Source organism: Pituophis catenifer, unplaced genomic scaffold (genome assembly GCF_029215685.1).
Source record: "Pituophis catenifer annectens isolate HBS135680 unplaced genomic scaffold, rPitCat1.0.hap2 SCAF_3, whole genome shotgun sequence".
In the NCBI taxonomy this organism is placed as follows: domain Eukaryota; kingdom Metazoa; phylum Chordata; class Lepidosauria; order Squamata; family Colubridae; genus Pituophis; species Pituophis catenifer.
Genome location: NW_027256883.1, coordinates 35,500,623 through 35,635,927, shown reverse-complemented (window position 1 = coordinate 35,635,927; position 135,305 = coordinate 35,500,623). Strand labels below are relative to the sequence as shown.

General features: G+C 37.6%; 2 protein-coding genes across 6 annotated transcripts; one reads left to right on the top strand and one right to left on the bottom strand.

Moving 5' to 3' along the window:
- Positions 1-22,252: 22,252 nt before the first annotated feature.
- Positions 22,253-103,738, bottom strand: JPH1 (junctophilin 1). 5 transcript variants are annotated; one of them, XM_070940484.1, is made up of 6 exons: positions 103,292-103,738; positions 98,250-99,003; positions 60,044-60,162; positions 51,931-52,565; positions 43,296-43,391; positions 22,253-22,845 (listed from the first exon to the last, which is right to left on the bottom strand). In XM_070940484.1, exons 1-5 carry the CDS (start codon positions 103,668-103,670, stop codon positions 43,311-43,313), a joined length of 1,968 nt encoding a protein of 655 aa, XP_070796585.1. In that variant the 5' UTR covers positions 103,671-103,738; the 3' UTR covers positions 22,253-22,845; positions 43,296-43,310. The 5 variants fall into 5 exon arrangements, with proteins under 5 accessions (XP_070796585.1, XP_070796587.1, XP_070796584.1 ...); XM_070940486.1 differs by lacking the exon at positions 22,253-22,845 and adding an exon at positions 35,738-35,886; XM_070940483.1 differs by lacking the exon at positions 22,253-22,845 and adding an exon at positions 41,199-43,143.
- Positions 103,739-116,988: 13,250 nt separating this feature from the next.
- GDAP1 (ganglioside induced differentiation associated protein 1) lies at positions 116,989-121,358 on the top strand. The gene is made up of 5 exons (XM_070942199.1): positions 116,989-117,109; positions 119,740-119,913; positions 120,259-120,353; positions 120,605-120,719; positions 120,976-121,358. The coding sequence occupies exons 1-5, from the start codon at positions 117,004-117,006 to the stop codon at positions 121,356-121,358; spliced, it is 873 nt and encodes a 290-aa protein (XP_070798300.1). The 5' UTR covers positions 116,989-117,003.
- The last annotated feature ends 13,947 nt before the right edge of the window (positions 121,359-135,305 follow it).

The following is a 135,305-nucleotide window of genomic DNA, read 5'->3' as shown; positions in this document are numbered from 1 at the left end:
AGAAGAACAACAAAGATGATTAGGGGCCTAGAGGTTAAAACATATGAAGAACAGTTGCAAGAACTGGGCATGGCTAGTCTAGTGAAAAGAAGGACAAAGGGTGACATGATAGTAGTATTCCAATATTTGAGGGGCTGTCACAGAGAGGAGGGGGGCAACCTATTTTCCAAGGCACCCAAAGGCCAGACAAGGAACAATGGATGAAAACTGATTAAGGAGAGATTCAACCTAGAAATAAGGAGAAATTTTCTGACAATGGGACCAATCAACCAATGGAACAGCTTGCCCTCAGAAGTTGTGGGTGCTTCATCGTTGGAGGCTTTCAAGAAGAGACTGGACACTCATCAGAAATGATATAGGGTCTCCTGCTTGAGCAGGGGGTTGGACTAGATGTCCTGCAAGATTCCTTACAATTCTGTTTTTATTCTGTTATTCAGGTGGAGTAGGGATCAAAAAAGTCATCATGGCAGATATGGCTGCAAGATGAAGACCGTTTTAACATTTTGGCCAGACCCATTATCCAACAATTGCTCCTGAATATTTGCAAAAGATAATAGCAAAACTGGAGAGGAGTGAGGGAAGGAGATACAGTGGGGAGAACTTTCACTGAGAGAAACCTTAAATTATTTCAGGAAACGTGAAGTGGCCTGCAGTCAAATATAAAGTCAGGCTTAAAGTCATTTGAGGCTAACATAACATTATCTGATGAAATACTTTTAAATGTGGGACAGATGGTGGGCCAGGCAGTGGATTTCAGATGATCTAAAAGCAGCAATAACTTGATATTTGCAAGAACAGACTGAGCTTCTCAAAACTAAAATGAACATCCACAGAATGAACTCACTGGTAGGAGGATGAGCTGTCTGTTATTGGAGAAAATCCACTGAATCAGAGAATCGGGTATTGTGAGGATTTATATCATTTGTGTGATGGTGTCACAACAAAGGTTGTAAATGAATGCAAATACTGTAATTTATCTGCAGAATAACATCATTATGCAAATGAGATAAATCACAGCAGAAATTGAGTCCACACTATGTTAAGCACATTGCTTCATTACTGCCTTAAAAAAAATTAAAACCCTATTTGCAGTTTGGATTTTAAAACATTTTGAGATTCACTTTTCTGTTGCGTTTGTGAGCTACTACATTTAGATTAAATACTGTATACCACATCTGACACTAGTTACTCTCTTAATGTTCTCACAAGATTGCAACAAAGCTAAAATGACTTACTAGTTAGGGGCATAAGCAGCTCCAGGGGTGGGCTTCAAAAATTTTAGCAAGAGGTTCTCTGCCTGGTTGCTGGGTGGGCGTGGCCTAGTCAGGCTCCTGCACCACGGCATGGGGGAGCCTTTTTGCCTTCCCTGGGCTCCAGAGCTTTCCTCGAGCCTCCAGGAGGGCAAAAATGGCCTCTCCAGGCTCTGGAGGCCCTCTGGAAGCTGGAAATGGGCCCATTTCCAGCCTTCCCGAACTTCCAGTAGGCCTGTTTTTTGCCCTCCCTGAGCCTCTGCGTGCACCCTGCACTTACCTGCATCCAAAACAGGCCATGTGGGGATTCCTGGGAGGGGCGGATGGGCAGGTCCAGGAGTGGGATTTGGGGGTTCTCCGAACTGCACAGAATCTTAGCTTGAGGTTCTCCTGAACCCCTGCAACCCCCAGTAGCCCACCCATGAGCAGCTCCCTCAAAAGATTTTTTCCCCCTGGGGCTGCCTGGGGGATGGAATGGTGGACTGAAGATGTCTCCACAAAAGTGGAGCTGATAGCTTCAGCAAAGAATAAAGAACCTGTGAATAGACTGACTGTTCAGAACCTGTTCAGTCAAGGAAAGAATGGGAGATTATCTATATATACTCCAGATAGCTCTTCCTCATGAGGAAACCACCAGACAGTGAACTTGATATGATAGAAATAACCATCTTGCTTGCAAACACATTTGGTGCCTTTTAAAGGACACTAAATTCCCTAATCTAACTTTATAATCATTTTCAGGAATTATTAAATGGTATTTTTAAGCTGTTCAGAATAAGAAGTTTGAAAATGCCAGGTAAGTTTGCTTTCAATCTTAAATGAAAGAAAAATTTAATTGTAAGCTTAAGAATTTAAAGAATTTGAAATAAAATAAATAAATAAATAAGGTTTTGATCTTACAAAGCTATAAATGGACTAACGCAGGGGTCCCCAACCCCCAGACGAGTATGTGCGCAGCTCCACTTGTGTGAGTGGTGAGTGCTTGCATGAAAAGCTTGATTTGAGCTTGTAACAGGTGCTTACACACAAAGCTCCATTTGCACTTGTGACAGCCCCATGCGCCTGCTGCTTGTGCAAATGAAGTTGCGTACACAACAGTGGTGGGTTGCTCCCGGTTCGTAAGAACCGGTAGTAAAAATTTGTAGTAGTTCGGAGAACCGATAATAACATTGGCTGGCCACGCCCCCGAACCGGTCCCTGGCCCGGTCGCCGGTCACCCCGCCCACCTCATCAGAGGCTTTTTTAAAAAACTTTTAAAAGCATTTTTTCTACAACCTCTTCGGCCAAAAAAATGCTTTTAAAAGTAAAAAAAAAAGCCTCTGATGATTGTGCGGCTCAGCTGGGATCGTCAGAGGCTTCTGAAAGCATTTTTTTCTGCAACCTCTTCAGCCAAAGAGATTGTATTTAAAAAATGTCTTTAAAAGCCTCTGGCAATCCCAGTTGAGTTGCCTGATTGTCAGAGGCTTCTAAAAGCATTTTTTCCTGCAACCTCTTAAGGTTGTAGAAAAAATGCTTTTAAAAATAATAATAAAAAAAAAGTTGGCCATGCCCACCCAGTCACATTACCCCCAAGCCACGCCCACAAAATAAGCCGTGCCCACAGAACAGGTAGTAAAAAAATTTAGAACCCACCCCTGGTGCACAAGGATGCACGTCTGCCACTTGCATGGAACAATTCCCTCTCCCTCTCCCCGCCAGTCTGCCAAGTCGGAAAGGTTGGGGACTGCTAGATTAAGGTACTAGATAAATTTAGAATATAGAAACTTTTTACTAAAAAAAAATGAAATTAATTATAAAGAACAAATTATTTTTATAGAAAACAAATACAGTATGTTTTGTTTTTTGCAAAACATAGCAAAGCTAAATAATGTTATGATTTTAAAAATTAGACACTAGAGGGGGTTCAAGATTCTAGGCAGAGGAAAAAAACACTAGCCTACATTTTGAATTAATTAATGGGATCTACAAAATAATGCAAAACATTATAACACTGAAAATAGTACCGGAGACATTTGAAGAACTGAATCAAAAATAAATAGCCACAATATCAACAGTGGCAGTCATGATGTCTGCTTCTATGAATAGTTATGTTCAAAAGATGTTACTGAAGAAATAAAGATATGAAACAAATTTTGTCTGATAAGATAGAGATGGTATTGAAATCTGAATTTCAAGTGACAGGGCAAAATAATGACATGGAAAAGGATGTCTCTAAATATACAAAAGAAACTGATGTTTTAAAAATCAAAAGAGAAACACAAATGATTAAGAAAGTGAGCTAGTTAATTTTTTAAATGGAATTACGGAAGAGGCTTGTAAAAGACTTGAAGAACTCTGCAATGGGATAAAGAAGAAATGAATAAAAATCAAATCCTAGGGCAATATTTGAATGAACTAAAGATTAAGAAGGAATATAAAGTTGATTATCTGATCAAGATTAAAACAAGATATGTTGTTACTTCAGGCAACCCTTTATGGACTTTCTGCTGTAAAGATTGTATTTTATGGATTTACCTGTAGATAAGAGATGGGATATGGGATGAGGAAATCATTGTTTTAACCTTAGAAGGGATAAGGAGTCATTAAATTTGTTGATATTTGTTGTGATGAATGTTGGATATGCTTTAAATATTTGTTCTTTATTATATTCTTATTTTTCTCTGTTTTTATCCTTTTTCTTGCACTTTCTACTCTTTCTCTATGTTTAATTTGTATGAGATTATACTATTATAATCAAGGATATTAATAGAAATTATGTGTCTAAAATTGTTTTACCTGATTCCTCCACCTCACAGCTGCAAGCAACATTTCTAATTGTGTCTTGCACACACCTTTTATCTGGCTATTGGATGGATAAATCCCTGTCTTGCACAGGGCTTAAGGAATTTTTTTTTTTTTAAAAAGACATAATTTTCAAGATGCTCTGGTTATGTTTCATCCCATAGATAAGCAGGCAGGTTTTGCTCATCGCTGGGGGCACTTTGCATATCCAACAGTTTGGTGGGTTGCAGAATTCATAAATCAAGCATACTAAACATTGGATATAAAACCCCAACTGACTATTTCCAAAAATATTCTTTTGAGCTTTACTTATTTTTCTGCAAAATGCTAGGAATGTTCATCACCACCATGAACACAGTGACGCTGAAAGAGTAGAGAATGCAGATATTATCAGGAGTTCAATTTTCCAGCCATGTATGGAAAATTTCAAGAGGAATTATTGGCATTCCTCTTCATGGCTCTCTCTCCCCATGAACAGAAGAAGCAATCTGTGCTTAAGAAAAAATATTATTTATTTATTTATTTATTTATTTATTTATTGGTTCGATTTATATGCCCCCCTTCTCCGGAGACTCAGGGCAGCTTACAATGCGTTAAGCAATAGCCTTCATACTTTTGTATATACCTGCTTAATAGGGCTTTGCCCCCACCCCCCAAGCAGTGTTCTTTTTATACAAAGTCAACTTATTGCCCCCACAATCCAGGTCCTTATTTTACCTACCTCAGAAGGATGGAAGGCTGAGTCAACCTTGAGCCTAGTGAGATTTGAACTTGCAGTAATTGCAGGCAGTTGGCAGCTAAGTGCTACTTAACAGCACTTTAGTCCGCTGCGCCACCAAGGCTCTTAGGTGTGAAAATGAATAGTTCTTTTTATTTGGAAAGTAAACAAAGGAAATGAGGGTGAAGGCAGAAAATGAAGGCTTAGTCAATGAAGACAAGACAGTCCTTCTCTACTTTACTAAGTAAACTTAAGTGGCCATTTGGTTCATAAACAGATGAAATGGCATGGAACATGGAGGGTGAATGGTTGAAAACCTCAGTCCTTTTTTCTAGAAGTCCTCTGGGTTCTTGTTTTCCATACAGAGCTCAATTTCTTACTTTGGTGTGCAGCTAAGGGGTTGTCACTGCCACTACTTTTTTTTCCATACAGTGACTCATCTAGTGATCTCTCCACCAATGACTTCCTGTGAGATTTACTCAAATCAAAATTACAATTTAAGAAAAAGTCCCAATTTAAGAAAAAGGAGAATATAAGGCTTTGAGTAGACTGTAATATTATGTTTGTCTTTTCCTAATTTAGAGATACCTCCGCTACAAAGAGGTTCCAGTTACATAAAAACACACTAGTACTGAGCTTGTATAGATAAAATAAATACAACAGCAGAGGTGTTTTTCTCTGATTTTAGCCTCACTTCCCTTGATTCTCTTACCATACACTTTCCAAACAATACCATGATTGTGTGCCACTCCACAACATTCATGCAAGTTCCCTAAGTTTAGGGGCTGATCGTGGTACCCCAAAGTGGGTGAGAAATCCTAATTTGTAGCAGAGGATAACACATTTATCTGATGACAAGCTGTAGCAAAGCATGTTTCTGCAGGCATGCAAATGGAAAATCACAACATTCCATCCTGTTCCACTTGGAAAAAAAAAAGCAGAAGTTGGCAATTAATTTCATTTATTCAGTGCTTCATGTGTCAAAGTACAAAAGGATGAGAACAAAAGGGCATTGTCTCAAAGTACAAGAAAGCACTGATGCTCTGTGTATCTTCCAGCAGTACAGGGGTTGCTGTACCAGAGTGAAAGGTGGGGCTCATTTTTGCATATTCTTATTTTACAGCCAAGTGGTTTCCATTAAATAATCTTTTAAGAAATATTATCAGGGTTTTTTTTTTTTCATGACACAAAAAAGAGTCCTATGATATTTGAGAGATTTATGGCCATAAGCTTTTAGGACGCCCAGTCTGTTGGATGAATATCATGTTATGTTCAGCTGACAGATATGGCATAACAACAATGAGCAGAAGACAAAGGAGCATGAAAACAAGCAGTACAAATCTATCACATTCTATACAATGTTCAAATGTATATGTGGTACAGCATGGGATTAAAAAACCTAGAATATAGCTTGCTCCCAGATTTAACTGTGTGTAAGAATGGTTTGGGAGATTATCTCACCTTACCCTTGTGAAGCCAAGCTCCCATTCACACAGAAGAGGATATTTGGACTAGCTCCAATTCAGATTTTTGATGCACAATGATTCCCCTTCCCACATCAGCCCTTGCTGATTTTATATTCAATAAATAAACTATAGTATACTCTATTAATTAATACCAGCTTATCCAATTGACACAAATGTTATCTCACAGCATTTTAAAACTGTGATTTTAAGTTTATTTTTATATTATCCAAGTATGAAATAGAAAGGCAGGATAAACTATTTTAAATAACTTTAAATAAAGCAGTTAACAAGCAATTCATGAAAATGGTTAAAATAGGAAGTATGCAAACCCAGTGTCCTTTTTTTGTCTTCTAAATGGCTGCCTCACCTAGTCAATTAAAGTAGCCAGAAGAGGGTTATTGATGAAGCGTATGGGTGGCAGAAAATTCTAGACACTTCCTTAGGTTCTTCACATTCAAAAGTATCTTCATCACAGCATAAGATGGGCCCAATTTACACAATTTACCACATCGATCTCTGTCCAACTAATATCCAAACCAAAGCAGAAATAAATGATGTTATGCACAAGAAAAAATAAAAAAACATCCAGCAAGCAAGTGTTATGGCCTACCTATCATTCCCCTTGGTGTCACTATTGCTTCAGGACCTGAAGCTAGCAAATTTTCAAGAGAACCCCAGTGCTGCCCAGCCAGATCTCAATAATACATGCCAGATCTGCAGTTTCGTGTGTCGCCATATAATACACAGGCATTCTCTTATTCCAAACATACCTAATGGCAATCAGCATCAACCAGAATCTAAGATTTTGAATAATTAGGCCCAAGACCAAGCAACTGTCAGTAGCTTTAGGTAGACTAGAGCAGGAAATCAAGTTCACACAAATTGGTTGTAATGATAGTTGTAAATTGGTTGTAATGAAATTGGCTATAATGATAGAATCTTACAAGTCTGACTGTACTGAACTCACAGCTCATGCCACCCCCCCCCATATCCCAGTGAATCAGCATCTGCCTGAGCTGCTTCCAAATATCATTGTATTTCTCAGAGCTTAAAAAATGTTTGTCCCCCTTTCCCCAGGTAATGATGTATGTATATATACCTTTACACATTTATACATAAAACAATGTTAATGCTTTAAATATTTTTACCATTTTTAATTTTTCTCTATTCTTATTTTATTGTGTTGTGAGCCACCCAGAATCACTTTGAGAGTGAGACAGGAAAGATATAAATTTAATAAATAAATAACCTGTATATTTCTGTCAGGGTCATCTTCTGTACTGCCTGTAACAGGGGTGTGCCCTTTTATGACTTGTGGAATTCAACTCCCAGAATTTCTGAGCCAGCCATGCTGGTTCAGGAATTCTGGGAGTTGAAGTGCACAAGTTGTAAAGGGGCCATAGTTCCTCACCTCTGGTCTATAGTGAAAGTCCTAGAAAAGAGGACCTGCACATGCATCTATATGTAGTCCCCTCTTCATCTGCAACAAGCTATTCAGCACTCTGACCCCTCTCTATTTCCCATCAAGATTCGGATTTGCATCACCATTGCCACCTTCTCAGAGATCAGCCCCAACTTTTATTCCCTTCCATCTTCATATGCCCTTCATCTTCACTCATCCCAACAGCATCAGTTGCCATTCTGAGGATTTTACTCTCTATGCCACTCTCCTATCTTACCTAATACATTTCTAATGGATTCATGTGCTTCCCAGAAATTTTCTCCAGTAATATATGCATTCTAATATGCACCAGTTAGTGGACTTTTCATACATTATACAATGCCTAATGGATAAAATGTGATAATAAAACAGAAGAAAGATGCTGTAGAAAAAGAGACAAAACAATTTTAAAAAGCTAGAGATATTTTTTAAAAGTATTTTCATGTTGTGATTAGTGAAATAATACAAAAATGATTACTTATGCATCATGATATCATTCAAATGACATGATTAAATAATGACATCATGACCTTTAATGCAAATATGTTAAGTTATATCATTTGTGTGATGGCCAAATAATGGAAATATTTGTCCTCTCCACTACCATGGATGTCAGGTTTTCACAGCACTGGAAAGATAAGAACGTACGAGTCCTTCTGAGAACCAATTTATATAAATAAAATATGTGATTGGAAATAGTTTATGGTAAAGATCTTACAGTGAAAACAACATCAGCACTTCTAAGTTTTAAAAAGCTAGAAGTTTTATACTTTAGCATGTGTTGTGCACTCAGACAATTGTAGCCTATTTACACATTGTAGTTGAACATACCTTGGTTTTACATGATGTATTTTGTAGGCTATTGGAAGGGATCTCTGTTGGTGGCATAGTTAGAATCTATCAGGGTTTCCAGGAGTAGAAATCTGATGATCTGAATGTCTTTGTTATATGTGTTGGTTAGATCAGGTGGGTTATTGGTGACTAACCAAATGAAAATGCTACTACTGTACTTCTTTGGATTCTGATCACATTATGTTCCTAGTGTTAAAGCTGCACTTTAACTTGTAGCCACCAGGCTACGATGTGCTTCACTGTTTGAAAAAGGTTATTCAATCACCATTATTCTGTAGACACTGAAGAATACAAGTTAGGAAATTACCGGTAATTTGAAAATTTATCCATGATATATAGTATATATGATATAGTTGCGGTACGTGACCTTAATGTCAAATCTGTTGCTTGAATATGCTGTTCAAGAATGAACAGTAAAAAAAAATTAAGAAGGGCTTCACAGTATAATGGTAAACAGGCTACTTACTTTCTTACTTACTTACTTACTTACTTTATTTATTTATTTATTTATTTATTTATTAAATTTATATAGCTGCCCATCTGACTACTTGTATTGGTTATATGGTAATGTTTGCCCATCTTAAGAATTAGTTATTTCTTCTTTTACACACAGTGACTGCCTCTGTGATGTGGGGAAACTGGGAACCAGAGTTTTATGTGTAATGTAGTCTGGCCTTATCTCCAAAATGAAAATTATTCCCAATTTTTGTGGGTTGATTTGTTATCAGGACTGAAATGATTCATAACATGTTCCATAGATTTCATTAAATGCTGGTGGGAAGCACCATCCTGCATTTTCTCTCTTGAGTCATTGAGTATTGGAAACATCTGCTGGTTTCATACATCTGAATAATTTCAGTCAAAAGCAAAGGAAATCAGCCGCCCCAGATTTCATAATGTGCAAGTTGTTCCTTACAACCTTATGTCACACCAGTGTTCTAATGGGGCTGTGTGGCAGTTGGCTATATATTCACTGCCTCTCGCTCTTTGATAAAAATACTCCTCCCATAATTGTGGGTCATTCAAGGTGACTGGATTTGAACATCTGAGAAGTTCCATATATAAGAACAAGAGCTAGCAGGAGAGGGGAAACTGGGTTGCCTCTGAACATGGGGAACTAATCAAAATGTTCCTGTAGAATCTATGGGCAAGAGATGCCTGTGATATTTGTGGAAACTAGATCTTCATACCAAACATAGGGTGGATAGATGTAAAAGATGACAGGGCTTCTGCACCTTTAATAGGCATGTAGAAGAGGGGAATTCAAGCAATCTAAACCAAACTGAAATCTCCTCTTGTCCTGGGCTGTTAGTAAGAGCAGGGAAATTCTTTTGCACATGCCAAATGCTTTGGAATTAAGCAAGCGCATGAAGAAGATGCAACACAGCCAGGCTAAGCAAAGCTGAAAACGTCACAGAATCCTCTATACAGTGACTAATGCAACCAAAAGGAAACTTCCCTCCCCTGCCCCATCCCAAGCATATCAAGAAAGGCAGGCTAAGCAATAAAAGCAATAAATCTATTTCTCTCTTCTCAGATTAACATGGATCCTGTATGTCAAATGTCTTGCAGATAAAACTGCTGTGCAGCTGACTCAGAACATCAACAGACTATTACAACCACATGGCATTACAGTAGCACACTAACTAAAGCTCTCCAAAACATCCTAAGTAAACCGAAAGACCCAGCAGACCCAGAAGAAAAAGCAGGTGGTCATCTACAATATACAGTGTAAGGATTGTAACAACCATTATGTAGGACAAACAGGCAGAAGACTAGCAGAATGCATTTATGAATATCAACTTGCAATCAGAAGACATGATGAAAACTTCTTAATTTCACAACAAATGGATAGACTCAACTATCGTTTCGACTGGGAAACTGTGAGCATTCTAGATCAAGCCAAATCAGAATTCCTGAAGGCCTGGCATGTAGACAAATTGGCCATCAATGGGCACATAGAGACAAACAAGATCTACATACCACTCAAAAGAGACAATCAAAAAGCCCGAAAGAAAACAAAAAGACCAAAACACCTCCTCCCAAGCAATGATCACCCAAACAAACAGAATAATATCAATATTAGACCAACAATCAAGAAGTAAACAATATATCAATCAAGGAACTACCAACTCAGACTAACAAGCTAACAGTATACAGCCTAATCAAGGAACCACCAAGAACACTCCCATTCCCACTGAAAGGGCAAGTCACTAGTATATAAAAATAAGAGCAAACCCCACTCCCCACTGATGATGTTATCTAGTTTGGTAATGAAACATCTGTAAGAAAACCATCAAACTCAGAAAGCATCAAGGGAGCATCAAGGACCCCACAGTTCAACCCGGAGCTACAAATATTTTCCTCTATTGGAGCTGACATAGTGTAAACCTGCAAAACAAAGTGTGGCAGCCTCACCTTCTTTATGTATAGCAGGAAAATTATCTGCTCTCATTTTATGTGGCTGGCATTACTTGTCATGCACAGATTGAAAAAAGGGGAAGCTCAATTGATTCTTCTGCAAAAGATCTGTTTTCCTACTTTCACATACTTTCTCACAAAGCGTTTGACCTCTCTACATCTTGGATTTATCCAGGTCAGATTGATCCCTGCTTATTCCAGGAGAAATTGAGAAATCAAGAAATCTGTGACTTAGATAGTAACCACAAAACACCATTATTTGGAAAGCTATTACTGGCAAAATCAAAATGCATGTTAAATAATTAATTGCAGCTTTAACAAACTAGATGAATGTGTATTTTGCAAGCCTGCATGTTGCACTACGTTAACCATATCTTTCAGATATAAATCATTCCTCTCATTTCCAAATCACAGAAAGATCAGAAAAAAAACCCTCACTTCACTTCATATTTTATGAATCCTTTCAGTTTTAAAAAGACTTTGAAGTGTTCAATTCACTGAAATGGGAAGGCAGAGGTATTGTTGAGTTCGTTGATGTCTCTTATTTTTCTCTAAAATTGAAACTCAAAAACTATAGAAATTTTTAGGAACTCAGAAATTCAGAAATAATTTGTTATGAATTAATTCGTGCTAACTTCGAAACTGAACAATATTGTACAGAGAAATTCAGAGATCACACACACAGGTTCAGACATGATGCCAGTCAAAGACAAAGTAGCCAGTAGACAAAATTGTTTGTGTGATGTGTAAAATGCATTAAAATGTTATAGAAACCCAGAAAGTATCATTCAGAGCCTAAGCACCGTAATGTAATGTCTATATACAAAGATATATGCAGGATAATTTTTTCATACAACGTATTTGTTAAGTTCAGTAGTAAGTTCATCTGATTTTGATAGCCATACTACTAGTAATAAAAAGATACTGTTATCTAATATCATGCAATTTACATGTGTGTATGTTTTGTGCACTGTTCATAGGACCCCAATCCAGCCTGCAAGACTTAGCATAACTGTCTCTGATCAAGAATATTTTCTGATCATGGATGGCTAGACTACAAAGCATCCAACATACCAGAGATACTTTACATATTGTATTATGAGACAGCTGCATAGTCACCATTTCTGTCTGCTAACCAAGCAGTGCAAATAGATGTACATGCACTGGGGAATCAATAAAATACTGAATGGCTCTTCTATTCCCTTGTATTTTATAGGAAGAACACTCAATAGAGGGTGTGTCTAATGTGCCTGCAACTTTAAAAGCAATACTACAGTTCTGTTGATAAACTGGAGATTTAAATGGACATAGAGATGGTGCCCTGTTCTGTTTTGTGAGGTGAGACAAGACTGCTGATACATATTGCTACGTTTTTCATACTTTATACCGAACATCTAAGGATTTCCTAAGTTTTTGGATCCAGAATAAAGGGAATGCTCTATTTGTTTAGTTTTGTTCATGTAATACTTGATATCCTTCAGAATAAATGTTTTCCCAAGGTGATGTAAAACTTTTTAAAATCAGAACTGACAGCTACAACTATATAACATAGAATTGGTACTAATTTCTTAGCTACGGAATACAAAACAGAAGAAATTAATCAAAAGGATCCTCTGCAATGCACTATTAATCTGTTTAATATTTTATGATATTAAGTTCCTCACACATATTAAAATGTGAGTTCTGGGGCCCGACTGAAGCCTTTTTGGGGTAGCCAACAATCATATGTCAGAATTCTATTGGTAGTTTATTTATTTAGTGTATGGCACAACATACATGGATTTGCAAGGTATATTGACATTTCACCTAAATAAAAAACAGTAAAATATGAACATTAATCTATATTCAAATACCCATGTCTAGACCATCTAGCCATTGAACTACAGCATCATTTATCTAAAAGAAAAGAGAAACTGGACTGGTATATCAGTAGTGGGTTTCAATATCGGTCACTACCGATTCACTCGTGGGTGCACATGCACAGAGATGTCTGGGCAGGTGGGCGGAGCCTCCTGCTGCCGCCGGTGCTACCGATTCGCCCAATCTGGGGCGAACCGGTAGCAACCCATCAATGTGGTATATGCCTTCAGCTTACAGCCAGTCAGGATGTGATCTACAGTTTGAGTTGAGACCTCTGCAGTCACACTGAGGGGAGGATGCTAAACCCCACTTATATAGTGAATCTTGGCAGATACCGTGTGAGGGGTGAATCCTATTCAGGATTGTCTGTTGTTGATGAAGTAATTCAGAGCCTGGCACTTTTTGTATAGGTTTATCTATATGTCTTCCTGTGTCTGAGCGTTCAGCAACCCATTTGGCTTTTCATTGGGAATCAACATTAAAGTTGTTAAGCAGATATTGTGCAAGTGCCAGTGGGGGCTTCCTAGATTTGAACCTTCCAATTGATAAATGGAAGTTGTAGTTGAATTAGGTTGGCAGAGAAGCCATGGATCATCCAATTTTTTTTTGCATTTGTATGTGTTTTGTGTGATGTTCGTATGACCATAAATTAATTTCCGGATGCTGTTTCTGATGTGGCTATATCCCAAAGTATTGAGAGGGAGAATGGCTTTACATGATGTGAAGATTTAGTATGAACTATTGATCCAGAGTTTGGACACATTTCCAGTGTTTGTAGCCCTTTCCTTGTCTTCTCAAAGTTGCTCTTCTCTCTATACCCTGTACCATTTTTCTACCTACCAGCACTAAAAGACAAGTTAGATTTCCATCAGCATATTTGATCAGCACATTTCTGTTGTAATAAATGATGCTATGTAAACTCAATAAATCTTTAATATATATCTTTATATATTCTATTCTAGTTTTTATGATACCCGAATTAAAGTAAAAAATTATGAAATGATCAACATTTGTATGGCTTACCATCCTTTTCAAGAAAAAAAAAATCTACTATACAAAGTATAGTATGCTGGGTTATTGTTATCAATTGATTGCAATGAGTTAAGTTATTAAGGAATTCTTCCAAACACACCAGCGCAAATTCTTCCTGAAATTTCAGTAAAACAGGCAACAGAATAATTTACTTCTAGTTCAAGTGTACTTTATATGAACTCTTATTAATTTGTATATCCCACCCTTCAATCTTCAATCTCATAGTGGTGTTCGGGTAAATGACTGCAAAATTAATTTCATGTAAGCTATAGCTTACATGAAATTAATTTTGCAGTCACTTACCCAGACCATTATGTCACTTAGCCATTACTGGAATCCTTTTGATCTTAGGAGGAAGTAAGATAATGTACTGTACAGAAATTATATCTCCTTATAGTCAAACTGGATTGCTGACCTCTTTGTAGTTTTCCTGGAAGCAACATAGAAGTGATTTGTCACTGTCTTGCAACTAGGATTATTCTTTGTTTAAATTCTGTCTGAATTACCATCATGTTATTTCCTTGTGGTGGTGTCAACCAAAGTACTAATCAAGTCTGACTCTGCTTAGCTTTTTGAAATCAGTTTGGCCAGCTGCTACTTTCTCAGTTATGGTATCTGACTTCTGAAATGCTCTCCCCTTTCCTTGCACCTATCTTGCTCTCTACTCAGTGCCAAACTAAGACAATCTTTCCTTCTCAAGTATTTAGTATTCTGAATGTTTAAGTATCCACATTATCATGGAATAATGTTTTTTATATATTTTATTCCAGTTTTATTGTGCTATTTGTGGAGCATTAAATTGTGGATAAACCACAGTGTATGCAAAATACAGTCCCTCTGTATAAATTCTGTTACTCAGCAGATTAAACTATAACAAATAATGTTTAAAAATGTTAAAGATATGTAATGTTAAAAAAAAATTAAAAACATTGTGAACTTTAAAAAACTGTCTTAAATTATTAAGTGACAAAGAAACACACAACTTAGACATTTAAATTATGTGACATTATGTAATAGTGTCATCATTATGTTTTATGTAGAGTGTTGCATTTTAATTACAATTAATTTGTCAGGATTTTTGTGAGAATTGCCCAAAATGAAACATTATATAGATACACACTCATAAACCCACTCTACAAAAAACAAAACTGTTTTATTAAACACGTTTCATTTTTTTTTAGTACAAAACCCAAGACTCATCTTCCACCCTCTGACACAAGCTGCTATCCTGTCATTGTGTCGTGTAGGATTTGAGTTGCCAGAGGAACGGCTTGGAAGGAGATAGGGAAACTTTAATTAGACAAGGAGTATTAAATCTGTCTTTCTTGCCATTTCTAAATATGGAAAGTGAATTAAACATTTGGAAATCCTGAGGTTTTGGAAACCAAACAGCCTATTTTAATTGGCAAGTGGATTTGTTTCAGCCTTTTATAATATTTGACTTCCCTCACTCACTCCCACGTGACGGAGAGGTGGTAACAGAAAAGCAGACACCAGCATCCTTAACAATATTGTAAGCTCAAAACCCCAGCAAAATCAATTCTGGAGTGTTCTGAAAATGAGAGGAAAGGACTGAAGACTTCTTTCTCTGGGGAAAGAATAATTAAGTGAATGTGAAGAATATATTTCACTCCCTTATAGTGTGCCATTTGAACTTACTGCTCTTATTTAATTTAATTTAATTTAATTTAATTTAATTTAATTTAATTTAATTTAATTTAATTTAATTTAATTAATTTAATTTAATTTAATTTAATTTAATTTAATTTAATTTAATTTAATTTAATTATTTAATTTAATTTAATTTAATTTCCAATTTATATACCGCCCTTCTCCCTGAGGACTCAGGGCGGTGTACAGCCAAGATAAAAAACATAGAATACAAATATTAAAATATTTAAAAATATATATAAATTTTGGCCCCAAAATTAAGAATCACAGACTAATTAAAAGAATTTAAAAATTTTAAAATTTCTTCTTAAGCCAACCCGGCTTGCTGAAAAAGATAGGTTTTCAGGGAACGACGGAAGGCATTGAGGTCCTGGATTCTTCTTATCTCCGGGGGCAACTGATTCCAGAGGGTGGGAGCCCCCACAGAGAAAGCCCTCCCCCTGGGGGCCACCAGCCTACATTGTTTGGCTGATGGCACCCTGAGGAGGCCCTCTCTGTGGGAGCGCACGGGTCGATGGGAGGCCATCGGTAGCAGCAGGCGGTCTCGGAGATAGCTAGGCCCTATGCCATGGAGCGCTTTAAAGGTGATAACCAACACCTTGAAGCGCACCCGGAAGACCACCGGGAGCCAGTGCAGCTCGCGCAGGAGCGGTGTTACATGGGAGCGCCATGTTGCTCCCATCACTACCCGCGCTGCTGCATTCTGGACCAGCTGGAGCCTCCGGGTGCTCTTCAAGGGGAGCCCCATGTAGAGAGCGTTACAGTAGTCAAGGCGAGAGGTGACGAGGGCGTGAGTGACTGTGCAACTTACTGCTCTTACATAGCATCCCCCAACAATCTCTTACAATGAGCTACATATAATGTTATATACGCATATTGTACTTCTATATATGAAATGGGATTTCCCTTTGCCCCTTTCCCTCTTCTTCAACTCAACTGAAAATCTGATTGATGAAATAAAGAGGAAAAAAAAAACAATTCAACATTCAGATATCATGTATCCAACATAATATCACTGATATAAGTGCCTGGCTACACATGATTATTTATTCATTACATAACTCTTGGTAGTTGTTGCTTTAAATAACCCAACTCTAATATAATTATAGTCATTCAGAACATGGCTGTCTACATTCACATTTAATTCAGGGGTGGGTTCTACTGGTTTACTACTGGTTCGCAGCGTGAGCGTGCAGAACACCCATGATGACATTGTGGCAGGTGGGCGGAGCCTCCCGCCGGTTTTACTACCAGTTCTATAGAACCAGACAGAACCAGGAGCAACCCACCACTGATTTAATTGTTGTATATGTCTTGCTTGTAATACAGTCCTATGTATTAACGAGTCCAAACACTGCTCTCCCCCATCATAGCTATGGATGTTGTTGTTTAGCAGATGTCCATTCTTGCTATGTGTCCCTTGTCAGAAGTGGTGGTACATTTCTATGTATTAGGGACCTGTTGTGCAGCATCCAAGTGTAACCTATCAAACAAGTGCACTACTAATTTCAGTTTTGTTGGCATGGATGGCATCTTTGCTAGTACAGAGCTACTTGTTTTGGGTAATATAGTGTTTTCTGATATTGAGAATGACCATATGGCAGGCTGTTAGCATTTAGGGGAATCTGAATTTCCAAAGATATTAATTATACAGGAAGTGCTGTGGAAAACTAGTCTATGCGAGTTTTATCTTAGCGAGTCAAGTAGTCAACTGACTGAAGTAAATTCTACATGATCATGTACTAGTAGCATGATAGGGCAGAAGATGGAAGTGTGAAATAAGGGGAAAGGAATGTCAAAAGTGAAAAATGTGTTGCAGAATCTGGTGATGAACCAAACAAGAGTTTGACTAAAACCATATTCAGAATCATGGAGAAAAAGTAAATAAAGTAACTGCATTCCATTATGAGGATCAGAATTAATATGCTTTCCTTGAACAAAGCCCATTGAAAACTTAGTCGTCGTCATCATTATCATCATCATCATCATTATCATCATGTATATTCTCCCCAACTCCCAGGGATATTTATAATATTTTTCCAACCCCTAGATCACAGCTTGCCTTGGATTCTTGACTTTCTACTTGCTGCTCCTGGTACTTTCTCTAAAATTTGATGGCAAATTATTGAATCACAGTAGCATATTTTAAATACATAAATAAGTGGATGGATCTTCATTTTCATTTTGAGATCTTCCAACATTTCATTCAAAATAAAAAAAGGATGAACATTACTTGTACCTCTTGGACCATCAACATGGCTCTCGAATGATGAAAAAAACTGTAAAATGGGAATGGACCCAATATCTAAATTTTGCACTGTATGTGTCAGTCTTCCCAGGTAGGAAACATGACCAGATGAGCTAATTCTACTAATTCTACTTTATTGTAAGGTTACATTAGTAGAATCTTGCAAGCCTGAAAATACAAATTTTTCATTGTCTCTTTTTACAGTCTGATAAATTAGGAAGGGTCCTTTCTGAGTTTCTTTCTCTGCTGGTTATGCAGCTGCAGGCTCGCCCCCCCCAAAAATCTCATTGTTTCCTAGGCAGCATATTTTCCTTCTCTCCCAAGGTCATTCCTACATACCATTACATCATGGTTTCTGATTTTGTGTGCATATTCACAAAATGTATTGCTAATTTTTTCTTAACAATTTCTCCAACAAAGAATGGAAATGGAACAAACTCCGGGGACGAGCTATTAAAAATGAAAGGGGCACTGGCAGACCCTATTTACTGCTTGGCAAATAGCATCTTAGTTTTTTGTGCTGTTGCACTTATGTAAAGAATGATGCTCAAACGTTTTCTCATTTTTAATGGTACTCAGTGGCACAAAAGAGCATGGAAATGCACATGACAACTATGTTCTCGTGAAAAATCTGAAATTGTGTTGGTACAGCCTCCACATTTCCCAATTCCCCGATTGTGATGGTGTAGCCCCACATTTCCCCATTGCTCTATTTAAACATTTTAATGTCTAAGTAAAGTCCATTCCTGCATTTTTACTTTATATCTAAATGAAGAGCATTATGTTTTCTATAAACTGAAGGTGTTGTGGTCTGCTTGAAAACAGTCAAGGAATTATATGAGCCAAAGACTGCACTTTATTATAGCCCAGTGACCTTATTATGCATTTGTGGCGAGCTGTCAGGGGCCAGTGTTATGCTGTAATTACCTCTAAAGAGCTCTGACAGGATCAATAGTTTGCACATTGATCTTTTTCTTTCATTACTTTATGTCTCAGTGCTAGCTGGTACTCAGAATTAACTATCAAATGAGCTGAATTGCATCCAGTGAGATCTCTGTCACATTTTGAAAAAGAGAAAGAGACAAAGGAGAAACGCAAATGAGGGAACATGTTGTTTTTCATGGCCTGGAGTTTAGATAAGTTATTCTTGTCACCCGCTTGTCTGCGGTTGCCAATAATCAATTAGATTCTGGCTTCTCCACTTTTAATCTGAAGTTTGGCTTCTCTCTTTTCAGGTCCCCAGAAATCTGAATAATACTTGAATTTGTGATGTAGTGTTCTCTGTTTACAGGCTTTTGGCAGGAATGTAACTTTCAGAAGAATCTGGTGACAGGAGAGATGAATGAGTGATGTGTGTAATCAAGAACGAGCCCATGGCAGAGACAGTTGTCAACGGGCAGGAGTTCAAATGAAGTAAAAACCAAAGCAGACATCAAATCAGATGAAAGACTAGGAAGCAGATATTCATTTCCTAAACAAAAATCTAAACCACAGAAGACACAGATTTGGGGAGTATAAATTCACTGCTATCTACCCTGGGTTCTCTATTCCCAGACTAAGTGTGAGCCTTACATTCTATGCAACTTTAAAGCGGTGGCACCTTTTTTCTTAGCTTGTGCAAAAGCCTGAAAAATATCAAGCTACTTTAATGAGCAGAGCAAAGTCCTGCACTTGCAATGGGGTCTAAAGTGCTTATTCTGAGACTCTTTAGAAGAGTCCAAAGTCATTAGAAAAAAAGCTAACAGAAGACAAGGTGGCTAGATACTGTGGTTGATGGCATGGACATGAGTTTATAATCATTACACTTATATGGACAATCAGGTAAAATTATGTCACTCAGATAACCAGAATGTTGGAAGCAACTGAATGACTGAACAACAACAAAATACTGTATCCATTGATTTCATCAGATCTGCCCCAAACCATGATTTAACTTGGATCAAATCTGTTTAATATTGCTGTATATCATATATCACTAAGCCACAACTCATTTAATCAATGTTCATTGAATAAAGTACAATTGGCTGGGTTCATACAATATGTTAACAAATCTCAATGTGGGTTAGCATATGTGAATCCAATCATTTTTTCAAGAATTTCTTCCTTTACCTGAAATCCCTTTCCTTGTGATTAGAATCTAACATTTTTCAGAATCTCTTTTAACACACTTCTGGGTAACATCTTGCTTTAATTTGGAAATTGCATCCGTAGCCACCATGGCAGTGGAATAGAATGTGTGTGTCAAAATTAGGAAGAGGGTTGTGATTCAGCCCTTTTCCTTTGATACATGTGCTGATGTTGTACATATGTTTAAAAGAAGCAGAATTTGCATAGCAGTGTTCTGCCTACCATCTTGCTAATTTTAACCTCTCCCACAGATGCTGTTGTCCCATGGTCTGTGTTAAATCATCTGAAATAATTGTTTTAAAAAACAGTGGTGCTAGAAGTACAAAAATGTATTATGAGAACAAATAATTCTAAGAGCAACTACTTTACACATTTATACCCTGGCAGCAGTTTTATGAGTTGGCAAGATCTTCCATATTCACCATTTTGTAAAAAGAACACCATTGATTGATCTACGTATTTGCTTACTCAATATAGTGTCAACTCAACATATTGTCAACTACTCAATATACTATATATATATATATTGTCAACTATTTAGATCTCTCAATGGTTTATAGTGAAATATAAAAACCAAAGTTAAATTAGAGCAATGAAAAATCAACAATTAAATACTTTTTAAAATTGGCATTTTTAGGTTTTTTTAAAAAAACAACTGTCAAAGGCTTTTTGACTTCTGAACATAAGCGCTCCAAAAAACTGGGTTGGCTGTAGAAAAGACTTAAGTCTGCTATAAATATAATTCTGCAATTGCAACCAAAGCTAAATGATCATAATGAAGTGAGAATAGAGTTTATAGAATAAATGGTTACCTTGATAATCTGTTCCAGCTTCATAGTTTACATGAAGTTCCAGCTGTACATTTTGTTTTGTTACATTTCATTTATTTAATTTCCTAAAAGGTAGTAATGGATTTGGAGTTTTAAAAAAATGCAAACTAGATCATAACTAAGCCCACTAACTCTTTTAGGCTAATAAAACAAATAGGAAATTACATGGTATTTCAGACTGGCCTCCTCCAGATATCCTGTCTCTGAAAATAACTCCTACTTTAGCTTGACTGACTGAGGAAGTTGAATTTATTCAGCTTCTGCCACATTTTGTACTGTAGTGATCAGAAGCACAAATAGAAAATAGTAAATGCTGAACTTTTGATTTATTTTACATGATAAAGAATTAAAAACTATGTCGGAAACTTGTACCTTCTCAACAGAGGGGGAAGGATACAACATCATCTATCTCCAGTCTATAACAGTTCCAAGAAAACTCCACACCCATTTTGCACTACTCTGGTGACCCTGATGACACAGCTCCCGAACAAAGAGAACTGGTTTGCTGGTGTCATATTGTCACTGCTACCGGCTCGGCGGAACCAGGCCAAACCGGGAGGAACCCACCACTGCCTGGGGGGCTATGGTGTCGTCACAGGGGATCTGCAAGGTCTTGAAGAAATGTAATAATTTAAATCTTGAGTTAAAAGTCTTGGGGATCCATGGCCATGATCCATGGCCACAAAAGGTATTTAAAGGGGGTCCATGGTGAAGAAAAAGTTGAGAACCACTGCCTTAAGCATGTCAATGGCCAGTCAAACTTAACATAATTCCCAAACAAACAAAAAAAATGGTATTGGCAGAAGTAGCCCTGTATTTTCCTATAACAGCTTTATCCACTCCAACGTAAAAAAAACCCTGATGAATATCATTCAGAAGAAATTCTTTCTCTCCCCCCACCCCCAAAATGCCAAAAGCCATGCAGGTAAAAAAAAAAATCCACATTTGGATGGAAATGAGATTTGAGAAAGATATCTAATCTATAAAGTTATTGCTATAAATATTGGTCATCTATATTTATACTTCTGCCTTGTTAAAAAAAAAAACTCAGTAGCTGGAAACACAGTTTTGGTAAAATAAAAATTGCTATTATAAACATGATCTTCGTAAGAGGGGTTTATACATTTATACCAAGTCTTAACAAAATATAGCTGCTGTGATTTCCTTTTTTCAGTTTACTTTGCACTGTGTATAAAGCAGATCCAAAATCCAGGCTATGCTTTGTGGTGTAAATGCATGTGCAAATGGCATACATTACCAAACAACTCAGCACTTTGTAGGTTTAAATATGAGAGGCAATAACAGGTGGCTGGTGTGCCAATTAACCTTGGAAAGATGATCCCCCAAGGAACTATTAATTTACATCTGATGGTTGCAAGATAAAGTAAGAGTTAATTAAAGAAAATCCAGAGGGACACCAGAACGTTCAGGTAAAAAGAATATAAAAGACTGATACAAAAGCAAAATTGTACCGAGATGACATCATGATTTAATGCTTGGCATACATACAGAATATCCCACCGTTGGGAGAAATTTTACATTAGTAATGCTCTGTGGTCTTACAGGTCATGCATAGAAGAAATCTATAACTATGGGGCAAAATACTGTACCATCCGCAATCAAACCGAGATGTGGTCCATACAGGAAAAGAGAGATGCCCAGCAATTGTTGGATGTATTGGAATTCTGTCAGAAGACCTCAGATGAGGAAATCCAACCTTCAGTTTCCATTCTGATCTTTGGATGTACTGTATTTCTGCAGTCCTTCCCTTCCTAAAGTCGGAAAGGAATTGGAGAGTATGTATGCAGGATAAATCTGCAGGATCCAAATTTGTCTCACCTGCTTATTGAGCCCAACTCTTAATCTCTTTTCTTACTCACAACAGGAGGGAGAACTGCAAGGAGAATAGGAAATGTCAGTCATTTTTCTTTTGCTTCTTATGGCTCCAAATTAACAATGGGACCACCTTTTTTATTAATATAATTACAGTTCCAAATAGGTATGTAGAATTTGTCTTATAGTTTAGCAACTACTAAAGAACCAGTCGGGTGTAGTGTTTATGGCACTAGGCAGGAGACTGTGAGTTCTAGTCCTGCCTTTAGCATGGAGCCAGCTGGATGATCTTGGGCCAGTCACTCTGCCTCCACCCTAAAAAGAAGAAATTACCAGAGTCAACACTGAAAGAAAGGTACTCTTTCCAAAATAACACTGAACTGTTGGCTATTTTTTGTCATTTAGGCTGTGTTAAATTTAAGCCATATCACTGGAACTTATTTCTTAAACGATAACTGTGAGGTTAGTGATGCTGCCACACTAAGTCACACAACATAATAAAATGAAATCATTTACCCATGCAAGTTGTCAGCTGAATTACTTTGTCACCAAGTTCACATCTTCACACAGTATAGAAATCAAATTTAAGGCTGCTTCTGGATTGTGTTAGGGCTATGTATCACTTCAGATCTGGTCACCCACGGATGCTTTCGTTTAGACCATTTAGGAACACCTTAAGCACTTTAAGCAGCTGAATCTTTTCATAGAATTGCTGTTGCTATGGGGCAGATGTGATATTTGTGCACAGGTACTCTTTGAAATGTTTTTGGGTATCAAATTCAAAGTACGACACATTTTGTGGCGATAGCTACTTTCTGGTTTCAAACAGAAATGCTTGCAATTCCATATGTTTTATTGTTTCAGCAATATTTGGAGAGAGAGGGAGGGAGGAGAGAGAGAAAGAGAGGGAGGGAGAGAAAGAGAGTGTTGAATTTCATTAATTCAGTGCATGTTGAACTAATGGTTTTTGCTAAGGGGCATATTTTTTATTTTATTTTGCACTCAGAAGATACTAAAATTGAAATATTAAAGAAACTCTTGGTAGTGGTAGCTGCCAGAAAGAGTGCTTATTTCAGATACCTAGAAGTTATAAATGATTTTTGTCTGCCAGCAGGTGCTACTCTGTTCTGTTCAAGGAGTTCATTTTTATATTCCAATGTTAAGCATACAGTAAAAAACAGGGATTGACACTGTTTGAACACTTTAAAACCACCTGGCCTTCACCTGTTTATTAACTTCAAAACATTCTTATTTTTCCTTATATTTTATTGCTAAGTGAAAGAGGGGCATAACTAGAGAACTAATATACTGTTGTATATTTACAAACATTTGGCTTGTGGGCTCCATCGAGACTAAGGGTCCCTAGAAGAGACAATAATTTTATTTATTTATTTATTTATTTTATTTTTATCCTGCCTTTATTAGTTTGCAAATAACTCAAATTGACAAACACATTTAACACATCTTTCTCCTATTTTTCCCACAACAACATCCCTGTGAGGTGTATTGGGCTGAGAGAGAATAACTGGCACAAAGTCACAATGATGCTTGAGCCAAGAATTTTCAATGTCTTAGTAGGGTTCAGACAAAATAAAGATACTCTGTATAGCATTGGAAGAGTTGTACAAGATCCCCAACAATTCTATAATTAATCTATAAAAGCTATCATTAAGGCTTTCAAGAGGTAGACTGGGCTATTTGAAGTCTACATATCTCATCCTCTTTATTGAGGATGTTGGGATTTATGCATTATAATGGCTGATATATGCATTAAGAATGACATTTTTATGGAAAAATGGGATTTCAAGGAAAAGTTAAATGTGTGTTGAAGGATGGCAGTATGATATCACATATACTACTATTGATCTGTGTTTCTATTCTAAAAGGATTAGCATTTAACTAGATAACCCATAACTCATGGGGTCATTTTTCTATCCACATATAATACAGACTTTCCACGTATAATATCAGCAGTCTACCTCCATTTGGAATTTCAAATATTGGCCTTGGTTCCAAAGCAGCCATTTGGCCTTCTGCCAGCTGATTGAATGCAGGGGCCAGAGGGAGACAGGAAAGAGAGCGGGAATGCACCCTTTCCATCTTTCCATGTACCATACAACCTGCAGGTTTCTGGGATGTGTAGTTGAAAGATGTGGTGGCACTAAATTCCATGGGAGTCATGGATGCTGAATTTTGGATGGATTACACCTACTAAAACAATTTAGAAATCAGATTACGCATTTATTTATCAAATTTTGAAATCACCTATCCCCCTTACAGTGTACAAATAAAATATTAAAGCATAAAAACACTATATAAAATTTGAAAGGCAATGATGAATTAAAAATCAGTATTAAGTTAGTTAAAAGGCAGGGGAAGAGCTTTCAGGGTGCTTATCAGCCCCTTGTCCCTCTGTGAGGCCTTGCCTCAGAGCCAAGTTTTCACACTTTCCAAAAGGTCAGGAGAGCGGGCACCCACCTCATCTCTGGGGGGGGGGAGAGAAGTTTCACAAGTGGGACCAATGGCAGAGAAGGTTCTTTTCCTGGACCAATTCCTTAGCTTGATATCTTACCTATCTGACCAGGTGGGATGGGCTGATGTAATGGGATAAAGACTGTTCCACAGATAACCTGCTACACTACAGCATGTAATGATTAGTTAGTGACAGATGAATTGCAGAGAAAATGCTACTGTGAAATAATTAAGTAGTCTTTAGATGAAGATTTGGAGTAACTTGCTGGGTCAATGAAGTTCTGTTCTGATTACTTTACTGCTCCAATAGTGGTTTTATAATAAGTCAATGTTAATTTTGTATGCATAAAATATATATGCATATCTTGATTATTAAAACGATAGTTTGGTTCTCGTGCAAAAAATTGTGACTAGTAATCATTGTTGATGGCTTTTTGTATACCATTTCTTAAATTATTAAAGGAACAATCCCAGGCCGAGTTCCAAATTACGATGCATAAAATTGAATTATAGGACTAAGGTGTTTTTGGTGTCATGTGGATGTTGCATTGAAAGAGTACATCACAGGAAAAAAAGATTCATAGTCCTGTTAAATTGAATGGAATCTGCTTCTCAGTGAACTTGAGTAGGATTGTATGGTGAACAATTACTTGCCTGTCTTTCAAAGTATTATTATAATTTGAAGGCACTTCTGACATGAATAATGAAACATCAGAAGTACAGGCACTATAGAAAAATATTTCCAACTTGCAGAATTCTAGGATATTCTAGATAAAGCCACATTCTACAAAACATCAAAAATAATTATGGTGTACAAAAATCCTTTTCTAGTTCTAAAAGGTGGACAGGAATCATCTCCAATACTTATAGAATTTGCAGAAATACCTCTTCTATTTTGTGTGTAGCATTTGGCTTTTATGTACACCTTGTTGGATCCAATCTGCTCAGGCATAATTGTTGCTCAGCGACCAGAACTGTATGATTATTTCTGATAAATAATCAACAGCATGATATGAAAATACAGAAGCAGAAGAAGTCATCATGTCTGTTTATTCAAGATCCATAAATGTAGTTTGGGAAGTTGGATAACGATAAGATTTTCAAGACATTCTTATAGTAAGGTCTATTCATTCCTTATCCATGTCAAGCCATTTACACCAAATTTCTTAAGCAGAAAGTAGAGATGGAAACAAAGCACTTTGGTCAGTAAAGTAATTCTTGCCCCAGGTCCTGTAAGCTATATACTGTAGTCATAGGGACATTTATTCTTATGACTAATGCAGATTGATAGTTCATGCAATTATAAGTTGCAAGCCTAGAGGCTACTCAAAGCCTATTTTAAATAAGTGAGGAAAGTGACTTGATGAAAGGATATCCACTTTCATTTCCATTCCATTCTGGATCAGAGAAATGCCTATTGGCATTAATGAATACAGAATAATTCCCTGCCATACAAAAGAGTGACCATTCATTTCTACAAGTATTATGCTTATTGAGAAAATCTATTGATATTTCTCCTGGTTTATCTTCACCTTGAAATGTATTGTGAATCAAGGAAGTTTTCCAAAAACAAAAAGGAAATACATACCAACCTTATTACCGCTATTTTTTTCACATCTATGCCTTCATAAATCTTTGTCAGTCATCAACTTCCATTCAAGTTAGAATGGCTGCAAAAAGGATCCTAGCATCAGTAGAGTTGAGCCATAACATTTTTTTTAACTTTTTATCCAGGGATGCTATTCAGCAGGTTCTGACAAGTTCTGGAGAACCGGTAGTGGAAATTTTGAGTAGTTTGGAGAACCGGCAAATACGACTTCTGACTGGCCCCAGAGTGGGTTGGCAATGGAGATTTTGCAATATCCTTCCCCCAGGAGTGGAGCGGGAATGGGGATTTTGCAGTATCCTTCCTCTGCCACACCCACCAAGCCACGCCACATCCATCAAGCCATGCCCACAGAACCAGTAATTTAAAAAATTGAATTCCACCACTGCTTTTATCCTCTAGACGTACTCTAGGACTAGTAATCTAATGTCAGATTACAATGCAGAAAACCCCAAGTCTTTGTTGCCATCTGGTGAGTGCCTTGATTTTGTAGCCTAGATGCATTAGATCTAGGTAATTTTTATCCTTTCCTGGTTAGTCTGACCAAACAATATTGCCAGCCAGAAACAGTCTGAAGGAGGAAACACACTTGAATATTTGCAGGTGTCAACATAAGACATAGGTCTAAGAACAATTATTATAATTTGACTCCTTGGCTTGGTACTCCTTTCTGAGTTTGGGACAAATAGTTGATAATATCAAGGCCATTTAATTATTCTGCAAGTGGAGTCAGGTTTTATATAGAGGGCAGCATTTTGTAAAATAGAATATTTTACCTAAGCCTCAACTTTGGTTGAACTCATTTTACTGATAAACACACAGGATGGCAAAGTCATGGTTGAAATTTATATATATTCACAATTTATGGATGAAAAGACAAACGTTGGTTATGCTCTCAATCTTATGCTTTTCAGTGGCCTTTTGAAAGAATATGACCATTCAAGTAAGTAAAAGTTGAAGCAAGTCAACAAAATACAAATGCTAAGAGTTGTGGAGAGCTAAAGGTTCCCCATATTGGCTCTAAATCCTGGATGTTGTCTTTCTCCTTAGGCAAGTAATCTTAGCTTTGCAGATGGTATATGCTTCCTCCCTCTTGGAACATGTTTATTCATTATTTTGCACTGAACAATTTAACAGGGTATAGTGAGATTCTCTTTGAAAGCAGTGAACTAAAGAATAATAATGACTTTTTCCATGCTGCTGGAGCTTTAAGTAACATTATCAGGTTGAATCAACCTGCATAATACAGTGGTAACTACCTACTGTAATCAGAAAGTAAGCCAAGTATGCAACTGCTGAATGGACAAGCCTGAAAAGTCAGGAAGAACCTCACAGAACAATTAGCTATGTGTCATGATTCTTGCACCAATGACAAAAGTATATATTATTGTTTTAAAAAACACAAGGCATGTCTTTCAGTTGCCATGGCACGTAGCAATTAGGAGATGGGGGCTTTGCAACATTTGCTGCTCTCCTCAAAGCCTAGACTCTAATTCCAATTGACACTGCCTAAATTAATTGTACTGGATCACAATGGAGCTTTAGAAGTCTTTTAAATGTTGCCTTTTATATCTTCTAAAGTGTACAGAACACCATTAAAAAAACCATTCTCAGCAGTGAGCCACAATTGTTCTGCTCTTCTTTTTTCATGTGCTTCTCCAGTGCTGGGGAATCAAGGAGGTTAACTTGATAGGTAGGGGTGTAGTAAATAAAACTTAATAAAAGGCATGCAATGTATGCATTCATGTGCCACCATCCCCTAGCAATTTGAGCTCCTTCCAATGCATTGAATTTAGGCTTCAGAAACACTCTGAAGCAGGATACATTTGAAGCGTGTTTTCAGATTGTTAGTAGTGTGATTCCATATATATCACTTCATGGTTAATTGTGCCTATCTACATACTTCATGCATATGTAGCAAAAAGAAGATCAGTGTATTTTCTCACAGGCTGGCTGATATCAATAAAATGGTTCATTTTTCTTGGAAATGTATGTTTGGAAGAATTACTAGATCAGAAGGTCTCATAATGTTTAGGTCTCACTAAAGACTCTCAAAATGCTAACAACTAGCATCAATTTAGAAACATACATGGCCACTTAATCTTAGATGGTTTGCAATAATAATAAAACAGAATAAATAAAACTGATCAAACCTCCCAACATCAGTACAAACCCCAACCACAATGCTGTGATATCTCATAAACTTGACATGCTGGGAAAAGTACCAGGTCTGAAAGACTAACAGGGTGAATTGTTTCTTGCTGAAAGAAACAAGCTTTTATTATGGAACTATTTATTTTAACAGCTTTTTTTGTTTCTTTCCAAACTCTGTCACACTTCCAGGCCATTTATATCCAAATCCTTTCTCCTCTTCTGACTGGAGGAATATAGACAAGAAAGTTCAAAAATACATCTAGGGTAATGAAATGAGGTTCAGTGGTGGGTCTTAAATCCATAATTATAGTTTACAAGAGAACAGTTGCTCTCTATGGTCTATGATCTATAGCAGTGATGGCTAGCCTTTTTGCCATCACGTGCCAAAAGCGGGGGAAGCATGAGAGGGTCACACGCACGCGTGACCACATCCATAATTCTATGTGCCCTGACCCCCCATGCTCTCCCCGCTTTTGGCACGCGATGGCATGGTGGGCCTGGTAGGCCCATTTTTCGCTCTCCCCAGGTTCCAGAGCTTTTCTAGAGCCTAGGAAGGGCGAAAATGGCCTCCCCCACCCCGAGGCCCTCTGGAGGCCAGAAACAGAATGTTTCCTGACTTCTGGAGGGCCCAGAAGGCCCGAAAATCAGCTGGGCGGTGCACACATGCGTGCCGGAGCTGAGCTCGCGTGCCCACCAATATGGCTCCACGTGCCACCTGTGGCACCCGTGCTATAGGTTCGCCATCACGGATCTATAGCATGCAGCAGCTTGTTCATAGTGGATTTGATAAAATCTTCTATTACTTAGCAATCCTATGAAATGATCTTATACTGTTTAGGTCTTTCGACCACAACTATGATTTCAAGCCTTAATAAGTATGGTTTAGAGTTACATATTGAGATCCATATCTGCCTTAAATCTTGAGATTCTTGCTATGTTTAATGCAAAAGTGCTAATTTGGTCAAGGATTTCTTTATCTTCTTTAGCTCAAAAAAAGTTATGCACTTACTGTGTGAAAAATAACCCAGAAACTTCTAAAAATATCTTAGATTGTATGTTCTTTTTACAGATTTATTGTGATGAATGCCCATTATATCTTTAGGAAAAAATAATCAGACCTTAATTATTGGTTGGGCTGGAGAAAAATCTTTAGTATGCCGGAACAGTAATCCTTTTCTATCTTAAAAAAAAAATCTTTATGGGTAGGCACAATTTTTAGGTAGTTTGTATTAAGCAAGATGAAAAGCTTGGAAAACAGAGCCATAAATCTTTAAAGATCTTAGGCTTGCACAGATATTATGCCCTGCTACGCTGGCAGGCTGTGAAATATTATCTGATGATGTACCACAGAAGGGTATGTGAGCTTGATATTTCACTAAGCCTAGGAGTGGGAAAAACTGAATACTAGGTTAGAAATGGGAACAAAAATTGAAGGCTTGTGAATTGACAGAGTGACTTCTTGGGATAGACATCCATCTGACTGACTGAAAGCCTGCTTCCTTTGACTGAATCTGTTACATTGTCTGATACTGAAAATCTGCTTACAAATTTAGGATATAGCACACTATGAAATATTAAATATTAACAACAATGAAATATTTGAAATGTTAAAATATTATTTATTTATTACATTTCTATGCTGCCCATCTCACTATTACCGTGACAAATATTAAAGAAAGGAAACAATTTGAATAGCTTTCATGGCACTAATGTGCCATTATTTTCACAGCTACTGCTTTCACAAAATGCCACTTGACAAACATTACTGAATATATTATTGTTTCTCATGTATATATAATATTCCATGAAGCTCTAAAGTTTCAGGAAGTGGTATGCCTTTGCTTCTGTGAATCTGAGCCTTCTATTCTTCATTGTCAGAAAGTTTCTGTGGAACAACAGTGGTAAACAGGGAGGAAGGGTCGCATAGTCAAAGGAAAGAAGTGTGCATGAAGATATCTAGATGTGCAAACATCTAGGAATGCAAAGGAAAAGAATGTGGAAAAGTGAGGGACGAACAATCACTAAAAGGACTACAGTAGGAAGACACTGGTAGTCCTAATGATCACTCAATGAAGTTTGTCTATTGTGCATAGATGGGAAGGATGGGAAGTAGGACAATGGGCAAGGGCATCTGCAGTGGTCATAATCTGTACTAACCTGGCCCCATTTCCAAATCATTGCAATTTGTTCCAAAATTATTTAAATCAGTTTCAGAAGCTGCCAAGTGATACCCAAGAGACAAGCAACTCAAGTGGCCATGCAGAATTTCTCTTAATTTCTAGAGCAGTGGTGGCGAACCTATGGCATGTGTGCCAGAGGAGACATGCAGAGCCGTCTCTGTGGGCACGCAATCCGTTGCCCCAATTCAGCTCTGCTGTGCATGTGCATGGGCCTCCCGCCGGCCAGCTGGTCTTCAGGTCTCTGCTGCGAATGTGGGGGATGCATGTGGAGGGCGTGCATATGCGCGGGGGCGGGGAGCATGCACGGGGGTGGGGGCACACTTTGGCCACTCAGTCCGGAAAAGGTTAGCCATCACTGCTCTAGAGTATGGGGAAATCTCAGTTTCCCAAGAAAACCAGACAGGAACACAACAAGATGAGCTACTTTATTGTAGGGCTACATTAACATTATCTTGCAAATCTGAAAGTACAAATCTCCTGCCATGTTTTTACCATCTGATAGGTTAAGGCAGATCCTTTCTAAATTTCTTTCATTGCATGTCACAGTATTCAGCTGCAGGTTCCCCCCCTTTTATCTGATAGTTTCCTAGGCAGCATCTCTTCCCTTTATTTCCCAGGTCATTCTCACATACTATTACAGGAAGACAAACAGGAAGAATTTTGATCTACATGTAGTACAGATGCAGATCCTCTCATCCTCAACAGCTACTGGCTGACTCAAATAAGGTCAGAGATAGCAAAATGCCAAGAAATGAGAAGGTAAAAAGTAGTCGTAGCTTAGCTAGTGTAGACAGTTGGTGATGTTTGGCAATCAGATTTTAATAAAAGAGGATCCAAAGTAGATTAGTCCATGCAGAACTTCATGGGTTCTTCTCAGGATGAGAATGCTTCCAGATTCAGATATTGAATGAAAAGATTTCAGGTTATAGGTGGCTATGAGGTGAGTGATTAGAGCCGTCACCATAAACAGGAGAAGATATGCTAGGGATATGGGGATAGATTAAAAAGAGAGGCAGGATAACCCAGGATACCTAGGGCAGAACAGGGTTAAACAGCTCATTTTACCAATTAGCATTATTCTAATGATTAATGAATTCCCTCTGAAGAGCTAAAGCAATAAAGAGAAAATCTAGGCTCCCCTCTAGCCTATTCAAACAATCTGTGATCAATGTAGAATAGTTAGAAGTAGTACAGAATTACATTAAGTCTTATGAAAGGTCTCATTGTATTTTAATTTTGTGATGGTTTATTAATAGATGCAAGTAAATATTTGATGCTACAGCAGTCAGAGTGCAGAGGTAGTTAGATTATTGCACTGATTAATATAATTGGCTTGTGCTTCTGCTTACGCAAAGTTAAGCTTGCTGTACAGGTGGTTCTTGGCTTGTGCTCACAAGTGGGACCAGAATATCAGTTAAGCCATGCAGCTGTTAAGTGAATTGTGCCTGATTTTACAACTTTTTTTTTTGCCATGGTTGTTAAGTGAATCAGGCTTTTCCCATTGACTTTGGAGATTTGAAGTCTCCTGGGAAAGTTGCAAAGGACAATCACATGACCCCAGGATGTCTCAAATACATGCTGGTCTCCAACCGTCTTGGTCAAAAGACTACAGTACAGGGATGCTACAAAGGTTATAAGTGTCAGGACCAGTCGTAGGTCACTTTTTTCAGCACGGTTTTAACTTTGAATTATTATTGAACTAATGGTCATAAATCAAGGATTACCAGTAAGATTAGATCACTGATAAAGCAATGTACGGAGGATCCCGTATCTGCGCACCTTCCGCTGCACTCTAAAGACCTTTTTATTTCACCAGGCGGGCCTGGCCTAACTTTCTCCCTCTTTTTAAACATTTTTAATATTTTTAAATATTTTTTAGTATTTTTAATATTAAAAGTTTAAATTTGTTTTAAATTGATTGGGGTTTTAAATTTGTCTGGGCCAAACTATTTAATTCGATGTTATCTCTGCTTTTTAAATTTTGTATGTATGTATTTTATTGTTGGCTGTTCACCGCCCTGAGTCGTTCGGGAGTAGGGCGGTATATAAATCAAATAAAAGTAAAAAGTAATGTGCAAGTCCTATGTTTCTGAAAGCATAGCATTAGAACTTGGATTACACAAACCACTAGCCAATAGATAATTGCTTAAAAATGTAAAACTGGCTTCTCCTGGATAAGGTGCAAAAAAATTGAATTACCTTTTACAACTGAGTAAAAAATGTGTCTTGTTTTCCAGTTATTTTGGAATGGCAACATTCGCTTTCTTTATTTGAAATCAAATTTTGACACAGCATATTTGGAATATAAAAAATAACATGGGAGTCATTTAGCGGAGTCCATAACTTCTTCCCACAACAGTATGAAAAAAATTTGTGGTATATACAGTATATATACCTAACTTGCAAGTGTGAAGAATAGAATAGAATTCTTTATTGACCAAGTGTGATTAGACACACAAGGAATTTGTCTTGGTGCAAAGAACCTCCAAATGCCAATGATCTATGTATGGATGACTTTCCCCCTTGAAGGTTATTATATTGTGCATGCATAAATCAGGATGTATTGTATTTTGAATGGGTTTTATGCAAACATCTATGCTGTTTATCAGCAGAATCAATATTGTTTCTCTTGTAGCATTCGGCCATCTGCTGTATTCTTGGGCTGAAAGTTGTGAATTTTGTTTTCAGTGCAACCCTACTCTATGGATTAGCAATTGTAATTCTTTAACATACTGTATGTGGTCAAGTGGATTATAGGCAGTATAATTACCATAATATGAGAAACATTTTAAAGGGAATATACAGGTAGCTTTTCCCCAATTTTAGGCCACCACTCAGTATGCAAGCTGTATCAGACCAAAAAAACTCAAGGTTTGTGGTGTGTGTGTGTGTGTGTGCATCCACATGTGTGCTTTGAGTCAGTGTTGACTCCTGGCCACTGCCTGGACAAGTTCCTGTAGTTTTCTTGGCAAAGTTTTTCAGAAGTGGTTTGCTTCTTGAGAGAGAAGAACTGGCCCAAAGTCGCCCAGCTTGCTTTGGCAGGATTAGGCAGCAGTGGTGGGTTTCAAATTTTTTTACTACTAGTAAAAAATTTCTGTGGGTGTGGCTTGGTGGGCGTGGCATGGCTTGGTGGGTGTGGCTTGGTGGGCATGGCAGGGGAAGGATACTGTAAAATCCCAATTTCCTCCCAATCAGCTGAGACTTGGGAGGCAGAGAATAGATGGGGGCGGGGCCAATCAGAATTTTTACTACCGGTTCTCTGAACTACTCAAAATTTCTGCTACCGGTTCTCCAGAACTGGTCAGAACCTGCTGAAACCCGCCTCTGTTAGGCAGCACTAGAACTCATGTCCTCCCAGTTTATAGCCTGATGCCTTAATCACAACACCAAAATGGCTCTCCAGCAATATAAATGTTTTCATTAATGTGTCAAATAGGCAAGAAACAGAGGGGGAAGTAATTGCAGTCTTGTATAAAAAAGACTTATCTTTAGTCTTATTAATGGGCTCGTTGTATAGATATTGTGGTTTTGCATGAGAAAGGCAAGAGGCAAGGACAAAGACGCAGGTCATAAACCCCTCTGAATATTAAAAAAAGGAACTATTGCCTTTCATATTATATTGTATGCATACTAAAATACACACAATGGCCCTCCATCAATTCATTCTCAAAACAACAGTATAAAATGGGATTTAGTGACTCAGCCCAATGGTTAGAGGGATTTGAACACGAGTTTTCACTGTTTTAATGTAATGCAGTACTCTATATGCTTTCCTATATTACAAGTATTTGTATATAATCCTCCTACATTAAAGCTGCTCTCTTTGCATTTGTGGGTGGACCAGATCTCCTAACAAAAGGTGTCAAAACAAGCAAGTCTATGCTGAACTTTCCCAAGAAAAGCAGTTTACTTATTTAGATCTTTGCAAGAGAGCTGCTACCAGATAATTATTTTAACCACATTTTAGTGGTTTTATAGTAATGGTTATTTTCATTATGTCGGTATTTTATGGTTTGGTATAAACCATTGTAATATAACAGTAGTTGAGAGTAGAAACATGCAGAAACTAGATAGTACATTTCCCTACCCTCTCTGCAACTGAGAGGCATACAAAAGCTGAGCATTATACAGAGGCAGAACTTAATATACAGCTGCCATTTTGGTGGCAGCTCTGCCCTGATTATAACATTGAAGAGCATGATCTCCACATCTTGGGCAGGAGTTCCTCTTTCTTATAGCACACAAGAAAGGGCATATTCTTCTGATACGTGCAGAAGAGCAATTTCTGATATGAGTGACATCATAGCTGCTATTCAGAGAACTTTCACTTCTCCATAATCAGCAGTGAGATTATATTCAGTTTGATTTAACCCTAGATTACCTTTGGCAGGACTTGCAGTTGGAGTTCTGAAACAACAGACTTATTGTGCTCCTAAATCATAAAAACAAGTGAGTATCCTGAAGTATAATGATATCAAAATAAAATAGGAAATTTTACTTGGCAGCACTCATTCTTATTTCTGGCCAGGAGACAGGAAAATCAAAAGGGAAAAGTGCTGGGCTGGACATGTGATTCCATAGTTATTGATGTGGTTCGCATCTTCCTGAGATCTTCTGAATATCAGCTCATAATGCCCACAATCTTCCTCCTGTTTACCATATTTGTGTTGTGTTCCTTTAGTTGAGATCTAACTAAAAATGAACCCACAAGAATCAAATCCAGCTAATCAATATTATCATGATGTAATGATAGAAAGAAGCCAGCTCATGGCCAAAAAGAAGTATAAGAAGAAAATAATGTTTTAAATTTTTATTGTTCTAAGACAAATGTCCTAAAGGTGCTTTTTCAGATGGCAACTGGACTTTGTTTTTTTCTTTGAAGACATTTTGCTTCTTATCCAAGAAGCTTCTTCAGCTCTGACAGGATATGGGGAATTGAAGGATCTGAAGGAATGGAAAAATGACCGTCATTCTCACTGTGGGTTGATGCAAATAGTCCTACATGCGAGCCACTTGCCAAGTGCCCAAAATGTGATCATGTGTTTGTGGGGTGTGTGTGGCCATCAGAATTTAGAAAGTGGGTCATAAGTAGCTCCCCTAAGTAGCTCCATCATGTTTTTGAAAGGTCACTAAGTGATTGGTTACTCAGCAAGGATTCCCTCTACACTTTTGTATCCAATTAGTAAGAAACAATTCAGAACTTGAATAGGCAAATTCCAAATGTGAAATACTGCTATTCTCCTAAAATACAAACTAATGCATAAATTATTTGCAATAATTCTTTGTGATTGTTTTTGGTTGTTTGATTTTAGTAACAGTAGAGTTTTATATTTGTCCCCATTATCCAGAATACGTCCATTGTTATCTCTGACTCTTAAACCATTCCATGTACAAGTAGTCCTTATGACTGGTTGCTTAATGACTGTTCAAAGCTATGACAGAATTGAAAAAAAGTTATCTTCAAAGTTACAACTGCCACATTACCATGATTGCATTTTAGGCACTTGGCCACTGGCTCGCATTTACAATCAGTTGCAATATCCCATGGGCATGTGATCACATTTTGCAATATTTTTTGTTATTCTCTAGCAAAAACACTTTTTGGAAAGCTAGATTCGGATTTAATGTACAACCACATGATTTGCTTAATGAACATTATAAAAATGGTGTAAAATCAAGACAAGTCATGTGACAACTCAACTAATGACCACAATGAACTATGACCAACATTTCTGGCTCAATTGTGGTTGTATGTTATGCACTACCTGTATTGTCTTAAGCCAGTCTATTTTCTTCTCATACAATAAGTTCTGCATTCACTCTTGTTTGCTATGCATGTAAAATAAAGTTACTAATTGAACGTTAATATATGTGTGAGGTAGTTCTCCCATGATGCTTGTTTTTCTTTTTGAGCTAATGACCCTGCACTGTTTATAAGTTTTGAGCATGAGTTGAACTAATTAAATGTGCTGTTCACATGCTACTTTATATAATTTGTTCTCGTGTTGCAAGTATATTTATGCACAATTCAGAAAGTGATATATTGTTCACAAACTTACATTTATCAGAAATTTATTACAAACACCATGTGGCAGGTGCATACAGTTTTAAAAGGTTGTGTGTGGATCAAGTGACCCACAAAGGGAATTTTTATTTGTGTCAAGTGATTTATGCTTAAAAGCATAGCTCTGGCAATTAAGGTAGATTACATTTAAGATGATTCATTTTTATAGCTGCAGCATAATAAGGTATGAGCGTATCTTAAAATATAGCAAAACTAATCATTCTTCTAAAAAGATTCTAGTCCTTTTAACAATGTTTCGGATGCATAAAGGCTAGCTGAAAGAACTGGATTAAAGCAAACAGCACAGACCATCTGGCAGAAAAAAATGTTCCAAATTTTAATTTAACCATCTGGGAACTTTTTTCTCAGCGCATTTAGGAAACCCAATAATCCACTAATTTTGGCTAGGTGTTTCTGCAAAAATTCATCCTGTTTTTATCAGAATTCATTTAAAGGTACAACCAATCATCCTGTTTTGCACTTTCTTGGTATCAGAATTTATACATATAACTTTTATCGATAGGGAAAGCAAGAAAATTAAAAGTGATTGGGAGGGTTCTAGAATGTATTGGCTTGGTGGTTATATATGGACACATATATTATTCAAAACTGTCAAATGCTTATTTTTCTGAATTCTGTAGTCTCAAATTTGAACTTATTACTTATCAATTTCTGTTCTTTACTACATGACTTGCTGTGCACAAAATTTTTGGCAAAGCATTACACCTTTATCAGTATCATAATAGCCCACCTTTGATGGCCATATAGTTTTTAACAGATAGAATCTGACAGTTCTGAAATCTCAAGATAAATGGTGCTTTGGTGACTTCCAGCACTGAATAAATTCTATAGCTATGAATCATTATCAGAGAATCAGCCATGTGGAAATGAGAAAAAAGAATAATAATTGTAGACTTGAGTGCAGGGAGAAAAAAATCAGGTGTCATGCTTTTTTATTATTATTAAAAGCAGCTGCTTCAGGGCCCTCCTATAGTTTGCATTATTCTACACATGTCTAATTATAATTTGGCACAAGATGAATTTTTGGTAGTAGAGCTAAGCAATTCAATTGTCTTTGAGCTTTCTGAAATGATCCATTTAAAAATCGTTTTGTCTGGTTGTTTTGTAACCATGAACAAGTATTTATTTATTTATTTATTATTTATTTATTTATTTTATTTCTATACCGCCCTTCTCCTGAAGGACTCAGGGCAGTGTACAGCCTGATTAAAAGCACAAAGACAGACAGAATTTAAAATAAATTAAAATTATTAAATGATAGGCTCAATTTTAAACCCCAAATTTAAAATCCCATTTTAAAACCCAATTAAAATCTTTACCTTGATAGCCCAGCCTGGTGGAACAACAAGGTTTTGAGGGCACAGCGAAATACACGGAGATCAGAGATTTTACGAATTTCTGGGGGGCAGCTCGTTCCAAAGGGCAGGGGCTCCCACAGAGAAGGCCCTCCCCCTGGGTGTCACCAGCTGACATAATTTGGCTGATGGCACCCTGAGGAGACCCTCTCTTTGGGAGCGGACTGGCCGGTGGGAGGCTACTGGTGGCAGAAGACGGTCTCGAAGGTATCTAGGTCCAATGCCATGGAGCGCTTTAAAGGTGGTGACCAACACCTTGAATCGCACCCGGAAGGCCACTGGGAGCCAGTGCAGCTCGCACAGGAGGGGTGTCATGTGGGCACGAGTTGCGCCCATAATCACCCGCACGGCCGCATTCTGGACCAGTTGAAGCCTCCAGGTGCTTTTCAAGGGGAGCCCCATGTAGAGAGCATTGCAGTAGTCCAGTTGGGAGGTGACAAGGGCGTGAGTGACTGTGCGCAAGGCGTCACGATCCAGAAAGGGCTGCAACTGGCAGATCAGGCGAACCTGATAAAAAGCCCCCCTGGCCACGGCCGTCATATGTTCTTCTAAAGACAGCAGTGCGTCCAGGAGGACACTCAGATTGCAAGCCCTCTCTGTGGGGGGTAAAGACTCACCCCCAATAGTCAGCGATGGCGCTAGCTGACTATATCGCGATGCCGGGAACCACAGCCACTCAGTCTTGGAGGGGTTGAGTCTGAGCCTATTTCTCCCCATCCAGACCCGCACGGCCTCCAGGCAGTGGGACATCACATCAAGGGCATTGTTGGGGTGGTCTGGGGTGCAGATGTACAGCTGAGTATCATTAGCGTATAGATGGACTCTCACCCCAAAACCACACATGATCTCACCCAGCGGCTTCACATAAATGTTGAACAGAAGGGGCGAGGACCGACCCCTGTGGCACTCCCCATGCAAGGCGCCTCGAAGTCGACCTCTGCCCCCTTGTCAACACGAACTGCGAGCGGTCGGAGAGGAAGGAGGAGAACCACCGCAAAACGGTGCCCCCTATTCCTAACCCCCTCAACCGCTGCAGCATGATACCATGGTCGATGGTATCAAAAGCCGCTGAGAGATCTAACAGGACCAGGACAGAGGAGCAACCCCTGTCCCGAGTATGAGTTGCTGTGAAGCATGTCCTGCATCTACCTGAAAACTTACCTCTTTTAGAATATTATAATTTCAAAGTAGGAAAATCTCTTTGAGTTGAAAGTACTTCTCTCCAATGTTTTATGTAATCAATCGATACAAACAAGCTCAGCAACGTGCACCATTTAATCTAATCTTTATTCTAAGGCTCATTTCATGACCTCATTTAAAACAAAGCGCTTTACGGAACTTCAACAATCAGCATCACTGTCCTTATTAAAAAGGAGAATGCCAAACATCACCTTAACAGGCTGGACTGGCCTTTCGACAATTTTTTTCAGGGAAAGGAGAGGTACTGTAAAATACATCCCATACAAAAATGCAATTTTATTCTAGCATAAGCCCAGAAAGGGCTGATATAGATCAGGACTGCTGAAGGGAAAGGTTGAGCCTTGTTTTTCAGACTTTTTAAAAATAAAACTCATTAAGGAAAATATTCAGCCTAGTTTTCTTAGATACAGTCACATCAGCAGATCTCAGTGTTGTGCTTTGATTAAGAAGAGCAATAAAACTCTTTCCTAAACAGAATCTTCCTCCACTGCTTGACTTCCATCAGAAGGCAATTTATTTATCTGCTCAAGAATCTCAATTAATACACCTATTAATTCTGGTGTATCTCCAACACAGAATGAAGTTCTCTGGAGGTTCTACTGGCCTATAGCACATTTCATTTGTCTAGGACAGAGGGGTGTCAAACTCAAGGCCCGCAGAGTGCTTAGATCTGGCTTGTGGTGCCATCCTGGAAACAGCGAAGGACCAGTCCGTGGTGCCTCTGCCACATGCGGCCCTCCAGAGCTCCATTTTCACTGGCAGAGGGTTGCAGGAGGCCGTTGCAAGCGAAAATGGAGCTCGGGAGCCCTCTGCTCTGGCAGAGGGCTTGGGCCACTACAGGCGGCCTGACATGAATGACATTGATATGACCACGCCCACCCTGGCCATGCCCCCCCCGGCCCCCCCAAGGTCAAACACAACCCTGATGCAGCCCTCAATGAAATTGAGTTTGACACCCCTGGTCTAGGATAACAATACATTTTTCTCTTCTCATTCTGGGTGCTGACTCCGGGTGTTACTGTGTCCCATCTTGAAAAGGAGGAAGATATTTTAAAAGGCTCTATCCTATTATAAAACAATAGGATAGGGCTATATAAAATGAATGTATAATGTAGTCTATAATCGACCAAATTGTCAGAAAGATAGCATTATATTTGGGAAAATAGCATTATAAAAGTCTGTATTTCTGTCCCTTTGTATATTGATTTGTAAGAGATCCTAATATGACATATTGTCTATATAACCAAACTAAAGCTGAACTTGTAAGATAGGTGTGTTTTATTTGTAAACTATTTATGAGAGAGAGAAAGAGAGAGAAAATAAAGGACATCTATACATTTGTAACCAATATTATTGTTTAATTAGAGCAAATACAGTTATGAAAACTGTACATTATCCATTTTGGTTTCCAGAAATTATAAATAAAGCAGCTCATTAGATAAAAGAGTTCATTCACAGCAAGAAATTTTAAATAGACAAAGTGACATATTTAAATACATTGGCAGGATTATAAGCTGTCCAAAATGTAGTGTACAATATTACAACCAACTATAAATAACCTTTTATGTAAAATACAGCAATGCACATTTTAGAAAAATACTAACAATTTTTTATTGGAGCTTTACTCTTAAAAAAGCTTATAAATCATATTTATAAACAGAAACAACATGTTTAATTTATAAATTTTCAAAAGCCATACTTTTTGGATTTTTAAATACATATGTAATATTGTGTTACAAAATTAGCATAATCAACAACTTAATTGGGGCCTGTTGTAGATAAGCATGTTTACATAAGGCTTGTTAAAATTTAATGTTCTGATTTTTAATAAAGAATTTTTTTTCTAAACTTATAAGTAAACTATGTTTTTCTTCTTTAAAAAAATATAGTTGTTACATTTCATTTGCTGCCTTTTTGTGTTCTTCTCAATTCCATACTGGTCAAAATACAGGACTGTCAACCCATTTCTGCAAAAAATGCCACTATATTATTTTCCTGCACTAAGCAGCTCCAATATTTGAGAATTATTCTAAACCATTTCAGTTAGAATGGACTGTCTTTTGTGATAACTAATGTAATTATGAGAAACCTTTCTACTAAACCATGCAAATAATAGTATTAGTAATAATAATCATTAATAATAATATACAATAGGATTAAATATCTATTGAAAAGCATAATTTCTAAGAGCTAAAAATAAAAGAAAACCAAGTCCTAATTTTATTTCAAATAAAAATGCTGACTTTCCAAATGATCACACCGTGTACAGTTTTCTGATAAATAAATAAGCATGCTCCTTTACTACATTTATTTCAGTGGGGAGCGTAAAACATGGATCACATTATCAAAACAAAGGACTGTACATCTAACTGACACAAAGAATCAAATTAAAATTTGAGGCTTAAGTTTTGAGTGGCTGAGGTAAGATGACAGACTTTGTTTAGCAACATTAAAGGCATCAAGCTGATAGTCATTGTTAAAGATTTAAATGCTCTACCTGAATGTATTCAACATGAAGTATAATCTTTAAAAATGGTTATGTATGATAAGTTGAATTAACAGGTTTCACTGTATAATCAGGCAAGGCTTTAATCCTAGTAGAATTTGAATGCAACTGGGCAAAATCTCACATTGCTGACTAACTGGCAAAACGCTTCTCAAAATCTCCCACTTTGCTAATTCAGCATGCTGTTATAGCTTGATAAACCCTACAGCATTTTAAATAATTCGACTTGCTGGTCATCACCGGGAAGATATAAACTATGGCTTAAAGTTCATCATAGTGTATTGCCTGCTAATCCTGAAAAATGACTTTTCTAACTTATATTTTTAAATAAATATTATATAGAAATATTCTCACTGTGCTTATAGCACAGGCTTTATTTGTTTTCTCCAATACAGGTTAAAAACCAGTGAAGTTTTCCAGGCTGGTCAACATTATTATATTACTGCTGTACAAAGGCTTTAAATAAATAGCAAGTGAGCAGAAATCATGCATAAGCAAATGAAATGCAATCTCCCAGAAAATGGCAGAGATTTTAAAAGCAGCAGGTAATGGAATAAGACTGGTGAGTGATGCTGCTAACTATTTCTTCTAATGAGATAGGAGTGAATACTGGAATCTCTTCCACAGCAACAGAATCCTCTGAACACATTCCTCTGGCAGTCACTTTCCCATCTCCCCCACCAAAAACATCAGACAGCAAAATAGTAAGGCAGCTGTTCGGTTCCATCAACAAAAGTGCAGCTCCGTACATTTCCAGTTTAGTTACACTCTCTGTTCAAACAGATGGAGTAACCAACACACTTTATTTGTTGGAGTGCTTCAGAAAGCTGGTGTGTATGATGATGATTTTTTTCCCCCAACAGTGGCTGCTTGCTTCAGCTTTCAGAGGACCTCAAAAGCCCTTGGGCTGAATTTTCCAAGTTTCCACATTTCTCGTGTCCCATCCTAATTCCATGCCTCCTTCCCTGTGTCTGAACATGACTCGTGCCATTAAAAAGGCTGATGACACAACTGCTGAGAACTGTGGGCTTACGCCACTAGTTGTCATGACTTCACTGAAGGATCAAAACAGTTATATCATTAAGTAACTATGTTGAATCACATTCAGGCATAGCCAAAATTAAATTGGGGAGACAAATCATTTTAAAATGGAAAAATGTTGGGAAAGGGTAGAATTTCTGTATGGGAAGAACAAGAGCATTCTTACCTTTCTTAATTCCAATCAAGTTAGGAAATGGACAAAAAGAATCGCTAAGCCAATATTCAAGAGCATTACCATGACAATCATGATTGAATTAGGACCCTAAAAAATGAAAAAAAAATAGATGTGATTACACTTGCAAAGTAAATAAAATGTATCAAATTATATCATAATGACAGAATTAAAACACTTGTTATGGACCTTACGAAACCTTTGAAAAATGAAAGATTTTGAAATCAAAAGACCTTGCTCCTATTTAAAAATTCACATTACATTTATTTTCTGAGATGTCCAAAAACCTATAGTCTCTTTGTTACATATATATAAAGTAAATAACGATGATATTGTCATCTGAATTAATTTTTTTCCTTGAGAAATCGGGAAATGTTGCGAAAAGAATGAATAGCTCTAAAACTTCAAACAGTTTAAATTGTAGATGTAAATAAAGGTATGAGTCCCAGATGCTTTTATGTCTATCAACATCAAACTATTAATCTCTACAAATATAAAAACAAAAGATTTTGGAGAAGGCACGTATCATAACTAAATGTTGGCCTTCTCAACTGGCAGCTCTTAATAAAGTAGTCCAATTTTCCCCAATTTGTTCCCAACCAAACTTGTTGAACTTCAACTCCGTAAGCCTTACTCAGCAACACATTCAGATGGCATCAGATGGGGAAGGCACCTGTATCCAACAAACTGAGATGTTAATGAGAGCTTAGAAGAAAAGACGGTGGGAGGGGAAGCTTATAGTACTTATATACTTATCACATTTAACATTCTGCAATTCTGCAAATGGACAGACTGCAAATCTGGCCATAAATTTATTTCTGAAGAGAAAGAAAATTCTTATTTCAGGTGTGTTATCTAAAGGACCTGAATTCCTTCACAATACTGACATTTGTTCTAACATAGTTTTGAATTCCAAAGATCTTATATTACAAATATAATGTAGTTTTATTACAATTAACAGAAATAGCTTCAAAGGACTAAGTATTATATAACTTTCATTTCTGTTATTCTGGTGTTTGTTATACAATTGTTGTCGTTGTTTTAACCATTTAATTGTATCCGATTCTTGACAACTTTATAGGCAAGTGCTTTCCATGCTACCCTGTCAAGTATAGCTTCTAAATTGTTGATGTTCAACTTTGTATCAGATATGATGTTATCAAGCTGGCATGTTCTTTCCTTGCCCCTTCTTCTTGTTCCATTAACATCATTGCCTTCTCCAACAAATTTGCACACACGACATGGCCAAAATAAATCAGATGTCATTTTATGATTTTAGCGTCTATTAATGTGTCCAGTTTTATACAATTTAACATCTCTCTGGTAGTTACTCTGGCTGTCCATAGTATATGCAATAATTTACGCCAGCACCACAGTTCAAAGGCATCAATTTGTTTTCGATCAGCCATTCTTAGTGTCCATCTTCATACCCATACATCATTATAGGGAAGACTATTGCTCTAACTAGCCTGCTTTTTGTATTTATATCAATATCTCTGCTTTTCCAGATTGTATTCATGTTAACCATTTCATTCTTATGAAATACTCTCATGCTATTCATAAAGGTAGCTGACACTGGCACAGATATCTCCATAGCACAAACCAAATTCTTTTGAAGAATGGTATTTCATATTATGGTTCTGATAAAATGATGAAATTCAATCATTCATTTAGGACAGTACTTGTTATTGATTACTGTTATTTGGTAATGGTAATTTTAGTGTTACAGGTAGTCCTCACCTTACAACAGTTCATTTAGTGGCTATTCAAAGTTAGAAGGGCACTGAAAAAAGTGATTTATGGTCAAGTGATCAAAATTCAGATTTTTGACAACTGGCTCATATTTATGATGGCTGCAGTGTCCTGGTATCATGCAGTCACCTTTTGTGACCTTCTGACAAGCAAAGTCAATGGGAAAGCCAGATTTACTTAACATCTAATTTTACTAATATTTACTAACTTAATAACCGCAATGATTCACTTAACAACTATGATAAGAAAGGTCATAAAATGGAGCAAAACTCACTTAACAACTGTCTCATTTAGCAACAGAAATGTTGGGCTCAATTGTGGTTGTACATTGAGGACTTACCTGTATGTTATTATACAGTAGACATTTTATTGGTATATTATATTTTAAGTGTGTTTTATAAACTCTCATAAGCCTAACTGGTTTTGGCAAAATATAAATCAGTCTCTATTGCATTTAATGATATCCGTAATACATGTTTCAACCTCAACTCAGCATTAACCATGACCCCTGCTTGAAGGTAGAAAGATGGTTAATTTTTGATGCTCTCTGAATTTTGCTATTTGCTTATGGACATTTTATTAATCAACTAGATAATGTCAGTGTAAGTTTAGAGTTTGCTGTTTGTTGATGTTACCTAGTTGGGTAATGAAATGGCAACAAGCAAACAACCCAGTTCAGAGAGCCCCAGGAATTCTACAATTCAACCCTGAGCCATAGACATTCTCTTTTAATGGTAATTTTTTGTCAGATTCTTAGTACATAATGTCAGTACTGCTGATGATAGTAAAGGATTGATATGAGGCTCCTAAAAGTCTTGGGTGAAGCTCATCTAAAACTCCGAACTACATTATTAAAAGAAAATTAAAAACACGGGAAGCAATACCATCCATGCTTTAATGAATTTAATTATAATTTAATTATATTTAATTAAGCTCTTGCCTTGCTACAGCAACTTCAAATTTAGTAATTTCCTCATTGTTTCCTTCTTTGTTTTACTCTTCCTATATTTCCAAATGTGACCTGTGGTGAATTGTTCAAGTATGACACTTGCTTCAAAAAACTTTGAGAGTCCTTTGATTCAGCTGAAATAGTAATATAACCATGTAAATCAAGAAGAAAAATAAAAGGAATGCTTCACATATCAGGAAGAACAGAAAAAGACACTCATATAATTGGAGGTGCTTTAAACAATAAAAAACTGCATACAGAGTGCTCTATAATAAAATCCGAAGTGCAGCTCAACTTGTGTCTTTTAAAACATTAACAGTGTGACTCCAGAATGCTTTAGGGTGAAGCACCATAAATAAGGGCTTAGTGATCAGCCATGGCTTAAAATAGAAAAAGGCAGAATTAGTCTCTGCTTTCAGTGACTGATTGGAGCAGGTGTTTATAAGGAAGCTATAATAGAAAAGCTTTATTCATGGCTGGAGAATTGTCCTTGTATAACAGTAAGCTTAAGGTGTACAAAGGAGAAAAATACAACATTTAACTCTTTTTTTTTTTCTAATGGGCATTATGATATGTTGGCTGGTAGGAAGTATTGTACATATTAAAAGAGGGTCAGTTAAGAAAAAATAGTTTTCTTGCTGATTTTAGTTGCAGATGTATTTTATGAACAGAATCTCACTATGAAGTACAATGAAGGGGAAGGCTCTGAAGGGCTATTCTCATCTCATCTCTTTTTTTGATCTTTGTATATTTGGGCTCTGAAATACGTATATCATGCTGTCCTCTTTCAAGAAAAGTAACATTATGCAGAATGCAAAAACGAAGTAAGAACTAGTTAAGACGAAGAAATTAAAGGCATGAGACAAGGGGAAAAAATAGGTAAAATTAGTTTATACTAACATTATTCATTCTATCTATGTAGCCATAACTCCCACGACATTCATAAGCTCCTTCAGATGGAGGCTTTTCCACTTCTGATTTCTGTCTTTTAGAGGATATTAAATCTACCTATGATTTTCATTGTCTTCCTGTTCCTCTTCTGTCATGCATTTGTTTTGCAATTGGATCCTCATCTATTCTTTTGATATGATCAAATCATCTCAGCATGCTGTTTTATACTGATCATTCATTCAACCCACATTAATCCAGGGCCCATTCATTCTTAATCTTATCTTTTCTGTTACCGCAACCTCAAGTACCAGATTCCTACTGCATTCAACTTTTAAAGTTTTATGTACGCATCTTTCACTTCTAAATAGAAAAGAATTTATTCTTATACACAGCCATTTTAATTTCTTTAGGGTACAGTAATTCCTCATTTTTCCATCTTTATTGAACATTTTTAAAATGTAAACTATTTATTTATTTATTTATTTATTTATTTATTTATTTATTTATTTATTTATTTATTTATTTATTTATTTATTTATTTATTTATTTATTTATTTATATGCTTCCCATCTGTCTGCCATCATTTTTTACCATGTATATATAACTTGGAATTATTCACAGCATTTTTCCCTGTCAAACATAATTATTCTGGTTTTGGATACATGAATTTCAGAGCCATATTCTTGTCCATCATATTGTCTAATATTTTCTGAAAATCATTCAGATTCTAAACCCACAAGCTGGAGTCATCTGCATATAAAAGGACAGATCTATTCATACTCCCTACTGATGTACCCCTAACATGATCAGAAGCATTCTTTATGCACTTATCAGTAAATATTTTAGACAACTATAAAGGCTTTACAGATACTTCTCATTGCTCATTACTGAACCATTTGCTAAGCATTTCATTTACTTTTCATTATTTACTGTTCTTTCTATATTCATTAATCAGCTTTCCATTCCACATATGCACATAATTTTCAATATCATGTGGGTTCTTTAAATCAACAAACATATTTTTATTACATTAATAAATTTCTCAATGATCTCCGTTAGTAATAGAAATAAGGAGTTAGCCTTCAAAAGATCTCTTCTAGTGATACTGTGGGCTGGAAGGATTAGTTGCAATGGTCTAACTCAATGATGGCTAACCTTTTTGCCATCGCGTGCCAGGAGGGCGGGCGGGGTTCGTGCATGCACGTGCCCACACCCATAATTCTATGCGCCCCATCCCCACGCATGTGTGCGCGACCCTTCCTCCTGGCACGTGATGGCCCTGTAGGCCCGTTTTTCTTTCTCACCTGGCTCCAGATCCTCTCTATGAGTCTAGGGATGGCGAAAACAGCCTTCCCCACCCCCTCAAAGGCCTGAAATAGCCTGTTTCCCAACTTCCGGTTGGACAGAAAGTGACTTTTTTGCTGTCCCCAGCCTCCAGAGCCTCTCTAGGAGTCTCTAGAGCTGTGATGGTGAACCTATGGCACCCGTGCCACAGGTGGCACGCGGAGCCATATCGGTGGGCACGCGAGCTCAGCTCCGCCGTGCATGCGCACACCGGCCAGTTGATTTTTGGGCCTTTTGGGCCCACCGGAAGTCAGGAAAAAGGCTGTTCCTGGCCTCTGGAGGGCCTCCAGGAGGCTGGGGAAGGCCATTTTTGCCCTCCCCAGCCTCCTAGAAAGGCTCTGGAGCCTGGGAAGAGCGAAAAATGGGCCTACCTTGCCATTGCATGCCAAAAGTGGGGGGAGCGTGGGTGGGGTCGCACATGCGCAGGGTGCATAGAATTATGGGTGTAGGCATGCGCGCGAGCAACACCACCCCACGCACTTCCCCCACTTTTGGCATGCGATGGCAAAAAGATTAGCCATCACTGCTCTAGAGGCTGGGGACAGCAAAAAACATCACTTCCTGTCCAACTGGAAGTTGGGAAACAGGCCATTTCTGGCCTCCGGAGGGCCTCCGAGGGGGTGGGGAAGGCTGTTTTCACCCTCCCTAGACTCATAGAGAGGATCTGGAGCCAGATGAGAAAGAAAAACAGGCCTTCCCCCCCCCGCCCCTCCAAAGGCAGGAAACAGCCTGTTTCTCTGCTTCTGGTAGGCCCAGAAGGAGCTGAGCTCGCATGCCCACTGATATGGTTACATGTGCCACCTGTGGCATGTGTGCCATAGGTTAGCCATCACGGGTCTAACTTATTAGACAGTTCTCTTCATTCAAGCCTAGTTACTGGTAATTTTATTTACAGAGGGGGGGTGGGAGAAAAGGAGGGAGGGGGGCGAGAGATAGAGAGGGAGGGAGGAGGAGGAGAGAGAAAGAAAGCTCTTCATATTTTATAAATATTGCAGCTCATTGGATTTTATCTCCAGTGGGTAGGATTTTTTGCCATTCTTTCTGCTGAGGATAGACTTTTTTTTACTGAAGTGGTCTAGGAAGAGGTAGGACGAAGATAACTGCTTTCTTCCTACAGCTGAAATGGTCTTCAAAAAAAAAAAAAAATACAAACAGCCTTGTAAAAAAACTGCATCAACGAGATACTGAGTGGATATGAATTGTTGAAAATAATGTAATTGGTGTTTGTGTGACAGATATGCCCATTATGCACTAAATACTGAAATTCTCCTTTGCTTGAAATAAGCAAAGCTATAACACTTTTTTTTTTTAAATTTGATTTATATGCTGCCCTTCTCTGGAGACTCAGGGCGGCTTACAATGCGTTAAGCAATAGCCTTCATACTTTTGTATATTTATACAAAGTCAGCTTATTGCCCCCACAAACTGGGTCCTCATCTCACCTACCTTTGAAAGGATGGAAGGCTGAGTCAACCTTGAGCCTTGGAGAGATTCGAACCAGCAGTAAATTGCAGGCAGCTGTGTTAATAACAGGGTGCTTAGACCACTGTACTATCAAGGCTCTTATGGTCTTTTAATTTTTCAAAAAGGAGGCAAGCAAGCAAACACAAATATACAGCTCTCTCTGGTTTATCTATATAGCAAATCATATAAATCTCTTTGACAGCTAGTTCAAAATACTTGAGGTTTTTTTTCCACTTTTCTTAGTAAAATCATTACATTCAGGTTGCCAACACAAACGTACATACAATAATTCAATTATTCTACTAAAGTGGTATCTTGTATTTAGAAAAGCTTATTTATGACACATGTGCATAAATATGATTTTCACAATGCTGTTCAAGTCTGAGAATAACCTTTGGTAAAATATGCATATGTATGTATGTTTCTCTGTCTCTCTGTCTCTCCCCCCCCCCTCTTTATCTTTATTAGCATGGCTAATAACTCCTAAGCTCATTAAACAACATGTATATTTTAACTATTACAGGTAGTTCTTGACTAATGTCTGGGGCCAGAAAATTCATCATTAAGGTGTGCAGTTGTTAAATGAGGCATCATGTGACCACATTTGATTTTACAACCCGTAATTGTGATTTGTGACCTTTCCTGTTGATTTTCCCATTGATGTTGCTCACAAATAGTGATTACGTTATCCTGGGATGCTACAACCAAGGTAAATGTGAACTGGTGTCCCAGTGTCCAGATGATGGTAATATGACCGTGGAAACACTGCAACAATTGTAAATATGAGGATCAGTCATAAGTAACTTTTTTCAGCACTATTATAACTTTAAATAGTTGCTAGTTGAATGGTTGTAAGTTGAAGACCACCTCTGTAAAGGTATTTTATACCTTTAAAAATTCAAAACACTGAAGCACTTCATTATGTTCCCCATTGTGTACCTGCTTATTATCTTGTAATCCCTTTTTCTCCAATCTCTCTTTTCTGCAAGGAGGAAATGGGAAAGCAAAACATTTCTAGCCCTAAAATATTCATAGGTTTCCTTTCATGCACTGTTATATCTGAAATCTGTTCACAGATTTTTTTAAATAATATTCAAGTCTGAGAACTGTGAAACCCATTCCAAAGCCCTTTTTTTCCTGATAGTTCTTTATAGTTATTTAGACCACAGTTTTACTGAAATATCTACACTTTGCCACTTTCAATTCCCTCCTCTTAGAATACTTTGATATTTAATTGAATCCATTTTCCATCTACACAATAGTTCCTCTGCCATTTGCTATCACAAACCACAAAAGAATAATAAAGCTACCCTCAAGTTTAATGGCTGGCAAGGTATTCTTTTGTCAAATGCTTCATCGATTTTTCTTCAAATATATTTTGTTTGACTGAGCCCAAACAGTTCATTTTTTAAATCAATCAAAATACTTTATTCCCAAACATTTCACATTTACTAAGGCTTTATTTCCCTTGTTTTAGTTAGTGAACTTTGTGATTATGTTTCTGGTAAGATTTTCTTTTTACAACCCTGACAGTATAGACGAGTAAGCAGCTAACCTTGAAGAAGGAATGCAATAATGGTTAAATGAAGATTAATTTAGCCCAGGAAGGGAAGATGGAACAAGAAAGAAACTCAAGGCTGCACTGATTCTCTTTGGTGCCGAGAGAAATTCTGTCAGGGCAGAATGTACTAGAGTAACTCCAGCCTGTTTGAAGACCTCCAACTAAGGAGATGTCACTTTAATTCTTAGCTCATGCAGCAACTTTTTCCATTGACTGATATTTCACATAATCAGGAATTTCATGATACATAGCCTGAAATTTTAATATTCCTTGAAGTTTTAACTCACTGGTTCTGCCCACTTCCTTTTCTATATAACAACCCTACAAATATTTGAAGGCTACAAATATCTCCTATCATGGCCAATTCACTGCAGCCAACTCAATGCAGGACAACTCAACAAATACAAAAGTTCAACAGAACCGTGGCCAATAATAATAAAATAAAGTCAATCCAAAAATGCAAGAGTTACAATAATTTAGATGAAAATGTGGTCACCAATAATAAAAGTGACTGAATTAATCAATTAATACAGCACTGAATTATCCCGTGGTGAGTTATCCTGTGGTAAATTGGCCGTGGTAGTTGTCCTGTGACAAGTTGGCCGTGGCGACTTTTGCTTATAGACTAAACATTCTTTAACCATTCCTTTTCAATCTACCATACCTACCAAACTGATTTCGTTTTCCATTGAAGAGAAATCATTAGCTGGATTCTTTGGTGCAAAGGATTCCGATTTCTTTAATGATTCTTTGGCATCTAATTGATTTCCAGCTCTGGTGGGGCTTGGCTTCTGAGCTGATGCTGCTGGTTTAACTGCTGAAGATGATGGGTTGCTATGGTCCTCGTCTTCCCCAATCTCATATGGATACAGTGTTGGATTAGTTTTCACATAATACCCATGGTAATGATCGTGCAACTCCCCATTCTCTTTGCTTTTGGGATTGTTGCGAGGTGACAACTTTTGGTGGTGTTTGGCCATCATTTCCTCTTTCACAGCAGGTGCTTTAGAAATAACAGGTTTGTGGACTACTGGTACAATGTTTTCACTTATTAAATTCTTTTTTTCTTGAATGAGTCTGTCTTCTGGGGTGGAATTCTGTTTCCTTCCTTGTTCTGCAGGAGAAGGCTTGGCAGAGGAGGCTGAGCTATGCTTATGGCTTTCTTCTGGACTCCCAGGAGGTGTAGTGCCCTTTCGATAGAAATGAGGAGATTCTTTTGGTGTAGGAGGATTTTCCTGAGCTTTTTCTTCTGGTTTTTCCTTAATTTCTCCTTCCTGAAATCGCTGCTTAATATAATCAGGACCTGAAATTAAAAACAAACCAACAATAACTTGAGAAGTACTCAATTATTGAAGCAATAAGAAGGAAATCTATTGGATTTCTTACTGGAAATCCTCTTTTTGGCCATGTCACAAAAGATACTCATAATGCCCACAATAAAAATGCAAAAATCCATAATAGGAATAATATCCTAGTAATATTTTGAAATTGTTATTTTTAGTTTCTGTTTTGCAATTGCAAATTATTTTCCTTAAGAATGAAAGATTTTCACATTTTCTTATTATTGTAAGAAAAGAGAAATTTGCTTATAAGCAAATATATAAGTATTTTTATATACTTTTAAATACTTATAAGTATTTTTATATTTGTGCTTTTCTTTCAATAAAGACTGCTACTGATAGTGAAATACACTACCAAAATTATTGGTTTCCTGACCTGGGTCAGTAAAATATATAGTATTTAGAATTTTATATCACAACTTGTATTTCTGAACTTACATTATCCATGTGACATATGGATGGATATGTGAGTAAATTACATTCACTCTGTGAGGAGATGGATGCTTTCTAAATAGGGTAAAAAATAAATAATTCACACTGATACTATTTAACAAGTCCATATATGTCAATTATTATATCAGAAATAGAAGTTAACTTTAAAAATAGTTAACTGTGAACAATCAGAATTGTAACATTATCAGTGGAAATTTAAGTTTTCCACTATTTGAAACATGTAACTTCTGCAAGGCAATGCAGGCTGCAAGATCATTTTTCCAAAGCAGCTTCCAGAATGAAATCTCACTTATACCATTACTATTTCTTTTAATTCCTTTCACCTTCTCTCTATCTTTTCAGTACAGCAATTGCCAATATCCAATGCAGACATATGCAAAGAAGGGACTATCACTTTGCTTCTCCATGACGTTCTGCTTTTCCATACACACCTAAAATAGCATTAGCACTTTTGCACTTGTATCACATTTCAATTACATGGGCTGAACCTGCAGTGTTTGGCAGTTAACTTTCATGGGTGCAGGATCAGGTTTCTCATCTAATGTGCTGACTCCTATCACCTCTAAATTAGTTTCACAGCATTAATTTTGATTAATTTAAGCTTCTTGCTTTCACCCAATTGCTATTTTTCTTTTTGTTTATTAAAAGCATTAACATTCCCAGTCTCTCCTACCTTTGTATAATAAAAGCAATATAGGTGGTATTATTTTGGTACTAACAATCTGTCTCTGTGGTTTTTAGAAGTTTTGTGAATTTCACTGGCATTTAATCAAAATTCACTTCTAATTAAACCCTATGCTTTGCATTTCTGCAATGGCATGTGTGAGTGCGTGTATGGGCACATTCACACACACCCAGATTAGCTAAACAGCATTCCTTTATTTTACAGTTTGGGTCTTTATTGAAAACTTAGTGTTGTGCTATTTATTCAGTTTATATGTCATAATCTGCATACCCACTATGCACTGCAAAAAAACCGCCCCAGCTATAAACTAATTTTGTCCTATAAGTGGCTAATTTAAAACTGGACAAAACTTTGTTCTAAAAATATAGAGATACTGTGTAGCAGAGGTGGGTTTCAGCAGGTTCTGATCAGTTCTGGAGAACCAGTAGTGAAAATTTTGAGTAGTTTGGAGAACCGGTAGTAAAAATTCTGACCGGCCCCGCACCCATCTATTTTCTGCTTCCCAAGTCCCAGCTGATCGGGAGGAGATGGGGATTTTGCAGTATCCTTCCCCTGGAGTGGGGTGGAAATGGAGATTTTACAGTATCCTTCCCCTGCCATGCCCACCAAGCCATGCCATGCCACGCCCACCAAGCCACACCCACAGAACCGGTAGTAAAAATATTTGAATTCCACCACTGCTGTGTAGCACTATGATACACAAATATAGGTGGTAAAAAATGTCCAGCATTCATACATCAAAATACAAAGTTTGTATTTTCAGGCAATTCTCCCTGTTCCTGAATCTATTAGTATCAATACAACAGCAGGTTTTAAAAAGTGCAGTATTATTATATTCTGCCAAATACAATGTTTCCAGGTGTTCTTCAGATATGCTGAGATGCCAGTCCCAGAGAAACCATCAGTATAGCCTATAAAATCTAACACTGTCCTGGAAGACCCTAAGGAGAAAAAAAATGCACACAATATGTGGCAGAAGACGGAAGAAATGCTGAAAAGAGCTGGCACTTCTCCCAGGCATCAGGCTAAGATGTGGGTTGAGCTGAGAGGCTGGTTAGCTCCAGTGGTGAAATCCAATTTTTTTTACTACCGGTTCTGTGGGCGTGGCTTGGTAGGCATGGCAGGAGAAGAATATTGCAAAATCTCCATTCCCACCCCACTCCAGGGGAAGGATACTGCAAAATCCCCATTCCCTCCCCACTCCAGGGGAAGGATACTGCAAAATCTCCATTCCCTCCCTACTCCTGGGGGAAGGATACTGCAAAATCCCCATTCCCTCCCCACTCCTGGGGGAAAGATATTGCAAAATCTCTATTTCCACCCCACTCTGGGGCCAGCCAGAGATGGTATTTGCGGGTTCTCCGAACTGCTCAAAATTTCCGCTACTGGTTCTCCAGAACCTGTCAGAACCTGCTGGATTTATCTATCAAATTCCATTTAAAGGGCTTTTAAGGGACTATATTTTCTTTTCTGGTTTGGTTTTAATTTGGATATTATTTTATATTCCATTTATTTTTGCGATCGTCAGAAATAAAGTTTTATTTAAAAAAGATACAAACCTTTGAAATTCATTAAAATGCAGCATAAGATAAAAGAGTTTAAAAGGCTAGCTGTTAGTTAATTGTTAGAAATTATTGGATTGAATCCAACTAAGTCATTCTGTTGATGGAATTGCCCCTTCTACATTTAAAGTCTGTTCTGGAGAACTAGCAGATCAGGTGCATTATAGGATTCTTTCCTAATTATATGGTCTAAAATGTATACTTTTAAGATAGGTTATTGGTAATCTTCCAATGTCAATGAAATTATGGCTGACAGATCATCTTCAATTATGCATCAGCTGGCTAGATTTGGACATGGATTTAGCTAGCTACTCTTCCAGAGCACCTTTGCTTTGTCTACCTATTGGGTAACTTGGCAGGCGGCTAAACCTCATTTTTAAGCAGTCACCTGTGCTTGCGTAGGTCTACCCTGCCCCACTACATATTAAGGAGAGTGATTAGTGATGGTTTTTCCCACTGGGTGGTGATGCTGACTGAAAGAGAAAAATGAACTCGGGAAAATCCATCTGATCTTAAATTGTTATGCAATACACCTGTAAGGAGAGAAACTCTTACAAATACCTTTTCTGTACTGTAGCAGATTAGAGCCTGACCGTTGGACCGTACAACTCATACAATGATATCTTTTTTGTTGACTCAGGCTAGAAAAGCACACATTAACATGGCCATATAGGAGTGCTTTGACCTAGCATGTTTTTAAAAGTTAGGGTTATGAACATTTTGAGACTAAATTTATTTGAAACTGAAACCAAATGGGCTTTAAAGAATGGTTCCCTCTTTTGTTGTTCCTACAGAACATTTGGGGAGTTGTGCTGGCTGAAAATCCAATGTTTATAAGTTATTTGTCGAGCCTAAGGTAGATCTGCTCTCACAACATCGTACAATGACAGTTAGTTGGCAAAAATGGTAACAAAATACCTGAGTCATATTGAATAAAGTAAAATAAATAAAAGTATATGCATTTATAAAAAGCTAGGTTGTTACTTTTTAAAACACAAAATAGAGAATAATTTATAATAATTATAATATAATTAATACCAGTGTTTCTCCAAAAAGAAGGTTGGGTCTTATTTTCTTTTGACCCCTGAAAAAATGGCTAGGCCTTCTTTTTGGAGGGTTCTAATTATTGACTCACCTCACGGCAGTGGCACCAACAGCTCCGCCCAGCAGGATCCCGCTGCTGGCCTACTTCTTCCGAAAAGCCCTCTGCAGCCAATAATAGAGCTCCGGATTGATCCAGAGCTCTGTTATCAGCTGCAGATGCCTTCCAGCAGGCATCTGAAGGTGAAACGATGGCCAGGGCGATGCTTTTAACTGGCAGCAAGCAGCTGCAGAAGAAGCGGCCGCAGAAGAAGGCAAGGCAGGTGTCAGGGTGTGCGAGGCCTGGTAAGTAGGGCAGCTCCACCCCCCCAAGCTTATTTTTTACCCATGTGCCTCGCCCCACACCCTGCACCCTGGGGTGGGTGGAGTCTTAATTAGGACTAATTTTGTGGGTGGGTCTTAATTTGATTGTATGTGCTCAAAAACATGATAGGGCTTCTTTTCAAGGTGGGTCGTCTTTTTGGAGAAACATGGTAGTAATAATAACAACATAATTGTGAGCTTATAATTTATAATAGTTATTAATTATAATAATATAATAATTGTGACTGTCTCACAGTAACTGTCTCAGAGTAACTGTGAGACGGACCTTGGAATCCTAGTGGACAATCACTTAAATATGAGCTATCAGTGTGCGGCAGCAGCCAAAAAAGCTAACACAGTCCTTGGTTATATAAAAAGACGCATAGAATCAAAATCACATGAAGTATTAGTATGCTTTATAAATCCTTAGTAAGACCACACCTGGAATACTGCATCCAGTTTTGGTCAGCACATTACAAAAAAGATCCTGAGACTTTGGAAAAAGTGCAAAGAAGAGCATCTAAGGTGATTAAAAGTCTGGAGACAAAAACATATGAAGAACAGTTTTGGGTATGGCCAATCTAGAGAAAAGAACTAGGGGTGACATGATAGCAGTATTCCAGTATTTGAGAGGCTGCCACAAAGAAGAGGGGTCAATTTATTTCCAAAGCACCCAAGAGGCAAGAAACAATAGATGGAAACTAATCAAGGAGAGAAGCAACCTGGAATTAAGGAGAAACTTCCAATAGTGAGGACAATTAACCAATGGAACAGCTTGCCTTCAGAAGTTGTACTGTAGGTGTAGGTTGTAGGTCCGTGATGGCGAACCTATGGCACGCGTGCCACAGGTGGCACGTGGAGCCATATTAGTGGGCACGCCAGCTCAGCTCTGGGGTGCATGCGCGTGCTGTCCAGCTGATTTTCGGGCCTTCTGGGCCCACCAGAAGTAGGGAAACAGGCTGTTTCCTGCCTCTGGAGGGCCTGGGGGGGTGGGTGGGGAAGGTCCGTTTTTCTTTCTTACCTGGCTCCAGATCCTCTCTGTGTATCTGGGAATGGCGAAAACAGCCTTTCCCACTCCCTTGGAGGCCCTACGGAGGCTCAAAGGGCCCATTTCCCCACTCCCGGTGGGACAGGAAGTGACATTTTTTCCTGTCCCCAGCCTCCAGAGACTCCTAGAGAGGCTCCTACAGACTCCTAGAGAGGTTCTGGAGGCTGGGGACAGCAAAAAATGTCACTTCCTGTCCCACCGTGAGTTGGGAAATGGGCCTTTTCAGCCTCTGTAGGGCCTCCAAGGGAGTGGGAAAGGCTGTTTTCGCCATTCCCAGATACACAGAGAGGATCTGGAACCAGGTAAGAAAGAAAAACGGGCCTACCAGGCCATCATGTGCCAGGAGTGGGAGGGGAGGGGGGAGGGGGTTGCGCACACATGCGCGTGGGCACGTGCGCGCGTGACCCTCCGCCGCCCCCTCCTCTCCTGGCACCCGATGGCAAAAAGGTTAGCCATCACTGTTGTAGGTCATCACTGGCGATTTTTAAGAAAAGACTGGAAGCCACCTATCTGAAATGCTGTAGGATCTCCCGCTTGAGCAGGGGTTGAACTAGAAGACCTCCAAGATGCCTTCTAGCTCTATTCCGATTGATTGATTGGCCATCTGATTTGGTTGTTTGCTTGCAGACATTCCATTATATGTACTCCTCAACTTATAACTGTCATTGGGACCAGAATTTCTGTTGCTAAGTAAGGTAGTTCGTAAGTGATTTGCGCCCAGTTTAATGATCTTTTATGTTGTTAAGTGAGTCAGTACAGTTGTTAAGTGAATCATGCAGTTATTATGTGATTCTGGCTTCCCCATTGACTTTGTCAGAAGCCAGCTGGGAAGGTCACAAATGGCGATTACATGATTCCAGGATGTTGCGACCATCATAAATATATTCCAGTTGCCAAATGTCTGAATTTTGATCCTGTTGCAATGGTCGTAAGTGCAAGAACCAATAATAAGTCACTCTTTCAGTTCCATTGTAACTTTTAATGGTCATTAAACAAATGGTTATCAGTTGAGGACTACCTAGCCCTAACTTTTGGACCTATGTTATCCAGTCAAGTAATGAAATATCTGAAAGTACAGAGCACAGTAAGGACTCCACAGTTCAACTCCGAGCTATATATATTCTCTTAAATTTGAATTTATTACCATTTATAGACAAAATGTACATGCACATAACTGTAATCAAAAATACGTTATGTTTGCTCATTTCAGTTACACATTTTTTTCTGTTATAGCACATTCAGCTGAAATTCTCAGGATATTTTGTAAAAATATATATCACAAAACAAACAGTAAAAGACGAAAATGGCAAGACGTAAATATGGTTTTATCTGTGAAGAGTTTCCTCAAAGTAACTAATGTGAGAGAAAGCTCACAATTTCAGCCTTAACAAAGGATGCACTATATTTGACTCAAAAAGTAACTGAATCCTGCACTTTAATTAAAAATAAACAAATAAAAAGTCTTAAAACTAAACTGTATTTTACAAAGACCATCAATCTTGCAGTGGATACAACAGTTGTTCCTAACCTGATGTTCCCTACTCATCCTGGATGGATAGGAATTAGCAGGACAGCTCAGAAAGGCCTCAGATTGGAGAAAACTGATGCCCAGACTCCAGTCCAAAGGTAGACCAGTGCTGCATTAAAGAGGGGAAGAATGACTCAGAATGCAGAATTGAGGACAGTTGTGTCTCCTCTTACCAGAATTTTTTTTCTCCAGACAGATCTAGGCTTTATAGCTCCCTTTTTTTATTTTTAGTTGTGTAGATTTAGCCTGTGATTGGCCATTAAATGTCAGAAATCTTGCTTTAAGTTCTTTTCCACTAGAATAGTGTACAATTATATTTTCCTACAATATTGACTTTCAGGACATTTCAGCCCAAGAAGAGGATGTTGCTTAGCTACAGTTAGGAAATGTAGGGAACTGCCAGGATTCAGAAAAGGAACTACCAGATCTTATTAACATACGATGTGCTCTGAAAGCTGCTGGTTGTAGGGGTGAGCGGTTGCAAACAACTGAAACGTCTTCGAAAATCCCCATCTTTCTCTGAGCTGATTGATTGGTGGTAAGGATTATATTGACACAAGGATGGCTAGTGCATTAGCAATATACTAAAGTGTTAAGTATTTTCTCTCACAAATAACTTGTAAAGGCACAAAAGATAAAAAAGTTACCATAACTTTCTGTAATAAAAAGACGACATTATCTCAAAGCTATTCATTCATGAATTTTTAAAAGCAATATAATGCATTGTATTATGTAAATAAAGCAAAGATTCCTTCTGTCACCTGGTTGATAGAAACCCGGAGATAGTTCTCTGGCAACTGCTCTAGCAACATCACATTCCTGACGAGCAGACTGAGAGGCTTGTTCTGCAGCATCTGCTTTAGCTCTTGCATGTGCAGTTCTGTAGGGGACATAGAAATGTTCTTGAGCATAAGTGTTCTGGTACAGGAACAATCCCTACTTCTGGAAAAGAGATTATACATGTATATTTAGGCATCCTATAAGGGCTGCTGGTGTTAAATAATTTTGAAATTCTTGCACAACGCACCTCAGCACATTTCTTTCTATTTTCAGTAACAGAATATACAGTTAAATACAGTTAAAACAATCTGATGTTTGAATAATTTTGACATAAGTAAATTGAATATTGTAAAGATAGGGTACCTATGACCCTCCAGTTATAGTTGAATGACAACTTTCTGGCTCAAATAATCAATAATGAGGAGAGTGCTGGGAAATCTACTTTAGCAATATTTGGAAGATCACAGGCTCCAGATGTTTGGAGTTTTTAGTTCTGGGGAAAAAAAAGTTAGGGGGAAAGGACAACGTTTAGAAATCTGTTCTGGTATGCAGTTAGTACAGCATTTCTTTTCTGCTGATACATAACAATCGAAGTGGTCAGATTCAGGCAGACAAAAGTACATCTTCAGAGAACCATTTACTACCACCCAAACTCAGCCTCCTATCTCCTAAAGGCTTTCAACAACCATGAAGAACTAAGCTTCAAAATAGCAGAGAACTTTGCCCACTTCTTCAGGACTGAGATTCAAATTCATTCTTGAAAACTGCAAGAGGTGGCCCACATTATCTTGCTAGTCCTGCTCAACTGATGTCCAACTGTGAGCCATTTTATTGCCTAGATGTCCTGCAAATTCTTCACATGGCCCAAAAAATGTCTTCTGGTCCATTTCTATATAGCAGTTAAAATAAAACTAACAAATAAGGATCTTCAAGTCCCTTTTTCTGGAAAAAGATTTACAGTATATTAAATAATAGTGTATTAAATATCAAACCCAGAAAATTAAAAAATAGCATTTTGCAGATTAAAAATTTACAGCAATATTGTTCTTACAACATTAGGGGTAATGTTAAGCTTTCATTGAGGACTGGTTTCCTGCAGAGGGGGGGACCTTTTAAAGTAACCACGTCTGCATTGATGCCAAGCAGCAATTCATAGGCCACAACATGAGAGTGGGTGTTCTTCTGAAGACTGTAGATCCCTGCCTTTGAGTTGATGTAACTGGAAACTTTGTCACGGTAACTTGTCTTAAGATGTTCAGGGCTTTGTATACTAATTAATTCCTATATATCGAATTGGGTTTGGTAAGAGACTGTCAGCCAGACATATCTTTTAGATGAATAATTCTTTGTAAACTATGGTATACTTGTTAGTGTCTCAGTTATTGTACTGTGTACCAACTGTAACTTCTGGACGTGTCTCAACTAAGCCTTACCCCAATAATAATTACAGTAATCCAATCTTGAAGTTCCCAATGCATGGATGAATGAATCATCATGATCTAGCATCTTCTGTCTACATAGAAGTAGACAGCAGATGCTCAACCATAGGTGTCACCTGGGCTCAATTGACAGTTAATGTCTAGAGCAATGCAATCCCAGCTTTTCTGCCTTATCAAATTCATTTTAGATTAATAGTCCTTATCCAGTCCACCAGAGCACTCAAAACCATGCACAGCCTTCTAGAATGCCTATATTAGAAAAAAAATAGTATGATATATCTTTCAGAAATTCTCTAGTAACCTCACTAGTTTTTATAGATATGAAATTCCATCGGAGACAATGCATTTTCTTGGTCTGTCTCACATTACAATTGTTAGGCACTGGCCTATAATCTTCCAATTCTAATCTTTGGAAATAGCTCTATCTGAAGTTAAGAGCGGAATCACTACATAAAAGTGCTACAAATATTCAAAATCTCTGGAGCCAAACCAGGAAAATACTGTGGTAAAAGTTTTAGAGATGACCTTAAGGAAACTAAGAAGAGACAGCAGCTACAATTGCCTATATCAATAAACATATAGTAGTTCCAGTAAAGCTTGTGGAACTGATTCCCTGGTATGGCCTATCTCAAAGCACTGACAATGATACTAAAAGCTGCTGTGAGATCAAACAGGAACAACAGACTAAACTATTTCTGTCCCTTTCCCAGCATAGGTCACACATTATCACGATCAAACAACCCGATTAATATATTTTGCATAAGTCTTCTGTACTTAAAAGAAACTCAGCTTGATTCATGTGATATAAGCATGATATAGAAGTTATATCTAGTAATAGTGCTGAAGATGAATAAAATTAACTTTTTTACTAGGGATGTATTTAAATGAAAGAATAAAGCAAGAGATCCCTGGTAGTAGAACAGGAGTGTCAAACTCGCGTTGTCACAGCGGCATCACCTGATGTATCAGGACTTTCCCCCTTCCCCCCAGGTGTGGGCGTGGTCAGCGCGTGACATATCCAGCCTGTGGGCCGCGAGTTTGACAGCCCTGTAGTAGAGGGATTGCCAACATTTTCAGCTACTTTGACAGCATGTTGGATGCATATATGGATCTTGTGGATCAAAGGATTTATTTATTTGCAAACTTGTTGCCAGAGTGGTACAGCTCAATGGAAAACAAAGAAGTCAAATATTGAGGATCTTTCAGCACCACACAGGAATCTCTACTTCCATATAAAAAATAATAAAAAGTTACATTAAAAAAAAAAGGAATCTCTACTTCCGGAAAACAAAAAACCATGAAGTTCACTGATTTATCTAATTAATATGAATACTATCAGCAGCTGCACTGATTTCTAAAGGCAAACCATAAATTAAGTAAGGTTTATTGTTATTTTAAGAAAAAACCAGGGTAATATAAAATCTAATATAAAATAATATAAAAAAGGATACAATCCTTTTATCAAAATATTTTACATAAAATATTAAAAGACTAGTGACCAAATTAATCTTTGCTATAAGTACTTGCATGTCTGTTTAAAAAAGAAATGAAGCAAAACAGCTAGCACACAAAAAAAGATGAATGAATTTCAGAAACTTATTCAATCTTGTAACGATTACTATTATCTCAGTTATTCTGATATTCTTTATTGCTTAAACATGAGCAATTAAGACAAGAAGTATACTGATGTGGGAGTAATAACTGTCAGAAATAAAATGTGAAGATAGGAGCAGGTAATATCACAGGAAAATAATAGATAAAGTGTGTGTGTTCTACAGCACAATTTACCACAGAGCACATCCATGCATGTGGATGTGTAAAAAACATGTAAAAATAATTAGGTTTCACCAGGGTTACCCAGTGTTATTAGAAAAACTCCTACACATTAATCTATTTCCATTCATGCACGGTAACACAAGGCTTATTCCAGTTTTTTAAATATACAGCTCTAGTTTCTAGGAATTACTGTATGCCACAATTTCTTCAATTACTTCATCTGGAATTTTCTTTTCTGCTATTCTTTTTATTCTGTTTTAATCAGATTAGATTAAGAAATAAACCCCAGCCTTTAATAAGGCATTAATAAATAGAAAATAATAATACTGCCTAAATTTTCTGATTTGAAAGCAACTTGGGTTAAGCCTGATAGAAAACCTCCAAGGAACAGATTGGTAAATAAATAATAATGATGATGATAAAGACAGGCAGCAAGAGGAAGATGAGGAAGTTGAGAAATTATTCTTCTACTCCCATATTGCTATCAAGACTGACTTAAAGGAGACTTTGTCTTAATGCTACATTTGCAAGTTAACATGCAGAGACAGATAAATCCTCCTAACTAGAAAATTCCAAAGTCTGCATACAGCACAACAAAATGCCTTCGCTTTTTTATACTGACAAAAACACCTTTAACTTCCACCTAGACATTTCATTTTCTTCTTTGATAAATTCAGGTAAATGTTAATCTTGAAAAACATTCATCATAATTATCATAATTGCCAGTTAATTTATATTTTTTCCTTATACAAATTCCATAATATGAATTTAAACTGAAATAGTTTTAAATGTTTCACAAACAATTTACAAGCAGTTTCTATTAAATATTTTACATAATATATTACATAGCCCTCCATTTTAAGCTTGATCTGTACATACGCACATCTGTGCCTCCCAAAAGATTCCACTTGCTTAGCATACTTTGGATCAACAAATATGCATCCTCCACCTCTACCCTTTTGGCAACCCTGAATTATGTACCATGTTTCCTTGAAAATAAGACTGGACCTTATATTAATTTTTGCTCCAAAAGATGCATTAGGGCTTATTTTCTGGTCAGGTCTTATTTTTGGGGAAATACAGTACTAAATGCACCCATCTGGCTGACAATGTTAACTGGGGTTTATTTTGAGGGTGGAGCTTATATTACGAACATCCTGAAAAATCATGCTAGGACTTATTTTCCGGTTGGGTCTTATTTTCAGGGAAACAGGGTAGCTCTCGGACTGCTTGGATTGCCCTGAGAAGCTGCAGTCACTCTTGCCATCCTGTACCCCAAGACCCCTGCTACTTTGTTGTTCTGGTTGACCTTCATCATCTTCTTGTTCCTGCTGTTGATGAGGTGTACTCGGTTTGGCCTGGCTGCTGAACCAAACTGGGCTGGGCTTTGACTGAGAAAAAAAAAATTCAAAAGGAACCCTAGATCCATGGTACGCTAACATTTATGAAACGTCCTTGGTCACACTGAGCTTTGACAAAAAATATTGAATTTTTCTCCTTCTCCTCTTCCTCCTCTTTTGTGGACTGCAAAATCCAGCCTTACCTAGGAACTCTTTGCAAAGGGGCTTTTTTTTGGCTTGCAACAGCTCTGGGGTTTGTTTTTGGTTTTTTTTTGCAGCGTAAACACAGCTCCAAGCGTGTCCCAGTAGCTAGTCTGGGCATGCCTCATAAGCCCTAGAACAAAGAAAATGGTAGAAAAGGTCCAGCTAGGGTGGTGGAGCACTGAGTGACAAGAAGTGTAAAGGGCACAGATGGGGAGATAGGTATGTGGAGTTGAAACGCATCTGCAGTTGTAAGTGCAGGTGGGCGCCAAACATCCAAAATTTGATCACATGACTGCGGGATGCTGCAACAATTGTAACCTCAGGCACGGGTTTGTAAGTCCCATTGTGACTTTGAATGGTTGCTAAATCATTATAGTCATATGTTGAAGACTATCTGTGTGAAAAAGGTAAGACTCCATGCCAAAATGTTTTGGATGATTTGATCCTTGCTTTCCATGTACAATATTGCTAACAGGGCCGTAATTGTCTCTTCTTGGGCCAAGCAAGCACTTGAGAAATGGGTGAGAGGGTAAGCAATATAACATCATGGTGCAAGATACAATGCTGGGCTTGCTTTCTAACCCTAGCAGTACCAAAGAGGAAATTGCTAGCACTGTGTTCCTATGCATGGTTTATCCTTCTGCTAATGGCAAACTCCTACACATGGGGACATTTTTCAGATCTTCGTGTGTCACATCTTTGTAGAGAAAGTGACTAACAGATGGAATAAGAATGTGCTGTTTCTGTCATCACAGTTATGAATCTAACTATACTTTTTTATAAAAAGAATCTCTCCAGTATTCACTTTTTAAAATAGAGCTGGCATTCAAAGCTACTGAAATTCTTTTCAATATGTTGAATTAGTTGATATGTGTCAGTAACAGAGGAAAAATTGGAAAGTAACAATAGCCACATTGTAGTACGCTATTTTTTAACGGTTAGGATTGAATAATGGAGTACCATACAATTGGGTCTGAACTTAACCTTTTCAAGATACCTAGTCAAGGAGGGGATAAACTGTTTAGAATAGGCTACATATGACTTACCCCACTCCCAAGTGACTGTTAGATCACCACTAAAGTTGCCATTAAAAGAATGTAAAATGTGATGATTAAGAAAAAGAGATAGACAGATAAACTTGTTAAGTGTATTATAATAAAATAAAATGTAAATTTAGTTCTTATCCTGATTCTTTCTCCTAGTTAGTTTTCAGTATCTTCTGTTTATATCACAGACAGCAGTATGGCTTGCAGTTATTTAAAATTATTTATAAAAAAAACTGCACAACAGGCTAAAATGTAGTGGAAAAATTAGGCAAATACTCCAGTCAACAAAAAAATGTTCATACATTTTTGTATGGATTGTGGTTGATTAGTAATTGTAGGCAAACAAAGAACCAATCAAGAATCAGTAGTCCAAAAATAACCAACCAGAAGCTGGCACAAATGAAGGACCAATTAAGAACAAATGCCACAAAAATGACCAATTAGGATCAGCTCTTAACAACTTGCATCAATCAGAAATGAGCTCAACTAGACAATTAAAAGTCAGGTCACATAACTATAAAGACAGGAGCCAATCAGCCTGCAGTCTGCATAGTAGGTTATTTTTGCCTCTGAAGATGCTAGCCAGAGTTGCCGGTGAAGAGTCAGAAAAGTATGTTGTTTAAACCATGGTCACTAGAAGCTCAAAACTGACTAAGAGATACCATCTAAGAAAGTCTATGGAACATGATATACTGCTCTTGAATTCTCTCATACAAATCAGAATTCATGTTTTCCTCAATTTTGGCAAGTCACCTAGGTTCTGAGGCAGCAAAGCTTTCCCAGGCCATGATACTACCACTTTCTATGTTTAATTGTTGAAATAGTATCTGGAGGATCATTCAGAATCTTTGACAAACTTAAGAAAATGTATAAATGTTGTTCTTAAGATACATAATTTTCAGATAACACTTATTTTAACATTGATAAAATAGATTGACTTTATATTCCTTCCCTTTGCCTCTGTCTTAATCTTTATTTTATCAAGTTGCTGTAATTGGATTGAATTTGTCATTTGAATTGACAGAAGACAGTATTTGTAGCTCGGGGTGGAACTGCAGAGTCCTTGGTGCTCTGAGTTTAATTGTTTTCTTGCAGATCATTACCAAACTAGATAACAGCAAGAAAACAACCAAGTTTACAGAGCAGCATGGACTTCACCAGTTGTATTTCTACTTTAACAATAATTTCCGTGTTATAATATTACACAATTTCTTCATTTTCTGATATATTTCAACATTGTTTAGGACTTTCTTTTCCACATATTATAGATTTTTGGCTTCTTTAAAATTTTCTTCAAGAAATATTTGGCAGGTATAGAAATTATTGTGTCAGTATAATTTCTTTGCCAGTCATTTAAATATTCTTTGAAATTTCTTGGATATCACATCAAGTATCAACACACTAATGATAATGAAGAGGGAAATATCCTAATAGAATTTAGGAAAGGTGAAGATATGACAAAGGAGGAATTACTGGATGATCTGTCAGGAATATTTTATTATTTTGAAAAATTGGATTTTTTAAAAAACATAATTTTATTTTGATTGAGGGTCCTGATTCAAAGTTTGATATCTGTTACATTTATGTTATAACATGAAACCATGCCTTGATTTTTTTGCCTGAAAGGATCTACTGTAAAACTGTGAAGGAAAGACAACCATTTGGAGCTTGGAAATTAAAGTGTCGGGGCATGTGCAGGCACATTTATATGTACATACAAATACAAACTTTATTGCACATATAACTTCCATATATATACACAGATTTTTTTCCATGCATAGGCACATATTCCTGCACAAGTATATCACACATGCAAACCACCCTTAAATACAAACATATTCTCTTATATACATACATATGAACTGTATTAGTACACAAGATACAATTTCTCCCTTTTACAACTGCTCCATTTCATTAATAGACCCCATCCCCTGCTAATGAAGCAATTTTGAACCTTTTGTAGAGGGACACTAAGTTTTATGACTTGTGTTTTTCCCTCAGATAAAACTTCAACTTTGCAACTGCCCCTAAAATTATTTTTCTCTTCCAGCTCATTCTTGTTCTGTAACAGTTATCCTCTCCTTCACCTATCATCTCAGCTTCTCTCTCACCTGATTATCTGAACCCAGAAAAACTGCCATGATAAACTGGGAAAGCTTTAATTTGTATTTTTTCTTCCTTTCATATGGAATTTGTTTTCTACATGATGACTAAATATATATTGAACAGCAGATCAAAACTATTGAGAACCATCTCAATTGAGAGCTCTTTAGTGGGCGGCCTCCCAACAGATTAATTTGCTCATATATTGATCCTAAAAATAAAATAACAAAACAACAAACAAGGTTTATATTGAGACAACTGAAAATATTTACTAAGTCAGAGTTGCAAAGATTTCTTAAGGTAATTAAATGATACTTGAGAAAAGGCAAACTCAAACCGGGAAAGGATAAAAAGTTCCTACTGCTAGTTAGTATAAAATGACGTGTTCAGCCCCTAAAACATGTGCCTTGAGTTTGGATATATACATTGTAAGTATCAACTCATAGTATATAGAAAAATTACAGAATAAACAGGAAAAAAGAGAAGTCAAACTTGTTAAGTCCTCGACTTACGACGGGCGTCCCTGATTGGCTAAGACGCACGGACTTGCCGGCGGGAGAATGTTGCCTTTCTATTGGTTGCTTGGTTTGACAGCTGTAGTATAAATAGCTGTCAAACCCGTTGTTTGCTGCTCTGTTTCCCTCTACCTGTTCTGTTAGCAATAAACGTTTCTCTTTGACTTTACCTGGTCTCGCCTCAGTTAATGACCCCAGGGTTGCCCTCAGAGCACTGGCGACGAAGGTGGGATACTGAGGGCAGAGACAGGTGGTCAACAGCTGAAGTCACTAGCGCTAAGCCAAGGCGCTCAGCTGAGTCACTTCACGACGAGACGTCGTGTAGAGGAAATTCCTCTCAGAAACAGAGCCCATCCGTCTAAAGAATGGCACCTCCAACATTCGCCCCCTTCAATCAGGCTACAGAAACCTGGAAGTCGTATGAGGCACGGTTCGAATGTTTTCTGGAGGCAAACGACTACACGGGGCTGACCAGCAGCCGGAAAAGAGCGCACTTCTTAAATGCCTGTGGTCCCGAAATGTTTTCAGTCGCCATGGCCCTGCTAGCTCCGGTTCCAGTACAGTCGGTGCCATGGGAGGTCCTGAGGGAAAAGCTCAAGCACCACTATGAGCCCACCCCTTCGCGCATCGCCCGCAGGTACGCTTTCAGGCAAATATTACAAGCTGAGGGAGAGTCCATTAACCATTACATCGCCTCCCTCAGAACTGCTGCTTTTAACTGTGAATTTGCCGATCTAGAAGACTCCCTCCTGGAGCAGTTCGTGTGCGGTGTGAGGGACCCGAGGGTGCAACGACACTTACTCGAGAGAAAAGATATCACCCTCGCAACTGCCATTGAAGAGGCGCAGGCTTGCGAGCTATCAAGTAAGTCCACTCTAGAGATCCGCAAGGCGCAACCCAGCGCCCCCGTTAACAAGCCCAGCACCGTGCACTCAGAAGAACTAGACCCTGAGGTATCCGAAGAAGAAGATGACGAAGTTAGCCGCCTTAAAACTGTCAAAGGACAGGGAAACCCCTCAAACAAAACCTTCGTGGGGCCTCCCTGTCAAGGGTGCGGAGAATTGCACCCTAGAGCGGCTTGTCGCTTTAAGACCACCATCTGCCGCAGATGTGGAAAAAAAGGACATTTGGCACGGGTCTGCCGGGCCAATATACCTGGCACATCATCCAAGCACCCCAGCAGACCGTTCCAGAAAGGGCCAAAGCCGGGCGGTGACTGTTTTGCCATTTCCAGGGCCAACAACGTCCCTGCGAGGTCGGCCCGCCAAGAAAAAATCAGTCCCAACAAAAAAATTTACCTCACGGTAACCATTGAAGGAACCCCTTGCCGGATGGAGCTTGACACAGGGTCATCCAAATCTCTGATTTCCTGGGACACCCTGAAGCGGCTGACCCCAAAAATGCGAAAAAATGCCCTCCTGCCAAGCCAAGTTCGCCTCAGAGACTACCAAGGCAATGACATTCCCATCTTAGGTGGCGCCAATCTCCTTGTAGAACACAGAACCTTCACGGGCAAGCTACCCCTGCTCATCGTGAGAGATCCTCTGCCCAGCCTGCTTGGACTTGACTGGTTTGGCGCTCTGGGGCTGGGCATCACAGGCATCCACTCCACCACCTCACATGATTTTGAAGACATCCTGGCAGAATTCGCAGACGTCTTTAATGGAGAGTTAGGTAAATATAAGGGTTCACCCATCACCCTCAATTTAGACCCTAGAATTGCCCCTATTAGGCTTAAGCCTCGACGAGTGCCTTTTGCTCTCAAGCCATTAGTCGATAAAGAATTAGATAAACTCATAGCCCAGGGTATCCTAGAGCCCACGGACCACGCCCCCTGGGAAACCCCTATTGTCATACCCATCAAACCTGATGGGTCAATCCGCATCTGCGCGGATTACAAAAATTCCGTCAATAAGGCACTCCAGGCCAATCCATATCCAGTGCCCGTAGTGCAACATTTATTGCACTCCCTGGGCAAGGGCTCCATTTTTGCCAAACTGGACATGGCACAGGCTTACCAACAGCTCCCCGTTGATTCGGCCACTGCTGCAGCCCAAACCATTGTCACACACAGGGGAGCATTCCTGTGCCATCGTCTCCAGTTTGGCATAAGCGTTGCCCCGGGCATCTTCCAGGGCCTTATGGAGCGACTCCTGCAGGGGCTGCCTGGAGTAGTTCCATACTTCGATGACGTCATCATCGCAGCTTCTAGCACAGCAGACCTTAAGGGGAAGCTAAGGACCGTCCTGCGCCGTTTCCAAACAGCTGGCCTCAGGCTTAAGAAAGAAAAATGCAGGATTGGGGTATCCCAGGTAGAATTTTTAGGCTATCTAATTGATGCCTCCGGCATTCACCCCACACCATCTAAGATAGCTGCCATCAAAAGGGCCCCCACACCCACAAACAAAACTGACCTACAAGCCTTCCTTGGCCTCTTAAACTTCTACAGCTCTTTCCTTCCTCACAAGGCCACTGTTGCTGAGCCCCTTCACCGTCTCTTAGACAAAAAGACCCCCTGGCGTTGGGGCACCCGAGAAGCCTCCTCCTTCTCAGCAGTCAAATCTCTTTTGACATCTGAGGCAGTCCTCGTTCAGTACACGGACAGCCTCCCCTTGATCTTAGTGGCAGACGCTTCCCCCTTTGGCATTGGGGCTGTCCTCAGCCACGTCCTTCCTAATGGCACAGAAGCCCCAATTGCCTTTTACTCCCGCACGCTCTCCTCCACAGAGCGTAATTATGGACAAATTGACAAGGAAGCCCTGGCCGCCGTGGCGGCCGTCAAGCGCTTCCATGAATATTTATATGGCCGTCCGTTCACTCTTGTGACGGATCACAAGCCCCTCCTAGGCATTCTAGCTGGCAACATTGCAACACCCCAGGTTATCTCCCCCCGCATGTCTCGCTGGGTCGAATTTCTAGCTGCCTATTCTTACACCCTCATTCACCGTCCTGGCAAACACCTTGCCCACGCTGATGCTCTCAGCCGCTGCCCCCTCCCCATCTCTGTCTACGACCCCTCTCCTATTTCTCCTGTGCTCCTCATTGACTCTTTACATCTGCCAATCACTGCCGCCGACATTGCTGCCCACTCTGCCAAGGACCCCATTGTCCGCAGAGTTTTAGACTGGGTACGCAGGGGATGGCCACCAGGTAATGTGGGACCTGAGTTCAAACCCTACTACTTGAGGCAGCACGAACTATCTGTGCTGCGGGGGTGCCTGCTATGGGGCGATCGGGTTGTAGTGCCCGCCAAACTACAACAGCCAGTCCTAGAAGCCCTGCACGAAGGACACCCTGGCATAGGGAGAATGAAGTCCCTGGGACGCAGCTATGTCTGGTGGCCGAACTTTGACCACGCAGCCGCCCAGTGGGTTGCAGGGTGCCAACCCTGCCAACTCTCTAGACCAATGGCCCCCGCTGCCCCAGTTAGGGAATGGGAAATGCCCAAGTCACCATGGTCAAGAATCCATGTGGACTTTGCCGGGCCCTACCATGGGCAGACTTTCCTAGTGGTGGTAGATGCCTATTCTAAGTGGGTAGAGATAGTCACCATGGCATCCACCACATCTGCTGCACTCATAAGAGCCCTACAAGGGCTATTTGCCACCCATGGGCTGCCAGACGTCATTGTCTCGGACAATGGCCCCCAGCTATCCTCTGCGGCCTTCCAAGTGTACTTAGCCAGCCACGGGATTCGCCATGCCAGGGTGGCACCATTTTGCCCTGCCAGTAACGGACTGGCAGAGAGGGCCGTGAGGTCAGCCAAAGAAACCCTATCACGTTACGGCCATGGGGATTGGCAAGAGAAACTGACCCGCTACCTGTTGGCACAACATGTAACTCCGTGCCCCTCGACCAACAGGAGCCCTGCAGAACTTTTGATGGGTCGACGCCTTCGCACTGACCTCGACCGTCTTCACCCTTCCTACGCTCCAGATGCGCCCCCAGACTCCACTGGCCGTTACCGCAACTTCGTCGTGGGCAGCCCCGTCTATGCCCAGAACTTTGGGGGCGAACCAAGGTGGCTTTCCGGGACTATCGAACAAGTCACTGGCCCCTACTCTTATCAAGTCCGGTTGCCCGATGGCCGGCTTTGGCATCGCCACATTAACCAACTAAGGGCTCGCTTAACGCCCAGGCCGGAAGACCCAGCCGACCTGGGAGACAACATAACAAGTCCAGTCCCTGACTACATAACCACTTTCCCTGACTCAAACCCGCCTCCGGAACCAGCCTTACCATGCCAGCCGCCTGCCGAAGAAGTTGACGTCAGGGTACCAGACGAGTCGCAGGGAGTTCCGCCGATCGCAGGGGCGCCTCCAGCTCCTGCCGCGGCTGAACCCGTACTGCGCAGATCGACCCGGCCGCGCAGGCGCCCTGCCTACTTGGCCGACTACGCCTGTCCCATCCAGGAGGGAAGGGGTGTTAAGTCCTCGACTTACGACGGGCGTCCCTGATTGGCTAAGACGCACGGACTTGCCGGCGGGAGAATGTTGCCTTTCTATTGGTTGCTTGGTTTGACAGCTGTAGTATAAATAGCTGTCAAACCCGTTGTTTGCTGCTCTGTTTCCCTCTACCTGTTCTGTTAGCAATAAACGTTTCTCTTTGACTTTACCTGGTCTCGCCTCAGTTAATGACCCCAGGGTTGCCCTCAGAGCAAAACTGGTATCAGATTTTGCAGTAGCTGTTAACTACAAAACTTTATGCAGCTAATATTTTGCTTAAATCCTGTTTTCAAAGCATTTCCTTTTCATAAATCATTACATACTTTTAAAAAATTCATTGCTCAACCCTTAACTGGCAACATATTAGGGTGGATAAAAATCAATGATTTTTTTTAAAAAAATAAAAAAAATCAGATTTTTTTTTATTTAAATCGGATTTTTAAAATTTTTATCGAATTTATTTTAATAAAAAACTTTTGCGGTAAAAATCTATTGTAAGATAGTTTTCTATTTAAGATACATAAATAATTTAGTTTATTCAGCATGAAATGGAGCTTAGTTATGTAGCATGAGGCTGTATATTCTGCAACACTGGGACTATCGGTGAGTCAACAGTGGATCAAAGGAGTAGCAGAGATGACAGTTGTTCTTTAAAAATTATGATTTAAATCGAGTTGATTTAAATCAAGCCTTTTTACTAGTGATTTAAATCAACTCGATTTAAATCAAATCCACCCTGCAACATATTGAAACTATTTTATGGCAACTACCATCTAGAAAAGAATAATAGTATTTAGTTCTTGAGTTGGAAGGATGGTGAAGGAAAGTGGCCATTAATAAGTATCTTTGTAAATAAGTGTTATATAAATGAACTCACAGATATGAGTAAGACTGGGGATTTATGAAACTTTCCAAGGTACTTTTCATGATCCTACAAGGTGGAGAGGCAAATTGTTTATTTTAAACACAGTTTGAAATTTATGACATATTTTAAAAAAGAAATACTTATAGATTTAATATTTTATCCAATGCAACAAAATAAATAATAAAACCTCGTTTAAAGAAAGACAAAATTGTCCATCCATCTATCCATCCATCCATCCATCCATCCATCCATCCATCCAATATAACATCACATCTTTCACATTATGTATATGATTAGCATCTAATCATATCTCTGAGTCAATAACTCTGCATCTAATCATATCACAAGGTCAGACTTCCAAGTAAATTTAGTTTCTTAAAATGACCTCCCACCGAAGACTTAAAAATTCCAGCATGGTTTATATGGTAGAAATTTGAACTTATTTTAATAAATATCTGGTATATGCTAGAGGCACTACACTGTATACACTATTAGGCATCAAAATACTGATGCCTAATCAGTACAACCATAAAGCAATTTTTTTTTGAAAAAAACTATGTACATGGATACATTTGAAACCAAAATTAAATAAAAGTTGAGAAATACACCTTTATGTTTCCTGAGTGTCATAACAAATGAAGAAATGGTACTGCTGCCCATTTAAAGACAAAAGGTTGCATATGTCTGAAACTCCTAAGTAGTCATGCCTTTTCTGTGACCTTATGCAATATTGCAGGCTAACTCACTGCTCATTCCAGCAGTTTGATCCTGACCGGCTCAAGGTTGACTCAGCCTTCCATCCTTCCGAGGCGATAAAATGAGGACCCAGATTGTTGGGGGCAATATGCTGACTCTGTAAACAGCTTAGAGAGAGCTGTAAAGCACTGTGAAGCGGTACATAAGTCTAAGTGCTATTGCTATAAAGCTATTGATCTTGAGAAAATGCATGCATGGTTTAAATAGTTGCAGACAGGGGCCATGTAAGCAACCTTGCAAATATTTTTTTGTCTTCAAAAATGAAGTGCTTCAGAGCTTTAATGACCACAATTATTCTGCAAATTTAAAACTTTTGGGGGGATGCTTTTAAGGCAGAAGTCCATGGACAAGTACTTTACTGGCTGACTTTCTGTTACTGGCCAGCCTTGAGGAAAATTGACTTTACTAGCTTTGTAGCTGAGCCTTGCATTGGTTGTGCTTGTCTACCAGCATCTAAAGGGAAAGGGAAGATTAAGGGGGCCAAGGTGTGGCAGGACAGGGAGAAGGCCAGAGGTGGGTTTCAGCAGGTTCTGACCAGTTCTGGAGAACCGGTAGCAGAAATCTTGTGTAGTTTGGAGAACTGGTAGTAAAAATTCTGACTGGCCCCACCCCCATCTATTCTCTGCCTCAGCTGATCAGGAGGAAATGGGAATTTTGCAGTATCCTTCCCCTGGACTGGGGTGGGAATGGGGATTTTGCAGTATCCTTCCCCTGGAGTGGGGTGGGAATGGAGATTTTATAGTACCCTTCCCCTGCCACACCCACCAAGCCTTGCCATGCCCACCAAGCCACACCCACAGAACCAGTAGTAAAAAAATTTTTAACTCACCACTGGAGAAGGCCCAGAACTCTTGAGAATGGCAGGGAGGGAATGCAGGAGGCCCATGCACCACTGCACCTAGCCTAGCTTTCTAGACATGGTGGGACAGGGAGAAAGCCCAGGTCTCTTGGAAAGGGAGGAGGTCTGCAGGCTGTTGGGTTGAGCTGGCCAATGCCTTCTGGCCCTTGGCACATTTCCCAGCCCATGGTGTAGGGGGGAGATGTAGCATTTCCATGGCTGTAAAGGCAGGCATGGTGCCAAATGTCAGAATTTTAATCACATGACTGCAGGACTACTGCAATAGTTGGAACTTTGGGCAGGTGTTGTAAATCTCTTCATTCAGTGCTATCGTAATTTTGAACAGTTGCTGAACAAATGGTCATAAGTCATGGATTACCTGTATTATTTGATATGTTTATCAAAGTTTAACAATATATTTAAAAACTACGTTGTTCTTGATTGTATTATAGTTTTGAAAATGACTTATGACTGGTCCTTACAGTTATGATTGTGGCAGCATCCTCATACTCATGTACTGTAATCAAAATTTGACACTTGGCAACTGGCATGTATTTATGACAGTTATAGCATCCTGGGATCATGTGATCACCATCTGTAGTTTTCCCAGATGACTTCCAGCAAGCAGAGTCAATGGGGGACATCAGATTCACTTAATGACTATGTGATTCACTTAACAACTGCAGCAGGGGTGGGTTCTACTTACCTTTACTACTGTTCTGCCCCAGCTACGGACCCCAAAGAACGCAGCACACACGAAGTTTGTACAAACCTTAGTTTACTAAATTAAATCAGTCTTTTTCAAATAAAGGTTGTTAATTAACTTTCTTAATAGCCTACAAGAATCGAAAGAATAAATAATCGTAATCTTACTATGGTTGGCAGAAAGCCCAGAAGCAATTTGCAGGAAACTGATAAGTGAACTAAGATCAGGACACAAAGGAGAGTGAACGAAGTTGTTCCCTGCAAATTGCCTCAGTCGTCATCCTTCCTTAAACAGGCTAAGGGAGTGGCCAATTAACCCTAAGCCTTACTCTCGAGGAGACCTCCTCCTGAGGAACCACTCCTGCCTTTTTATTTTTTTTTTATTTTAATTTGATTTATATGCCGCCCTTCTCCGGAGACTCAGGGCAGCTTACAATACGTTAAGCAATAGCCTTCATTCTTTTGTATATTTTTTTTATACAAAGTCAGCTTATTGCCCCCACAAACTGGGTCCTCATTTCACCTACCTTAGAAAGGATGGAAGGCTGAGTCAACCTTGAGCCTTGGAGAGATTTGAACCAGCAGAAATTGCAGGCAGCTGTGTTAATAACAGGGTGCACTAAACCCCTGTACTATCAAGGTTCTTTTGGCAGCTTTGCGTGCCTGTGCATCGAGAAGAGGCTCCTCCTCTTCTTCCTCTTCACTTATGGGAGCTTCTGGAGGTTCTGAAGGCCCTGGCTGAATCCCCGCCTCTGGCACTACATCTTCTCCAGCCTCCTCATTGTCTGACTCGAGTGCCACTGCACAGGCTGCTGGTGCAGCACCAAACCAGCCTCCTCGCTGTCAGAATCAGCTACTAGCTACACAGGCCGCTGACGGGCCACAACAACTACCGGTTCTCAACAGGAGTATGCGCATTCTGCACATGCACAGATCACCCATGATGACGTTGTGGCAGTTGGGTGGAGCCTCCTGCCAGTTTTACTACCAGTTCTATAGAACCGGACCAAACAAGGAGCAACCCACCACTGAACTGCAGTGATTCTCTTAACAACTGTAGCAAAAAGGGTTGTAAAACCAAGAACATACTATAGTATTATAACCAAATAATGTTTCTTCTCCCAATGCACTGAGATTGAACAGTTCTGATAAACAATTGTCTACGATTAAATTATAAATTTAACATTCAGTAACTGCTCTTTTCCCACCACTCTAACATTTTTAATATATGGGAAGCAATGCAAAGCCCCCCCCCAAAATATATATATATATATTCCTTCAGCTCGGTTGTTTGCCTTTCTGAAGCCCTGAATAGTTCACAAACCTTTGTTGATAGTCTTTGTGTTGGCTTTTGTTGTTTGGAGGAACTTCCACTTCATAATGTGGAGTGTCACATTATGTCTCCAAAGTGGCCCAATTCAACCAGGATCCAAAGCATATCCATAAATAAGCACAATGTTCAGTGATTTAGTTGATGTGGAAAACTAGATTAGATCTGATGAGATGAAAACAGCAAGCACCATAGCAACTCTTTTAAGACAGGAAGTGGAAAGAAGAGCATTATAGTCATTTCTCCTTACCCATTTAACAGTTTCACTCTAATAATTATATAACCTGAGCATGATATTAAAAAAGATCACCAGCACATTAGTGGAACACATGACATAATATACTGTGATTTCTGCATGTAATACATTAATACAAAGCTTGAACTGAGAAGAAAACAATGAATTGAGCAGTTGCGTCAATATCAGAGTTTCTTAAGTTCTGAATATGTTCTACTTGAAGACTGAATACAATCATAGCAGAGTTCAATGTAGAATTGTAAATTGGCTTTACCTTATCCAAGACAGAATGAATTAGGGTAACTGTATGAAGTAAAGGAAAACTGAAAAGGTTTATAAGCACAATTATGGTTTCGCTTAGTGACCACCAAAACAACACTGTTAGTCCCAACTGTGGTCAATAACATAAAACAAGCAGTTGGGAGACTGCTGATTAAAATAAAATAAAAAATGCTAGTCTCAATGGTTTTATTTGTAAATATAGTCTTCTATATTTTTAATTAATTAATTAATTATAGAAGGACCTTCTCTATGATGACTTCCTCTCTCTGGAACATCATTCCAGACATTAGACTAACCCCCACTCTAACACTCTTTTGGAAGGTGCTGAAGACATGGTTCTGTCAGTGGGCCTGGGGAACCCAGAGTGGGATGGAGTCCCACTCTGGGTTTGTATGAATGTGTGTTGTTGCTGGGGTAGGGGACTATTATTTTACTAATTTATTATTTTATTATTTTTCTTCTTATTGTTTTTATTTCTTTTATATGGTTTTTATATCTGTGTAAGCCTCATTGAATCGCCATGTGTGAGGAGGCGACAATATAAATTTTCTAAAACAAACAAACAAACAAACAAACAAACAAACAATTCTATGGCATTACAGAACAAATCCTTGATAATGTTTCTATATACTGGTATTTCATCATCTCTGACAATTCTCAGTAGGTCTGAAAGCATTTTCCCACATGTATTATTTAGGCCTTCTGGGTGGTATCTTATATCCATTGATGGTATCTCTAATGCCATCAAACAACATCTGCTTAATCCAGGTTCTTGGAAAGGACTTGATTGGTGGAAAACAATATCAGATCCAATCTAAACCTCTGGTTGATTGTGTCACCAACCATAATAAAAATAAAGCAGTACCCACACCATCTCATGTAGAATGTAAGAAATATTATTAAGTTATATCTTTTACAAATGTAAGAAAACAAATATCTCAATTTTAACTTAGTAAGCCACACAATTAACAAGCAGTAAATAGCATCATAAGAAAAAAAAAATAACACAGCAATTTTAGTTTAGTGTGAATCAAAATCAATATTGGTGTAATCCAGATGAGATGCATTTAAAATTTAAGGGAGATTCTCAATCAGAATTAATTGAAAAACAGATTCAAGAAGACAGCTTGTTCCTTTCTACTGGAACTCTGCTCCTGGAAATGTGAGGTTCTTATTATTAGCTCACTCCATGTTTTTGTACTTGAGGATTGATGTTTATTACAGCATAATACATCAATCACTTCATCAGAAGTGCTTAATATTATCTCACTTGATCTTACTAATTCTGAATACGTGACAAATGACCCCTCTTTATTTGCATTTTTATTTCCAAGGGCCAAGGAGAAGACACCGGGTTGTCTGTTTTGGGTTAAGCTAAATTGATGACTCCTGGCTCTTACAACATTTGATTGGAAGGCAACACTATTTATTATTCAGCCTCAAGCAAAAAAAAAAAAAAAAAAAGTCAGCCAAAAAGTGGGGTTAATAGTAGAAACTTATTCTGAATTTGCTCTTTACAAAAGTTAATAAAAAGTGATCAGCAATTCAAGATGCATCCCTATTTTTTAAAAAATAACATATTGCATTATGGCTTCCCAAGATATAAGGTATTCCTGAAAGATAAAATTCCTTTAGCAGACTTGTGGGCTGGATTTATATATTGATTTTTCAGAGTTTTTAGTTCAACGAAGTTTGAATAAAACTGAATTGGACAGGTTATAAAAATTTAAAAATTTCTAATATTGAGTAAAATATGAATATATAGCAAGAAGGTATCAACTGGTACATGACATTTAACAAAGGTAAGGAAAAGGAGCAATTCTTTTTTCTTTTTTTTACTTGCATCCTATCATCTTATTCTTGTAGACAGAGTACCGATATATTTTGTTGGAGACTTAATATAAATAATTACAATTAAACAATATAATGAAGAAATTCTGTTTTATATGATTTTACCAATGGATTTTTAAACCCTTAAGAAAAACTGAGGAGCCCTGGTAGCGCAGCAGACTAAAGCACTGTTATTAACATCAGCTGCCTGCAATTACTGCAAGTTCAAATCTCACCAGGCTCAGGGCTGACTCAGCCTTCCATCCTTTCTAAGGTAGGTAAAATGAGGACCCAGATTGTGGGGGCAATAAATTGACTTTGTATAAATATACAAAAGTATGAAGGCTATCGCTTAACGCATTGTAAGCCGCCCTGAGTCTTTGGAGAAGGGCGGCATATAAATCAAATCAAATAAAAAAACAAACAAACAGGACAAGAGGATAAGATTATTAGCCAGTAATCAACTTAAAAGACAATAGAGGGGGTGGTTAGATTTTATGGTAGTATCTAGTGCTAATGATGATTTTGAGGTAGTCAGGCTCCACCTGAATCACATAACTTCATTTCTTGCAGGGCATTATTTACATTATTATACAGGTAGTCCTTGACTTACGACCACAATTTAGCCCAATATTTCTGTAATTGTGACACTTTTGTTAATTTAGTTTTGCCCCATTTTACCACCTTTCTTGCCACAGTTGATAAGTGAATTACTGCAGTTGATAAATTAGTAACCTGGTTGTTAACTGAATCTGGCTTCCTCACTGACTTTGTCAGAAGGTTGAAAAAAGGTGACCCAAGGTGATCATATCACCTTGGGACACAGCAACAGTCATAAATATGAACCAGTTGCCAAGCATCTGAATTTTGTCCACATGATAGGGGGATGCTGCAAAAGTCGTAACTATGAAAAACAGTCTTAAGTCACATTTTTCAGTGTTGTTGTAACTTTCAATGGTCACTAAACAAACTGTTGTAAGTCAAGGACTACCTGAATTTTAATCGATGAATAAGTTATACCAGTGATGGCTAACCTTTTTCTTTCTGTGTGCCGAAAGCGAGAGAGAGAGAGAGACAGTGTGCGTGTGTGTCGGCACCCAATGCGCTCCCCTGCACATGTGTGTATGACCCCCCCACCCCATGCATGTGCACGCAACACCCCCATGCTCCTCCGCGAATGAGCACGTGACCCTCCTGCTCCCCGTTTTTGGCCTAGCAGGCCTCCCTGCAGCCTCCTGGGCCCAAAAATGGGCTGGGGGGGGCAGGCTGTACCCTCCACCCCTATTTTTGGCCTAACAGGCCTCTCTGCAGCCTCCTGGGCCCAAAAACAGGCTGTGGGGGGCACACCATATCCCCCTGCACTCTGCCATGCCTCCGGTGCATGCGTGTGCGAGCCCCACCCTGTGCATGTACATGACCCCCACGCATGCGCACGCATCTCCTGCATGTGTCCCACCCCCGTACATCCCAAAAATCAGCTGGCCAGCGGGAGGCGCACATGCACAGTGGAGCTGAGCTGGGCAATGGCTTGCATGCCCGCCGAGAGGGCTTTGCATGCCAGCTTTGGTTCGCCATCATGGAGTTATACAATAGGCAAGTCTATAATACACACGGTGACTATCTGTGAAGATGCAAAAATATTGCTATGTTACATTTGCACCTTGTTTTGCTTCTGAAGTCTCAAGAAAATGATCTTGGAACTCATCACATTTTATCTGAACTCACATACATTTTGAACTGAAATACATTTAATCAAATTCACCATATTTTATACCCGAATAATAGTCAGGACAGATAGTTTCTACTAATAATTGATCCCAAATCACCCACTGAGTAATCCAGTTGAATGGAATTTAAGGCTTTAGAGACTTTATATGGATGAAAATGAATAGTCACCATTTCCAAAGAACAATTCCTCAAAACTCTTCCTCAATAACTTGCAACAAATGGAAGGCATGAGGTTGAACATAAAGAAAAAAAATCTTTCCTGATTCTTATCCAGGTCTATGTAAAATGTACTTATGGAATTAATTCAATAATTCTAGGACAGGAACCTAGAGATTACTACTATCACATACTTTTTAATCACTTAATTTCCATAGTGCCGAGACTGATAGATATAAGAGCTGCCTTCATCTAGGGAACCTTTGAAATAACTAGAAATAATTATTAAAGCAATATTTCTTAATCTTGGTAACTTTACGATGTATAGACTTCAACATCTTGAATTCCCCAACCAGTATGGGGTTGATACACATATCTGAAAAATTGCCAAGGTTGAGAAACACAGATCTAAATGAAAAGAACACAATAGAGTATTAAGTGTGAAAGTTTTATTATTTTGCAATGTTTTTTGGCTACAGACTCATGCAGGGTTTTATTAGTGGACGGTGGCCAGCAAGCAGCAAGAAATCTAGTTTTCTTCGGCCATGTTTCGATAATCAAAGCTTGATGTAATGAAACAAAATTTAAATTATACCTTTGTCAACACATGTGGTCCCTTTACCATATTAAGAAACTAACAAGGAAGCCTCTAATTAATTATGGTTTCCCATTTTATCCAAATTGGGAACCTACAATTACCAGGTTTAGATCTTAAATTGCACATGAAATAATATCCTGGCAAGTCCCTAGCCTAGCAATCATAGTTTTGCCATTTGGATGAAATGCAGAAGCTATAATTAATTGAACATTTCCAGATTTGATTTTGTGTCAAACGGAAGAACAAAGGGATAATTCACAGACAAAAGATCTATTTATAGACCAGCTTATTAAGATATATTATCATCATGCCTCTTATTTTTCTGCTCCTATACATATGTAGAAGACACGAGTCCTATTATCATGCTATTAAAATATTCTCTATATTTTAAGCTGCTTTGCTAAACAAAATAAGCATTGCTCATAAGTATACAAATATAAATTTGCAAATTTATAAAAACAAGTACTCTTCATATGTTACACTGATTAAATGAGGCAATTGTCTTTCAGTATGTATGGAAAGCTAGTGTCTGCTGTATATATGCAGAGCTACAGAAAAAATGAAAATTCTTTTAACATGTATTAACATTGTACATGCAAATATAGGCATGTATTCTAATATGATAGGCCACTTAATTATACAAGACACTACCTTAGCAAGGTATATTTCAAATACCTTTAATTACTCAACAACTTGATAATTTAAAAATAATTGTATTACACCTTCCAAAGCTTCATTTGAATTTATTTATTTTTAAAGAAGCTGTATATACAAGAGAAAAAAAGCTTTATAGTAAAAACTAACTTCCAAGATTTAATATTCTTCACATTCATCTTTAAAATAATATTTTTCCCTCGTGAGTCTGCTGTCCTTCATCAATACATACTGTTTTAGCATAACTTTTATTAAAGATTTTAATTACAGCAATAAAAGTGAACACAAATAAAGCTTGGAAATAGAATGAATAAAAAGTACAAAGAAAGAAAGTAAACATAAGACAAAAAACCCGTTTTGTAATCCACATTTTTTTATTATCTAGTTTTTTTATTTTATTTTATTTATTTATTTATTTATTTTTTAAATTTTTATACCGCCCCCTCTCCCGAAGAACTCGGGGCGGTGAACAGCCAAAATTAAAAAACGTGCAATATAAACATTAAAATAGTATAAAACAAAATTAAATTTATCTTTGGCTTCCCCCAATTTAAAAACCCCTTACCCATAAAATTTTTATATTGCAGCATGAGATTTAATACATTATAGGCCTAGTCTATCTACAGAAGCAAACATTAGTGCTGACATTTCTTATATTGTAGCTAATATCTGACCCCATTCTTCAAAATTCTTGTAATATTTCTAATGATATAGTGATTAGTGTCGTTCTTTTTCCCGCTGGAAACTTTAGTCCATTCTAGTGTCCAGCTTTTCGATAATCATAAAATTTCAAATTATGGTTTTAATTCAAGGTAGACTTAAACATTAAACATTTAATAGACTTAAAATAGTAAATACACAACTTTTGACCGTTATTACGATGTGAGTACTAGGTGACAAACATATGAAATGAAAGTACTTTTAACTAACTTCCAAGATTTAACATTCTTTACTTTTAAAATTTCTGAGGCCTGCCACTTATGCAGAGGCCTCCCCTCTCTCCCTGCCAGTCCGCAGAGCCGGAAAGGTTGTGGACTATTGTTTTATGTAACTGATTAAAAAAAAAAGAAGTAAAAAAGCTATGGCTAAATTTGTTAGGCAAGATCAATATTAAGAGGCTTCTAGATATGTTTTATGATTATGTACACATCTTAGATTCTGGCTTCATTTTGGAAATGATGACTATTCATAAAATATTAATAAGCACACTTCTTTACAAATATTCATAGATTATTTGTCATATTAGAAGAACTCAAAGTAAGCATTTCAGTGCTATGTTGAAAACTGATCACATACATTCAGAAAAAGATGTTAAGTAATACCCACAGAATCAATACTCTCATTGTAATTGTGCACATTTTGAATAAAGAAACCTTTCATAAGCTTTCATTCTTTTTTGTGCTGCCATTAGCAGAGTGGCGATGTTTACAACATTCTGCTACCAGAGAACAGAAAACCAGTTTGTAGTACTGGTATTTTAAGGTCAGTTTTTTTAAAAAAGTGATGCTTATGCCTGTCTCAATTATTTGTATTCTGAAGTTTTCACATCTTAGAAATTCAAAGGCATTGTTCAACATTTCTCAATTTAATATTATTCACAATTAAAAGTTCTACATAGGTATATATGCACTCTGTACTCCTAATCTGGCCAATTTTACCCTCAATACAATAAGTGCTGGAATGTTTATTGTTATGATAATAAAATAATACAGTAAAGCAATTGGAATATAGGACTGCAAAATGTTATTATTGTAAGCTTTGGATACTCTTGTGAAAAGATCATCAAGACATCTGTACATCTCTTGATTTACATCAAGAGATGTAAATATAAAAACCCAGGCTTCAAAACTACACAGAGAAACACTCTTAAACTGTAAAATTATAAAAGCTACAATGTTTTATATGTATATATATATATATATGTATGTATGTATGTATGTATGTATGTATGTATGTATGTCTCTTTAGCCAGGTTCTACCTACGTAAACCAAGATGTTATGCAGCCCTAGTTCAGTGAACTCACAATTCACTAGTTTCTGGGCTTTTTTTCTTTTTCTTTTCTTCTGGCAGCCAGCAGACCCTTTGCTGCCCATTGGGAGACTAAGATAGATCTATTTCGGCCTTATAAGGCCTCATCAGTTAGCCACACCCTCATTTCATGTATCCTCCTTGTAAAGGTACAATATTTGTTTTTCTTCAAAGGGTCTGCTGCAGGGGTGGGTTCTAAATTTTTTTACTACTGGTTCTGTGGGCGTGGCTTATTTTGTGGGTGTGGCTTGGAGGTCATGTGACTAGGTGGGCGTGGCTAGCTGGTCAGAGTCATTTCTGGAAGGTCCTCGCACTTACGACCAGTCCTCGCATTTACGACCCAACTCATTTGTTTGCTTTTAACACTGATCAGCTGTAGGACGGCCCTTTGAAGCCCCGCGGCAAGAGTTTAAACAGTTTTTTTCCCTCTAGTCATCAGCTGGGACTCAGGAGGCAGCAATAGATTGGGGGTGGGACCAAATAAAAGGTAAGAATAACGTGGATGGGTGGGGGTGGGTGGGAGGGAGAACCGGTTCGGTGACATCATATCGTCACCGCTACCGGTTCGGCCAAACTGGACTGAACCGGGAGGAACCCACCACTGGTCTGCTGGCTGCCAGAAGAAAAGAAAAGAAAAGAAAAAGAAAAAAAAGCCCAGAAACTAGTGAATTGTGAGTTCACTGAACTAGGGCTGCATAACATCTTGGTTTACGTAGGTAGAACCTGGCTAAAGAGACATACACATAAAACCTACGAAAAAGAAAGAAAAACAAATATTGTACCTTTACAGGGAGGATACATAAGATGAGGGTGTGGCTAACTGATGAGGCCTTATAAGGCCGAAATAGATCTATCTTAGTCTCCCAATGTGCAGCAAAGGTCTGCTGGCTGCCAGAAGAAAAGAAAAAGAAAAAAAGCCCAGAAACTAGTGAATTGTGAGTTCACTGAACTAGGGCTGCATAACATCTTGGTTTACTTAGGTAGAACCTGGCTAAAGAGACATACACATAAAACCTACGAAAAAGAGGGAAAAACAAATATTGTACCTTTACAGGGAGGATACATGAGATGAGGGTGTGGCTAACTGATGAGGCCTTATAAGGCCGAAATAGAACCTGGCTAAAGAGACATACACATAAAACCTACGAAAAAGAAAGAAAAACATTATATATATATATAAAAATATGAAAATATTATATGCCCTGAAAAGACACTACATTGGGAAAAAAAAAGCCCAAATCCACAGAAACCAGTGGAATTTGACATTAGTTTGTGAATAATTACAACATTAAAAGATTAGAAGTGAAGTGAGAGGGAAGCTGTATGAGAAAAGCTTTCCCCAACTACATTCAAGAAGTTATCATTGTCTTCCCAGGTACTTTTTAAAATGAGGTCACTATCATGATGCAAGTTTGAAAGTATTTCCCATAGGTATCTCTCCAACTTATCTCTTCTGCTCAGCCAACAATTGAGTACATATTTGTGGGAATAAATAGGAATATGGAATGCATTTCCACAGCCAAGTAAATTTGACTCCAATCTGTATCTTTAAACAAATTGGTCAACACCTCTTTTTCTCTGGACCTTTACTGGTTCGCTATTCTGAACTGTAATTCACATTTCATGTTCATTTCAAGAAGAAAGGTGGGACATCCTAGATATAAATAAATACGAAAGGTATGCCCCCAAGTAATATTTCTAAAAAGGGTCCTTATTAATAGTTTATGAATAGTTATAATTTCTAAAATGGAGTCAGAACGTAAACTGTGTACATAATCATAAAGCATATCTGAAAGCCTTTAATATTGATCTTGTCTAACAAATTTAGTCATAGCTTTTTTTTACCATTTCTTTTTTAACTGTTAAATAAAACTAGTATGTCTTCCTAGAATAGTAGTACATAAAGGCACTATATCTAGGGTGGACTATTTTTACCCTTCTGGCCCATGGGGTCTCCCCATTCAATCTGCTGATTAAACCTCCAAGCAGAGAAAACAACTGTTTCAGAATCACCGTAAGTGGGAAGAAGCTTCATTTACTGACATCATGTACTGACTTTTGGAAAAAGATTTCTCCCTCTTGTCCATGTGTCAGTGAATAAATATATGATTCATCTGAACAATTGCACTGTTAAAATCTGAAACTTCTGAAAGACCAATTTTTATTCATTCTTTGACCTGCCTTTGTTTTTAAACATAATTCAAGGCACTGAATAAAACTAGTTCTCCTTCCTCCTCCTATTTTCCCCACAACAACAACTCTGTGAGGTGTGTTGGACTGAGAGAGAGTGACTGGTCAAAAGTCACATCCCAGCTTTCATGGTTTAAGGCAAGTCTAGAACTCCCAGTCTCCTGGTCTCTAACCTGGGGGTATAACCACTAGACCAAAGTGATCTATTATCAAGAATATTCTAATTTCAGTACAGATTGAACTGCTTCACTTACCTGTGAAATACTTGTTTTTAACAGGGGAAAGACTGGCTATTTAGTCATCCTAAAAAAGAACATTTACGTTGTTAGTTAAGACCATATAATAAAACTGTGATGGTATACAACCAGCTACAACAAAAGCGTTCTTGACTACTGAACAAAGTCATTCTTACAAAGACTGCCAGTGTTTTCAGTACAAGCTGTTGACTACAGCCTCAGATTCCCAGGAATGAAGTAACGGCATCAGATGGCCCCGTGTGAGATTTGCTTTGTATTACAGTGGTGGGTACAATGAATAAGAGAACTCTGTGTATTCTGATTTAATCATTACTGAGAATTTAGAATATGTGGTCTAGTTATTTCATGGCATCTGCAGAATAAACATATACAAGAGATTCCGATAGGTTTTCAGTCTGGTCTAGCAACAAGATTTATTTGTTGAAAAAGAAACTTTTAAATTTGAATTTACAATTGAATAAAAATAAAATAAAGTCATTTTAATTGAAAAAACCTATGAAATTATTATATTTTTAAAAGGCAGCATTTTTTGCTTATCTTAAAAATGCAAAGTATGTTTTAGGTGTAGCAAGCAATATTCTTAACATGGCACTCTGATAAATGCCTAGCCAGCAAAAATGATGGGTTACTGTTATCTAATACCTTATATTCCTGTCACGAGCTGATAGGGAAATGAATGAAATCGGCTGTTTAATAAGACTTCTCTATGACCCACAGCCAGTAAACTGTTTCAATGCTGGGGAAACAAACTACAGGTTCTGTTTAATTTTCAGTTTATAGATAAACACATTAAGCACTAGAAAAACAAAAACCTTTTAATTGGTAGGACAAAGAATGAAAATGTACTTGATTTGTTCACTAAAAAAGGCCAAATTAAGGCTTTTCACTACAATCATCCTTAAAATGCATAAATTTAAGGTCTCTCAAACACCTAACCCTAGCTTTTCTTATTTTTTAACAACCCTTTAATTGTCTCACTTTCAATTTTGAATTTAGTTAATAGTTGGAACATTATTTTCTTTCTCTTCCTAAATTTGGAATTATAATCATGTAGCAAATAACCTTACTTTGCAGAAAAATACAAAAAAACCCAGAGGAAAATTAATATAAAAATTATAATAAAAATGGCCCAGCTCTGTTTATGAAAGGGATTTCTAAATTCTGCATAGAACAAATGTAAATTTATACAAATGCATGTGAAATGTGATGTGTTTATTTTTCACACACATCAGAACTTTATCTGGCACTCATTTCCTCCTTTTATCCACAGGGAATTTACCAACTCCATGTAAAAAAAGAAATAATAAGAGAGTATTAAGAGAGAAAAAGAGAAAACCCACAGTAAACAGTGAAGCAATGCTTCCATTTTTATCTAATTTTACTTATAAGTAGGCCTGATAACAGGTTTTGAATATATTTTTATAACTATTTATATTTTGCCTTACTAAATTTTTTATTATTTCCCCAAAGCAATAAAAGCTTATAAATTTTAGTAATACAATAAAATGCAAACAAATCATTAATCAAAACAGTAAAAAGCAAAGTATGGTAATGACTCAACACCACACATTTATGTACAATTAGTTTTTTCTAATACAGCACAATTTCTCTTGTAATAAACCAGAATGTTAAGTATATGTCAAATGAGAAGATTCCATTGCTAATTCTGTTTGATCTACAGTACTGGTATGTTGCATAATTACATCAAAATCAATGTTACTGCTAAATGAAACACTCATTTTCTTTCCTATTGGTACTTTATTGTTTCATATTGCTCCAATCCCTGAATCAACAGAAGGAGTTTATGAAATCAAGGTGAAAATTCTTTATGGTAAATTCATATTCTCCAGGAACCGCATTTGCCATGAAAGTTTAGAAAATATTTAAGGTTGCATCTTTTTTCATCTGGCCTTTAATTGTTAAACGATTTAGGGTTTGTTTTTTGAATTAATTTTAACCTGTATTTTAATTTTTTTAAAATTCTTTTTATGTTTTAATTTTTGTTAGCCATCATGAGTGCTTAGGATGGAAATGATCAAAATCAGTAAGACTGATAGTCTTACTGATAGTTCAGACTGGGTCCTATGCCAACTGAGTGTGGGGACTGCCAATCAAAGCATTGCAAGCAGGGCACCTCCTTTCAGTCTACCCTGCAGAGTGAGGAAGGAATTGAGGAGAGATGGTTTTGTGAAAACAGACAAGAGCTCAGAATGCCAATCTAGCAAAATAGGAGAGAAACAGGTTGTCAATATATTTAGAGCTAGGAAGACAAGTACTGACAGAATATAGCTAAATCCACAGTATCAAGGGATGTTGTTTATAATTTATTTTAAGTTATTTTATAACAATTAATTCACCTATTAACATTAAATAAGGACTGTGACATCCAATATCTTCCCTATGTCCTCCCTTGTTATGGCATTCACAGATTCTGCATCTTAAAGGATGGTTCACAAAAATCCAGAAGGCTTGTGACTAGAATCTAAATAATTCTTGGATAGCCAAAATATTGTTATATTGAACTGTTTTAGTCATTTCCCCACCAAATCCATGCATATTTCACTCTTTTTACTGCAGAACTGAATTTCATTTATAAGTGAGTCACCACAAACTAATCACATGGAAAACTTTGGTATAATGTAATATTATACCCCCAGAAGGTTGAGTAAAGAAGTTTAGAGTAATATGCTAATTAACTTCCTGTTTTTGAGTGAAAAACTGTCTTTCATTTTGATTATTTAAATTTGATCATACCTGCATAAAAGTAATTAGAGTGACTCAAAAGCAGCAGGGACTTGCCATCAAATGCTACAATATAGAATGTTCCTATTTATGGTTCCATGCAGTTACATTTTTTCTTAAGACAATCCATTCCATTCCTTCTCCAATCTTTGTTCCTTCTTCAAATAGCTACTGTACTGTGTAATTCCAACCCTTTTGTCATTGTGGATCCTATGAAAAGACCCACTACTTTTAAAGACTTACAGAAAGGTATTAATTTATGCCTCACCTTGCTCTGCAGCACTTTTTGGGAACTGAATTTCAGCTGCCGCAAACCCTTGCAAATATATGACATACAATGTTGTAGTTTTGGATGGAAGAAACACCAGAAAGAAAATAAACCCTTACACTACCAAAAGTGTTAACTCACCAATATGCATATGACTATCCGTTAACATAATCTTGAAATTTCAAAACTTTATTATTTTTTTTGAAAAACCTTTAACACTTAAAATCCAAAAATACAAGTTAAAATACCTCTATAACAAAAATATATCCGTAATAATTATACAATTCAATGTCTTTCTGACAGTACTTAATTCTTAACTTTCTTCATCTATTCCCACATGTTCCTACTAAATCGACATATTTAATCACATTTTATATCTTATTTTGTTCTATACATTTCTTATTTTTCATTTCTATCCATTGATATCAATTATCCCAAGTTAAGTAATATTCCGAGTCTTCCTTATTGTTTAATTCTAAAGTAAGTTTGTCCATTTCTGCACATTTGAAAATTTCCGGATTATAATAATTTCAAAACTTCAAACTGACTTTCAAAATGGAGATTAAGAACTGTTTTAACACATGTTAGTATAATAATCCCATTATATCTCTGAAATTTATGTAATTGGAAAGCAAAGACAAAAAAGAAAGCAAATAATAAATAATGAGTTCTATTTGTCTAAAGACATTAATGGAAAAAGTATTAAAAATCCTTAAACCATTAAGGCTAATGGTTGATAATGTTATTTTGCACAAAGTAAGAATAGAAAGCAGAGCTGTAAGTTCTTTAATAACATTATTCAAATTTATCGTCTCTCCTATTGCTAAAATGTGAACATATTAAGTACAATATAGAGTCACATTTCTGAGGTATCTGACTACTAGTTACATTAAAAAAAAATCAACTCATTGTACTGTAACAATGTTAGGATTTGGATAGAATTCTACTATTTTAACTATTTAATTCCACAAATCCATGGGTAAAAATCAACAAATCTTTCACGACTTTGCTTATAGATCATTCAAGAACTGAATTTTTTTACATGTTTTGCTTGTTCTTGACATTGTAATGTCCTAGATGCATTATGTTAAATGTGCTAGCATGGTTTACAAAATCAGGCAAAGCTGTATTAATAACATCAGTACTAGTTGAATGCTATTCCTCTGCATAATGTTCATACTGCAACTATAATAAGTAAAGCATTTTAATAATTTGTTTGGCACTACTCTTGAAAAAGTGACCAGTTTAGTTTCTTGCGTCAAATAAAACTATCTTGCCAGCTTAATCCATAGTAGAAAGTTGTTTGCTCTGTGCTCTGCGCATAAATTCACATCATTCGGCAGAGTGAACTACTGACAGTCATTGAAGGAAGAGTATGAAATAGGTCTCAAACAAAATGTTGGAGGATACTGAAATTTGTCGACAACTAACTCCTATCAGTAATTGAAAACTTCTTAAATCCCTGAAAAGAAAGCAAATGATTCTTCTGCAGAAATCACTAAATAAATATATACAGATAGTTTTTATGAGCAGCTTGGTTAATGTTATCATGTATGGATTGTAAAATTCCACATAATAAAAAGATACAGAAAATTCATAAAAGTCCATTTGTATTTTTTCTGTCCAAATATTTGTCCTACAACTAATTTGAAAATAAAGTGTACCAAACTGCAAAGTGAACTTGTTTGATAGTTCATCTGTCTTATTAATAACAAAATAATGTCCATGATTACTATGAGACTGCCCAGGACGCTGATTGTGCAACCAATTCTGGTACCAGTTATGTGATATTCCAACTCTTCTCTACTCATTCATTTTTCCTTCTCTGAGTTGTTAAAATTGTTTTCTTCCTCCACCTGTCTCCTTCGTTCTTTTTTGCCATTTTAAAAAAAGTCACAAATCCTTATAATCACCAAATTTTCTGATTGTTACAAGATGTAGTCTTTTTGACTATCCTGGAACCAAGAAAAAAAAAAAACAGGTGCAGAGGCACTGCATTGAGAGGAGGATAATGCAGTGATTGCACCTGGCTTAGATTGGACCAGGATTGGAAGGCATCTTTTGGTGCTTCTAGTCACTCTTCATAAATGGTCTACTATAGGGGTGTAAAACTTGTGGCCCACGGGTTGAATGTATCATGCATTGGCCACACCCATGCCCTGTTAGCGAAGGGGGAAAAAAGTCACGATACATCATGTGAACCTGAGTTTGGCACCCCTGGTCTACTACATACCGAACTCCAGCGTTACTAGAACTTGCCTATCCTCACAATGACTGCTTAGATTAAGTATGTTTATGCATGACCATTATGTTACACTATTGTACTCCTCTTGCATTTGTTGAACACCAAGAGAGCAAGCAGGATCTATCAGCATTACAACCTCATCTCCTCAGATGACATTAGTATCATTTTCGGAAAGATATAGGCACCACTTTGATGCACAACAAGCTACAGGTAGTCCTCGATTTATGACCACAATTGAACCCAAAATTTTGTTGTTAAGTGAGACATTTGTTAAATGAATTTTTCCCCATTTTACAACCTTTCTTGCCTCAGTTGTTAAGTAAATCACTGCAGTTGATAGATAAGTAACCTCACTGTTAGTTAAATCTGTCTTTCCACTGACTTTTCTTGTCAGAATGATGCAAGAGAGAAATCACATGACCTTGGGACACAGCAACAGTCATAAACATGAACCAATTGCCGAGCATATGGATTTTCATCACATGATCATGAGGATGCTGAAAGGTTGTAACTGTGAAAGACGGTCATAAGTAACTTTTTTCAGGAGGCCGTAGCTTTGTGGAGACAAGCTAAAAAGGCTAATTAAAAAATGTATCGTTTCCACTAACAAGGACAGAAATGGCTATGACTCATTTTATTTTTGTGAATGCTTCCTTAAAAGCATGGGCACCTTCACTTAAGCCAGTTATATGGTCCGTCATACATTAAATTTACTCTAAGTATTGCTGGTATAATATACCAATAATAAAGCATCATCATCTTGTACCCTCTGATTTATATAAGAGGCCTATCATAATATTGTGTCCCAAGCTGCTTTAAGACCTATATCTTCCTCTAATTTCACTGAAACTGTACAATCCACATAAACCAGGCTTGAAGGTTCCTCCTTCTTTTCTCACAAAGAAAAGATCTCCAATTGCCACTGAATTTATGATCATGACTGGATTTTCTCAGTCATGTCTTCTTTCACTAGCTAGTATAAACATTAGTCCTACTTTAACCTACATCCAAACATTGATATCTAGTCACACCATAAACGTTAAGTCTGATGTGTCTTTATCTAGTGCAGCCAGATTAGCAGTGAATGAGTGCGTTGTTCCTACCAGGCAAATGTGCATATGTAATTATGCAGCAAGTACACAACTTGTGGGGAAGCTGGAGTGGACCAAATTAAAGTGGAAAACTGGCAGACGAAAATTAAGAAACCCTTTCCACCTTTGCTTTTCTGCTTCATATGCTTTTTTTCAGATAAGCTTTTCTTTAAAGAAAATCTGGGTTTGCTATCTATACACAATAGCTCTCAGTGCGATTTAGGCTCTATTAATACAGTGCCAGTAATATAAGTAAGCACTTGCAGCATCCACTTTAAAGGCAGGCATGTGGGGGCTGATCTGTGTGGCAAAAGCAGATGTACGTGAAGAGCTGACCACCCAAAATTCCTTGAGAAAAGGTCTTGGCATGAAGTGTTGAAACCGACAAATGTCTTAGCAAATGGCCTCTATAACTAGCAGCTTCTGCACTGCTTAGTTACTAATTCACTGTGATTAGGACACAAAAGAAAAACCCTTCTTCCATGTGCAGTACAAACTACTGTGTTAGAAGACAATTGATAAAAAAAACCCCCTTCTATAAAAATAGAAAATACTTCGCTTCTTTCAAAAGGGAATTCCAAAGTATGGTGCAGATCTGCTACATTTAAAAATCACTGTCTTTTCTTGATTCATTTTAGAATGAAAGCCAAAACCTTAAAAGATGTTTTAGATTCCAGTTTTAGAATCTGCTCCCAAGCAAATTTCATCTTGTGTTTATTTTATTGTTCCTTTCATACCAGACAAAGGACTGTGCAATTCTTATGTCGTTTTAATCTTTTTTTTATTGTCGCACTGTGGCCTTCAAATTAATTTTATACAATCTTATAATTAATTTTATATCTACTCTTTTATTTTCTGCTTTTTAATAGCTTTTTAAATTGACTGGTTGATTTATTCTTTTTTGTCTTTATATTCCACATTAAGAATGATTCAAATTGATCTGGGAGTCAGAAAAAGGAGAGCTTATTCATGTATCTGCTTTAAGTTTGCCCATTTAAAAATCCAGTTCAAAATCCAGTGGGGAAAAATGATTTCTTTTTCATCCTCTCCTTATTTCTCACTTGAAATTATATATAAAAAAACTGAGATTCACAATGGGCAGACACAACAATGTTTAATCTGCACTGAGCTCAGTCATTTTTATTCATTCTATTTCTGTTTAACCTATTATATTTGCCTACATGTTGAGCGTGATCCCTACACACAGCTTTTAAGAATGATATGGAAATGGTATGTTGCAATCTTCTTCCAGAATGTATTGACTTCCCTGTCTAGCCAACCTAACTGGTTTTCTGACAAAGTCTAAATCCACATTCAAATCAGGTCAATCCTGTATATTTTCCCAGATCAACACAAATTTTCCCATACTCTACTAAGTTTTTGTTGGTTTTCATATAGTAGCATTATAGAGCTTGTTAATACTTACTGCTTCTTACGATGTTTCTCAATACAGATAGTCCTCGAGTTATGGCCACAATTGAGCCCAAAATTTATGTTGCCAAGTGAAAAAATGAGAAGTTAAGTGAGTTCACCCAATTTTATGACTTTACTTGCCACAGTTAAGTGAATCATTATGTTTGTTCAGTTAGTAACATGGTTGTTAGGTCAGTCTGGATTCCGCATTGACTTTGCTTGTCAGAAGATTGCAAAAGGTGATCACATGACCCCAGAACACTGCAACCATCATAAATATGAATCTGTTGCCAAGCTTCTGAATGTTGATCATGTAACCATAGGGATACTGCAACTGTCGTAAGTATGAAAAATTGTCATAAGTCACTTTTTTCAGAGCCATTGTAACTTTGAATGGTCACTAAATGAACTGTTGTAAGTCGAGGATTACCTGTATCTGTTTCTTAAAATGGAATTTCTTAGAATCTTTTCATTTGGAACGTGAGGAGGGGTATTTTCAATTCTGAGAGCCATAATAGATACCAGGTTGGTTATCAGAAGTTGTAAATGTTCAAATACATCCCATCTCAGACATAACACTTCTTCACAGAAATCTAATTCAATTCCTTTCTTTCCAATGTCTACTGTAGAGTGCTGATATCCTGATGCCATTCATGGCAGGAAACCAGTAATATGATCACCACCAGGCAAATGATCATATAGTGCTTGATTTTATGCTATGAATGGCAGCAAATTGCCTCTCCCTCGTCCAGCAGCCAAATTCCCGAGGACTGTTTGCTCATACTGCTCAGCTGGCTAACAAAGAGAAAAGAGCAGAGTGTCTCTAGGACCACATTTTTTTGGTGACTGAAGATCATATGTAACACCTGTGCTTTACAGAGATGAATTAAACCTGCCTCTCTGAGTACAAACTATCATTCACATGATGAAAACATGCTTTTCAGAGGAAAGCTACTGTTTTCATTTTGACACCTTTTTGGTTTTTTTTTAAGATGCCAGGAAGTATGACTGAAAAAGATTAGGCTTTGAACATAGTTCTAAGTTAGAAGTGATCTAGCAAATTGCATATGAAACTGACTTTCACATACCAACTGATAATTATGAATATTTAAAAATTAACAAAATAAGTGTATTTTTTTTAAATACAAATTTCTAAATACAAGCCCACACTACACTTGGTCAAGAAAAAAGGGTGCACGATTTATCTGTCATCTAATAAAGATAACATGTTTCTTGAACACATTAGTTATTTATATTTAATTAATTAATTAATTAATTAATTAATTAATTAATTAAAACTTTATTTTTTATATAAATTTATATGCAATTCCTGGTGGCTAACAAGAGTTAAAATACAATATAAATACCTGGCTAAATTAACAAAATCAGGAAACACCATTCCTAGCTGAGTAATACAACATACCACATCCTAGCATGGGCTTGATCCTGACCCAATGTAATGGCACAGGTAGAAAAAACTGGATTAAGGCAATCCCTCAAACACCTTGATCCCACACCATGCAGGTAATAATTAGCATCTTGAATTGCATCTGGAAAAAACTTGAAGTCAGTGGAACTTATGCAACAGAAGGTGTAACATGATCAAAGCAAAACACATCAAAATTGCCAATGCTGTGCATTCTGGATCAACTAAAGCTTCTTGATGTTCTTCAAGGACAGCCCCATGTAGAATTCATTACAGTAATCCATTCAGGAGATGACCAAAGAATGAGTGACTGAGTGAAGAGCCTTCTAGTCTGGGAAAGGTACACAACATGAAACTGTATGAAGGTTCCTCTATCTATGCAATACTGTGCGAGCAAGTAATGTTACCAAGCACTTATTTATAAAATCAAGCTATCATGCAACAGTATTTATATAATCATGTACATTCAATCTCTAGATGCAAATTAAAGTTGATTTTTACAAGTTAAATTTACTTATACCTGTGCTAAATCCTGTCATTTAAATAGGAATCTTCCTGATTCAAACCTACATATATAGTGAAGCCACACTTAAAAAATATAGCCAATGGAGTTTATTTAATCTAAATGTCAGGGGTAAGTTGCACAAAATCATTTTACATAGGTACCATAAGCATATCCTTACAATCTATACTGCAGAATGTTTTTTGCCACGACTGCCAATACTGATTTTCCTGACTTTTCTGTATAACTCCCCAAATACATCTGAACAAGTCACAATTTCCTAAACCTGTTTGAAAGGTTTATCTTCCCATTAATAGGTTTTAATTCATGTTAACATAATGCAAAAGTTACCCTGCAAGAGAAGATATTGAGGAAAAAACACATTTACCACATCAAAGTAGCAATTATCGGTATTAAAAAACTGTGACTTGACCAATATGAGCTACCAGAAAATACTCAAAAAGCTTTAAAAAGACTAGCCATTCCACTGATTTTGAGGGCCCTAATTGTGATTAAATCTACACTACACTTGATCTTAGCCAAAAGGCCAAGAATCTGAATTTAAATCTTTGCATTTGCCTTTGTATCCTACTTTCAGCACAATTATTGCCAAAGCTGCTAACAAAAGTATAAAATTAAAAATAAATGTCATGCTTTACTTAAGTATCCAAGATGCTCACATGACAAATTACATGGTTGTCAAAAAAAAAATGTATTCTGATCTCACATAACTAGTACATCCCACATAATTCCTAAAATCAATCTAATTCACATCAATCTTCAGAATCCTTCAAAGAACACAGGCTAGGGAAGCTTAAGAGAATGCTCAAGAGAAAAAGCCTTTAATCAAGTTAGCAGATACGCCCTTTATCTTCAGTGTCAATTGCAGGTTTAGTCAGAAAAAGAAATTGTGCCAAGAACCAGTGCAGGGGAAAAATACACATGGCTTAGTTTCTAAATAGATTTATACATTCTAGAGTGTCAACAATCAATGCTGTCAATATTGTGTAACCTCATTTCAGCATGATTGTACAGCTTAAACATTTTGACCCCTTCTTTTTTACTTTTGATATCCAATTTGATTGAACCAAATAAGTTCCACGCAAAAAAGCATAAACTATCATTCCTAGCTATCAAGATCTTTCTAGTCTGTGTTATTAAAGCCAAGAATGAACCTACCTGGAGGTTGCAATTTCCACTTTAGTTCTAGCCATGGCAGCTGCACGCTGGGCACCTTCAAGTGCTCTCTCCACTTTTTCTTTAGTTTTTGTGTTCCTTATTGGTATAAGCTGCTTCCTTATTCCACGGACCAGAACATTGTTTTTATACTTTCCCTCTTCCTTGGTGCCATCAGGAAGCATAGTACATCCATACCCATGTCTCTTGTTGTTTAGCCACTCGCCTTCATATTTCATACCATTTGAACGCTCACTAATACCAAAGCCATTACGCTTGTCATTCTTCCATTCACCCATATAGGTTTCTGTGGTGGTAGCATCAACATGGTCTTCTACTGGAGAATAATCACAGTCCATATCTCCAAAACTAATGGTAGAATTGGCATCACTAGAACTAATCCTGCTCATGGCAGCATCACTCCTGACAGAGCTACGTTTGCTAGATATTGATGATTTTGATTCAGATTTTCTAAGTTTTATACTACCAAGAAGAGATCCTCTTCTGAACAGGCCTTTTTTCTTACTACCAACACTATCGGGATCACTGTGAAAATTCAACACAAACCCTCCTCTAGTTCCAGCAGGACTGTCTGCAGTGATATCATGTAGAACAGTGCCATTGCTCTGCTCGCTACGAAGTGAAGCTAGAGATGTCCGGAGGGGTGAACGGATCACAGTTGCCATGCCATAAGGAACACTTTGCCGCATACCATAGCCGTGTCTCATCCCTCCTGTCCATTGTCCCTGGTATGTACCTTGTCAAAGAAAAATAATGAATGAAATAAATAAATATTTGAAACTTTTATTCAAATGTATTCATCAGCAGTCCACAAGATTCAACTTTTGTATTTTTCAGCACAAGTATTTTAAGACAGCACCTGTAGACAATCACAAGCATGAACCTATAGAAATAATTTTAAGGAATTTAAGCATACATTTTACCATCTGGATTTTTTAGTAGTTTTTAGTTAATATTGACATTGTTGAAATGTTGTTCATTGTACTTTTTGATGAATGACTTAGATAAAGTTATTATCCATAGGCAGCACTGAAAATAATAATTTATACTTTCTACTAAACATTTCCCATAGCTGAATCTCATATTTAACAGCACACAACAATAAAAAAACTCCTATATATAAGAGCCGTGGTGGCACGGTGGTTAAAATGCAGTACTGCAGGCTACTTCTGCTGACTACCAACTGCCCAGTAGTTTGGCAGTTTGAATCTCACTGGCTCAAGTTTGACTCAGCCTTCCATTCTTCCAATGTTGGTAAATGAGGACCCAGATTGTTTAGGGGCAATATGCTGACTTTGTAAACCACTTAGAGAGGGCTGTAAATCACTCTAAAGCTGTATATAAATCTAAGTGCTATTGCTATATAAAAATACTTGGTAATTCAATACTGTAAATTATATTGCTTTGTAAGATTTTGTATAAAGAAATATATAGTGACAGTGCTCTCAAAAAGTCTACAATGCTGGGAAAGTTAGAAGGAAAAAGAAATTACTAGCAGCAAAGGAGATGGACACAATTACAGGGACAATGGATGTACCATTGGAAGACCTGAAGGACCAGGTTGGGGATAAAGTGTCATGGAAAAAATATATGTGGCCATTAAGAGTTAAAAACAACTTGATGGCATATAATCAATCAATCAATATAACTGGAAAATGACCTTTTAAAGTAAGAAGTTATAATTCTCTGCCCATTTACTTGAAACAAGCCTCGTGAAATATATTAAGAATGTCTTAAGAAACTAGAGTAGGGCTGTGAGATATGAACATTCAACCTATTTTTTAAAATCTTAAAACATTTTAAAGGACAGCTTATTAATTACAGGATATATTGAATATGACTTAATTTGAAAACATGTTTACAAGATACATAGCTATAAACACTGGGATCATGGCTGAAAAATATGTATATATCTATATTTTCTGTGTCTTCAAAATCAGAAGCATTGATCCTTGGATATGAATGAAATAAAAGAATGAGCTGCAATGGCTCTTAAGTAAATGCTGTAAGAAAATCACTACATATGTACACACTCACAAAAAGTACCATCTGGATAGTTATGTACCAGCAAACACTCAGAGAACTGAGCTGTTAAGCTATAAATGGGTCTTTCATCTGAGTAAGAAGTTGCATAGCATTTGGTCATCACACAGTTCTGTACAGAGTGCCAAGACAGAATAAGATAGCTTTAAAAATACGTTTTTTCTCTAAATAGATTTGGATATAAAGTATTGTGAAATAATCTGCAAAGAACATTTATTGTACATTATTTATGCAATATTAATTGCCTACACAAAATAAATATTGCTATGTTTTATTTACATATGTATTTTTATTTTGTCTTTTCTTAAGTGTGAGATGACTGTGAGATTAATACTTGTAACACACAACACTAGTAAAATAGCTTTAGGTTAGAATATGTCAAGAATGGTTCTATAGCCTCCGATAAATGTTGTCACTGGAAACAAGCCAAACAGTGACTAGTGTTCAAACGACACAAATAGAGAGTGTCGTTGAAAGAATTATCTGAACAAGATGTACTCTCGCCTGAAGATGCTTGTTTGATATCCTTATATTCAGTTTGAAGTCAGAAGAAATTGAAATATTAATTGCAAACATTTTTTCTTCTAAAATAAAGTCCTAGGATTAGGACTGGATATCATCATGCCCAAGAATATTGTTTTCGTCATATACCTAATATAAAATAATTGTTTTAAATAATTTTTATAATAAAAACATGCAAGATTCACTACAAGTAAGCCTACAGAGAAAACATTTTACATCAACAGCCGACATGCTAAAATTATCCTCAACTCTTAACAGGACAAAACATATGACAATTTTTTTATCTGGGCTTACCATAGTTTATACACATTTTAACAAGGAATTAATTAATGATATCCAAGAGAACATTAAAGCACAATCCTATATCTAAATCCTGTATGTGTAAATGAAATCAGAATTGTAATCCTTTTCACTAATATTGTCTATGTCCTGCTGGATGAAAACTATCGTGGGAAAGGAATTGATACTGTACATTGTGTGTTCTGATCACATTCTGTGCTCCCCGTGTCTTCCTATCATTTCAAATTTTTAGCAGGTTTGGGGGCAAGTACAGTACTTAAAGTATTTACAACTTTCTGTGTTGCAAGTTCCTTCATCCTATCCACTGCTTAATGGTCCTGACTGCTTCTTTTAAACCATAAAGAGACAGGTGTGAAGGTGAGACTTTTACTTTTCTACCTAGATATAGCCTTATCTGGGGGAGGGGGGGAGGGGAAACGACGACTCACAATCCAGTGCTGTTCCGCGATGGGGAAGCAAGTAACCAGAGAATTGCACTCTAACATTTTTATTAATATTTCTAATTAATTAATTAATTCCATATAAAATGATGTCCTGTTCATTTAAAGAAAGTAGTATTGAAACTACTGATAAATAACAAAGAGAATATTGCAGATATATTTCTATTCTCCCTGTTAAATGTCATTTAATAGAAAAAGGGGAAAAAAAACAAGAGACAGTCCTAAAGATTCCTAATTAAACCCTCCTTAATTCCAGATGTTAACCATATAGACTGATTTCAATTATCTCCTATTACACTAAATACCTGAAAAAATGTCATGCATTCACAACTTCATATCTGTATGAAAAAAATTCTGATCCCATTTGATTTCAGACCTGAATAACAAAGCCCTGCACACCCTGACATGTAGTGAGAAAAGAACTGTAACCTACTTTATATTTCTAGATCTTCAGTATCTACATGGAACCGTTCAGTGAGATCAGCTGAAATTTTACACTCAGGTGCCATCAACGTACTTATAAAACCCATATTACTTCTTTCAGCATAGCAGAAACAGTGAATCAATACAATCAGGATATTGTAATATACCATATTAAGGCAAGCCTACTGAAGCTTAACTCCAACAGGATAGTAGATTTCTAGCCGATCAACTAATGTTGATAGTTAATCGGCTAGAAATATCAGGCATTAAATTCCTTTTTATAACTTATTTTAACTCTGATTGGCTCCAATGGCTTCCATTTCTTTTACCCTTACTTTTATATTTTTATTGAAATGGTATATTTGATGGTGTGCTCGCTACAAATTTTTCAGTACTTACACTAAAGGTAAATGTATAGTTGACAGCTCTGCTGTGTGTTATCTCATCCTAAAAAAGTTGGCTGGTTGTGTGGACTCTACATCAAAGCTATTTTTATTGAAATCAATATGACTGTCAAAGTATGGCTTGTGTTATCAATATTCTATCAATAATAGCCAGAGCAATAAATTTCTCACAATTTCCCCTAAGGAAAATTAAGAGCAAAGATACCAACTTTCGTAATTAACGGTAAGAAAATTTTGCACTTACAGTGCAGCTTAATAACTCAGAAATTCTTTGGCAAGTGTTCCTGAGGATGACTTAAGTGAAATTCCAAACTGAAATCAGAGTAGCCACATTTAGTTCTACTAATGGAAATACTGCTCAGGGAGAAAGTGGGATAAAGTACCTTGGAAATTCCTGCTAAGTTTCTAGGTGTCAAGCTAATATTTTTGACTCTCAATAGTTTAACCACAGGGAAAAAAAGTAAAATGATGCCAGAATACCTCTACCAAAGTGTAAAAGATCTGTGAATGATGCTCAGAACTGTTATTAAATCCCCGGCTTTGCTATCGTTGGAGCCCGTTTGTATTTCTTCGCAACTGCCTTATCGATTGACAAAAGTTTATTCCAGCAGGGAGTGTATACAAAATTTCTTTGCGAACTACAGGTCTCCAAGAATTCATTTGAATGCGCTTATTCGTAGCAGATGAGACTTTTTTTTCCCCTAAAAAAATAAAATAAAATAAAACTGAAAGCAAGAGAAACCAAACGCATTACCTGCTGAACTGAGCGCACCTTCACACTCTTGAGCCCCGCGGTTGCACACGCCCGTGTGGAAGAGCAGCGCTTTGCACGCCCCAATGTGCGCCGGCCCCGGGCGCCCCCTAGCGGCCGCTCCTCAGCTCACCCACTCACCTCCGTCCCCGTAGGTCTCGACGCCGTAACCGTCCTGCAGCCCGTTGCTCCAGGTGCCCTCGTAGCGGGCAGGGCTGGTGAGGCTCTGGCGCACGCCGTAGCGGCCCTTGAAGCCATGCGACCACTCGCCCCGGTACATCCATTTGCCCTTCGTCTCCACGCCCAGCCCGTGGCGTTTGCCCTGCGCCCAATACCCGTGGTAGGTGTTGCCGCTGGGCCAGGTGTAAGTGCCCACCACCTCGAAGCCGTGCGCCCACGAACCCGCGTACTCGCCCTGCCCTTTGGGCCCGGTGCAAATGCCGTGCCCGTGGGCTTTGCCGTCCTCCCAGCCGCCGCAATAGGTGCCGCCATCGTCGAAGTCGAACCTGCCGCCCGTCATTCAGGGGGAGCGGGGCGCGCCCGGGCCGAGATTACTCCTTCGCCACCTCGCGCTGCTGCCGCCGCCGCCGCCGCGCGCTGCGTTCCCTGCCAAGGTGCCCGCGACAAATGCCGCGGCTCCGTCCCACTCAGCAATCTTCGGCTCGGCACTGACTCCCGCCCTCGGCTCTGCTCCTCCCCTCCTTGCCCGTCCCCTCCTCCCGTCCTCAGCCCTCGCCGTCCGGCTCTACCCCGGGCGAAGGAAACGAGCAGGAGGCGCGGCGAGCGAGGCGGAGCCCGCAGGGGCAGGTGTCTCAGGAAGCGCGTGAGAAAAGGCTGGTTCCGGGAACTCGAAAGCAAAAGGTCGCCAGCCCCGGTCCCTCGAGTTGCCATCTGGCCTTAGGGAGGGCGAAACTCTCTCTCTCTCTGTGTGTGTGTGTGTGTAATTTGGCAAACCTCTTAGGCTTCTTTCTCTGAGCATGAGCAGAGCTCCTTTCCCCTTCCTTGCATTTGTTTTTGAACAAGTCTTCCTTGGGCGATGTTGCTTATAGTTTATTTCCAAAATTATGGTTTGTAAGACTGAATTGCTTCAGATTGTGGATGAGATAGGACGGTTTTAATTCTCCGGGTGCAAACCAAGTAGCAAAATCTGCCTTTGTGAGCTGAGGACTACAACACCAGCGAGGCTGGCTATTGCTGGAAACTTGCTAGGTACTTAGAGTTATGGAATTAGATGTATATTCTTACAGTGTAGGATTAAAAATCTCTCTCACGCATAAACACACATGCAGATTCTACAAATGTATACATTGTGTAGCTCATTCTTACTTCATTTTGCTCTATGTGGAGATCAGAGCGGACTTGTTTCAGGAAGGCAGAGTTGCTACTATCTTTGTTCCATGCACAGGCAGAAATTATTCAGGTCCATCCTGGAAGTAAAGCGTTAAGGACATCTGCATCTGTTGAATGTTGAACTATTATGATAACTTGTTTGAAATATTTGCTTAGTCTTGATAAACATTTCATCGCCCTTGGGCCGGAATCCTTTTCTACCTAGCCTACCTTTATAATGTTTTAGTGAGGATAAAATCTGAAGAACTCATGTGCTGCCACAATTTCTATAGCTATAAGAAATAAAGCTGTGAGCATTCTCTCAGTCCAAATTTACTTTTAGCGCAAAAAGGGATGAAAAAATAGCAACAGGGTGGCTCCCACCAAATCTGAAAGGCAATAGAAATAAACAGGGAGGACAGAATTCTATATGTACAAGGCCTTTACTCCAATGGGTATGGCTTTTGGCCAACACAAAATAAACAACTTGCCTTTCCCAGGGGTACTTCCTTCCTGGGGTGTAAGGTTTTTCAGAGAAAATACAGCTTTGAAGTGGAATTTCTGCAGATGAGAAGGGTTGTCTAGTTAAAGCAATGGATTATATAGAACAATAGAAGAATGGTGGAGGCAGTGGCATGCCGAAAGGAAAAGTAGGAAGTAAGTTTGACAGACAAAGAGAAAAATAGAAATAAAAACTACAGGAAGGGGACCTTGGAGAAACAATAGAAAGATATGTAGGTTGTCATAGGAACCAGCAGGATTGAGCATTTGGAACGGGATGGCAAATACATGACAGATCCATAAGTGGAATGACAATCAGATGGAATGTCCATCTGCCATCCCCAAGGAGAAATCATGGGGTCCAGGGTGAAACTACAGCACATAGAATGGAATAACAGCTGTATCTGTTCAGGCAGATACTGAAGAATAACAATGAGAGCTGATGCTTGCCTTTCCAGGAGAGCGAGTTGTGAGAAAATCCTCCATTCCAATCTTAGCTCATTTGTGAAGTTAAAGATAATCCCGAAAATATAGGATTTAGTGACATCAGTTCTGACCACTTTTATAGAAGAATAAAAATGCTATATTTGCAGTAGGCACATAATTTGCTTTATCCTAGAGCAGGGGTCTCAAACTCAAGGCCTGGGGGCTGGATCCGGCCCGCAGGATGCTTAGATCTGACCCACGGGGCTATCCTGGAAACAGCAAAGGACCGGCCCGCGGTGCCTCTGCCAATGAAAACAAAGCTCAGGAGGTCCGCCCACAGCCCTCCTGAGCTCCGCTTTCGCTGGCACAGGGTTGCAGGAAGCTGTCACAGCCAAAAATGGAGCTCAGGAGCCCGTTTTTGCTGGCACAACGCTCTGGCCTCATAGGCGCCTCTGGCATGAGTGACGCCCACGACCACCCTGGCCACACCCACCCTGGCCTCCCTGAGGTCAAACACAACTCTGATGTGGCCTTCAATGAAATCAAGTTTGATACCACTGTCCTAGAGGTACTTTTCTTAGAACAAAGAAGCCAGATGCAACAATTTTGAACTCTGGAAATAGCAGTATCCTCTATAAGCATATACAGTAGTCTCGACTTACGACCATAATTGAGGCCCAAATTTCTATTGCTAAGCAAGATATTTGTTAAGTGAGTTTGCCCTGTTTTATCTTTCTTACCAATGTTAAGTGTATCACAAGTTGTTAATAACATGATTGTTAAATGAATCTGGTTTCCCTATTGACTTTGCTTGTCAGAAGCTCTCAAAAGGTGACATGACTTTAGGACACTGCCACTGTCATAAATGAGTCAGTTGACAAGTTTCTGAATTTTTATCATGTGACCATGGTGATGCTGCAATGCTCATAAGTATGAAAAACAGTCATAAGGCACTTTTCTTAATGCTGTTATAACTTTGAACAGTCACTAAATGAACTGTTGTAAGTCGAGGACTACCTGTATTTCTGATAGGCATAATATTAACTGGAATTTTCGTAATAAATAGTGTCTCAGAAGTTAAACTAGAACATGGGTCAGCAACCTGCGGCTCTGGAGCCGCATGTGGCTCTTTCGATCCTCTGCTGTGGCTCCCTGTCACTCAAAATAAGCGTCACAACCGCCAATGGGCGACATCCACCAGCACATGATTTATTGAGCTTTTCAAACCCTGGTAGGCCAACCATGGATAAATCCAAGAAAAGAAAAGTTTCAGAAGAAAACAGAACATTTAATTCAACTACATATGCTAGTTTTGTGGCCGCTCAAGAAATAGTCAGGCACGGGAAGGGTTTTGTGGCTCCCGGTGTTTTCTTTTCTGTGGGATACAGGTCCAAATGGCTTTTTGAGTGTTTTAAGGTTGCAGACCGCTGAACTAGAAAGATATATCTAAGCAGCAGTTCAATTCTTGGTTTTCTTGCAGGTGGATTTTAGGCAAATTCTGATATATGTATTTATCAGTTATTATATGTATATCATAGCTTTTGACAGCTGACAATAAATAGGATGAATAATTTACCAGAACAGGCTGAAATGAGATGCCTAAGATAGAAGACTTCAAACTCACTATTTGGATTCAGAGGTTATAGTAATGTGCTAATGGTAATTCTTTTTATAAAAACCTTTAAAAAGAAGGAATTGATTGTAGGAAAAATTATCACATTTTTCAGATTCATAAGTATATATATTAAGTCTAATGCAACTATTTCCACAGGACTGGTGTTTAATTTTACACAGTCCTTATTTACATTAACTTGCCTATGCATGTTTTTCAGTGGTTATTTTTATCACCTCTCTGTTCCAGTGGGTATACTATATGAATGCCCACTTTCTTCTTATGAAGCTCAAGCAATGACTTTGGTTCTTTTATTCTCACAAGAATCCTGTGAGGTGAAAGCGAGTGAGCGAAAGGAACTGATTTAAAATTACTCAGGAAATATTACAATTTAATTGGTGTAGGGACATGATTGACAACCCCAGTCTCTCCAGATATTGCTGAAAGATAGCTCCCAGCATTCTTGCCATTACCCACAATTTTTTTAGGAGCGCTGGGTGTATAATTTAGCAACATCTGGTGTATCATCAGTTTTCTATTCTTGTTATAACTAGCAATACATTACATGGATTCATGGTATTTCTTTCTTGGCACCATATGTTTCTTCAATTAAAGTGTAAACACACACACACACACACACACACACACACACACCCTTCAAAGTATCATATCTCCCTGCAGTCTTCTCTTTTGAAAGCTAAACATGTCCAAAGGTGTTTTTTCAAGAGGCAACTGGACTTTCTGGTTTTTTCTTTGAAGAAGTTTCGCTTCTCATCCAAGAAGCTTTTTCAGCTGAAGAAGCTTCTTGGATGAGAAGCAAACCATCTTCAAAGGAAAATCAGAAAGTCCAGTTGCCTCTTGAAAAAGCACTTTTGGGACAACCTTGACCTGTATGATTGAGAATCTCCATAGACATTTAAACATGTCCATCTTCTTAATTATGTCTTGCAGAGCCTGGTTTTCAGACCTTTTACTATCCTGATAGATTTCTGAATCCATTCCACTTTCTTCATGTTCCTTTTAAAATACAGGTTTAGTGAGTGATTTGTTTAGCAACTGTTCATAGTTATGACAACGATGAAAAAATAACTTTAAAAAAATCCTCATATTTATGACTTTTGTAAAGTCTGTAAAGCAAAGGAAAACTGAAGTAAGATCATAAATACAGTTGCAGCTTCATTTAGCAACCACTCTCCTTAATGACCAATTTGCTGGTCCCAATTGTGTCACTAAACAAAGACTTCCTGTATAATGTTCAGAAGTGGACATAGTATTCCAAGCATCGTGTAATTTCTGCAGAGTAACTGGGAAATTATTATCTCCCATAATCTAAATAACATGTTCCTGTTAATGTAAATTGCTTTATATATTTTGTCTGAACACAAAAGTAGCTGATGACTATTTTTTTCAGCATCATAAGCCTTGGACATGGAAAGCCCTGAAATTTAGAAATTAATATGTTGCTTGTAATCAAATATGGCAATCCCACATATTCCAACATTAATCTACTATAAACTATAATCCACTATAATTTTCTTGTGTAGAATGGATTGCCTGTGGTCTGTCTCTCTCTGTCTATCTGCCTGTCTCTCTCTCTCTCTCTCTCTCTCTCTCTCCCTCCCTCCCTCCCTCCCTCCCTCCCTCCCTCCCTCCCCCTCTCTCTCCCTCTCTCTCTCTCAATCATCTATCCAAATTCTGATAGGGATACAGGAGTGCAGAGATTTTGCCATATTTGGAGCATCTTGTGAACTTGCATTCTGTGTAACTAGCATGCTGATGCTTGCTTTATACAGTCTGCTACATTTGCTAGCCAGCCAAGATATGGTAGGTGATGATAAGCCAACCCAGCTTTGAACTTGTATGAACCAATACATGAGATTAACTGTATTTTATAGGAACAGACTGTGAGAGGAATAGGTATAGGTATAACATGCCTAAATATAAGAGTAACATTACTGTACAGTTATTGCCACATCAGGTTGAACTACATTGTAATTGATATACTTAAAAAAAAAAGTCTGATGCATGCAAGCCGTATTTCTTCGAGTAAACTGTACATTTTATTTCATTCTCTCCTGTGGGCTGTGAGTGTTGAAAGACGAAGGGGCAGGCAATGTGCTTCTGCTGCCAAGAGAGCAGAGGCAGCAACCTGCTGCCCCAGAATAGCAACAGTCATAAATATGGTCATGCTACTCCTCCACTTGGAGATCCAGATCACATTCCCGGTACCCAGTGGGGCCATTGGCTGCCAGGCATGCAAAGGCTTTGATAAAACAGTTGCAAATGGAGCTGTGGTTAAGAGAAGCTTAACTGCCCTCCCAGCCAAGTTGACATCAAGCAAAACAGGAGGTTGATGCCTCTGGAGCATAAAGTGCCGTGGGCTGTTTGGTGCTAGGTATTACGGGAGCAGTTTACTCAGGGTTTCGGGGGCAGAGTATCTTTGACATGAGAGCTGGCTGTTATTTGTGGTCTTGACAGCAACGTGCCTCTCCTTGCATAATGCAAAATGGAAGAGCAAGACCAGGGTATTTCTGAGTTAGAATTCCTTTCAAAATTATCTAAAACAGCCCTTGGAGAAGCTGAATTCTACCATACCATGCCAAAAAAAATCCGGGTGAGCAGTCATTATTTTTTTGGCTGCTACTTAGGGGTTGGCTGGATTTTTTTCAGCCAATATGCAGCAGACCTATTGAAGTATCGACCTGCTAATATGTAATGGACAAATTAAAATTCTGTTGTAGGCAGTGATGAAATTCAAATTTTTTTACTATCAGCTCTCTGGGCATGGCTTGGTGGACGTGGTGTGGCTTGGTGGGCGTGGCAGGGGAAGGATACTGCAAAATCTCCATTCCCACCCCACTCATGGGGGAAGGATATTGCAAAATCTCCATTCCCACCCCACTCTGGGGCCAGCCAGAGGTAGTATTTGCCGGTTCTCCGAACTACACAAAATCTCCGCTACTGGTTCTCCAAACTATTCAAAATTTCTGCTACCAGTTCTCCAGAACCTGTCAGAACCTGCTGGATTTCACCCCTGGTTGTAGGCATTGTAGTCTTTCTGATTAATTTAAACTCTTCTTTAAAGAAGAAACTTAATACCAGGTGCCCATATTTTGGTCATGGTTTCAGATTGCTCACAAATTCTAAGAAACATACATACATACATACACACACACCCCACACACAATATGTGTGTGTGTGTGTGTGTGTGTGTGTGTGTGTAATAACAAAATAATGTTCCTTTTTAAAAAAACATTCATGATTAAAAGTATTAACTCTTCCTTGTTTTGATTTTTTCCTAAGGTAAACGTACATTATTCAAACCTTCTCCCCAGAACTAAGTTTTTCTTACTTAGCTAAAGTTGAATCTATACTATACAGAATGAATCAATCAAATTAAAATAATTAAAATAATGCCTTTTTGAATTTTCAAATTCAATTGTAAGCCGCCCTGAGTCTCTTTATTTATTTTTATAAATAAAAATAATAATAAAAAAGGGAGGCCCTTTTTCTCCTAACCAGAAGTGGGAATCGTCTTTTTAGCCAGAGAAATGAATTTTTCTTCTTGCAGGATTTCCAGAGAGGCTCTGTGCCAGTATGAGGAGACATTCTTCAATTCTGACTCCACCTATTTTAGCCCTGCTCCAGCCCTGTTTAGGGCTGGCATTGTTCAAGTCCAAACGTTTTGGAAGGCATGCCAAATACTCCGGTGTAGTTGCTGCCAGGGGAGATATTTGGGGTAGGTAGAGGAGAGTGACTTCAGAGCCTTCTGAGGGCAGGGCCCTTTCCTCTCATGCTCTGACTTTTCATTTAAGAGGTGCTATTTTTGAACAGGATACTAATCCACGGGATAATGTCTGGGCAAACTTTTATTTTTTTCCCAGTTGAAAAATGAGAGCACAAGGATCAGAAGTGTTCCTTCACCATTCTTAAAACTTATTACGATCGCATTGTGGGATGGCCTCTGTTTAAAAATCTATTCAGTTCTTTTGCAGGACAATGGTGGTAAACTGAGCCTCTTTTAATAGCTTTCAACAATCTTTGGTCTTAAAGAAATAGTTTTTAAATTTCTCTGCAACTTAAAACCAAGTTTGACTTACCTCAGAACACTGGTTAAAATGATAATCTGCATTAGGAATCCGTGGGTTGAAGCATGGTATGTGAAAAACATTTCTCCCAATTCCTTCCTGGGTAGAATGGGTCTTTTAAAAAAAGCATTGTGAATTCTTTGATGTCCCACTAGATAATTTTTGTTTGAATTTAAAGTAACTTACGTAATTGTGTCCGACATGTAAATTGATACACATATTCAGCAATTTTGCTTTTAAATATTGAAGCTTTAGTATATTAAGTGCGTTTCATGTGGAAAAACTATCGCTCTGCCACGAAAGTTTGTTTCTCTCTATATTATATAATGATATAGGGGTTCTGGGAGAGGAGTATTTATAATAAATCTTGATCTTAAGGAGAAAGAGAACATTTTTATTTTATGATTATTATGTCTAATTTGGGGAGAATGTTGCATTGTAATTTGCATACACAATTAAAAATCATCCATGATCATAAATATCCCTAAAGTAGCTACTGTAAAACACACATGATAGGTTTATGAGATAAAATACAAGTGGTTAATGTGAGAAGGAGGAATGCTTTACTCCACCATAGAATTCATACTGAGGCAATGCCTTTATAAACCCAATTCATGGGGTTTTTTTTCATGGGAAGGTTATAAGTGTCCATCCTTTTTCATTATGCAATATTATTAAAGAAAATAAGAGAGAGAAAATCAGTGAGAAGTAAATTTGGCAGATGTTCCAAATAGACTGGCAGAGTTTGCAGCCATAGCTGGAGTAAATGAATTTTCCATCATCATGTAAATCAGGTTTTGTGAAGTGTAAAGGTAGGGTGAGGTTACACCAAGAAAGTAACTAAAATTTGGCCTTATTTTTGGAAACATGCTAAGTACTCCTGTTGGCTTAATTCTCTTTCCAGAAAAATCGATGCAGTTTATTGAAATTTAGCTTTGGTTGGATTGCTTGTCCTCCAGTTCCCTCTAGTTGCCGTGTTCATGGTTGACTGCTATTGATCTTGTAGCCAAACCAGTATCACCCATGCATGACAAGAAAGCAAACAAAATAACCAACATTATGAAAGGAACCCAGGGAAGCAGGGAATCAGCCCCCACCAAAAAGTAGTGCAATCAGAACATGTGACTGCAGTGCCTATTTTTCTACTACTCAGTTTTTTTCTGCCCCTGCTGATAATTCATACTTGCTCACCGGTAATGCTGTTTTATCTCTGTTAGCAAATGCAATCACAGCTGAACGTTTGAAAAAACATGAATAAAATCAATAGCTGAAGGGGAGCAGAGACATATGCATACCATAGGAAATTAGGAGACCCAGTGTGCAGTTGTCACATCTTTGAACGGCTAAAAAATTATATTCTGGAAATGAAATATGCCAGAACAATATATTTGATGCATGAAATTTATGTAGAAAGGAAAGGAAGATAAAATACTTAATTTTGCTGGAACAGGATTATTAACTGCTAAAGGGATATCATACAATTGGTAAAAGTTTTGTTGCTGTTGCTGCTGCTGTTAAATTGTCAGAAGTAGCAGGAAATCCCTCTATATTCTTCCTAAACTTCTATATAGGTTATTTTTCATTCAGTTTCCATAGTTCACAACCATTTGTACATAGTTTTTCCATGTGTACAAGCAAAAATGGCAGTTTAACATTGGTGGGACTTACATTTACGACAGATTAGTTATGATTTTGTTTCCTCCAACAACATATATAGAATGAAATCCAGCCAGAATCTGAAATCATGCTTTATAATCAATATTAGGGTGAAATGCAATGGAAACAAAATTAAAGCATTTTATATACTGAAAGTATTCCATATTATATACTTAAATATTTTTATTCCAAGTATTCCAACAGTAGATTTGAAAAAAATCTGCCTCTATTTCTTTCTCTCCTCTTTTAATTAAAAATAATGACCCACATTTTGTACTAGTAATCAGATATGAGTCTCAACCCACAGAGGCAACAGATAAGAATCTGAGATGTTCCAGTTTTACATATCTCTCTCATATTGCCGACATAACAAAACCTTACGTGACTTGTATAGATTACAAAGCAAATGAGTAAAGGCTTTGTAACAATGTTGAACCGTTGCCTAGTTCTAGTCATAAAACTTGTGAACCCATGACTAATTATAATGGAATGTAATGGATATGTGCATTTAGGTTACTTGCAGTAGTGATAGGCAGACTCTTGTGGGTTTGAAGGGTAGGAATAAGTAAATGAATGAATCCCAATACTCCTTTTTCACTTTATTGGTTGAATTCAGCAGCTAGGTTGTCATGATGGAAGGTTCTTAAATTAAAGAAAAAGTATTTGATCTATGGTGGATTTCATGAAAATGTCAAAATAATTTGCTTTCCTTCTCTCTTTCTCACACTCTCTCTATGCTCCTTCCTCCTGCTATTTTCCCCACAACAACCCTGTGAGAAGGGTTAGGCAGAGAGAGAAAGAATGATTAGCTCAAAATTATCCAGCTGGCTTTCATGTTTAAGGCAGGACTAGAACTCACGATCACTTGGTTTCCAGTCTGGTGCCTTAACCACTGGACCAAACTGACTCAATATGCAAGTGGTTTTCCATTTTCTAGTCCAGATTAATTAGTGAAGCATACTTTATAACAGAAGGGAGATTTATTTGGAGGAAATACATACCCTATACATTATAGTAATAAACAAAGCCTAACACTTAGCTAGCTACATGCTACCAAGAAAATCCAAGAGCACGTAGTCAGGGAGGAAGGCAGAAGACTGACCTCAAATTAGCAGTCTCAGACAAACAACAGGCAGAGTGAAAAACAGGAGACACAGAGTTTAACCCTTAATGATTTACTACTACTAACTACTGCCCTCTTGTGGTCAATTGGTCCGACATACTCAAAAATCAGTGCAATTGAATTTGGCATTGAATTCAGTTTCTTAGTCTAATCTACTGTGCTGAGATTTCTTGATGGCCTTATCTAGAAGCCATAAAAAAATGTCTGGGGCTTGCCCTGTATAAGCATTGCCCTTTCTTTGGTTTATAGAGAACTGGTATTGACGGTGGTTTTCAGTTCAATCTCAGAAATATAGATAGCTCATTTCTGCATTTTTTTCTCTTTATACTGTAATAAACAACTATGAGTACCAGATGTATATTCCCAAACGGTAACTTTTACTCCCTCTGGGATATTCCTGACTGTTATCATGTAGAAAAGATAGTTACATTTGAGGTGCAGTTTATTTTTATGCATTTATCCTGAGCAGTTTTGCTCTAAAGAGTTTTAAAAAATATAAAACAAAATATGTCTGAGCACTTATGTTACATCTGCACTGGGAACAACAACAACAATAATGATGATGCTGATGCTGAATTCAGTCTAAACATCTGGCTGACTGTGCTACCAGCCATAATAAGTACCTGCTACATAAATCAACAATTGTCAATAAAAGAAAGGGACAAAAAAGTTTGGATAGTGGGTGTGGCAATACCTGGAGATAGCAGAACAGAAATGAAAAATAACTACATACAAAGACCTGCAAATAAAAATAGAATGACTGCAGCAAAAGAAAGCAAAGTAGGTGCCTTTGGTGTAATCCCAAAGCAATTGGAGCAATTCACTTGAACATTATCAATATTGACAAAGTCACTATCAGTCAATTGCATACAGCAGTTTTACTTGGAACAGCTTACACCCTGCTTTAACACCATCAAACAACAACATCTGCCTATCCCAGGTCCTTAGGAAGAATACCATAGGTGGACAAAAATGCCAAATCCCGTCAAAACATCTGGCTGACTGTGCAATCAGCCCTAATAATAAGAAAATATAAACTCAATATAACCTTTTACTTGAGGAAGTGTATCCTCATTATTTCTAGAACTATGGAGACCTCTTGTGGTCATTCAGAGTTAAGTAACTTAATTTATTAAGAATTTTTCAAGTGATGTGAATTACTGATGCTTTCCTAGAAACATTTATTTTGCTGTGTTCATTTATTGACAAAATCCCCTTACTTTTAAGTGACTCCTTTCATTAATTATTCTACAACTTGAAATATTTATTTATTTATTATTCTGTAATCAAAACACACTGTAAAAATGTAATTTTCTAAACAATGTTACCCACATTAATCACACTTTTCAATCTTTGTTACAAATTATCTTAAGAAGACTAGTAGTTCTAGTATGAAAATGTGTAACCCTCATTTGGATGCTTGCATGATTATTTTTTATTTTTTGGAAACTGCAGTTTATGTAGTCCAGATCTTAACTTAGATTCCAAAAGTGTATTTGTCATTTCCATGATACTATTAGCAGTCTGTATTTTAAAAAAACCAATTAAACATATAATCATGCTAAACATGGTTAAGATGTTCAGGTCTGGCTTCAACCATAAGGAAATAAAAGTGAAAGAAGATTCGCCAGTAAACATGTTTAATCTGAGATGAGGAAAAGCTAGAGTATACATTTTAAATACAAGAGAAAGTATCACATCTACCATTATGAAACAAACATAAAATTAACTACAATGGAACACAATTATGAGCCAGTGAAATGCCCAGGAGGTTAATACAATTATGTATGAAGGTGAGTTGAACTAAAAGAAAAACATGGGAAATACATAACATTCATGCACCTCATACCCATTTTGAGGCAGATATTAATATATTATTGAAATGTTGAAGACATATCCATTTAATTCCATTATCCTGCATTATTTAAGTTCAGATTCCTGTCTGAGTTCAAAGAAGCTGCTTTGTATTTTAGTTAAATTAATTAAATGTATCTAGAATATTTATTTATTACAAATTAGAGAAGAAATTCAGGAAAAAAACATTTTTTTCTTGAATTTAGGTAGGTAGCTTATTTATCTCTCTGTTGATCCTGAATACCCAAGATTTTCTTCATTTCATGAAATCCTGTCGGAGAGTGAGGGCAAAATCAGGAAGGCAGCTTCATCTGCTAGTAATGAGCATGCTCAGTTTATGGAGCAGACTCAGTAACAGAGAGAGGGGAGAGAGAAAAAAAGAAGAACCAAATCTCATGGGCAGAATCTCGGAGCAGTGAATTGAGCAGGAAGAAAAACGTGAAATGGCAGAAGAAAAGGAGGACCAGATGGCCGACAAAGCACCCCCAGCTGAAGTGGAGGTCAAGTCAGAGGCCAAAATCATCCTCTATCACTGGACACAGTCCTTTAGTTCCCAAAAGGTGAGCGTCTCATTTGCTAAAAGGAATGTTATATTTCAGAACCTGGATAGCTCCCTCCGCCCATGTAGCCCCCCCTCCCCCCATTTAAGACTGCCTATTTGCCCTGTGGGGACAAAGCACTGTATTAAAGGCAGCTGTGAGTGGGTGCCTGAGAGAAGAAGGAATCAAAAATAATGAAAGAATGGCATACTCCAGCCAGGAAGCTTCATAAACAGGCCCAGACCCTTTCCCACTATTGTTAAATTTTGTGCATTAAGAATTGGAGCTTGGCTAATCCAAGATAAAAGAATGAAAAATAGGCAATAACAAAACCAAGTGAGATCAATTTATCTTACAGGAAAAAAAGTGTCATATGAAGAGCTAATATTTAATATTCACATTAAATGGTTCCTGCAGGTTTCTCTGGAATAGCAGCATGTTTTATTTAGCTATTTATTATCATAATCTCCCAATATCCATTAGCAAATATCCCACGACCAAGTTCGATATGGTACTCTGGAGATTCTATGGCCAGGTTTGGCTCTGAATCCATACATTATGTGATAAACTCTATGCTTTTTTTAAAAAAATGGGGCACCCATAATCTTTTAACAGGAAAGCCCATTCATTTGTTTCAGGTACGACTGGTGATTGCTGAAAAGGGGTTGAAATGTGAAGAGCATGATGTAAGCCTTCCATTGAGTGAACATAATGAGCCTTGGTTTATGCGTTTAAATGCATCAGGAGAAGTCCCTGTGCTCATTCACAAAGAGAACATAATTTGTGATGCAACTCAGATTATTGACTACCTTGAAGATACTTTTGTGAATGGTAATAAGTTATGTATATGTATATTTTAAAAGCCTTAAGGTGTGTATTTATTTCATATGTCTATGGAGTTTCTCATTCATCCAGGCCATTGTTGTTCCAAAGGTACTTTTTCAAGAGGCAACTGGACTATCTTGTTTTTCTTTCATCCTCTCATCCTCTCATAGGGAATGGAAGGATTTATATTCCTTGCAGACAGCTGGTCATTTGCATTCTTCTGGAGAATCCTTGTGGCCTCAACCCTCTCAAATAGAATGCAAATGACCAGCTGCCTGCAAGGAATATAAATCTTTCCATTTCCTACCATCCAGCCAGAGCTGAAGAAGCTTCTTGGATAAGAAGCAAAAAGTCTTCAAAGCAAAACAAGAAAGTCCAGTTACCTCTCGAAAAAGCATCTTTGGGACATCTTATTTCATAGAAATTTATTTATGCACTAAATGATTATTTATAGTAAAGATTTTATGTTTTATGTCTTATTTATACACCACCCAGAGTCCTTCTGTGAAGGAGATAGGTAGTTTCTAAATGTGATAAATAAATTTGAGAAAGTTGTCAGGAGGGATACATAATTTTAAGCTTTATTCTTGCAAGACATAGAAAAGACACTTCGAAAGGAAAACATTTTTTGGAGTGGGATATAGACACATATAAATCTTTTTATCAGCAACTCTTCTTTAGAGAAACAGGAATCTACCTTGACCAGTATTATCTACCTTAATCCTGGTGAAAAAAGGTCTTGAAAATCTGTTTCATTCAAAAGTGGGTGGAAATTATCAGCTTCTACACTTTCTCAGATCTGGAGCCCTTATTAATTTTTTTCTCCCAGGAATTAGAGGATATTTGCTTTCTGTAATAAAGATTGGCTTAATACACCTTGTAACTTCTTGGACCCAGCTGAGCATGAAAGCAAGGATGAAAGAAATAAAAGCTGCTTAACAAGTCTTTTATTCACATTCTACAGCTTTAAAAACAAAGAAGGAAGCTTCCCCTAGTTTTCTATAATCAGTCCTTAAAAAATGATGCTTAATAAGCTTCTGAAAAATTTATTTCATTTCTACTGAGACAAAAGTTAAAGGCCCAGAACTAATGAAAGATATATACTATAGGGAGTTCTTGACTTACAATGGTTCATTTAGTGACTGTTCAAAGTTACAATGGCACAGAAAAAATGACTTATGACCATTATTCACACTTATGACCATTGCATCATTCCCATGGGTCACATGATCAAAAGTCAAATGCTTGGCAACTGATTCATATTTATGATGGTTGCAGTGTCCTGAGATCATGTTATCACCTTTTGCGATCTTCTGACAAGCAAAGTCAATGGGGAAGTCAGATTCACTTAACAACCGAGTTACTAACTTAACAACTGCAGTGAGTCACTTAACAATTGTCGCAAGAGAGATCATGAAATGGGGCAAAGCTCACTTAACAAATGACTCATTTAGCAGCAGAAATTTTGAGCTCAATTGTGGTCGTAAGTTGAGGTCTATGTATATTAAGAAAATGTTACTTTTATTATGAAGGAGGTTCAAGGTTGTTAATTCTCATTATGACTAAGCATAGAAAGATTAGCCCCTATCTCAAATCTCTTATAACTTGATTAGTTCAAGAGGCACTGCATTCCAACTTGTATGAAGATTCTTAGAACAACAAATGCTGCAAAGATATTTAAATCAGAGTTTATGATTTGGGTGAATGAGATGCTATCTTTGGGAAAAATCTCAGTTAAAATTTTAAGGAAAAAAATTATCATTAAGCATTAATCAAGGATATTTGATTCCAGAAGGACCAGAGATAAAGATTGTGGTGGTTAGGGTAGATTAGAAATCTTTCTGCAAATACAATTGCAGGTTATTAACAGAGCTTTGAAGTTTAACTGGTTGGTTAAACTGGCTGGTTTTATTTTTATTTTATTTTATTTTATTTTATTTTATTTTATTTTATTTTATTTTATTTTATTTTATTTTATTTTATTTTATTATTTTATTTTATTATTTTATTTTATTTTATTTTATTTTATTTTATTTTATTTTATTTTATTTTATTTTATTTTATTTTTAATATCTTGTTTTGCTTTGTTCTTGTATCTTTTCTTCCTTTTTTGAGTTGTGTTTTAATGTTGCAAATAAAATAAAAAAACTTATTGAAAAAAATGACTTCACTAATTCAGCCTTTTATCCACAATCAGATCATATTCAAAATCTCTTTTATTTTTCACTTTCAGAAGTGGGTAAGAGGCAGTGGTGGGTTTCAAGTTTTTTTAGTACCGGTTCTGTGGGTATGGCTTTGTGGGCATGGCAGGGGAAGGATACTGTAAAATCTCCATTCCCACCCAACTCCAGGGGAAGGATACTATAAAATCTCCATTCCCTCCCCAATGCAGGGGAAGGTTACTGCAAAATCTCCATTTCCTCCTGATCTGCTGGGACTCAGGAGGCAGAGATTAGATGGGGGCAGGGCCAGTCAGAGGTGGTATTTACCATTTTTCTGAACTACTCAAAATTTCCGCTACCGGTTCTCCAGAACTGGTCAGAACCTGCTGAAACCCACCTCTGGTACGAGGTAATAAGCCAATGTTCTTTTAATTTTTATTGTTAACTTTCATCTCTGGATATTCTTCTCTGTAGAAAAGACTCCAAAATTAATGCCAGAAGAAGGAAGTATGTATTATCCAAGGGTTCAACACTACAGAGAACTCCTAGATTCCTTGCCTATGGATGCATACACACATGGTTGCATTTTACATCCTGAATTAGCAGTAGACTCCATGATTCCTGCGTATGCCACGACCAGAATTCGTAGTATGTACAAGAATTCTATCTGCTCTAGTTATCTGTGGTATTGTTTCATTTTAATTTTCTTATTTAAATGATTTTACCAAATTTACATTTATTAAAAATTAATTTATCAGCCTGCTGAAATAAGCAACATATGGTGTTTTAAAAAAACATTTGTCAAATAAATTTTAGTTGACTTTCAGGATTAATTCTGCATTACAGATGAGGGTTCACTGAACTGTTCACACAAGATATTGTAAATCCATACGTTTGGTTAGGAAGTAAAACATTTTAACATGATAAAGTTTACTTAATTTACTTGAAAGTTTGATGATTGATACCTTAACTGACTTATTGCTGTTTTGCAAGGCCAAATAGGTAATACTGAATCTGAATTAAAAAAACTCGCTGAAGAAAACCCAGATCTGCAAGATGCATATATAGCAAAGCAGAAACGACTCAAAGTAAGAACAGAATATGTATAATTAGTTAAAATGTATCCTGGGATTGCTTGGAGTATGATAATTAATGTGAAATAGCAAATATTGTTATTGCATGCTTTTCTGCTTGGAATAATTCCATTTTAAAAGGGATTATATACATGTCATTTTGTGTCATTTAGTAGTCTTACAATTGCTTGCTGAGATTCACAGTATTCAAGAGAATTTATCATCATTTTTTGCAAGCTAATATATAATCTATTTATTTCCTGTAGTCTAAATTGATGGACCATGATAACATAAAGTACTTACAGAAAATACTAGATGAGTTGGAAAAAGTTTTGGATCAGGTTGAAACTGAGTTGCAAAGAAGAAATGAAGAAACACCAGGTAGAATATTATTTGCAGTCAATTCTGTCTCATTTTCTTTTGCTTCTGCAATGTTGAACAATACCTCCATTTAGTAATCTCTAGGCTATTTCAAGTCAAGTAATGTTCCTATTTATCAAACCATTGGAACAAGTAATTTAGAAGTAATGGTTACACACATTTAATAAGAATATTAATTGCATGCAATAGAGGAATCTTTGCATCATATTGCATTTTATTAGTCTCTAATTATTTATGTCTTTATTTTTGATATCAGAAAATGGACATCAGCCTTGGCTCTGTGGAGAATTCTTTAGCTTGGCTGATGTATCCCTTGCTGTAACACTCCATCGGCTGAAGTTCATTGGACTAGCAAGAAGAAGTTGGGGAAATGGAAAGCGGCCTAACTTGGAAGCCTATTATGAGCGTGTCTTGAAGAGACAACCATTTCATAAAGTTTTGGGACATGTCAACAACATACTAATCTCAGCAGTTCTTCCAACAGCATTTCGAGTAGCGAAGAAGAGGGCACCCAAAGTTTTTGGCACAACTCTTCTGGCTGGCTTTTTAGCAGGAATAGCATATTTTGCATTTATGTGTGCTCGGAAGAGGTTTGCTAACTTGCTATTATCAATAAGAGGAAGGCAGAGTTATCTGTAGATGCTTCCTTGTTAGATTGGGATTATTTTCCAAAGAGGCTGATTTGAAGAATAATGGTCCAAAATATTGTCTTCTATTATTAGGCCTTTTTTCTGAATGTAGAAATACATTAGTAATGTAAAGAAATCTTGCAAATTTAAGGAAAAACACAATGATTAATTTCAAACATCTTGCGATGCTGTTATATGTTCAATATTATATGTCCAATATGGTTTGGATTTAGTGTAACATCCATCAAGCCATTATGGATCATAAACTATTGTTGATGGGTTCCCTGTTGTAAGCAATGTTTCAGTAACCTATGGGTAAAAAATCCCACGGTTAGTTCCATATGTGAAACAGCCAGTAGGTTGTTTGTGGAACTGTGGAAGCGTATTTTTGTTCCCTCTTCCTCCGTGCTGCCTTTCTTTTTTCTTTTTTTATAATGTCTTTATTAATTTTCAACATCAAACTTTAAAATACAAATTAACGGGAAAGGGAATTAAAGTTAAAAGTGACAAAAATATATCAAACAAATTTGTAACAAAAATGACCTCCTTCTTTCTTTTGGTACAGCGATTATAATAATACAATCACCTCTTTCTTAGTTTAAACAAATAGCACCAATATACAAAACACCTTAAAATACTAATAATCAATTTACTAAAATCTCCAAAATGCATAAAATATTATTCTCTTAATTTTATCTAAGAAGTAGTAAATTATTAAATACAAATCTCTATGTTTAAAAAGCTGCAATATTTCTCTAGTCAAATCCAGTCTAATCTTCAGATCTCAAAGTCAAAAGTTGATTTTTCTCCTTATTGTATAAGAAATCTAACAACGGTCTCCAAGTCATAAGAAATCTAGTCAAATCATGCTGCCTTTCTTTACCTGTAGAAGAATTTATCTGGAGAACAGAGCTAGGCCTCTCAGCAGGATGGGATGAAGGATGCAGAGTTGTTTGTTTAAAGCTGGATTTATCCGAAACTGGATAGATGGAGTTTTCTTAAATTTAATTCTGTGCAGAGCCCTTCATGTAATTTTCATTAACTTCCTCCCCATCACATCATTCTGCATATTATCTCATTATGTTAAGGCGAGTCCCTGGCCCTTCATTTTTCCTAAACTTACTTACTTACTTACTTACTTACTTACTTACTTACTTACTTACTTACATACTTACTTTACTTACTTACTTACTTACTTACTTACTTACTTACTTACTTTATTTATTTATTTATTTATTTATTTATTTATTTATTTATTTATTTTCTTACCAATAAGCCAACTCTAGGTGACTTACAAATGATAAAAAAGATAAATACAGAAACAATTACAATTTAAAAAGCCACAGAAAGTCATGTCATTTATAAAAGTCACAATTATAAGTCGCTATATCTAACCAGTAAATTTGTTTGTAAACAATGGAAGTTTATATCTGTTATTTTAATAGATTGTTGTATTGTGATTGGCTCATAAGGCAAGTCCGTTAAATGTTGGCTGACACAATGGCACATGCTTCAATTACAGCCTTAAAAAGATATGACTAGATAGATGGTAGATAGGATTCCAAGGCACAAATTAAAGTTATGCCCATCAGACTTTCTTGATTGTTTGTGTGATTTGGAAACATTTATGCATATTGGTGATCTATAATCTATTTATTTAAAAGCAGTGGGCATTTTATACTGGATTTTGTGCAGATAATATATGGGTAATTTTTTTTTCTTAACGTAAACATGTTTCGTGCTAGTGTATTAATGCAATCTATGATGTACTTCAGAAAATATCTGTTTCACAAATACAGTTTCTTCAGAACAAACATGAGCATAGTGTTTTGACTAATTCTTTCATGCTTTTTAAAAAAATAATTAAAATTGGTTAACCAAACATTAGTTTAATTGGTAAACATGACTATGATAGAATCTTGAATTTCCATCATATGTCATGATGGTTGCAAATCATGGCAGTCATGAGATCGATTTTATGACCTTTCTGTGGCAGTCATTAAGTGAATGCAACAGTTGTAAAGTGAGTGCTGCAATTGAAAAGCAAACCCATTGTCTGCAGCGGGCATGTGATGACCCAGGACAAGGCACAGAGGCAACACAGTTAGCTCAAATCATCCCTGTATTGCTCCAACTTTCCCCCAAATGCTCCCATGTTATGGCAAGTCCCAGAACTGAGTGATCACACCAACACACACACACACACACACCCCTCCAGCAGCCTCTGGCTGCAAGTAGTCCCACAAAATGCTATGAGCACAACAGCTACAAAGTAAGAAATCCAGTGGGGCAAGAGAATGAGTCCAAGAAGCAAAGGAAGATGGCAATGGTTTCAGGAAGCAAGAAATAAAGCAAGAAGTCCAGGAAACTCCAAACATCAGCAATGGCACACAAAACTCCATGAATTCAGCGTTTGTGCCTGACAAATGCCCTTCCCCACAGCGTCTCCTTAAGTCTCAATCCCTAGGTGTACCTTGTGAAGATGGGCAGGGCGCCCTCCTCCTGAGTTGTCTGGTTGGCCTGCATTGGTCCTGCCTCCTCTCTACTCTCCTTGCTTGGGGATCAGGAGGGGGTGGTTCTTGCTCATCGTCTGAGCTCTTTCACTCCTCATTTCCACTCCTGCCCTCTGTTGGTCATCCTGGCTTTGTTCTTTCCTGCTAGCAAGCGATCCCACTCCTGGCCTGCCTTCTCACATTAATCTGACACCAACAAAGCCGCTGCCTTGGCTCCAGCTCAGGCTCGTCTTCCTCCACAGATTCAGGCTCCGATGGGGACATGACAGGGCATTTTTTTCCAGAGACCAGGAATAAATGTTGATTTCCAGTAAAATATTGCAGTCCTGTGACTGCAGGATATTGCAAATGGCTATTAATGTGTACTGGTGACAGTGGAATGGTGGTGATCATCAGAACGTTAAATCTGGATCCTAAGTAACTTTTGGCGGTGGGTCCCTCATAACTTTGAGTGGTCTCTAAGCAACTAGTTATTAGTTGAGGACTACCAGTATATTGCAGTGTCAGACATTGTGCACAAAAGTCAAGAGGAGACTTCCCATTTATCTTTCCCTTTATCCAGTATTGCAAGCCCAATTGTACTAGTTTTATCCTAACTAAAAACATTGTTATGCCATCAGTCTATTTATTCATTTTGACAATCCCAATTCTTCTAAGGAGTTTTATTCACTATATGTGTTAATTCAGAAACGAGCCCTCTTGTTGTGGCCCGCCAGCGGCCAGCAGAGTTGGCAGCAGATTCAGACAGTGAGGAGGTTGGGGAGGAATGTGGGCCAGTCCTGGAGTCTGGGGAAGCTCAGACGAGGGCTCTGCGTTGGAGGCAGAGAGGGGCCCAGGGCCATCTGGTAGTTATGTGCTACCTCTGGAGCCTCCAGAATCTGACATCAGCGAGGCAGAACAGTGTGAGCCTGTTCCCAGTGTGCATATGCACAGAGCTGCCAGAAGGCAAGAGCTGCCAGAAAGCAAAAACAACTAAGAAAAAAAAGGGCAATTCGGGAGTAAGACTTGGAGATGATTGGCCCCTCCCATAAGACATAAAAGAGGAGCAAATGTGAGCCTTTGCAGGAAGCAATTAGTTCATATAGTCAATTCAAGCTCTGGGAAGTCCGTTTGACTCTGTGCTCCGTTTGGCCTTGCAGTCATACAAATGTTTCAGGAATTTTTCATATAATTAAGCTCTTATTCCTAGATTTTCAAATTTCCATTTATTTTAGGCTCATCAGAAAAAGAGATTTAAGACCTGGTTACTATTTTTTGTGTTGCATCACATAGCCAAACATAATCCCCTTTGGTGAAACATTCTGATAAGGTCCCAGGTATTTATTTATTTAGACAAGTCTGTTGCAAAGATTATGAATCTTTCCACTGTAGGTAACAATGGCAGCAGGAAGGATGAATAGATACTGAGACCTATTTGTTTACCAGTGTTTTAAATCTTGTTCTGATGCTTGGGGTAGATCATTTGGGATAGGCAAGACATCATATTGTTTTTTTGATTTTTACCCAGTTGGAAAGGCTGAGATTTTGCTTTCTAAATTAATCACTCAGCTAAAATTGTTTATCAGTTTTTGGCTATTGATGAGCAAACAATAATCCTTCATGCACCCCTGAAGATTATTCATGTTATTGAAGAAAAAAACCATCTCACCATTTGGGAAGCACTGCTCTTTACCGTATCATATTATTTCTCAGTATAATCACTGTGGAATGTTGGCTAAAGAACCATCTGTTTCAGTATCATTCTACTATCAAAAAGGGCTTGGATACGTGGATCAGGTCTGACATTTTCATATGAATATATCTATTGCAGCCAGTGGCGTAAGGCCACTGTGCCTTCAGAAATGCTAGAGCTGAATCTTATTAAAACACTGGCATTCACTTCTAATTGTAATACAATATATTTAAATCAGCTGAAACAGACCATAATACATCATTAAAGTTTGGGTCCCCAAAGAACACTTTGGAGACCCAAACTATAAAGTCATTCAAAAAGTTTGAATTTGTCTTATTTTGACACATTTTTCAGTTAAATACAATATTTTCCAGGACTCCTTTTCCTCACTGAAGAATTTTTGAATGTTGTTGTCAACCACATCTGATATAAGGTTATAGATAATGAATTAAAATACATTCTGTTAGTTTTTTTCTGGGATTAGATCTTTGGATGGGACTAAGTTAAAATTATATATAAAAATATAGTCAAATTTAAGAAACATATACTATTGTATAGCATTGTTATATAAAAATAGAAATGCTAAATTACAAATCGTTATTCATTTTTTATGGAACTCAAATGTTTTAAAAGCTATGGCTTGATAGAGAATGAACTAACATTTCTGAAGAAAGTAAGCAAACAAAATTTGGCCAATGGTTAGATATAAACATACGTTACCTTTCGTTTTATGACAGAAAGCTGATAATAAACAAATAGACTTAACTCTGTAACAGTTTCTATTGAAGGTTGGCCTTCAAATTAGTGTGTGATACTTTTAATTTTTTAATAGAAAGTTACTCTGATTCTCTGCTTAAACTGTAATAAGAAACATACTTTTAAAACTTAGAAACAATGCTTTTGGGGTTTAGTAGGTGGTAGAAAACAGATGAAAATAATTTAACTTCATGACCCAGATATTCTGGCAATGCTAACAAATTGGACATGCTCTGTTTACCACAGATTTTAATTTAACCAAACAATACTGATTATGTACTGGCATCTTCTTTATTCTCCAGTACTAAGCAGATTTAAATGGAAGAAATCCCAGTTCTCAACAAAGGTTACTTCCAGGTAAGAGTTGAATTAAAACTTTGCTTTGGCATTGTTGCTCATCTACTTCAGTCATATTTAATATTCAAGAATGGGAAACCAAAATTGGAGAATGTGTAGCAATGAAAAAAATTGACTGTATAGATTCATTACAGACATTTATCTACATACAGTGCATCACACACTAAAGCAGGCTTACATGTTGTCAATATAGTTTTTAAGAAACAAGAGATTAATTAAAATATCAGATAAAGTGATTTTAAATAAATATAAGCAACAATGTCCAATATTTCAAGAAAAGGGGAAATGCTTAAGTAGTGATTAGTGACTAGGGATGGTAAAGGGAATGTGCTCTCAAAAGTTCTTCCTTTCCTTGTTTTTTATATTTTACTTTTTGCTTTGTGTCAGTATTTAATGCAAAATCATTTATAATAAAATACCATATATTTTTTTTTAAAAAAACTTCACAAATTCTGAAACTGGATAGCTACAATGATGCATATGCTTGATTAAGGATTCTGTAATTTATCATTAAAACATAACCTGCTCTAACCATGATAAAACTAGAATATGTTATTAACTGATAGTTCAGAAAAAAATAAGCATGCCATTCTTTGTCTGCACTGCTTTTTAAAAATGTACAGCACCACTTTTTTCTTGATTAAAGTTCATGCTTTCCTAAATAGCATGATCTACAATGAAAATTTCTTCGGACATATGATGGCATTTGATTTACTAGTATAAAAGTTATTCTTTGGGATACTGTATAGGAAATTGTCCACCAAATGACCACCAGATGGCAGTGTTTTCAAAAGGTTGCATGTTAAAGGAAAAAAAACAATTCTACTTTTCCAGTTTTTTAAATTTTATTTTAAATATTACCCATTGGCATTACTAAATCTTCTACCTAGAGTATGAAAATGCATATGGGAAAAGTGGAGCCTCAAAGAAATGCATTTCATGCATACATAAAGAAGGCAAAGTTATTCCTGATTGATGACAACTGTGTGAAAGGGGTCAGGCATTATCTTCTCGGGAGAACTTTTTAGCTTCCTGGTATAACTTTCAGCTCTGGATTTCTTAGGTAGTCTCCATACAAGCTCTTACTAGGCTCAACCAGCTTATCTTTGAATGTCAGATAAAATTGTGCAAGCATATCCATTGCATGCAGTTTCATTGAGGACTACAGGTTGAGTAACGGTTGGTCAGGATGGAATGGAATAGAAAATAGAATAGAATAGAATAGAATAGAATAGAATAGAATAGAATAGAATAGAATAGAATAGAATAGAATAGAATACAATACTCTTTTGGTCAAGTGTGACTGGACACACAAGGAATTTGTCTCTGGTACAACAAGCATTCAGTGTACATTCATTCATCTTTTTTTCTATTTCCAACACTTCAAGTTATCTAAGCAATAGAATGTCAATAACTTTAGTTAATAATGTACAAATATCATTATATGTGAAATAATATGTTTATGATTTATTATAATTAGAATGAAAAAAGTTAGGGTTATTACAGTTAGCTGGGTAATGAAATGTTTGCAAGGAAAGAACTAAACTTCAGGGAGCACCAAGAACGCCATATTACAATATCTGAATAGTTGCTAATGTTTTACTTAGAAGTATATTTTTTGTTCCTTTTTCTCCTTGAACAAAATGGCATTTGTGGAAAGAGGAAAGGAATATACTAAGACAGGGCAATCTCTGGACTTCTCCATCCACTTTTTTGAAGACTCAAGAGTAACTCCAGATTTCTGAATTTTGACAGCAACAGCAATACCATATTTTCTGTATACATACAGATAGTGGGTATTGTGTACGGGTGTCTACCCTATAAAGGGGTAAACTAGGTACATTCAAAATGCTTCCAAGTGCTGAACATTTTCATCTCTGTCCCTCTCCCTAGAGATATGCCACCTCCTGAATCCCTCAGAGGTTGTGTGTGTTTTTTTTTTAAAAAAATGAGCCACATAAAAAAGAGCAAAGAACTAAGATGACAAAAAATACATTCCAATGGGGAATAAATATTAGCCTTCTACAGCTTCAGGTGGCTTAGTCAGTCTGAGAAAGCTCCACTGGAATTACCCTGTGAAACAGATTTCTAAATTGAAAGGGCGACTTGCTTTGAAAGAATGAATGGAACCTGACAACTTCAAAAAAGCTTTGCAGCTTTCAGAAGTTCTAAGAATCAGTGGCTTTTCTGTTGCTTCTAAGACTGTCAGTTCATAACATTACAGCTTAAATTCTTCATATAGAGATTGTAGGAAGGTTAAGTGGTGTGATTAGTTCTCTGACATTACTATGAGTAGTTTCAACTTTTTTTTTAATGTGGCTAGCCACAGGCTTCACATTTTTTTTCTTTCTGTTGTTCTAATTGAATGTTATATTTTTCATTCTGGTTCTGCCAACACAACTGAAGTCTGTTCAGCTCTCAACATTCTTAATGTGGACTCAAGGTTGGCCAGTCCAGTGTTATACAGTCTAAAATCCATGGGAAGTTGGGTGCTAATAAATTCAACTAAGTAACTAAATGGTCAACCCTACTTTCACATTCTCATCATTGAGGTTAGTTGATGGGTGTTTGTCAGTTTTGGAAGACAGTTTTCCTTTTTGCTTCCTAACTGCTGCATATTTTAGCCTGGGAAATTGGGAGGGTTTTTTTGTTGGAGCTATAGAAAGCTAGTCATAACAACATTCCGTATTCAAGGACACTTTTGCCTGCACACCTGCTGGAGACTGCCTGGAGATTGTATCCAGTTGAATGTGAAGAGTTGATTGGACAATGTGATGAACTTGTGGGTGTGGGGCAGGGCCGTGAACTGTTAACTGGGTGTAGAAAACCTGGAAGCTTTCAGATTCGGATTTTCCCAGATGTGCCAACATGACATCTCTAATAAATTGGAACTTTGAGGAACCTCAGGCCTCGGATTTTTATTTCATTGGGGGTGTTCCTTGGAACCCTGACAGTGTTTGCCTTACAGTGAATTACTGTGTTCCAACTTTACATTGGTAAATGAGTCAAACATTTACTACCTCTAACAATGGGGACTTGGGTGGGGAGGGAGCCTTAAAAATGCAAATTTTCCATGAATTATGACCAGTCTATCTGTGACGTATGTATATTTACTAGCCTGCTTCTGGTACTATTGCTAGTAAACTTAGAATATTGCAAGAGAGCAGAATTCTGATACAGCAAATCCTGAGAGTATTAAATAAGTCTTCTAAGAAAAGGCCAACAGAGCCAGATTGATATATAAATTAAGAAGCCAGCCTAGAAACCAGGAAACGGTGAGTTCTAGTCTCTCCTTAGACACAAAGTCAGATGGGTGACCTTAGGCCAGTCACTTTATCTCAACCCTAGGAAGGAGGCAATGGCAATCCACTTCTGAAATCTTGCCAAGAAAATTGGAGGAATTGTCCATGCAATCACCAAGAATGAAGACTGGTTTGAGGGCACAACAAGAAAAAAAGGCTAAACTTATTAAATATTTATGCTAGCCCTGTGCATGACCTAGCTCTGCCTATTCAGTTGTTAGGGATTCCCAAGGTACATAAGAAGTATAGAATTGCTTCCAAGTCTCATTGATGATCGTCAATGGAACAAGTTAGTCATGCCTAACTTAAGTTAAAATTGCTTTTAATTAAATGTACTTAGTCATGGCTAACTTTTTGCTGGTTTACAGAACTTGATTACAATTCTTGAAATATTTAAATGGTAAAAGCTGTGGAAAAAGCAACCTATTCTGTCTGCCAATAGTACGTTAGAAGTGGAATTTGAGGCTGTTTCAGTCAGTTTTCATTTCTGTTATAATATCAAATTTTGGAAGGAAAAATATGTCCATGCCCTCTTTTCCCCCCATTATTCTCTTTCTTTGATCAAACGAATTAACAAGACCCATTGTTATTTTGTCATGGGAAAAACTAAGTACATGGTGCAGTTGAGGGAGCTGTCAAACTGAAAATAACCTGAAAAGTCAAATTTCACAGAGGACAAAACTTGTAGTGTAGGAGAGGTGGGATATTTATTTATTTTTAAATTGCTTTGGAGTGTGGTTTTTTTTCTTCTTTTCATCTCACAAATTCACTGTGAATTTCTTACAACAGACCAGTAAGGTTATTTATGCCATTAATCACCAAACACTGTTCTTTGCATGAAAAATTATCCTTTAAAAACAGCCCAGTTGGTTCTGAGTAATCAAGAGCCTCACAATATTCCTCTTTAAAAGAAGGATTGCATGGTAACCATTGAAATGCAATGGGTTAGCTTGTTTAAACTTTAAATATGGGCATAATGTTCTGAACTTTGGAACATGAAGTTGTTTCCTTGGGAAAAAGTCCATTTAAAAACAATTTGTGAGTATATTTAGGATTGTTTCCAGGATAGCATCATAAAAGTACATGTGTATGTTTAACACAACAAAAGAATAATAAAATTTAACAGTTTTCTTCTCAATCTCTAATCTCTGCAAATGGGAGATTTCAACTGCCCAGGGAAAATGTAATTTATTGCACAAGTAATGTACTGGAATAAAGGCCCTGGTTACTTCATATCATTGAAAACTTCCAGGAAATTATTGCCACAAAAACATTAAATACTAATAAGGTTATAGCATCAATTTCAATGTGCAATGCTTTCAGCTGTCTAAACAGACTTGACTCTGACGGCAATTAATTCTTAAAAACTGAGATGTGATTCCAAGGGGGTAACTTTAATGTTACTTCAGCACTTAGCTTTATATTCAAAACCATGGTAATGTTGTTTCTACCAGAGAAGCTTTGTGATCTATCCCACCAGTTCTTAGCTCCATAATTATAGAAGAACAATTGTAAGTTCTCTAATGAACCTTCCAGTTTAACATGAATGGCATTGGATTTCCATTTGCTACGCATACTCTAATTTTGATTATTGTATTGAGCAGCTAATTAATGACTAAGTTATGCTAAGCTATGATTCTGATACTTTGTGATTCATCCATGTTTGCATTTTAGAACTTTTTATATGTTACAAATGCTGGAAGCATGCCCAATGTATTTATTTATTATTTACAACAATGACAAATATTGAGGAAAAATTCATCAATATTTCTATTTGGCTCAGTATTGTGGTACAGTAACAGAAATATAAGGTCAAATGAAATATGACATAATCCAGCATCTGTTAATGTCATGAATAAAATGTGATTCTGGATTCAGAAGAACAAATTTCTATGTAAGTCATGCTCACATGTTCCATTCAGACCAATGGAATAAGGATTAGCTGATTCCATTTATTTCATCAGTCATAATCAATCTGAGATCAGTATGCCAAGAACATGACCTTCTGAATGAAATATACTTTTCTCTTTTTATCAAGAGAAACAGAATGGCTTGTTGAGTTCTTTCTTTGATGGACATTTTATCCTACTGTTTGTCAGAAGATGAACATGAAAGGGCAATACTAATATTTATTGTTTTGTTTGCTTCCATTTTAATATTTGCTATTGCAATATATAGCCTATATTCATGATGGCGAACCTATGGCACGCTTGCCACAAGTGGCACATGTAGCCATATCGGTGGGCACGCGAGCTCAGAAGTTGGCAAATGGGCCATTTTCGGCGTCCAGAGGGCCTCCGGGAATGTGTGGGAAAGGCTGTTTTTGCCCTTCCCAGAGTCCTAGAAAGGCTCTGGAGGCTGAGGAGAGCAAAAAACAGGCTCCTGCCATCACGTGCCAGGAGCGTGGGGGTGGGTTGCGCACACATGCACAGGGACAGGGTGCATAGAATAATGTGTGTGGGCATTTGCGCGCGACTCCCCCCCATCCTTGGCACGCGATGGCAAAAAGGTTAGCCATCACTGACCTATATAATAGCATGCAAATTTATAGGAAAGTATGTTTGAATAAATCATTTTTCTTGGTATGTTTGATGGGCTTCCTTTTTCTCAAGCATCAGCATCTTCACTCTTCACTGTGTCCACTTAAAACAGTATTAAGGACAGTGTTAATTTGTCCATCTGTAGTTCCATATATCTGATCATGAATACTTTTTTATTTGCATATCCAGGATCTTATCCATAAACTTGGTAAAACGCAATCTGATTTCCTTCCTTCCTTCCTTCCTTCCTTCCTTCCTTCCTTCCTTCCTTCCTTCCTTCCTTCCTTCCTTCCTTCCTTCCACTGTGGTAATCACATATGAAGGAAATGCATTCAAAATATATCCAAATTCTAGAGGATTTTATATATATCAGCATGAACACTACATGATCTGTTGGAAACAAGTTTTCTCAAGTTTTGGTCTAAACAGGCAAAATATTTATGACCAATTCTGTAATATTAAGGCATGATAAATTCACTCAACAGCTCAAACTTCCCCTGATAATTTTTAGGTACCAACACTCAAGGTATTTTACATGCTTTAATTGTTCTCATAAAACACATGGCCATACATCATAGGTTTTAGGAATATTTTGTAATATCACTTCTTATAGATATTTCCAGTACCTTTCGGTAAATCTCATGTACTCCCAAATTGCAGAATGCCAGCAATAATATTTTGAGATTACAAGATTAGAGATCCAAGTTTACCTGGTGTAACCATGTTAGATATAGATCTGGTTATACTGTGTTTGTGGATTACTGCCCCATATATGCTGTAATGTGAAATACTGTCCCTATTGCCAGCAGAGAATGCATTTGGACAACTAAAGCTGACTAATCCATCTATACCTTCTCTATTTTACCAGAAAGCTTTAAGTGGAAACCTCAATAGATCAAAATCATGGTAGCCAGTAGAGGTCAATTGTTAAGGGGTTATCTGGTGATGATCATGTCATACATAAGTTTTCTATTTGGAATGTAAGAAGAGTAAATGATAATCAGCATGAATTAAAACAAAAGGAAGAAAAGTAGATGTATGTGTGTATGTGGGTCGCCTATTTCCAGTGGACTCTAGGTGGCACACAGACTAAAATAGAGATAAAACTGCTAAAAATAAAAAAAATCCAGACTATACTCTAGTAGCAAAATCCACAAAACAAAACAAAAAAGACTATTAAAAAAATAACAATCATTATCTCCAGGCCCTGGACCAAAATCAGGTTTTCAGAGCTTTCTAGAACCTTAGGAGAAAGGAAGGATACTATCCATGTTCCTGGGGGAATTCTATCCCGCGTGTTGGAGGCCAACAGAGAAGACAGGCTTCCTTGGTCCCACCAAGTTGGCAACATTTTATGGAGGATACCTGGAGAACATCCATTCTGTTAGAATCTACTGGGCAGGCAGAAATATTTTGGAGACAAGCAATGTCTCAGCTATCCAAATATATTGGAAGTCTGTGAATCACAAAGGGGAAAGATGCTATGGATCTAAATGAAGGTCATCTGATCTTATAGAGTTGTGTAATACATATAGGGATGTAAAGGTGTAGATTTATTTTTGAAAGAAAGAGATAAACTGTATATCAATAAACATGAACTGATGTCATTTATTGTGAGCATGTGTGAAAGCAGAAATCCATAGGTTAGCAATAGTTGCATGTTATGTTCCAGTGGAGATGATAATGGAATAAACCAGAGATGAACTTTGGGAAAACATTGCACAATGTTCTGAATGAATGTAATTTAGAAGAAAATGGTGACTGGTGAATATTTCCTTAGAAGTCAAATAGACTGTGAATGAGAAAATGCATGTACATTAAGTCCTTGATGTATGCCTATTTGTTTGGCAACCATTATGGCGGTGCTGAAAGAAATGGACTTATGACCAGTCCTTGAAGTTCTGGCAGTCACAGCATGGTCACATGATTGTGATCTGGGTGCTCAGGTCCCTGTCTTGTGATTACAATGTTGCAATGTGCCATGCCACATGATTGTCCTTTGTGACTTTTTCTGCCAGCTTTCCAAAGAAAAGTTAATGAAGAAGCCAGCAGGGAAGACCACAAGTCACTCTAGTAAGTCACTCCCTATGTCATTTCTTCTGAGAAGCCTGCTCCACCCCATACTCCCATGACTGTCATCAACCTGCCCATACTCTGTAGCACCTGCCTACAGCATCCTCCTATCTTCCTGTGGTACCCATATGCCCTTACTTGGGATTTCTGCCTCTTCTTAAGAACTGCACTTTCTGGAGTTGGGATGGCAATTGAGGTTGCCTGGATTACTAACACTAAGTGATGCAGTCATGTGACATTATGTTTTATGACATCACTTAGCAATGACAATCTCCATCCCTCTTTGTAACCTGAAGTCTAGCGGTAAGGGAATGAAAAAGAAAAGTTCATCTATGGTTCTTCCATTATCATCTTCACTGGAACATAACCTCCGACCCCAGGCCCTCTTGTTGCCTGTAGTAGAATTCTTTAGAAACCAGGAAGACTGCCATTCACTCTTTTGTCTAGTTCAGACAGTATCTACATATGTTGCAGTATGCTAGACCTTTGAGTGATCTGGCCATTTATTTCAAAAGACATTTGAAGAATTGAACAAAAATACTGTGTCAGATTTTAAGAGGCACTGACCTAGCCTATGGTGTTGGAAATCCTGAGGTAAAATTGTATTGCTGAGACCCTACTGAAAACTTAACAGGATGGGTGAAATTCTTGGGTTAATGAGAAAATTCCCTCCAACTTCAGTCATTGTTGACATGATACAGCTTATAATCAACTGACTCAAACCCATACTCCCATATGGGAAAG

What these genes read in the sequence shown, in the direction of transcription:
- JPH1 (XM_070940484.1), bottom strand. Translation starts at nt 103,670, where the DNA reads ATGACGGGCGGCAGGTTCGACTTCGACGATGGCGGCACCTATTGCGGC. An exon ending in GTGGAAATTGCAACCTCCAG is followed by an intron (nt 60,163 to 98,249) that starts GTAGGTTCATTC and finishes TGTCCCCTACAG; the next exon opens with AACTGCACATGCAAGAGCTA. An exon ending in TCCGGGTTTCTATCAACCAG is followed by an intron (nt 52,566 to 60,043) that starts GTGACAGAAGGA and finishes TTTTAATTTCAG; the next exon opens with GTCCTGATTATATTAAGCAG.
- GDAP1 (XM_070942199.1), top strand. Translation starts at nt 117,004, where the DNA reads ATGCGTTTAAATGCATCAGGAGAAGTCCCTGTGCTCATTCACAAAGAG. An exon ending in CAAAGCAGAAACGACTCAAA is followed by an intron (nt 120,354 to 120,604) that starts GTAAGAACAGAA and finishes TATTTCCTGTAG; the next exon opens with TCTAAATTGATGGACCATGA. An exon ending in AAGAAATGAAGAAACACCAG is followed by an intron (nt 120,720 to 120,975) that starts GTAGAATATTAT and finishes TTTTGATATCAG; the next exon opens with AAAATGGACATCAGCCTTGG.